General features: G+C 46.5%; 5 protein-coding genes across 6 annotated transcripts in view; 3 read left to right on the top strand and 2 right to left on the bottom strand.

The window, feature by feature from the left end:
- Positions 1–4,793: 4,793 nt before the first annotated feature.
- On the top strand, positions 4,794–39,626 carry SLC8B1 (solute carrier family 8 member B1). The gene is made up of 15 exons (XM_056859055.1): positions 4,794–4,934; positions 15,645–15,797; positions 18,641–18,693; positions 19,508–19,566; positions 22,672–22,776; positions 24,368–24,535; positions 25,714–25,821; positions 26,705–26,761; positions 27,345–27,475; positions 33,957–34,098; positions 34,897–35,018; positions 36,420–36,573; positions 37,189–37,269; positions 38,130–38,194; positions 39,415–39,626. The coding sequence occupies exons 1-15, from the start codon at positions 4,794–4,796 to the stop codon at positions 39,613–39,615; spliced, it is 1,740 nt and encodes a 579-aa protein (XP_056715033.1). The 3' UTR covers positions 39,616–39,626.
- Positions 39,627–47,397: 7,771 nt separating this feature from the next.
- On the bottom strand, positions 47,398–97,878 carry TPCN1 (two pore segment channel 1). Of its 2 annotated transcripts, XM_056859336.1 has the most exons (27): positions 97,768–97,878; positions 78,244–78,368; positions 76,198–76,374; positions 73,818–73,931; positions 70,994–71,124; positions 69,463–69,551; positions 68,631–68,665; positions 68,120–68,178; positions 67,729–67,828; positions 66,397–66,513; positions 64,923–65,047; positions 64,459–64,507; positions 64,184–64,247; positions 63,133–63,177; positions 62,417–62,473; positions 62,276–62,326; positions 61,346–61,418; positions 61,146–61,253; positions 59,722–59,793; positions 57,624–57,713; positions 54,277–54,392; positions 52,977–53,023; positions 51,862–51,930; positions 50,970–51,054; positions 49,033–49,169; positions 47,863–47,943; positions 47,398–47,532 (listed from the first exon to the last, which is right to left on the bottom strand). In XM_056859336.1, the coding sequence occupies exons 1-27, from the start codon at positions 97,862–97,864 to the stop codon at positions 47,413–47,415; spliced, it is 2,433 nt and encodes an 810-aa protein (XP_056715314.1). In that variant the 5' UTR covers positions 97,865–97,878; the 3' UTR covers positions 47,398–47,412. The 2 variants fall into 2 exon arrangements, with proteins under 2 accessions (XP_056715314.1, XP_056715315.1); XM_056859337.1 differs by lacking the exons at positions 78,244–78,368; positions 97,768–97,878 and having other exon boundaries at positions 73,807–73,931; positions 76,198–76,301.
- A 6,658-nt stretch (positions 97,879–104,536) lies between these two features.
- IQCD (IQ motif containing D) lies at positions 104,537–112,798 on the top strand. Its single transcript, XM_056859054.1, has 4 exons — positions 104,537–105,247; positions 107,818–108,051; positions 110,574–110,645; positions 112,423–112,798. Exons 1-4 carry the CDS (start codon positions 104,537–104,539, stop codon positions 112,693–112,695), a joined length of 1,290 nt encoding a protein of 429 aa, XP_056715032.1. The 3' UTR covers positions 112,696–112,798.
- A 1,887-nt stretch (positions 112,799–114,685) lies between these two features.
- Positions 114,686–117,578, bottom strand: RITA1 (RBPJ interacting and tubulin associated 1). Its single transcript, XM_056859791.1, has 2 exons — positions 117,298–117,578; positions 114,686–115,211 (listed from the first exon to the last, which is right to left on the bottom strand). Exons 1-2 carry the CDS (start codon positions 117,576–117,578, stop codon positions 114,686–114,688), a joined length of 807 nt encoding a protein of 268 aa, XP_056715769.1.
- Positions 117,579–121,641: 4,063 nt separating this feature from the next.
- Positions 121,642–124,363, top strand: part of DDX54 (DEAD-box helicase 54) — a 22,884-nt gene continuing 20,162 nt past the window's right edge. The window contains exons 1-2 of the mRNA XM_056859328.1: positions 121,642–121,722; positions 123,558–123,684. Of these exons, the coding sequence (XP_056715306.1) occupies positions 121,642–121,722; positions 123,558–123,684 (208 nt within the window). The remainder of the gene's footprint in view (positions 121,723–123,557; positions 123,685–124,363) is intronic.

Here is a 124,363-nt window from a genome sequence, read left to right as displayed (position 1 = left end):
TGTCTGCTGTAGTAGAAAAGGGCAAGAGTCCAGTAGCACCTTAAAGACTAACACAAATATTTTCTGGTAGGGTATGAGCTTTCGTGAGCCACAGCTCACAGGTATCTGAAGTATCTGAAGAAGTGAGCTGTGGCTCACGAAAGCTCATAACCTACCAGAAAATATTTTTGTTGGTCTTTAAGGTGCTACTGGACTCTTGCCCTTTTATATGTGTTATTAGTAGAAAAGGGCATCAAGTGTGAGCCCCTATAACATCTAACAATCTCTCACTCATAAAAACTGTTAAGCGTTTAATTAAAAAAATATTATATGTTTGGAATCAGTATAAATATAAAATCGCTCAGCCGTTAAGTTCGACCCATGCACGCCTGATCTTCATTGCTTGCCACCCAAATTTGGCCTCTTTAAAAGTTATCTCCATATCCTTCTCTGAGAGCATGTTAGAAAGACTAAAAGCTCTGGATCGCCCTGGGAGGTCCGATAATACAGAAAGAATGGCTTCTCGTATCTTGTTGTAGATTTTGCATTCAAACACAATGTGCTCAAGGGTCTCAGTACTCCCATCAGAGCAGGGGCATAATCATCCTGCGTATGGTATCTTTTTGTATCTCCCTTCCAAGACGGCCTCGCTTGTGTGTGGCCGTTGTTGCACGGGCCATTTACGCACAGGAGGTTTTGCCTTGGATTTGCCGCTCTCTAGGTGCACATTTGCACATTTTGCCCATCCTAATACTCAAAACTCAAGAATAAGTCCCCATGCAGAGTTTTGAGAATCCGGACGGAGAACATGTGCATCTAGAGATCGGCGAATCCAAAGCAAAACCTCCCGTGCATAAAAGGCATTCCAGTGCATTCCAGACCGAATTGCCCCGCATAATTTTTTTTTATTTTCCAAGCTGAACCGTCATTCCGGAAGTGACTGCGAAGCCGGAGCATACGTGCTTCGCATTACTGTGTGTGTAAAGTGCCATCAAGGAGCCCCGTGGTGCAGAGTGGTAAGCTGCAGTACTGCAGTCTAAGCTTCTGCTCACGACCTGAGTTCGATCCCAACAGAAGTCGGTTTCAGGTAGCCGGCTCAAGGTTGACTCAGCCTTCCATCCTTCCGAGGTCGGTCAAATGAGGACCCAGCTTGCTGGGGGTAAAGGGAAGATGACTGGGGAAGGCACTGGCAAACCACTCCCTGAAACAAAGCTTGCCTAGGATGCTTGCACAGGGGACCTTTACCTTAAAGTGCCGTCAAGTCGCAGCCAACTTATGGCGACCCCTTTTGGGGGGGGTTTTCATGGCAAGAGACTAACAGAGGTGGTTTGCACAGTGCCTTCCTCTGCACAGCAACTCTGGTATTCCTTGGTGGTCTGCCACCCAAATGGGATGACCCTGCTTAGCTTCTGAGATCTGACGAGATCAGGCTAGCCTGGGCCATCTAGGTCAGGGTTTCGCATTACTAAAGAGCCCATTTCAACCAACCTTTGGTGTTTGCCGCGAGAAATTCCCCTCAAGGAACTATGCTTCATCTGATGGTACCAACTCTGGTCCTTCTCTTTTGTTTTCCCTGGTAACACCAGCTTGGACCTAGGTGGACCTCCACGGTGGACTCACATATAGGATACATTATATAGGACATTGTTTTGTATGTATTAGAATAGGATATATAAATTGTGTTTGTATATAGTTGTAATTGTAGCATTTAATACATGTTTGACGTTGTTATACATTTTCGCTCCTAGTCTCCAGGTGGTGGCTGGAGATCTCTTGCTATTACAACTGATCTCCAGGTGTCAGAGGTTAGTTCACCTGGAGAAAATGGCCCCTATGGAAGGTAGACTGTATGGCAATATACCCCATTGAAGTCCCTCCCCAAACCCCACCCTCCTCAGACTCCACCCCCAAAATCTCCACGTATTTCCCAACCCAGAGCCAACCTTACTTATAGAAGTACACATGGAGGAATGTTGGCCATGTTGCCACTGGTTTTGGCCTCAGCATCTGGTGTTCAGATGTGTACCACATCTGTATATGGATGCTCCATTCTTAACTACAGTAGCAAATATGACCAGGAGGATCTGACCCAGTGAGTCCATCTTCTCCACTCTAGCAATCTGTTTTCATCATCTGCCAACCAAGCTCTCAAACAGTGCATGGAGGTCAGTCTGTCTCCATCTAAACTTCAAGGGTATAACTCTTGTATGGCCTGCAGGGATGTTTGCCCTGGCACCACCTGCTGATTGACTTCTCCCATTCACCCCTTCTGGGCTTGTAAATAAAGCTATTGCCAGAAAAAATAGTTTCCCACCCAGAAGTGGCGCTAGCCACAAATAAAAAGAAAAGAATTTGCAACACCAACTGAAACCCATGGAAAGAGTTTCAAAAAAGGAGTGCCCTTGCCTCAAGGGTCAGGCATGCATGCAGCCTGTAGAGCAGGGGTGGGGAATGTCAGGCCCGGGGGCCATTTAAGGCCCACGAAATCATTTGGTCTGGCCCTTCATGGGTCCTGGCAGATCTCTAGCTCAGAAGGATCTAAGACTGGTGATCCACCCCCTCCTGCAGAGAGGAATAGCCCCTATTCAAGGCAGATGTGAGTTTGTTTTGCTGAGAAAAGGAACCTTCTTTCCCCCTTGCAGAAGAGTCATTAGATGTGGAGCTGCTAGGACCACCCAAGAAACTGTGTTAACCCTTTCTCACCCGGGCCATGGAGAAACGTGTTCCCTCTGTACTACAAGAGGGCTTGGGGCGGAAGTGGCAGCAATGGAAGGGATGAAGGGGGCAGGGCCAGAATGCGCGAGGTGGGGGCGAGTTCTTAGCCAGTGTGTCCTCATTTCATCCATGCAAGCGGAGGTAGCAGGAGCCGGCTGTAGAATCCAGCCCCAACCATGCAGAGCAGGAGCAATTCCAGCGTGTGTGGCTGGACAGCTACGCCTGGCTGGTGCAACAGACCATCCTGTGCCACCAGGTGGGCGAGTGCACCACCAGTTGGATGTCTGCCTGCTTGCCCATGCCAAGGGGGATCATCTGGGGCAGCTGCCTGCTTGGGGCTTGGTCGGTTAAGTTGATAATTTTGTATGGCCAGTGAATGATGTTATAAATATCCAAATGGCCCTTGGTGGAAAAAAGGTTCCCCAACCCTGCTGTAGCAAGATTGTGACGATACAACCAAATACTTATGCGGATCACAATCTACTAGTAGCAATCTGGCAACAAGACAGAGGCAGAAAGGGAAGATGGAGATTAAAATTTGCAACTTTAAGAGGACATAGTAAAAATGTAGGAAAGATATAGAAGTATTTTTTTAGATTAAACAATACAGCTGATATCCCTATTGCAACCATCTGGGAAAATGGTAAGGCATATATGGTTAAAAAAAAAAAGGTAACAGTCCCCTGTGCAAGCACCTGGTCATTCCTGACCCATGGGGTGACGTCACATCCCGACGTTTACTAGGCAGACTTTGTTTTTACGGGGTGGTTTGCCAGTGCCTTCCCCAGTCATCTTCCCTTTACCCCCAGCAAGCCGGGTCCTCATTTTACCGACCTCGGAAGGATGGAAGTCTGAGTCAACCTTGAGCCGGCTACCTGAAACTGACTTCTGTCGGGATTGAACTCAGGTTGTGAGCAGAGCTTGGACTGCAGTACTGCAGCTTACTACTCTGCGCCACAGGGCTCCTATATATGAGAGGGATATATGATAGGGAACTTAATTGGTGTAGCTTCAAAAAGAAGAAAGAACAAAGAGAGAGATTTCTTGGCCCACTGAAGTTTTGATGTCCCAGAGGCAGGAAGCAAACAATATGGCTTTCAAAGGGTAGTTGCACTTGCAAACCCGGCCTTGACCTTGTCAAAGTATTTCTTGTTTGTTGGTTTTTGACACACCTCATGAGTCATCAAGAGGCCTCGTCTGCTCCCCTTGAGTTTTCCTGGACACAACAAGCCCCTCTGGCATGAACCCAACGCCCCCGGTGACTGGGTTCAGTCTCAGCATGTGATAACGGGAGAGCAATTTAACCAGATGCCGGATTGACCCGTTAATCTCTTAAATCTCTTATGTCAGGAACCAGGTGATAAGTCCCCGCTGTCCCGCAAGTGCTGTTATGCCATCAGAGAGGGGTGCAGAATAGAAAAGGGCCTGGCAAAACACAAATGGAGAATCTCTGGGGTTTTTTTTGTATGGGAGACTAGCTCCCCACTTGGGTCTGTAGTACAAATAATAACCACAACTACAACAACAATAATATTTAACGTTTATATAGCGCTGTCCTGATTCAAAAGACTTCGCAAATAATACCTTCTTGTGATCCTCGCAACAGCCCTGGTAGCTGCCATTTAAGGACTTGGTCTTGCATACATCCTTCGTGTGTGTGTGTGTGTGTGTGTGTGTGTAAAGTGCCTTCAAGTCACAGCCGACTTATGGCGACCCCTTTTTGGGGTTTTCATGGCAAGAGACTAACAGAGGTGGTTTGCCAGTGCCTTCCTCTGCACAGCAACCCTGGTACTCCTTGGTGGTCTCCCATCCAAATACTAACCAGGGCTGACCCTGCAAGATCTGACGAGATCAGGCTAGCCTGGGCCATCCAGGTCAGGGCACACATCCTTCCAGGTGGGTCGAATGAGTACCCAGCTTGCTGGGGGCAAAGAGAAGATGACTGGGGAAGGCACTGGCAAACCACCCCATAAACAAAGGCTGCCTAGGAAACGTCAGGAATGGGTCAGGTATATATAGAGAAGGTATAAAACATTGCACTGCAACGCAGGAGGGGTTTAAAGAAGGCGCAAAACGGAGCCGCCAGCCTTTAAGGGGAAATGGCACATTGCTCCTTTAAGCCGCTAGAGAGGGGAGGGCCTGAGCTGGCAAAGCAAGGCGAGGCGGGGTTGCGGCTTATTTTGGCCGGCTGTAGGGAGGGGGATGAGGCGCCCGGGGCTGAGAAGCTGTTTGCGCTGCGGGTGAGTTGCGGGAGGGGAGCCGGCGCACAGGTGCGCGCAGGGTCCCGGCTGCGTGGGGATGCATGCCGATCGTGCAGCCGCCGGGGCGTCGGTGCAGCCCCGCACGCGGCATCTTGCATGTTGGGGGGGGGGGGAGAGTTAGGGGAGGGTAGCAGCGCCTAGCAGTCTCTGCCAATGGCAATGCCAGAAAGGGGTGGGTGGGTCCGGTCCTCTCCTGGCTCTCTTGGCAGGAGATCGAGGTAGCAAGGTTGTTTACGTCTGGTGTCGAGTCCAAGCGCTGCTCGACGTGGGTTGGCCTGCAAAGGGAGCGTGAATAAGGGCGGAGGAATTGCTTTTGCTGGCTCGGACCCCCGGGGCCAGCATCCTGTGTCCTTCCAAACCAGAGAGATGCCTGTGGGAAATCACAGGCATGGAAGTGCCTGGCTTTCCTTGCTGCTCGCCTTTTGCAATCTGGTGCTCCACGATATACTGTCTCTGCCCACAGACTGGTGTGGCTAGTCCTTGCTGATAGACCTCCTTTTTAAAAGTATTCTTGTACGTATGCGGGCGGATAATGCAGGAATGGGCTGTAGCTAATTGCCGTTGGTAGACCGCATTTTAAAAGTATTCTTGCATATAGGCGGGCAGATAATAAAGGAATGGTCTGGAAACAGAGGCTATGAATTGGCATTTCTTGGCTGGAGGACAGGGCCTCGCTTAGTCCAGTATCCTGCTTTGACAGCAGCCAACCAGATGACTGGGAAGCTCCCATCCTGGTGATTCTCATCGTCTTTTGTTCTCGCCACTCCAAGTTTCTAATAAGCTTCAAAGGTACAGTGTCTTGGTGCATGAAGGTTCCATTTAACTATGGCGATTAATCACTCTTCATAGATCTCTCCTGTGCTGGCATGCCCAGTTCTCCTTGTAAAAGCTGTCTGAGCGAACAGCCATTGCTACATCTTGTGGTAGTGAGTTTCATACGTTAATTGTGTGATGTGGGAGGCAAAGTACTTCCTTCTAGTTTTTCCTGAACCTACAATACGGAGAAACGCACTGCTGAGCCTAGAACTGCTTGAGTCTTTTCACTGTCTTTACTTTAAAGAAGTATGTTACATGCATTATCTCTATAGAGATTGCAACAGCCCAAAATGGTAGTTCGATCGTATCATTTCCCATATTGCAGAGGAGGTAAAGCAGAGAGACATTAGATTGTCCAAGGAAACCTACCATGCATAAGTAACCCAAGTGACTTCTCCTGGTTCAACTCTAGTTTATTCACTTGTTCATTTTCCAGCGTTATTCACTTGTTCATTTTTCCAGTGTTATATATGTCATCAAATGCAGCAATGCCCTTCCACTTTCTACATCGGACAAACTGTTCAGTCCCCACGCAAACGAATAAATGGACATAATTCCAACATTAAAAACCATAGCACTCAAAATCCAGCGGGAGAGCATTTTAATATTCCAGTTCATTACATTGCTGACCTAAGAGTGGCAGTCCTCAAAGAGAGAAGCTTCAAGGGGAGATTATAAAGTGAGACTGCTGAACTTGAATTCATTCACAAGTTCAGAATAATGGACTTCTCAGGGCTGAATAGGGACACAGCATTCTTATCTCACTACAGATGCTCATTTTCTGCCCCCAAGAATTTCCCCTCTGCTGTACCTCTGCATCCTAATAATAATAATAACAACAACAACTTCTATTTATATCCTGCCCTCCCCCTGGCAAAACCGGGCTCTGGGTGGCTCACATCATAAATTAAGTACAGTACATAAAACACAATACAATAAAATATGTAATGCAATATAGTAAAATCAATTTTGCAATGCTGAAATCTGTTCAAATTGTCTGTTCATGGCGCCAAAATAATTCCTAGCAGGGAGGGACATTTCCTGAGTTCCTTCTTTGCAGCACACCTCCCACCTTCTGACTGGGATATAAGGACTCGGATCTCTATTCCAACTTGTATCTGCCAAAGGCAGTTTTGATTCTCGAAAACTTGTGTGTGTGTGTAAAGTGCTGTCAAGTCGCAGCCGACTTATGGCGATCCCTTTTTGGGGTTTTCATGGCAAGAGACTAACAGAGGTGGTTTGCCAGTGCCTTCCTCTGCACAGCAACTCTGGTATTCCTTGGTGGTCTCCCATCCAAATACTAACCAGGGCTGACTGTGCTTAGCTTCTGAGATCTGACAAGATCAGGCTAGCCTGGGCCATCCAGGTCAGGGCAAGTTTATACCCCCAAAATCTTACTGGTTTCTAAACTGCTACTTGACTCGGATCTAGCCATAATATTTAGATAACAGCTTCCTTTTAACCAGATTACATTGCAATACGTGATAGAGTGTTTCAATGGACCCAAATGAGAATAACTCAGCATAGGATTACCCTGTACGTTGTAAATACATTTACAAGTTTCCTTTTAAGATGTTAAAGAAAGGAAGTGTAAGGTAACTCCTAATTTAACCAGAGTCACTCCTTGTCAGAGAAGCCCGTTTGTAACAATTAGAAGAGGATGCTTAGTTCCTAATAGCCTCAGCAATAAAATAAGCTTGATCTTTGCTTCCTAACATCACCAAACGTTAAACTGGCCCTAGCTGATTGCAGTCGGGACCCTCCCAATTAATTGCTGAACCATTTAATCTACCGGTTCAAGTCTTCCATCTCTACTTTTCCTGTTTGCTCCTCTGCAGGTTCAACCTCCTTGCAGAAGAGGACCTTCGCCAAGAATTCTCCCAACTTTCTGCGGAAGGAAAGACCACTTCTCTATTTCTGCCAACGGCTGAAATTTGCGAAACTTCCTAGCGGTTTCATGCAAGGGGCTTCTTTCTCTCCTCCATATATTTACCTCCAGACAGGCAATGCCGTGACGATCAGGAGTTCTAAGTGTCTGGCCTCTTTGGTCCCGCCGAGACTCTTCATCAAGGTGTTATGTGGACTTTCTGGGTCTTTGGTGTGGCCTGGTTGCTGGTTGGGAAGGTCTGTGCTGTCGGAGCCTTCGTCGGACCATGGGAAGCCAAGGTCTCAGCACCCCTCCATTTGGAGATCAGGGAACAACCCAACAAGACCCAGGACTCTGGCCGCAGTGTAGACGTGAGTAACGGGGGAGTGAATGGATTGTTCTTTTTATGGCATGTGTTTATTTAATGTATATCCTGCCTTCTTCCATCATCAAGCTCAAGATGGGGTCCATGGGGTTCTCAGGAAGCCTCCCATCCAGGTGCTGGTGAGGCCCAAATCATATTTACCTTCAGCAAGATTCTTGTGCCAGCCACCTGTGCCTGTACCCTAAGTTGGTTATTCAAGGATGGTTTGTTTAAAAGTGAACGTTTAGTCTTTGACTCCTTCTTGGAGAGCCAGTGTGGTGTAGTGGTTAAGAGTGGTGGTTTGGAGCGGTGGACTCTGATCTGGAGAAGCAGGGTTGATTCCCCACTCCTACACACGAAGCCAGCTGGGTGACCTTGGCCTAGTCACAGCTCTCTTAGAGCTCTCTCAGCCCCACCCGCCTCACAGGGTGTCTGTTGTGGGGAGGGGAAGGGAAGGGGATTGTAAGCCGGTTTGAGTCTCCCTTAAGTGGTAGAGAAAGTTGGCATATGAAAACCAACTCTTACTGTTCTTCTTCTTCTTCTTTTAGGGCATATCTGTACTACAGACTTCGACTAGTTTATTAACTAGTTCTTTCTAGGGAATTCTGTGATGTGTCAGATAAGGAGCTAAAGAATTCTAACCCCTTCACCAAATCAGAATTCCAAGGATTCTTTTGTATGTGTGTGTGTGGGGGGCAATTATGGATTAGATCCACTGGTAATTTCCACGGGCAGCGGCAATTTCTGTTTGTGGAGCTTGACTTCCTTGCCTCCTCCTTCCCACTGCAGCCCAAAATTATGGCCCCTGAAATGCTGACATGTAGTTAACATTATTCTGCAGGGGGGGGGGGTGGAATCAGTAAAAAGTGCCCTTCTTCCATCCCTGAAAATCCTCCAATGGATCTACACTTAAGAATGTTAAACTGCTATTAAACTGATATAAGTTTACCAAGCAAATGAAACAGAAAGATGGTAGTGTAGTGGTTAAGAGCGGCGGACTGTAATCTGGTGAACCGGGTTTGTTTCCCCACTCTTCCACATGAAGCCTGCTGGATGCCCTTGGGCCAGTCACAGTTCTCTTAGAACTCTCTCAGCCCCACCTACCTCACAAGGTGTTTGTTGTGGGGAGAGGAAGGGAAGGCGATTGTAAGTCGCTTTGAGACTCCTTAAAAGGTAGAGAAAAGCAGTGTATAAAAACCAACTCTTCATCATCATCTTGTTTTAATTGTTAGATGGGTCCCATATTATCATTTGGGACCTAGGGTAGATTCTGGGCTCACAGGCCTACTGTATGCCACTCTTTTCAATCTACTTTCCACACAAATACTTTCAAAGTGTTCTAGTCTTAATATTTAAGATTTAATTATTATTTTTTGTTAAAATGTGTGTCTTACAGTCTATGGGCCTGGTGCATTTTAGGTTGGCCCTCTGGGATTTTTTAAGCCTGTAATTTGTTAGATCTGTCTGTTTTCAATGGCTGCATTTTTACCTGCAGGCTTTTAATAATGGTGAAGTTGTATAATGATTTCTTTTAAAGAAGGGTGGGTGGTGTTGGTTTCTTTTTAGACACAGGTTGATTTGTTGACACAGATATGATGTTTGTTTTAACGTGATATAGCTACAAGCAAAAGCAACTTTTGAACTAAGCTAAAGAAAAAGCATGAACAAGCTGGAAAGTTTATTTATTTTTTTGTTTGTATCTGGGGATTAAGATTAGAAAGGTCAGGCCCCAGGCGAAAAGCTTTGGGGAGGGAATTTCAAAGATGAGAAGCCACTGAAGAAAAAGCCCTTAGCCCTCATACCTCATAATCATGCACTGCATCTCCAAGGGTGGGAAAATGAGTAGGTGTGCCCTTGCTTACCCAATGCGCAGGCTCATTTCATTTGGAAGCTTTCAGTTCTTGAACACATGAAGCTGCCTTCTACTGAATCAGACCCTTGGTCCATCAAAGTCAGTATTGTCTACTCAGACCGGCAGCGGCTCTCCAGGATCTCAGGCAGAAGTCTTTCACATCACCTACTTGCCTAGTCCTTTTAACTGGAGATGCCGGGGATTGAACCAGGGACCTTCTTCTGCATGCCAAGCAGGTGCTCTACCACTGAGCCACAGCCCCTTCCAATTTGTCACAATTTGTTTCTTCTAGTATCAATTCATCTAGGACTTTAACGATAATAACCAGCATTGTTTAAAAACTTTCTGACGGTGAGGGCTGTTCGACGGTGGAATGCGCTGCCTCGGAGGGTGGTGGAGTCGCCGACTTTGGAGGTCTTTAAGCAGAAGCTGGATGGCCATCTGTCGGGAGTGCTTTGATTGTGGGATCCTGCATGGTAGGGGGTTGGAGTGGATGGCCCTTGTGGTCTCTTCCAACCTTGTGAACTTGTAAATGGTGCTCAGAAACAAGTAGGCAGCCAGTGTCAATCTTTCAATTCAGGTGAGGCTCTGTGTGCTAACTGGAGCTTCTGAATAGTGTTCAAAGGCAGTGCTACAGGACAGACCTGCAACTCTAAGAACAAATATAATATTTTCTGCAAGTTCTGAATATGTTCCTTCAGGGGAGTTCAGCCCATCAGTTTTAATAAAAGTGAGGCAGAAGCTTAGGTGAGCTGGAGCCTGGGTGTGTATTTGGTTCTGTGCTGATTATACACAGGGCTAGGGGTGGGGGGACCGGGACCCAAGCACCATGGAATGCAATACAGTCTGCAGCATTTCTTCGTAAGTGTGTTCAAGATAAGCATGACCGTCATTTGCTGCAGCAGTAACTGGCCACAACGGTAACTGGACAAATGTATGATCAGCTGCGGGTGCTCCAGTTCATGGAAGCTCATGCCACCTTAGCAGCCAAAGTAGCGGTCAGTGGAAACTGGTTGGGAGGGCCGTCACAGGATCTCCTCCGGTTAGGCCTTCAATCTGTTAAGTCTGTCCAGTGCCAGAAGAATCCCTGTTGTGTCAATATTTTTTTGTAGTATTACCTGCCTGGCTTTGTTTCCTGTTCTGCCTGGCTGTGTTCTCTTGCATTCCTTTTGCTGACTCACCTTGGGCTGCCGGAGGCATTTGTGTTGGCAGAGGGCATGCCTCAATAACCATGCGCCTGGTTAAAAGCCCATGTGAAGGAAGGCGAAAGCGCCCTTGTGGTCACTGGATTTAATGCTTTCCATCAGAAAACGAAAAAAACATAGGGCTCATAAGAACATAAGAAAGGCCCTGCTGGATCAGACCAAGGCCCACCAAGTCCAGCAGTCTGTTCACACAGTGGCCAACCAGATGCCTCTAGGAACCCTACAAATAAGACGACTGCAGCAGCACCATCCTGCCTGTGTTCCACAGCACCTAATATAATAGGCATACTCCTCTGATACTAGAGAGAATAGGTATGCAGCATGACTAGTATCCATTCTAACTAATAGTCATGAATACCCCTCTCCTCCATGAACATGTCTACTCCCCTCTTAAAGCCTTCCAAGTGGCAGCCATCACCACATCCTGGGGCAGGGAGTAATTAGTGTAAATTGTATACAATGTGTGAAAAAGTTACTTGATATTTCACTGATGTGTTATCATTAGTAAGATTAAGCCACGAATCAAGGCTATAAGATAACCACAAATGTGACAAATGATAATTTTGTATGCTGAACACATGCACAGAACAAACACACACGAACATGAACAGAACAAGCACACACCCTATTTAACAAGCATTGCAATAAACCTGGATTTGAAAGAGAATTTTCTTTGTTTTTAAAAGTTTATAAATGGTTCCTTTTAAATAGATTAAATTTCCCTAAGCATTATTCAAGTACCGCTGGGAATTGCCCAACCCGTGTCTCCCACACATCTATTTCTGAAGTAAATTTAGCAAGAATATAGCTGAATGTTTTCCATCATGCCTATAGAGGCGCTGATTCTGAACCCCAGATATTCTTTTGGAATCCAGTCTCAAAGATGTAGCTGAGTGTTTCCAGCAGACAAACATACTAGTATTTCCTGATAAAAAAAATCTAGCAGAAAAAAAAAACATTCCTAGATTCTTTCAGGGAATATCGAAAAGTAATCCATGGCTGTCAAAAGAAACAAAAAAAACCCCAAAATCTTTCTAGTGTCTCGGTCACAAAGCCTGGTTTGTATGTTGTGAACCTTTAGGAGAGAGCCTGCTATTGCAGTGATAGAATTAACAACCTAGAGACATGCTTTTATATGCTAAGGAATTGGTAATCTATGGATTAGCCCTAAAAACACATGACCTTATTTTGTTATAGAATCAGGCTTGGACTTCTGTGCAAGATCTTTTTACAGTTCTGTCCTCTGAGAGGCATCCAGGACAAACACTTTTAAGGTGTTTTCCACCCGTTCCCTGGACTGGGTGCGATAAGCCTTTTACTCAGGTTTGGGGTCCATTGAAGTCAGTGGGTTTAGAACAGTGGTTCTCAACCTTCCTAATGCCACGACCCTTTAATACAGTTCCTCATGTTGTGGGGACCCCCAACCATAAAATTATTTTCGTTGCTACCTGTAATTTTGCTACTGTTATGAATCGTAATGTAAATATCTGATATGCAGGATGTATTTTCATCACATAGGGAGACATTTTAGAAGGATGTAACTCTGTTTCGGATTGCACTGCCCGTTGCTCCTCATATATTAAAGTTGCTTTAAGCCATTCCTCATTCTGGTGATCAGGGGACCCAGAAAATAGTACACAGTGTCAGAAGTGGAGAGGGACTTCTGTTGTTGGATTTCTGTGTGGTATTTAGTCTGCCCCTACCTACCGCAAGGCTAATGAATGAGAGCATCATGAAATAATAAGAGAAGCTGCCACTTAAACCAGGAGCATTCTTAGTTTCAAGGAATATTAGCAATATTTGCATCCTAGCCTTAGACTCAGGCAGGCACAGGAAATGAGGCTAAAGTTGGTTCTTGTTTCCTTATTTGCAGGTCCTACTTCCTTATTTGCCAATCCAGCATCACATATTTTGTATATCACCTTGCAGGGTACCTTCCCCAATAGTCTGGAGGGATGGTGATTCAAGGTGCTCCAATGCTTATTTTGGGGTGCAGTTGTCTGCAGTTTCTTCACTTTCATTTCCTCAGGGTCTCCTCCCTACACACACACACTTCGAAGCACTGCACTAAACCCCCTCTGTCGTTCCCAAATCCAAAGCCAAGAAGTGAGTTCCTGATCCCTAGGGATTCATCAAAGCTTATTGGAGGGTGTGGAGGTGTTTAAGTTTCATCAATATTTATGGTTGGCTTGTCAATTAAAGAACTGGGAACAAATCTTAAGCCTCATGCAACTAGATACAACTGTGATATGACCCAACCTCTGAATACTAGTGCCAAGTAGCAACATTGGGGGAAGGCCTCAGCCTCTATGGTCTGTTTGTTTTGTCCTCCAGAGCAACTGGTTGGCCACACTGTATAATGGAGTAGATGTTGGGCTGAGTGGACCGCTGGCCTGATCCACCAGAGCTGTTCTTAGGATAGCATTTAATAAAAGCTAGGATAAATGCTTTCAGTGTGTCCTCTCAACCAGCCATTTTTGTGGTCCCCAGCAACCACTTCCTTTCCACCCTTTCTCTAAGGAGTTCCGCATGTCATGTGTGATATTTGTTTTATCTGCCTGTTTCATCTTCAACAGCCCTGTGAGGTGAGAAATTGTGGCTGACTCAGGAAGTTGCGTTGCTGAGTGAACATTTGAAGTCAGGTTTTCCCAGCTCCTCACACTCCATACTTGGTATTCTCTCTGCAGTGGAGATGATAGCTTAACTAGTTGCCTCCTTTTACGGTGGCAGAAATGAGATTTTAAAAACCTTTAAAGTGTCTGGTTTTCAACCTGATGACACCCTGCCAACTGTGCTTCATGCCTCTATTAACTCAGAACTAGACCATTGTAGCATATCCTACTTGGAGACTGCCCTTGAAGATTGTTCAGAAGCTTCAGTTGGTATGTAACAGCTTGCCTCACAATGGGGATAGGCTGCTTGGAAACGTGCAGTGGCTGTTCTCCGTTGTCCTTTTTCTGGGCACAATTCAGACTTTTGTTTATAACTTGCAAATCAAGAACCACCAATTTTAGCTTGGCCTCCTTGCAGGCATTATCAATTGCCACTTCCCTTTATTCTCCAATGCATACAGAAGGCTCAAAAGAGGGGCAGGATCTTCTCTGTGCTGGGGTTTGGAGAAGGCAAGAAGTAAGTCTCCACACAGGGAGACAGGTTGTTTTTTAAAAAACTTCTCTTCAGCTTGCTGAGAACGTAGGAGGGATCTCTGTACCATCAAGAAACGTGTTCACCAGAGGTACACTTGATTTGGGTGAGCAGATTTCTAAAGCACTGCCTACAAAACAATAAATGGCTAAGACTTCCCATAGTTGAAAACATGAAGCCGCCTTATACTGAATCAGACCCTTGGTCCATGAAAGCTAGTACTGTCTACTCAGACCGGCAGCAGCTCTCCAGGGTCTCAGGCTGAGGTCTTTTACATCACCTCTTCCTGATCCTTTCGAGCTAGAGATACTGGGAATTGAACCTGGGACCTTCTGCATGCCAAGCAGATGCTCTACCACTGAGCCACGGCTCCATTAGTGCAGGGACCTTTAGCCTATGGTCTGGGATCCTCAGATGTGTCATGAAGCATCACCTGCTGGGTAGTGAGACCTTATAAAATTATTTTTTTAAAAATCTGGGTCTTAGAACAACGTGCTGCTAGCACACTTCCATACAGGACAAGGGCTCCGTGCCTCCTGCTTTTCTTTGCCATCCACATTGAGACATCGTGTGCTTGCAGCTCATAGGGTCCCACTGTGCCTCCTGACAATTAAAGATGGGTCCTGAGGATAGAAATGTTGGGGAGGGGCTGTGGCTCAGTGGTAGAGGATCTGCTAGTCATGCAGAAGGTCCTAGGTTCAATCCCCAGCATCGCCAGTTAAAGGGACTAGGCAAGTAGGTGATGTGAAAGACCTCTGCCAGACCCTGGAGAGCCACTGCCAGTCTGAGTAGACAATAGAGACTTTGATGGACCAAGGGACTGATTCAGTATAAGGCAACATCATGTGTTCAAGACTATTGCTTTAGGGAACTTTCCCACTGTGCCCTATCAGGATTCATGAAGTCCACGGAGAGAATCACTTCATGGTAAAATCTGTGACTGCTGGCATGTTTGCTATTCAGGGATACCCCTAGTGTTGCCAGCTGGCCAGGAGAAAAATGTCCCTCGAATAGAAGCGTAATGTGTGGAAATATGTAGCTGAAACTTTTCATGATGTGGAGTTAAATAACATCCCCGGATAATTGCTGCAGCTCAAACTGACAGAGACAGCTACTTTAGAAGTTGGAAATCCTAGATACACCTTGTATCTTGGGGCAGAAATGCACGTTTTGTGTAGTTTATTATTTTCCCTAGTGACATTCTGTTATCAGGCAAAGCACTAGAGAGGTTGGCAACCCTAACGGGTTAAGAAATGCAGTTAAGACAGAATAAAATTACAAGGTAAAAAAATATCTCCCAAAGAGAACAGCATCAGAGTGACCGCCTTCCAAAAAAGAGCGAGTCCTGCTATTGGTTTCCTGGCCGTCTCTGCTCTGTAACAGGTGGGAAGTTGTCCCCTTCATTTGGTGTCTCTGGCATTTTTTTCCTTTTGTCTTCCAGTGCCGGGAGGTGAAGCAGCAGAACATCTCCGAGCGCTGCTCTTTCATTCAGAACAACCCAGACTGCCAGATGGAGGGTGGGTTTCTCAACTACCTCAACGGAGTCTTCTGCGTCTTCTCAGCGGATCTACAACCTCTCGCGGTCACCCTCTATGTAAGGATCAAAATGCTGGCGTTTAGGGGGTGGGCCTCAGTTATTAAAGTTTTCAGGTCAAGCCAGACATGATTCTTGGAGTTCTAAGAATGGAGATCCCAGTAGGTTTTTATTTTTACTTAATAGCAGAGCAGTTTGTATCAGGGAAACTGTGAAAGTCTTCAGGCATCCTTCCCTGACACTGTAATTTTGATCTGAAATCAGGACCACACTCATAGGCAAAAAATCTTTCACAGTACGCCCAAAGTGCATCCAATAACGTCAGAAGTGTAGATAAGTAGCGCAATTTACGTAAGTAATGTAGCTTTTCATTACGGCACTTCAAAAGGACATCTAACGCTAATAGCGTAAGTGCGGCTAGCGCAAATTACGTATCTTCGGTGTCAATTGGTTTTGTGCCACTAGGTACGTGCATCCTAGGTATTTGTCCACATTTCACAAATACCTAGGATCCACGTACCTATACCTTTATGAATGACTCCTACCCAAAAGGAAAAGGGATTAATATGAGAACGCCTGCAAAAAAGTAGAAGCCAGCGGCATAAAACCAATGACGTTATTGGATGCACTTTGGGCGTACTGTGAAAGATTTTTTGCCTCTGAGTGTTATATTGGCTTCTTGAAGTTGCAAACTGGATTGTTTCATTGTATGTTTTGATATATAGTGGGAATGTATGTTTGTCACAACTGGGTTTCGTTGTACAGCACCTTGTGAGTTTTTTGGCATGTTGTTATCTTAGTTCACTTTAGTAAAATTTATATTGCTTTATAGTGAAAGTTGTGAGCCACGTGCTGCTGTTTTTTGCTAGCTTAACCTAGTGCAGCGTAGGGGGTTTATTGTTTGTTTCTAACCTCCAGGTACTAGCTGGGATCTCAGTAAGGCAGCTTTGTGTATTCAGTAAACTCCTGGTGTCATGTCATGTCTTGGGCCTTAGTTTAAGCGAGTGCATATTTCTTAACTTGCTTTCATTCCAATGGTTTGGCAGTAGAATGCCTGCAGTGTCTTAATTTTATGCATTTATTAGTTATTTTTCAACTAGGAAAACTCGTAATGTGACTTAATAAAGTGGAGAAATGTTAATGATTGCTTAACATTACTATTCTTTAACTGCTTTTTGTGAAATGGCCGGGAAAGCCCTGTCCTGTGGTAAGAGTTTGCAAATTAGTACATGCAAATATAGTAGCAGCCATTGCTGGGCTATAACAACCTGGTCTATATAGATTTATAGTCTGACCATCTGTATCACTGACAGTGGGTCACAGTGTTTCAAAGCAAGTTGTCAAGGGGAGATGGTGGAGTCTGATTTCAGTGGAGTTCATGTGGCTGCAATAATCAAAGTTTGGCTGTTCTGGGCAAAGAGAAATAGCTGTGGAAGAATCCAATTTTTTTTTCTAACCCTTTCCTTCCCATGTTTCCCTCTACAAGAAAAAAAGCACAATCTTCTTACTCCCCCATTAGGGCCCAGAGCAGAAGCAGAAGCCAGCCGCCTTTGAACCAAGAACCCGTACAGCTAGGGTTGCCAGGTCACTCTTTGCCACCGCTGGGAGGTTTTTGGGGCAGAGCCTGATGAGGACGGGGTTTGGGGAGGGGAGAGACTTCAATGCCATTGAGTCCAATTGCCAAAGTGGCCATTTTCTCCAGGTGAACTGATCTCTATGGGCAGGAGATAGGGTTGCCAGGTCTCTCTTCGCCATCGGTGGGAGATTTTGTGTGCAAGCGATACAAAGTCTACACTCTGTTAGAACATAAGAGGAACCCTACTGGATCAGACCCGTGATTTATTAACCCAGCATCCTGTTTCACATAGCTGCCAATATTAGGCTTCTCCTAATATTGCTTCCTAGTATTGATATTCAATGGATTACTGAACTCATATCTGAAGATCCAGGTTTGATTCCCCACTGCTCCACGTGAGCTGTGGACTCTAATCTGGTGAACCGGGTTGGTTTCCCCACTCTTCTGCATGAAGCCAGCTGGGTGACCTTGGAAATGGATTGACAGGAGATAGATTGACTCTATAAAGGAAGTCACGGGCCTCAGTTTGCAAGATCTGAGCAAGGCTTGCATAGGATGTTTTGGAGGATGTTGATTCATAGGGTCGCCATGAGTCGGAAGCGACTTGACGGCACTTTACACACACACATTGATTCTTGTACCTCTCCCCTGCCCTTGCAAGAATTCTGGCCTTACTTCCTAGTAAGTAGGTTTATTTTATGTATTTTTATTTATTTTATTCCATTTATACCCTGCCCTTTTCCATCCTGAGATGGGCTTAAGGCGGCTTCCAACAGTACATGCCATACAATATACGTTAAAACATAAATTAAAATGCAAAATCTACAGCACATACAATACTGATTAAAATGGCTTTCCAATTTATATCTATTGCTACAATAAAATTAAATCATAAAGGTGAGGAAGCCCATCATAATTTTAGGCAGGGGGGCAAAGATAGTAAAAACAGAATGAGGGAGGAGGAGAAGAGAAAGGGAGGCCAGTTTATTGATGGAACTGTTGCTGCCTCAGCCGTATGCCTGGCAGAACATCTCTGTCTTGTGGACTTGAGTCCTGCAGGGCCTCACTTGAGAAAGAGTTCCACCAGGCTGGGGCCAGAACCAAAAAGGCCCTGGTCCTGGTTGAGGATAGCCAGATAGTCCAGGGTCTAGGGGCCGCCAATCAGTTTAAGATTGCTGTCTTAATTGTTTTTAAATTGCTGGTTTTCAAAGGATGTGTGAATTATTTTGTTTTGTTTGAGCCATAGGTAGGACAGGAATATCTTCCAAGGAAGGGGATGTGTCCTGTCCATCAGATGATGCTCTGATTTGCCTTTGGTCTCTTGCAGGTTCTGTGGCTCTTCTACCTGTTTCTTATCCTTGGCGTCACAGCTGAGAAATTGTAAGTAATACCTCTGGGGTCTCAATTCTAGACTCAAAGGTATATCTCCAAGCCTTCTTGTCTCTTCATGCCTGTGATAACCCAGTATTCTGAGTCTTTGTTTATCTGAATGTTGAAAACTTGCTGATGTACTCTATCTTGGATATGTAAGGATTAAGTCCGAGGAAGACAACGCTGAAATGGGCTTAGAGCTGGCAGCCTGTCATTCATCCTAATGAAGGATTACAGATTTATTTGGTTACTGCCCAGTGGTTCTCCTTCACTGAAAGGATTGTGAAGATTGACAGCATCTGATAAGTCATTACCATGAAGGAGGCCTTTTGAATTCTGGAGGTCTAGTGATATATGTGCATCTCTGATGTTTACCATCTTGCAGATTGGCGCTAATAAGTCTTAATAAATCGCTGAGATGTAAATAGTTCTTGATCTATGACTCTGCAGCCACGTCCTCTGTTCTTTGTTTATACGTTTGGTGTGGCTTAGCTACTAGTATTATTGTAAGAGAAGTCGTTTTGCATTTGTGGACATAGTTTCCCTGATCAGGGTCGCATTGCTCCTCATCCCGTCAAGTTCTGCAAAACACATGCCCTTCCTCCGCATGTGTTCCAGCCCATCATAGTGCCAGGAATTTTGCTTTTATGTAACGACCAGCTGACATCATTTGCTTTGTCATGCACAAGCCAGGATCACACTAAGAGAGAAAACTGAAACTGGGGAGTGGGTTTCAGGAAAGACAGGGGATTGAATTGGCTTTGGGAGGTATGTGTGGGGGAGAGGCAAGATGTTGAAGACCTGCTCTGTTTTCTCTCTACAGCTTCTGCCCCAATTTATCTGCAATTTCCACCAAGTTGAAGCTGGCCCACAATGTAGCAGTATCCTTTTATGAACTTGTTTACCATGTGGTCCACGCAGAGTGGGTTTGGGATCGGTGTGGGGGGCCCTTACTGTCTCATGCCCACCTGTGAAGACATCCTAAGATTAAGTGTGCTGGGTGCAATCTGAACAGCTCCTTCTTTGTTGAGGATGAGGGATCCTGTGTGTGCATGTGTTGACATGGGCATGACAGCAACGGGGCTTTGTTTGTAAAATAAGAAGGCTGCCTGGAAGCATAAGGCTTGAATCCCAGACAGGCAAGAGCTGAGTAGATGGTCTACACATGCAGTAAATGGATTTTAGCACTCTGGACTGGGAGTGCAGTACACCAGCTTAAAAATGGTTTAATTTATAAAGACATTTCTATACTGCTGTTCTCCTCAATGGGGACCTAATGTAGCTTACATTCTTTCTTCACAATAACCACCCTGTAAGGTAGGACCCCATGGTGCAGAGTGGTAAGCTGCAGTTCTGCAGTCAAAAGCTCTGCTCACAACCTGAGTTCAATCCCAATGGAAGTTGGTTTCAGGTAGCCGACTCAAGGTTGACTCAGCCTTCCATCCTTCTGAGGTCAGTAAAATGAGTACCCAGCTTGCTGGGGATAAAGGGAAGATGACTGGGGTAGGCACTGGCAAACCACCACGTAAACATAGTCTGCCTAGTAAACATCAGGATGTGACATCACCCCATGGGTCAGGAATGACCCGGTTCTTGCACAGGGGACTACCTTTACCTTTAAGGAAGGTTAGGCTGAAAGAGAGTGACTGCCCCAAGGTCACCCAGCAAGCTTCTTTGGCAGAGTGGGGATATGAACCTGGGTCTCCCAGATCTTAGTCTTGTTCTCTAACCCAGGGGTCCCCCAAAAGGTGCCCAGCAGGTGTTTTTAGAACGTGGGTGGGGTCGGGTGGGGCTTGTGCTCAGCAGGCCTTCTGATTGGCGACTGGAGATCTGATTGCTTGAGTAGATTTTTTTTTAAAAATGCATTGGCAGCACCTGCCAGCATCAGGATCTTCACCGTATGACTGGAAGTGTGTATACAAGAAAATAAGAACATAAGAAAAGCCATGCTGGATCAGACCAAGGCCCATCAAGTCAAGCAGTCTGTTCACACAGTGGCCCAACCAGGTGCCTCTAGGAACCCTACAAACAAGACGACTGCAGCAGCACCATCCTGCCTGTGTTCCACAGCACCTAATAGAATAGGCATGCTTCTCTGATCCTGGAGAGAATAGGTACGCATCATGACTAGTATCCATTTTAACTAGTAGACACGAATACCCCTCTCTTCCATGAACATGTCCACTCCCCTCTTCAAGCCTTCCAAGTTGGTAGCCATCACCACATCCTGGGGCAGGGAGTTCCACAATTAAACTACTTTTAAACAATATGTTCATTTCAAAAGGTATCCCGTGAAACAGAGCTTCTGCCTGAAATGTTGGAAGGGATACTATTAGAGTTATGTTTGACCTTGGCTCTCTGGCACCATGTGGTTGGCTCCACCTCCTGTGGAAGCCATTCTATGGTTGCAGCCAACAGCCTGTATCAGAATTCCAAAGATGCCCACTGGCTTAAAAAGGTTGATGACCCCTGGTCTAACCACTACGCAATGCTGGCTGTGGGTTCTTCCTTACACCAAAACCTCTCCATATATAGAATACCAGAGCAGCAGTCAAAGTGCTGGGGTAGAACATTTCCCCACAATGTATTAGTTTTCTGTTTACAAGCATTTGTTTAAATGTGAAAAAACATTAAAAATGGTATTCTTGCCCCATCCCACAGTCTGAAGGGGCACAATCCATTCTACCACCTCAACCTTTTACCATATCCTCCTTAGCGTTGCCAACCTCCAGGTACTAGCTGGAGATCTCCTGCTATTACAACTGATCTCCAGGCAACAGAGATCAGTTTACCTGGAGAAAATGTCCCTTTTGGCAATTGGACTCATGGCATTGAAGCCCCTCCCATCCTAAACCCCGCCCTCCTCAGGCTCCACCCAAAAAATCTCCTGCTGGTGGTGAAGAGGGATCTGGCAACCCTAATAATTCTGCTGCATGTGTTTAGACCCAGCCCTGCTTTGTATTGGGCATGATGCACTTTGCATATTCTTAGAGGCTTTTTAAAAATTATGTGTTTCCAGTGTTCTGGGACTGAATACTCTTCTGAGGCTGGCTCTGTCTGATATAACATTCTGGGTCTTCTCATGATCTCTGTCTAAAAAGGCATTCTAAAAATTCTGCATTAAAAAAATACAGATCCAGTGCCAAGGAAAGCCAGCCTCTGCAATCTAAATAAATCATTTGGATATATGTGTTGAATAATTTATTTTGGTTTCTATAGCCATGGGCAGGAGGATAAAGCTAATGAATTATAGAGGCCTCTTCTCCCTGCCCGATCCACTTGCTGTTTTCTGAGATTTCCCCTGCCCAACATGTTTTCAAGACACATCTTTGGCCAAAAGGGAATATAAACGTATATGAACTGAAGGTTTTTGGGTGGCTGAATTCTGCACCAGACCCTGGCTATGCGCTGGTGTGGTGTGATTTGTTTATCCTAAAGAAGAAGAAGAGTTGGTTTTTATATGCCGACTTTCTCTATCACTTAAGGAAGAATCAAACCGGCTTACAATCACCTTCCCTTCCCCTCCCCACAACAGTCACCCTGTGAGGTAGGTAAAGCTGAGAGAATGTGACTTGCCCAATGTCACCCAGCTGGCTTCGTGTATAGGATTGGGGAAACCAACCCAGTTCACCAGATTAATGTCCGCCGCTCATGTGGAGGAGTGGGGGAAATCAAACCCGGCTCTCCAGATCAGAGTCCACTGCTCTTAACCACTACACCACCCTGGCTTCCTAAAGATGTAGGTATATGAGAAAACTAGAGAAAGCAAATGGGGACAGTTTTGCAGAGGGTCGTGAAGAGATTCTGAAAAGCAGGTGGTGGACAGGAAGCACAGAACAGGCTTCCTGTTGTTCTGATATTCCGTAGCATGGATAGTTGCCCTTAATGGTTCAGTAATCCTGATAAGCCTCACTGCATGTAAGTCTGCCCTGGTGGACCCCAGAGGGACAAGCTATGTTGTTGTCTTCCTTAGCACTTCCCTCCATGGTGTTACCTTTCTAGCCTTTGGGAATGGCGCACCAGATGTCTTCAGTGCTGTGGTGGCTTTCTCCGACCCACGGACAGCTGGCCTAGCCATTGGAGCCCTCTTCGGTATGGATGGCCAACCTGCAGTGACTTCTGTTAGTCTTACCTGTGTCCTCTGCTTTGCCCTGCCTCCAAGGAGTTCAAGGTGGTGTATGTGGTTCATTTTGTCCTCAAAACAACCCTGTGGTCTAAGTGAGGTGGAGAGAGATCGACAAGTCCAAGGCTCCTGCCAGAGTGGGGATTTGAACCTGGCTGTCCCTGTCCTAGTCTAGCTCTCCTAACCATTACACCACGCTGGCTCTGCTAGCACCGTCCTGCCTTCTACTGCCTGCTTGGGTGGGAGTCTTCCATCAGCCTCTTCTAGGAAAATTGGCTGCCTTGCTTTCTCCTGACATCAGACAGAACTGCATCATACCTGGTCATCTGCTTCCCTGGTCTCTTGCATCCTCCCAGTAGCTGAGACCTTCCCTTTTTCTGCTTTGGTTTTCTGGTGTGTGCCCAAGTAAAAGCTTAAGCCATGAGTTAGGGCTTCTCTCTCAACCTTCATTTAAGGAATATATCTACACAGAACACATAAAAGGAGTCAAGTCCAAAGGTTTTCTTCGACTTGGCTCCTTTTATGTGTTCTGTTGAGGTATACACCTAAATACATAATATGAGAATGTGAGAAACTTGTATTGTCCAGGTATAATTGTCAGGGAGTTAGGATTGGCTGTGTCTCTCTGAGTGTGCATTCTGTAAAATGCTATCTTGCAAGACCTGTAACCTATGAGCCTGCCTGCCAGCTAAGACTTTCAGGTCCTTCTTTGTGTACCCTTACCCTGAGAGGTGTGTTGGGGGTCACCAAAGGTTGGGCCTTTTCTGCAGTGGCACCTCCCCCCCCCCCCCAGCTTACTCACTTGGCGTCTGTTGTGTTTCAGGCATCAAGTGAAAACTTCCCTTTGGACATGGTTTCTTTTAAGTGTTGTGTTGTTTGTGTGTATTCTTTTGTGTGATTTGGAGCTAGGGTTACTGTTGATATCCCATTGATTATGAATGACTGTTTAAGAAGGTTTTAATCATTTTTAAATGGGACTTTATAGCTGGCTATTTTATTTTGCAAGATGACTTGGAAGCTACACAGAGTTCCTGTGGGATATAAGAAACAGTGTGGTGAATAGACTGGGACCTGGGAGACCTGAGTTCAAGTCCCCACTCAACCGTGATATTCCTTTGGTGTTGTTGGGGCAGGCACTCTCACTCTGCCTCACAAGGTTGTTGAGGGGAGAGACATATGTGCCATCCTGAACTCCTTGGATGAGGGGCAGGATAAAGATAGAAGGGTAATTTTTTTTTAATTTGTATATATATTTCTAACAAAACCTTGTCTGCCCATGTAATGCATGGGGACTTCATGTGCGCTGGGGTCTGGGGTAAAGCTTCGCCCCTTTCTGTGTAACCCCTGCCCTAAGCCTGCCTGCCAGCTAGATCTTTGAGGTCCTTCTCTTTGTAACCTTACCCTGAGAGGTGCGTTGGGTGGTCATCAAAGGTAGGGCCTTTTCTGCAGTGGCACCTCCCGGCCCCTTTTTGCCAGATTTCTTGCTGCTGCGATGGAAGGAAGGTGAGAGATGGTTGTTTTGTGGGGGTTTAACCTTTTCTTCTCTCCCCTACTCCCCAGGTGCTGGCATCTTCGTCACCACCATAGTGGCTGGAGGTATAGCCATGGTGAGACCTTTCACCACAGCCTCCAGGCCGTTCCTCAGGGATGCCATCTTCTATATGGTGGCTGTGTTTTTGACCTTCGTGGCTCTCTACTTTGAGAAGGTCACCTTGGCAGAAGCACTGAGTAAGTAACCAGAGGAGCCTGAGAAAAGCCCTGTTGGATCCCATCTTGTCCAGCATCCTGCCAACAGTAGCCAGTCAGAAGCCTCTTAGAAGTGCTAAAACAAAACATAAAGGTCTTGGCTGATGTGTGTGTGTTAGGTGCCGTCAAGTCGCTTCCGACTCATGGAGCCCCTATGACTCAATGCCCTCCAGAACATCCTATCGTCAACAGCCTTGCAAATTGAGGGCCGTGGCTTCCTTTATAGAGTCAGTCCATCTCTTGTTGGGTCTTTCTCTTTTCCTGCTGCCTTCAACTTTTCCTAGCAAGATTGTCTTTTCCAGTGACTCTTGTCTTCTCATGATGTGACCAAAGTACGATAGCCTCAGTTTAGTCATTTTAGCTTCTAGGGTCAGCTCAGGCTTGATTTGATCTGTAACCTGATTTGTTTTTTGGCAGTCCACAGTATCCGTAACACTCTCCTCCAACACCTTGGCTGATACTCAGATATACTGCTTCTTACATGGAGATTTCATTTAGCTGCCATGGCTAATAGTTGTTGCTAGACTTATTCAGGAATCCTTTTGACAATAGAACTGAGCCAGGGAACAATATTTTGTGGAAAAACTAGGCCCACTTGGCACAGTAATTAACAGAATCACATGCTATAACTGTCCCTGGATTGTGCCACTTTGGGCAACTGGTGAGGGAACAGGATATTTGAATGTTCCCACATGTTTAAAAAAGAAAAACCTCACAGCATATAGAAAACCAGGATGTTGACAAGGATCTCCCCTGCCACATCCTCTCACTCTCCTCAGAAAGGCACCTTTAGATGCTGAAATAACTGAAGTGTTAAAAGTATTTGAGTAAGAAAAGAATATGTCTTCTTTTCTGTAAGCTTTCCCGTTTAAAAATCTGGTAAAAGTGTAGGAGTGGCTGGCATGAGCTCATCCTTTCTCAGCCTGGGGACAGAAGATAATTACAAAACTATTTTCCCTCCCTGCTTGAAAACTTCTGGGGATGTACATTCCTACTAACAAAAAAGGCAGTAAAAACCATTCAATGTAAACATTTTAAGAAGTTTCCCTGGAGACTGGAGTTTGCTGTGAACTAGGGACAAAGAGAGGTGTGGCTGATGGTGGGTGGAGAGGGAGGCATGTACTGTCGTGAAATAATCTTTCTCTTCCTTGCCTGGGCAGGTTACATTGGGCTGTACATCTTCTACGTCTTGACAGTGGTGGTCTCTACATGGCTCCACAAGAGGCAGCGCAGGGAGAGGCTGGCCACTTCCACTCCTGCGGAGCCAGGTGAGGGGGGAAACAGGATGCATCTCAAACAAATTTATATGTGCATAGAAACATATAGAGGGAGGGGACCTCCAGAGTCATCTAGTCCAACCCCCTGCACAACACAGGAAATTCACAAACTACCTTCCCCCCCCCCACTCCTCCAGGGACCCCTGCTCTAGGCCTAGAGGAAGGCAAAAAAACCTCCAGGACCCCTGGCCAATCTGGGCTGGAGGAAAATTCCTTCCTGACCCCAAAGTGGCGATCGGCATTACCCTGGGCATGTAAGGAAGGGCCATAGGAGCCAAGCACTGACTCATCGCTTCCTGCTCTCCCACTCATGATCTGCCTAAATTCACAGAATCAGCATTGCTGTCAGATGGCCATCTAGCCTCTGCTTTAAAAACTCCAAAGGAGGAGAGCCCACCGCCTCCCGAGGAAGCCTGTTCCACTGAGGAACCACTCTGTCAGGCAGTTCTTCCAAATGTTTAGCTGAAAACTCTTTTGATTTAATTTCAGCCCATTGGTACTGGTCCAACCTTCTGGGGCGACAGAAAACAACCCACTCAAGCTGGAGGGCTTCTTCCGTCCTCAGTCCTGCCCCCTGAAATGAATGGCCGAATTTGAAGAGGTAGAACAGGAAGAGCAGTTCAGGTTACACAGTTTGGGACTCTCCCCTCGTGTTAAAAGTTCTCTACAAATAGAAAAACAGCACAGCAAACTAAGAGGAAGTGGAGCCTTTCCTTCCTGTTAAACTTGTTTCCTACTTGGATGGAGTTTTTTTTAACTCAAAGGAACATAGAAAGTTGGACTCCACCATCTGCGCTCTGAAGGGGTGCAGTCCACTATCCTGCCTCTTTTTCTGCTTGTCTGTAACAGGGTTTTATTATTTGTCTTTCTGCAGAACTTCCAAGAGACTCTGAAGATGGAGACTCCTCAAGCTTCAGCGGAGGAGACTATAGTAAGATCACGGTTCTTTGCAAAACCCCAAATGACCTGTCCAAAGGAGCTGTGCAAGATCATCTCCAGCATTTATTATTCAGGTTCAGGTGGTGGTTTTTTTTCTGCTGACCTTGACAAAAACACAGTGCATGTCCTAACACAGCAATTCGGGAGTCAAAAGTTTAAACCAAAACAGGGACAAATGAAATGCAAAGATAGAAGCTAAATGGGATAAAATGACAAGTTAATGCTGAACCAAAAAGATTAATGACATAGAAAAACAGAACAATCAATATGGTGATCGTTAAAGTACAAGCTGGGGAAATCTTTTTTTGGGGGAGGGGGGAGATTTGGAAATCTCACCCACTGTTCAGATTCTCCAAAGCATACTGTTGGAAAAGGCAGCAAGACAACACTGATAACATATGATTTAGTTATGAGCTGATTAAGAGACAGGTGATAACACATTTTTCTAGTCCTGCAAATTTTTCCTTGCTTGTAAGACTTCAGACTAGACATCATCCCTTATCCTCTCCATTTGCCTGGAAGGATTAGATGAGGATCCAGGAAGCTCAGATGGCTCTACTTGTTTTTCCTCTCAGGGGAAGAATACCAGCCCTTGCTGCCCTCAGAGGAGAGTACCCTGCAGATCCTGACGCACTCCATGAACCCCCTGGATTACAGGAAATGGAGGAGGAAACCCTGCTACTGGCGTGTACTCAAGGTCTTTAAGGTAATGGCTTTTGCAGCCTTTGACCCTCTGCCATTCAGAGAAGAAGAAGAAGAAGAAGAGTTGTTCATCTGCGTGGCTTCTATTCAGTCCCACATTGGGACTGCGCAGGCACAGGCCAGCCACGGATAAGATTTGTTAGCTTCTAGCAAAATTGAAAGAGAGAGTGCTCCCTTCCCCTCGGGGCATGCATCTTCCCGCCCATTCATCACATGACCCAGGGGGAGGGAGCACTCTTCCCTCCAGTTCTCTTTCTGCCGCCACAGAGAGAGAACGTGCTAGCTTCTGGCTCTAGCAATGGAGTCTAAAAAGGCTCCCCTTTTCAAGAAATGTACCACTTGTGGTACGAAAATGGCAAAAACCGATCCTCACAGTGAGTGCCTTCTTTGCTTGGGAGAAGGCCACATTCCCGCGACTTGCAAGAGTTGCGCCAAACTTACAACCAAAACCTTGAGAGGCCGCTCGACCCGTCTCCTCTCCCATAAAGAGTCTCTTCGTCCAAGAGGTCAGTCTGCTGAACCCTCCACTTCTACCAAGAAATGTGGCGTTCAACCGGGTCCCTCGATGGGAAAATCCTCAAAAACCGGGGAAGGAAAGTCCAAGCGGGGTAAGCCGTCCAAGGCACCAGCCTCACAAATAATCAGACCGGCAACGTTTATTGCTCCAGAATCCCAAGATGGCCACGGCTCGTCTCGGCGCCAGTCTTGTTCGAGGTCACCTCGATGCCGATCACCTTCGCGTTCCCCAAGGTCGCTTCAGCGCCGATCAGCTTCGGTGTCTCCTCGACGCCGATCTCATAAGTTGCCCCATCCCTTGGCTTCCTTGGCTTCTGATGTTGAAGGGCGCCAGCCCATAACCATTGAGGACTCACTGCCTCATTCCCTGGCTACCCCCTCGGTTCCAAACCTGAGCAGGGCCCAGGAGGAGAATGTCCTCTTCAAACAGTCATCAACCGGTCACAGCCGTTGATATCGCTCCTGCACTCCAGCTACCTGTCGGCACCATTACTCCTCCAGAAGCCAGTCTTCTTCCCTATACCACTCATCGCATCAGCGACGACACAGCCCTCGATGCCGGTACTCTCGGGACCGACACTCCGTTACGCCCTCACTATACTCAGATGCGTTGGCTGATCACCGTCGGAATCGTCGCTTCCATACACGCTCGCCATCGAGAAACCATCCTGACAACACTTCCGAAGTTCACGACAGACTAAGGGAAGCGCCTCACCGCGACCTGCCCTTATCTAGATCTCCTTCTATGTCGAGAGACATTGCTCATTCCGAATTCGATGAAGCTTTGTCTCCAGTTTCCGATGAAGAATCACGTACTTCACAACCTTCGCCTGAGGACACTGTTGGGGACTCGAAGCCTATTTTCCCTACGGGGGATGTTCGTATATATGCAGAACAGGTTACCGTATGGCCAAGGCCCTTAATACTGAATTTAAGCCTGAGGACTCAGGACCCATTGATGAGATTATGGATATCCTTCACTTCTCAGATGCAGGGCCAGTAGCCTTTCCCATGATAAAGAGTATTTTAGAGGTGGTTCACACCAATTGGGCCAAACCGGCTTACGTTTCCTCCTCCTCCCAAAAGAGTGGAGAACCTATATAAGATCCGCAGAGAGGGTAGAGAGTTCTTATACCAACACCCCCCTCCCAATTCCGTAGTTGAGAAGCACTACCTGGTAAATATAGATCGGGAGCGCACTCTTTCTTTCGATTTTGCTAGAAGCTAACAAATCTTATCCGTGGCTGGCCTGCACCTGTGCAGTCCCAATGTGTGCCTGCATAGAAGATCCACCAGATGAACAAGAGTTACAGGTAAGTGAAACTCTGTTTTTGTTTTTATATGCTGACTTTCTCTACCTTCTAAGGAGAATCAAACCATCTTACAATCTCCTTCCCTTCCTCTCCCCACAACAGACACTTTGTGAGGTAGATGGGGCTGTGAGAGTTCAGAGAGAACTGTGACTAGCCCAAGGTCACCCCTTCATGTGTAGGAGTGGGGAAACCAACCAGTTTCACCAGATTAGAGTCTTCTGCTCATGTGGAGGAGTGGGGAATCAAACCCGGTTCTCCAGATTAGTGTCTACTGCTCTTAACCACTACACCACGCTGTGCGTGGATCTGCCCTAGAGGCTGCTAAGCTTTAAACCTACCATTCTCTGACTGGCAGAGCTACAATAATACCGAGCATTTACTCAGAACTTTTTGAACAAAAGGTTTTTTTTTAATCTATATTTTTTAATTGGGAGGAGCTTTTATGGATTTGGAATTGCAAAGGCTGTAGAAGTAGGGTTGCCAACCTCCAGGTAGTAGCAGGAGATCTCCTGCTATTTCAACTGATCTCCAGCTGATAGAGATCAGGTCACCTGGAGAAAATGGCCATTTTGGCAATTGGACTCTATGGCATTGAAGTCCCTCCCCTCCCCAAACCCTGCCCTCCTCAGGCTCCACCCCCAAAAACCTCCCGCCGGTGGAGAAGAGGGACCTGGCAACCCTATGTAGAAGGGAAGGGGTGAGGGAAGTTTGAAGGAATCAAATGGGGATATGTGTGTCGATTATTTAGAAACAATTCTGTTGGCTCGCAAGCATGAATGCAATGCAAATTAAAATAAATTAATTTTATAAAGTCGCTAGCTTATAAATTTGTGGGGTGAGGGGATATGTTCTACAAGGATGGGTGTTGAGCCTGCTGAGCTGTCTGCCTCTGCTTAAGGGCCACTGTGTAACTGGCGCAGTGACTGTAGCTGTCGCATTGTGGCCTGACTAAAAGTTTTCATCACTGAGAGTTTGACTGGAACATGTCGGACCAGAACCAACGGGTTGAAATTAAATCAAAAGAGTTTCCGTCTAGACATTAGGAAGAATTTTCTAACAGTTAGAGCGGTTCCTCGATGGAACAGGCTTCCTCGGGAGGTGGGAAGCTCTCCTTCCCTATAGGTTTTTAAGAAGAGGTTAGACGGCCATCTGTCAGCAATGCTGATTCTGTGACCTTAGGCAGATGATGAGAGGGAGGGCATCTTGGCCATCTTCTGGTCACTAGGGGTGTGTGGGGGGAGGTAGTTGTTAGTTTCCTGCATTGTGCAGGGGGTTGGACTTGATGGCCCTGGTGGTCCCTTCCAACTCTGTGATTCTACGATTCTATGTCTCTCTCACACACACACACTTCTAAGGGGGGGTGGCCCTTAAGGAGATGGGTAGTTCCTGTCTGAGGAGAGTATTGCCACATCAGTGTCAGAAGCCCAATTTCACACATTTGGTTTGAGGTAGTAGAAAAGGGCAAGAGTCCAGTAGCACCTTAAAGACTAACAAAAATATTTTCTGGTAGGGTATGAGCTTTCGTGAGCCAAAAGCTCATACCCTACCAGGTAGGGCTGTCAATTCGGTTCGGTCCGAACTGAAAATCAACCGAATTTCCCCTGATTCGGTGATTTTCAGTTCGGACGGATCCGAACTCAAATCTGGCGGGCAACCGGGGGGGCCGAATTCAGCGAGTTCGGGAGTTCGCGAATAAATTCGGCCAATTCGGCCCCCCCTTCAGGGCAGCCCGCTGAAAGGCGCGGGCTGCCCTTTAAACTGAGCTGCGCCTCCCAGCTGGAAGGCTCAGATCAGTTTAAAGGGCAGCCCGCCTCCCTTCAGCGGGCTCCCCTGAAGGGAGGCGGGCTGTCATTGAAACTCATCTGCGCCTCCCGGGCGGGAGGCGCAGATGAGTTTCAATGACAGCCCCCCCCCTTCAGGGTAGCCCGCAGAAGGGAGGCGGGCTGTCATTGAAACTCATCTGCGCCTCCCGGGCGGGAGGCGCAGATGAGTTTCAATGACAGCCCCCCCCCTTCAGGGTAGCCCGCAGAAGGGAGGCGGGCTGTCATTGAAACTCATCTGCGCCTCCCGGGCGGGAGGCGCAGATGAGTTTCAATGACAGCCCCCCCCCTTCAGGGTAGCCCGCAGAAGGGAGGCGGGCTGTCATTGAAACTCATCTGCGCCTCCCGGGCGGGAGGCGCAGATGAGTTTCAATGACAGCCCCCCCCCTTCAGGGTAGCCCGCAGAAGGGAGGCGGGCTGTCATTGAAACTCATCTGCGCCTCCCGGGCGGGAGGCGCAGATGAGTTTCAATGACAGCCCCCCCCCTTCAGGGTAGCCCGCAGAAGGGAGGCGGGCTGTCATTGAAACTCATCTGCGCCTCCCGGGCGGGAGGCGCAGATGAGTTTCAATGACAGCCCCCCCCCTTCAGGGTAGCCCGCAGAAGGGAGGCGGGCTGTCATTGAAACTCATCTGCGCCTCCCGGGCGGGAGGCGCAGATGAGTTTCAATGACAGCCCCCCCCCTTCAGGGTAGCCCGCAGAAGGGAGGCGGGCTGTCATTGAAACTCATCTGCGCCTCCCGGGCGGGAGGCGCAGATGAGTTTCAATGACAGCCCCCCCCTTCAGGGTAGCCCGCAGAAGGGAGGCGGGCTGTCATTGAAACTCATCTGCGCCTCCCGCTCGGGAGGCGCAGATGAGTTTCAATGACAGCCCCCCCCCCTTCAGGGTGGCCCGCAGAAGGGAGGCGGGCTGTCATTGAAACTCATCTGCGCCTCCCGCCCGGGAGGCGCAGATGAGTTTCAATGACAGCCCCCCCCCCTTCAGGGTGGCCCGCAGAAGGGAGGCGGGCTGTCATTGAAACTCATTTGCGCCTCCCGCCCGGGAGGCGCAGATGAGTTTCAATGACAGCCCCCCCCTTCAGGGTGGCCCGCAGAAGGGAGGCGGGCTGTCATTGAAACTCATCTGCGCCTCCCGCCCGGGAGGCGCAGATGAGTTTCAATGACAGCCGCGCCTCTCCAGCGGAGCCCGCTGGAGAGGCGCGGCTGCCCTTTAAACTGATCTGCGCCTCCCAGCTGGGAGGCTCAGATGAGTTTAAAGGGCCCCCGCGCGCCTTCAGGGAATCCCTGAAGGCGCGCTTCGGCCGAATTTCCCCCCGAACTCCGGATCCCCCCGAATTACCGGGGATCCGAAGCGGGGGAGTTCGGACTTCGGCACGTACCGACCCCACAAGGGTCAAATTCGGCCGAATCTGAACTGTACCGAATTTTTTTTTTTTTGACAGCCCTACTACCAGGAAATATTTTTGTTAGTCTTTAAGGTGCTACTGGACTCCTGGCCTTTTCTACTACTGCAGACAGACTAACACGGCTACCCACTGTGAATTATCTTCTTGGCTTGAGGTGTTTAAAGTGCGAAGGAAGTGTTGTGACCATTTTGCTTTTCTTGATGAAGGGAAGAAGGAAGAAGGTTGGCGAAATAGCCCTTGTGTCACAGTTACCAATAGGTATTTTCCCTCAGTGAGGTAATATTTTGGGGGTTTTCCCCCAGGTGGGGAGATGTTCCTCACAGGTGTTGAAAACGAGGAAGCTGAGTCACTGATGTGCAGGCATGATTTGCCTCAAGATACAAAACTTGAGTGGACTGGTTAACAGTTGACCATTTGCTGAGGTGATCTTGCCTTCCCATTGTTGGCTTCTGCTCTCAGGTGATGAAGAGACAGTCTCCTGGCCAGCCTCTCTGGTTGTGAGGAGCAGGCTGTTGTTTGAGAAGGCCATTATCATGGCCTTCATCTACTCTTAATATAGTTGCAGCCTTGGAAATTGCCCATAAAGTATTAGGCCTACACCCAGGAATGACTCAAGATATTTTGGTATGCATGGCTCACACTTGTTTTAATAAGGCATGTATAGTGCAATATCTCATCTTCTTCCCTAACGGTCAGATGTGCCTACTTTCCTCTCTGCCACCCTTAAGGATATTCAGAATTAGACCCAAAGTGGGATATTGGGGAGACCCAGGCTCCGATCTGCATTATGCCTTCAAGGTATCTGGGTGACCTTGGACTAGTCTCTCCCCTCTCTCTGCCTAAACTACATTACAGGGTGGTTGTGAGGATAAAATAGGAAGGGAAGAACCATGGATGCCAGGAAAGTAAAGATGAAAATGTAATAAATAATGCATAAAATCTGATGCTGTGCAATTAGGATTGCCTCTTTCTGTAGGCGCCCTTTAGCCCTTGTGGGGTTCGGCTGCTTGACCAAGTCTTCAGTGGCTACTACCATTACTATTACTTGAATGAGCACCATCTTGGTATATTTATTTTTATATTCATTTATATGTATATGTAGATTGATGATGATTGTTGCTGTTTTAAATTGGAAGCTTTATGGTTTTGTGTTGTTTTAAAGTGTTGTTACCCACCCTGAAGCCTGGCCTGACCGAGAATGAGGGCGGGCTATAAAGTCAAATACATAAATAAAGAGTGGGTTGGGAGATGGTTTTGTGCATTTATTCTATATTTTGTGATGTCTGAATTGTTTTTTAATGTCTCTGTGAGTCCTTGAACCCTAATTCTTGAAGGTATGAGGCACTTCTTGTCTCTAGATTGTCCCACACAAGCTCTCGAGGTATCCATCTCTCTCTCTGCCCCGTGGATAACTCTCACCCTTGTCTCCTCAGTTGCCAGTGGAGGTGCTGCTGCTGCTGACAGTCCCTATTGTGGACCCTGACAGGGAGGACCAAAATTGGAAGCGACCTCTGAACTGCCTGCACTTGGTCACTGGCCCCCTTATCTGCGTTCTCACACTGAAGTCTGGAGAATGTGAGTACCTGTGTTTTCCACCAAAGCATCCCCTGCTAACCATGTGCATGCATGGCTCACTGTACAAAGTAGCATGCACAGTCATTGCCAGCGGCTCATATTTGAGCCCTGGCTCTACTATCCCTCTCCCCAGGAGAAACAAGCCGTTCCTGGAAACCAAGGTGTTTCAAAACAGCTCGTAGGTACAACCTTCCTCGTTCGTTTTCTCATGGGAAAGCGGAAAGACAGTGGTGTGGTGGCTTTCTAACCTCTAGCCCCTTTTCTCTCCTGGTTCCCTTGTGCCCTTTGGCAACTCCAGGTGAAGAAATGTTGCGAAGGCTGTTGTGTGTATCTAGGGAAAGTTTGTCTTTTGACAGAAGTAGATTCCCACTCCAGTGCAGTGGCTTTCTACAGATTGCTGCCACTCTTTTCTCATCTCCCATTTCAGTTTGAGGGTTTGTTACCACTGTTGAGCGGTGGATGGTCCATCACCAAAATATCTGCTGGATCAGATCACAGGTCCATCTATTCCAGCATCATATTTCCTACAGTGGGTGAACCTGATGATTTGGCAGGATGACAAGCAAGAGCACAGAAGCCAAAGCCCTCCCTCTTGTTCTTCTTCCCCAGCAACTGGAACTCAGAGGCACACTGCTTCTTGAACATGGAGGGTCACAGCTAGTAGCCATTGATGGGCCTGTCTTGTTATGAATTTATAACCCTTTTTAAGAAGAGCTCTTCTGATTTTCTCATAATTCAAGCAGTTCCACCATCTCTAATGGATGCCCACATTTTTCTCTCTTTCTCTGTATCTTGCAGATGGCTTTTACAAGATCCAGGCTGTCTTCCCAGTGTGGGGCGTGGTGACCCTAGCAGGGGCCCTCTTGGCTGTGATTGTCTTCTGCACTACAAGGAATGAAGAACCACCCCGATATCACATTGTGAGCATGGGACCTGCCCCTACAGCTTGACTCCCCTGACTTCCTGGCATCAGTAGTCAAACTATGGGATGGTTGTGTTTAGGACTGTTTCACTGAGACCCAGCGTGGTGTAGTGGTTAAGAGTGGTGGTTTGGAGCGGTGTACTATGATCTGGAGAACCAGGTTTGATTCCCCACTCCTCCACATGAGCGTTGGAGGCTAATCTGGTGAACTGGATCTGTTTCCCCACTCCTACACACGAAGCCAGCTGCTGACCTTTGGCTAGTCACACTCTGTCAGCCCCACCTACCTCATAGGGTGTCTGTTGTGGGGAGGGGAGGTGACTGTAAGCCGGTTTGATTCTTCCTTACGTGGTAGAGAAAGTCGGCACATAAAAATCAATTCCTCCTCCATAGTACTTGTCCTGTGAAACTTAAAATGCTTCATCATGGTTCCCTTATGTGACCAGTAGGTACAGTTAAATCTCTGACTGTGGACAGCCTGTCCTTTGTTAAATATTTTTTTCATCCACTGTGGGAACTCAAAAATTGGCTTTCAAAACAAACCCACACAACAATGAAATGTAAATGAAGACATAAAGTCCACAGACCCTTGAAGCAAATGATGAGCTACGAGGTTGTCCTGGGCTGGTGATGTTTCTGCTGGCATGATTGTGAGCAATGGTCTAAGTCTAGGACCAAGAGCATGGGCCTCAAATACCTGCAAAAAGAGGTGCATGTATGTGTAAAGCGCCGTTAAGTCACAGCCAACTTATAGTGGCCCCAGCAAGGAGCTTTCAAGGCAAATGAGAAGCAAAGGTGATTTGTCATTGCCTTCCTCAGCAGAGTCTTCCTTGGAGGTCTCCCTTCTAAGAACTGACCCTGCTTAGCTTCCTAAATCTGACAAGATTGGGCTATACCATACTGCCTTCCCTCTCGGGCAGATGAAGAAGAAGAAAAAGAAGAGTTGGTTTTGTGGGTTTATCAATTAAAATGTTTTCAGTGTGTTGTCTACACACCACTACACACGCCACTGTTGAGTGCTCTTGTCCCCTTCCAGTGAGCTGAGAGGCCCAAGGAAAGTGTAAACTTGGGGTGGGGTGGGGGAACAGAGAGACTTCCTTGCGGGTTCATTATTCTTGTCTTTTGGCACACTGGTGTCTTCCACTTCTGTGGACTATGGTTGACCCTTTACTGGCTTGGACTGGACCCATCTCTGGACCTGGCTCTTGCATTATATTGTTGTCTTGCAAGGGAAGGGAAAGAGGTTCTCTGCAATCTTTAGTCTCCATGGGGAAAGGATCTTAGCTGGGTAGTGATTGGCTACCCCACCACCTGCAGCCAAAAGAACTTGAAGTGGCACAAGGAAAGGACTTTGCAAATTCCCCACTGATATTTATCTACCTGCCTTCTTTTGCAACAGGGTTTTGCTTTCCTGGGTTTCCTGATCAGTGCCATGTGGATAAATGCTGCTGCCACAGAAGTGGTGAACATCTTGAGGACTTTGGGTGTGATCTTCCGTCTGAGCAACACTGTCCTTGGGCTGACGCTGCTGGCTTGGGGGAACAGCATAGGGGGTAAGTATTGTGGGGATAGTGTAGGCAAACCATAAACTCTCTGTTCTAATGTGGGGCTACTCCACTCACCTGATGTGATGGTTACAAGATAATGAGTTGGGTCCAAGGAACCAGGATCAGTTCATGTTTCTAATGGGCAGTAGACCATAGTGTCCAGAAGTTCCTGAACCAGATTTGATCTTATTTTCCCCAGCAGCTTCCTGCAACCATGAAAGTTGCTCCTTAGGACTACAGCAAGTTGAGGGGTGGTGTGCTACTGTGAGAAGGGACTATCAGTAGAAATAGTCCTCCTCCCATACAAGGTGTGTCTTGATAGGGCAAGAAGAGGATGACTTCTGCCAATGTCCCCTTGAGCTGCATCCCACCTTGTCCCTAAAGTTCTTTGACCCTCAAGAGCTGTTTTTCAGAGTGCTGCAGAGAGAAAGGGGAAGAGATCCACGTGCTGCACTTGTTTGTGGGATCCAGTGCTTTGTATGTGAAGCACTTTGAATATTCACAAAAGTATCGCTAAGTATGATATCACCCTGCCCTTTATACTATACCAAAATCCATATCAGTAGATCCATTACAGTAGGGGTACTACTGATTTTCTTTTCTCATTCCTCTTTTTTGCAGACACTTTCTCAGACCTCACCATGGCTCGGCAGGGATACCCACGCATGGCCTTTTCTGCTTGCTTTGGAGGCATTATCTTCAGTATCCTTCAGTTATTGGGGGAGCAAGTGCTTTGTGTATGCTTACAAGGGTTTTTCTCCACACTTTACACCTTTAAAAAATGCTGTCACCTAAATAATAGATTATATGGGGGACTGATGAAATCTGTTCAAATGTTCGTATGAGTTCAAACATGGTTCTCTATCAAAAACATTTTTGTTTGTTTTCAGATGATGTATATACTGATGCACATGAATGTTGTAGAAACCATCATTGTAGAAGTAATATTCTCGTGTGTATTGGAGAGAAGGGAGAATGCCTCTTCTTAGCTGAGTTTTTTTAGAATTACATTAAAAATAATGGGGAGCACGTTCTTAAATCAAAATAATTGTTATTCAGACTGGTCAGCTGAGTAAATGTTGCAGCCTTAAAGGGAAAAAATCCAAATCCAAAGATGTATATTTGCATTTCTTTTCATTTTGTGCATGGTTGGAAGACTATATTTTTGTCCCACTTACTTTTGGAGAGCAGATCTCCCCAATTCTTTTTCATGCATCCTTTTTTACACAATTGATGCAAATCAGGCATTAGTTTTAACAGATTACCGTAGCTACCAGGATCTGATAGACTTGGACATTTATTTTCTTTTTAGCTATCATGAACTTGTCCAGTCCCCTTTTAATGTCACTTGGTTCTGCTTATGGGCTTTCTGCAGGGGAAAGAATCTTGACCCATTGAGAACCTGGGTATCTCCGCTTGACTGCCTCACTTCACAGGGCACTGCTCTGCTCTTCCATTGGGTTTTGGGGCTGGGGCCTTGCCCTTGAGGGCCCTGTCAATCTTCACCCTCTTTGATGTCATTCTGTTTCTGGCCAAGTTACCGTTCCTGAGCTTGCCTGCAGATATGCTTGTTGGAGTTGGACTTGGTTGCCTGCTGCAGATGACAAACACCAAATTGGTAGTGAAGGTAGATGCAGTTCTTGTTATCCAACATACCCCCCTCCCCACAGACATTCTTAAGCTTCTATAGAAAGGGAGGAGAGAGTAGAGGAGAAAGCTCTGGGAAACCATATTAGCTTCAAAAGGTTTTCCTTGCTTACCTCTGCAGCATTGCCAGAATTGCTGCTTCTTGGACAGATTTGGTTTCAAATGCCTGAGGACGAGTGTAGGGCAGTAAACTTGCTATTAAACAACCTGTTTGCCCCTGTTCAGGCTTAATCTGGAGTTAATCAGACGTGGATCTGTTTGTTTTGTTTTTAATCCCAGGACGTAGCCCTAGAACACTTGAAATAATCAATGCCCCTGAGCAAGTATGGAGTGCATTTTCCTAGCCAAAGGGTAAACGGAGAGAGTCCCTACACTACAGGGGTTAGGGGAAGAGCAGCTGACTTCACATGTTGTGTGTGTGTTTTAAGAGAACTGAAATGCTCAGGGTGCTGTTCGTCTGTATACAAGAGTAGCTTTTATGAGGGGAGCATTCAGTCTGTCGAGGGCTGTTACCGCACTTGTATTCCCAGCGATGTATTAAGAGTTTGAAAACGTTATAAAAAATACTGTTCGCACTTTGTTTGGCCCCTTTAGCTGTGAAGACGTCTTCCAACCATTTATAAGCCGTGGTATCCAAAAACCCTTTTAAAGCGATGTTTTTTACAACATTTTCAAACTCTTAATACATCGCTGGGAATACAAAGTGCGGTAACCCCCACTGACTTGAGCCTCTTGGGGTTCGTGGTTTTGATCCACTAGTTCCGATGAAGTGGGCTGTCCCACAGAATCTGATCCCTAAGACTCAGTGCTCCTCTTTGTTTTATCCAGGAAAGGCATCCTGTTTCTAGAAGTTAAGCTTTGTCCCTGCAGAGGTCAGCTAGGGCTTCAAATGCCTGGCTGGCCAACTTGAGCTCCTGCACCTGTCATTCCAGAAATGTTTAAACCAGGGGTGTCGAATTCAGTTGTTACGAGGGCCGGATATGACATAAATGTCCCTTGGTTGGGCCTGACCATGCCTCACCAGCCCAGATTGAGAGTGTGCAGGGTGGCTGGCTCGCGGGCTGGATAAGAGTTCTCAAGGGGCCGGATCCGGCCCTCGGGCCTTATATTTGATACCCCTAGTTTAAACACTACCAGGAAGAAGGAGAAAAAAAGAGGCAGTTCTGACCTTTTCCCTCCCTCCCCTATCTCCCTTTGCAGCTGGAGTCAGATGGCCTCCTGGTGTGGATCTTGGCCGGAGCGCTGGGTCTCAGCTTGGTGTTCTCGTTCCTTGCGGTGCCTGCCCAGTGCTTCCGCCTGAGCCGAGGATACGGCTGTTGCCTCATCGTCTACTACCTGGCGTTTTTGACAGTTGCGCTGCTGACAGAGTTCAGGGTGATCCGGTTGTCCACCTTCTCGTAAAGAGGTCTTTTGCCTTGGATCTTGTTTGTGCTGCCTCAGGACGACGGAGACGGGGTGACAGGCCCCCTCTTGATCGGGATGACTGTTGGACAGTGCCTTGAAGCAAACAAGCTGCCTTGATCACTGGTAAATACAGAACCGGCCTGCTAACCAAAAAATGATTGTTACCACTGAGGGAAGGAGTCCTCTCTGAGTCTCAGAAAAGCATAAAGAGATCCCTTTGGAGGCCACCATGAAGTTACTGTGGGACGAAGGCATGACTATCCTAGCTGCTTTGTTGTGGCTTTAGAACCCCAGGTTAAGTGGGCTAAATCGTGCCCCAAAGCCCTTAGGAAGTTGTCAAGCCCTGATCAGTATTAACTTGTTTTTCTCTCAAAATGCATTATTTTAGATTTCTAATAGTAATGTGATGTTACTCTGTTTTCTGTTCCTTAAACCGTTTTTACACAAAGATTTGGGAGGGATTTACTAAAAGTGGTTTTTCGATCCCTTTTTAACAAGCTGCAGAGAATAGATGTTTCAGGGTATCGAAAGCGGCAAGGACTCTATAAACTTGTAGGTTTCAAAAGCCTGCCTCACAGAGTAGAACAAACTAAATGGCGCTTTCAATGCCTCTGGGGAAAATGGCTAACTGCCTCCAGCCTCAAATGTATGTTTTTTTCTGGTGTCCCACAAAGCCCTGCTAAAGGCTGCCGAAGCCAATTCTTAAAATTTGTTTTATCATTTTTGCTAAAATTTGTTTCCTACTTCTCTTCCCCACAATTGCTTTTGGATAAGCGATTTTAAATGCATTCAAATGCTCTCAGGGGAGTGGGCTGTTCCCACAGCTTTCTCATTTTTGATAATTTCCGTTAAAAATGCTGTCTAGGCAAAGTACAACATCTCTTCTTTGCTTTCTGCTTTCGGTAACTCTGTCTCATCCGTAGCTGTGGGGTCTAGCTAGAGTGAGCCCTGTTGCATCAGACCAGAGGTTCAGCATCATTGTTCCTGCAGTGACCCACCAGAGGTTGATGGAAGGCCAAAAGCAGAAGGCAGTAAATAGCCTCTCTAGCTGTTGTCCCCTAGGAGAAGAAGAGATGGTTTTTATATGCCAACTTTCTCTACCACTTAAGGGAGAATCAAACCGGCTTACAATCCCCTCCCCACAACAGGCACCCTGTGAGGTAGGTGGGGCTGAGAGAGCTGTGACTAGCCCAAGGTCACCCAGCTAGCTTCATGTGGAGGAGTGGGGAAACCAACCCGGTTCTCCAGATCAGAGTCCACCGCTCCAAACCACTACACCATGCTGTCTCTCTAGCAACAAGTATTGAGAAGAACGCTGCCTGTGACCACAGATGTCCATTTAGTCATCATGGCTAGGAGATTGTGTGTAGAAACCGGCACAGGGATGCTGTTTTGCACCTTACCAGAACCCTGTGCATCTCTCTGATTTCTGGACCCCAAGTCCCTTGTGGTGGCTGTTGCTTTGCAGAATAGTAAAATTGCAGGGCACAGGAGCTGTGGCATCAAGCATAGTGCTTGGATAACTTCCGTTTCAGAGGGTAGCCATGTTGGTCTGCAGAACAGCTAGATTTGAGCCCAGAAGCACCTTAGAGACCAACAGGATTTTCAGGGAAAGGCATAACTTGTGAGTTATAAAGTCCTGGAGCAGAGTTCATGCAAGCGCAGCTCAGAGCTTCTTCTGCTGAGAAGGGGCAGATAGCTGTATCGGCTGCTGATTTGCACACGAGGGATGAGGTTGTCATTGAGAAACGGGCGTCTGCGAGCCCGAACCATGACAAAGCAGTTTTATTTATTTAAAGTCAGCACTTTCCAGAAGCGGTCACAAGTTTTAGCCGTCTGTATTGGGCAACTAAGAGGCAGCCTTGCAAAATTAATATTGGTTAACCTACGCAGTGTATTGGGATGAGGCAAGCAAAAAAAGCTTGTACTGTACCCTCGTTTTTGCTTCACTGGTCAATTCTGTGCTTCGGTGAGACGCCCCCTCAGCTATGCAAACTAACCTAAAGCTGTTGGCTGTCCTCCCACACCCATCCTGATCCTAGAATTCCTGGTACAAGAGGGCACAATGTTGAAGCAGCTTGGAATTGACCGGCTAGGCAATCTAGTAGATCTTCTGATGGAAAACTGTAACTGGACATTGGCTTTTAACTGCGGTGTTTGAAGCAACCCAGTGTTCTATTTAGAAAGGATGGAACAGACATCCAGGCACAGGATTTAGGGTTGCCAACCTCCAGGCACTAGCTGGGGATCTCCTGCTATTACAACTTATTTCCTACCAATAGAGATCAGTTCACCTGGAGAAAATGGCCGCTTTGGCAATTGGACTCTATGGCATTGAAGTCCCGCCCCTCCCCAAACCCCACCTCAGGCTCTGCCCCAAAAACCTCCCGCCAATGGTGAAAAGGGACCTGGCAACCCTAACTAGGTCTCTTAGATGAGTGGCTTTCAAAAAGCATTTTGGGGAATCTTTGAAAGCGTACCAGATTCCTCAGTACTGAATGTATCCTAGCATCATATGCAATGGTGTGGAGGGGGGGGGGAGGAAGCAGTTAAGTCCAGCTTGAAAAAGCTCCCTAGAAAGTTTGAAACCCTCTAATCTAAGGTAGTAAGTTTTCAAATTCTGCATCTTCAGGAGAACACTTTCTGCTTAGACTTGTTTGGCGAGGACCCCTTTTGAGCCCAGCGACCTTGACATAGGATATCATGCCAGGATGATATAGTAATTTCCGGGGCGACCCAGTTTAAAACCCTGCTTTGCCATGAAATGCAGTGGTGCCACAGTGTCTCAGGCTAACCTATCTAACTGACCTGTTGTGAGAAAAAGATGGGAGGAAGAAAGAACCCCACATTCCACCCTAAACTACTTGGAAAAACGATGGGGCAGGAAAGTATGAGGGTTTGCTTCAGTGCGCTAACATGAAAGAGACAGGGTAAAAAACCTGACTACTCCCGGTTTCGGGTGAACTGATCAAGGTCCTACTGTCAGCGGGGAAATTCACAGTGTTGGCATCAGAACAGGAAGATTTTAATTCTTCTAATTTTTTATATGCGAATAAAGTCAATTGCTAGTGAACCCATCTCCTCCTATCTACTAATAGTGGTGCCCAGGAGAGGTGAGATTTTTGTGGTGGGGATTCCAGCTTTTAATTTTTTTTAATTCCAAAAACTTACGCTACAATAAGTACATCAGTCTTTCAGCTGACATGAGGCTCTTTGTTTCCCCCATTTACAATTAAGCTCCCAGAGAAGCCTTGGGCAAGTTTGTGTGTGTGTTAAGTGCTGTCAAGTCGCTTCCGACTCATGGCGACCCTATGAATGAAAGTCCTCCAAAATGTCCTATCTTTGACAGCCTTGCTCAGATCTTGCAAATTGAAGGCTGTGGCTTCCTCTATTGAGTCAATCTATCTCTTGTTGGGTCTTCCTCTTTTCCTGCTGTCCTCAACTTTTCCTAGCATGACTGTCTTTTCCAGTGACTCTTGCCGTCTCATGATGTGACCAAAATATGATAGCCTCAGCTTAGTCCTTTTAGCTTCTAGGGTCAGTTCAGGCTTGATTTGATCTATAACCCACTGATTTGTTTTGGCAGTCCACAGAATCCGTAACACTCTCCTCCAACACCACATTTCAAAGAAATCTGTTTTCTCCCTATCAGCTTTCTTCACTGTCCTGCTTTCACACCCATACATAATAATAGGGAAGACAATGGCATGAATTAATCTAGTCTTGGTGGCCAGTGACACATCCTTACACTTCAAAATCTTTTCTAGCTCCTTCAAGTTTAGTCTTGGTTTAATCTACCTCAGAAGGATAAAACAATACAAATATCACTGTCTTTGAGTTTATGCTGCCGAGTGGGAACAATCTAAATATAATAATGGACCTGTTAAACGCTCCTGTATGCTTTGCTTGCTGGGGTAAAGGGAAGACGACTGGGGAAGGCACTGGCAAACCACCCCGCAAACAAAGTCTGCCTTGGAAATGTCAGGATGTGACATCACCCCATGGGTCAGGAATGACCCAGTGCTTGCACAGGGGACTTTTACCTTTATGCTTTGCTAATCAGAACTCAAGTTGCTTAAGTATTTGAAGCAACCGAACTGGAATTGTTGAATTTTTTCTTCTTCCTGACCACACTTGAACTGGAGTGGCCGGGAGAAATTAGGGCTGCCAGGTGTTTCTCAAACTAATAGTTCAACTATGAACTTGGACTAGCAGGAGCTGTCTTCATCTTTCGAAATCCAGTTTCTGCCTTGGCCTCCCTTGTCTAGGCTTTTGAAGAAAGCGGCCTGTGCTTTTTTCAGTGTTGTTTACTTAAGTTGTTTTTCTGAAACTGCCTTTGCCTGACTGCAGGTAGAGCAGTCCCACCAATATTTATGCAGCCCCCTTTCCCCGCACTTCGAGCATAGCAATGTGTTCCTTGTGTCAATAAAGGCAACAAGCAAATTAAGTTTGTCTTCAATACAAAGCATGATTTTCAATTTCAGTTCAAATGCCTAAGCTTTGGAAAGTATTGCGTCCGCACACAGAAAAGCAGAGACAAGTGATTGGATCCAGACTAAATCAGGGATTTTCACCTCCTTTCTGTACCCCCCTCCCATGTCATTCCTCAGTGTATGCTATCTCTACCCGCCCTCCCTGAGGAGCATTTTCAGGGAGTTCAGTGGGAAGCAGAAAAGCTCCATTGTGTTGATGGAAAATGGTAGTCTGAATCCAATCCAAGTGGTGCTTTAGTCCAGCAAATGTGTGTAAAATGTGGGCAAAGCACATGTAGAGAAAAATTAAAAGTTATTGCACATGAATCTTTTGGGGCATATGAGCCATGTATGCATGCATAGCTTCCAAAAGAGCATATGTAGAGGTCAACTCCAAGGCCCTCCTATATGGATGGCTTTCCTACTACTACCGTACTTCATATAGAAGCGCCGACCCATCCCTGAAAGACGACAATCAACAGCTGACCACAGATGAGCTTTCAAGTCAATGAAGAAAGCAAAATACCATGTTTAAAAAGGTTTATTCAGTATGTCTGGAAAGGTCTATATAATACTGTTTCAGATATTATCGTTACAATTTCCATACAAACTGCCAGTATAAGAAACCCTGCACGGTCCTCCTCCCTTGTAGTGATTGTCTCTGAAGTCAACTGTCAACACGATACCAAAGAGAGGATTAGTTAGGTGGGGATGCACCATACTCCAAAAATTATTTTCCTTCCACCCTGTAAGAGGTTTGGAAGAAAGTAGCTTCTGGCCTTATGACAAGCTTATTAGTTAAAATCAAATTCCCTCCCCCCCCCCAAAAAAGCTACAGTGCAAATTGAGGGGCAGACTGATTGATCAGCAGCCCATCCAAACAACTACATCTGCTCCAAAGCATACAGCCAGGGTTGGGCTGGGAAGTGAAAGCGGCCCTGGAGCAAGCCACATGGCCCCCGCAGGTGCTACAAGCTAGTGCAGGGCCACGCGGCTCAGTGTCAGTCAACAACAGGCACTGGGGTCAACCGCTATTTCCTTCCACAAATTGAGGGCAGTAGAGGAAGACGCAACTGGTGAGCTGACCCTGATCAACGTCGCCATGGAAGGATCCAAGCCAAGCGCCCCCAAAGTACTGGCAGAGTTGCTGGCACTTGACTGCTTGCTTCTGGCCCCCGGTGGCCCAGCAGGAGATTTCCCTGTAAGTTAAATGGCCAGGCTGCCCCTGTGTACAGCAAAGTCCTGCTCCAGTGTTGGTGTTTTCAAAAGCCACTGGACTGCTTTTTGCACACCCAAGTCTCTAGTTCCACTTGTGCTTTTGTAGAACTCTGGGACTGCACTTGGCTGAGAGGGGAAAACACTTCAAGAACACAGAACTCAGCCCAGCAAATCACTGGCGCATATCCAACCACGAAGGTCCTCTGACTGAAAGGCATTTCTGTTTACAGAAGAGGAGATGGTGACTTTGGCCGCTGTCCCTCCCACTGCAGACCCCCATCTTGCCCCCTCACGGTCCTTGAAAGTCCACTGACCCCACCCCCTGGAATAAATTTCAAGACCTTTAGTGGGCCACAGCAAGAGTTAGCAGAAAGTCCTGCTCTGCAGAGTCCATAGAGGGTTGGATAAACACTGCTTATTTGAGAGATGCTCTACATAGGTTTGGTCCTTTGGTTACTGGTTTAGATAAGTAAAGGTTGCAGGTAGCCTCAATGGTCCAAAGCAAGACCCCAGAACAAAAGCTCTAGAATGTCTTTTATTAAGACCACACAAAGCCGTGTGCAAGCTTTTGAGCTCTCAGGAACTCTTGAACAATCTAGATTTTAAGCACCCCCACCCCAGGCTGATTAAGAGTTCTCTAGAACTCCAAAGCTCACACACTGTTTCATGCGTTTGTATGGTTCGTCTTTACAGAAAGCATTTTAGGGCTTTTTGTTTTAAGGGATGAAGCAGAAACTTCACTTTTACCACTGTCAGGTCGGAAGGAATTTTCCATCAGCAAATCAGAATGATGCATAAGAAAAGGTGGCTTTACGAAGTGGGTATGCCCCTGCCCTAATTGGATCCCTTACTTAGACATCTTTGTTATACTACTTGTGCAGCTCAGCAAATTCATGCAATCCTTTCTCCTACATATTGTAAGGGATAGTCAAAATAGCAAAATACAGATTGCAGTGAATTAGGCTGGAGGAAGGAATGGCTTCCATAAACAAGTAGCTGTTTGAAGTTTCAGCCACAGTCTAGAAGCAGGTGGTATTCTGTTCTGCCAGCAATATTTATCAGAAGGCAGTTTCCCCGTGATTTTCAGGGACTGATAAGGGATGCTGCATACAAATAAAACAGTCAAGGTGGCTCGCTTGTTACTCTTCTCCTACCACGAGCGCCTGAGACTAATAAAAGGGTTGAGATTTCTCTGCAGAATGCAGTAAGCGATTGGGCCCAACATAAAGGCCCTGTGCAGTGACTGCAAGTCTCACCGTTTCCTTCTTCTTTTATTGCTTTAACACCGGCCAAGGCAGCTTCAGCAACATTATACACTCCTCTCTGGGCCATAACGGTAAGGTGATGGATTTCTGTACACCACTGATGCCGTTAGTTACCACAAACTTTCTCCTCAGAGGAGAATCTCGGCATATCAGTTTCCAGAGTCTGGTAAATTAAAAAATAAAGTGGTTTAGGCCTATCAGGAAACAAATCTCCTTGGGAGACGAAGCGTTGCACAGCTCACTGAAGCTGTGAGCTCACGTCTTGTATGGGAGCCATTAAAGGACAGAAATAATCCTGCCATGAACTGGGCAGCCATGCTCCACTTATGTCAATGCTGACAAATGCAGTGGGTGTGACTGCTAGTGGTCTTTCCAGGATGCTGATGGCAGCGGCTACTCCTGGAAAGCTGAGATGAACCAGAGATTTGGGGAGGCAACCTTATTCAGCCACAGTGGATTGCCTATGGGGAATGAGCAAAATGAAGCTGCCTACTTTTGTATGACACACGTTCCACAAGTATACATGACAGATCCCCCTGCTCATAAGGGGTTAAGTAGTATCATCCCACCCCTGTTTAGTGCCCAGTTTACCAAGCAGGTTTCGGGATGTACACTGGAGCCTCCCACTCTGGGCCAGGATGCCTGATAGTCTCTAACTCACAGAGGAGAATCAGGCCCGGGGGCTTCTGCTGCTCGTGCTCCTGGACTTTGAACCAAAGGAACCCTAGGAGAAGTTCGGCTTCCACTCTACGCTATGCATTAATCCAGTACGTACATTGCAAAGTGAGGGGACACGAAACGCTTAATGCGTAGGTTGAAGCGGCTGGAGTTGCCCTGGCCTAGATAATGGTCTGAGCGCGCTGCCGGAGGCCTGGGGGAGGCAAGGGCTGGTGCAGCAGCTGTTCGTCCTCTGGCCATAGAAGCTGGCTTTCTTTCCGGGCATGCTCTTCGTACCATTCCTAGACAGGGAGAGAAGAAAGAGAGACTCATTCACTCTCCCAGAGCATGTCCTCAGACTAGCACCCTGCCCCTCACCATCAGCTCTGTTTTACCAAACCTGCTTCTGGAAGTCAAAACAGGGCCCTTCCTCCTTCTGACAAGATACACATTCTCTCTGATGGGTCACACCTCATGGAATGGCCTGCTTGAAATGGTCAAGAAGGCCTACGCCACTTCCAAAAGCAGGGCTGGCTTTTTATTATTATTATTACCACCATTATACTCGACTATGAGCAGGGTACCCCCAGTCTACATTTCTGGGATTCAGTTTGTACAAGCTTGCATCCTACCTGTATCTCTTCCTCATACATTCTCATACTCAAGTCACTTTTCGTCCTTGATCTCCGTCCCAGGAACAACATGGATGCATGCTAAGGCGACAAGAGAAAAAGGTAAGAGAAAGAAACTTGCCCCATTCTGATGCCAGAAATGAGTACTAACTTGGATTGTGGCATCTGCTGCTCAATAGCGGGGCTGGCTTTAGTTTGCAGGGAAGCTTTGCCAACTGGCATCTGCAAGCTAAACAGGACTAATATGTACACAGGGCAGATGGGTTTGTGCATGAGAGAAGAACCATGAAGACAGTTGTGTGTGAACGTTACAGACTCACACACCTTTATTCTGTCACAAGTCAAGGGAGCCTGCTACTGCCTGTGGCTTCCCAATGTGGGAACCTGCGATAAAAATGTTCATGCTATACTTGTGCAGGGAAAATGTCACCCTTGAAGCAGCTGAGAAGCACCATACATCTGCTTTTAGAATTGTGGCATTTAATTTGCCCTGTATGAATCACTGGCCTTTGACATTCACATATGGCATCATGGAGAAACTTTCATCTGTCTACCTGTATGAGACCAGACAGAAGAACCCTGCTGGATCAAAACAGTGGGGTCCATCCAGTCCAGCATCCCATCTCACACAGTGGCCAACCAGTTACACTGGAGGGCCAAACAAACTGGGCCTAGTGGCTGAGGCCTTCCCTCCATATTGCCTCCTGGCACTTGTGTGTGTATAAAGTGTGTGTAAAGTGCCATCAAGTCGCAGCCGACTTATGGCGACCCCTTTTGGGGTTTTCATGGCAAGAGACTAACAGAGGTGGTTTGCCAGTGCCTTCCTCTGCACAGCAACCCTGGACTTCCTTGGTGGTCTCCCATCCAAATACTAACCAGGGCTGACCCTGCTTAGCTTCTGAGATCTGAAGAGATCAGGCTAGCCTGGGCCATCCAGGTCAGGGTTTTTTTTGGCCTGTGAACAGGGAGGCCCCCTTTAGTCACCACGTCTAGGAGACCCTGGAGGACCTCTCCTCCGTGAATTTTCCCAGTCTCCTTTTGAACTCATCCCTACTTCCGTTGGCAGGGATCCTTTATTCAGCCATCATTAATAAAGTGGGGGGGGGAGGGGGAAGAGAGAACAGAAAGGAGCAAGTAACGGATGCCGGATCCCGGGCCTTCATTACTGACCCCGTGCCTGTCCATCTGGGAAACGACCTTGAGGAGATGGCTGGCGGCTGAGGCAGCACCGTTCCTCCCATACAGCTCTGCAACTGCAGTAATTTCTTCCTTAGACACTTCCCTCTCGAATACGATACCACTGTCTTCTGCAAAAAGGAAAAAAAAAAAGCAGACTGGTCACTACAGGTTGGCGGGGAACGATGGTTGCCAATTCTGGGTTGGGAAATCCCTGAAGATCTGGAAGTGGACCTTGAAGGGGTATAATGCCATATACTCTATCTTCCAAAGCAGCCATTTTCTCCAGGCCAACTGACCTCTGTCATGTGGAGATCACCTGTAATTCCTGGAAATCCCCAGGTACCACCTGGAAGTTGGCAGCCCTATGGGGAAGCCACTGAAGGTATAATGGCTTTGCACAGCAAGAACTAGGTCTGGCCTGCCTAAACAGGCAAGAGACATGGGATCAGCATTTCAAAAACCACCAAAAAAAGCATCTTTAAACACACCTAGGCTGCATTTTGTCCACTGGGTGTGGACTGACAGAATGGAGCACAGGAGCCCCATGGAGCAGAGTGGTAAGCTGCAGTACTGCAGTCTAAGTTCTGCTCATGGCCTGAGTTCGATCCTGACAGAAGTTGGTTTCAGGTAGCCGGCTCCAGGTTGACTCAGCCTTCTATCCTTCCGAGGTGGGTAAAATGAGTACCCAGCTTGTTGGGGGTAAAGGGAAGATGACCGGGGAAGTCACTGGCAAACCACCCCATAAACAAAGCCTGCCTAGGAAACATTGGGATGTGACGTCACCCATGGGTCAGGAATAACCCAGTGTGTGCACAGGGGACCTTTATCTTTACTACTGTGATGATATCTGCCTCAGGGCATGGGTGCATATAATCACATCATGGTAGTGCCAAGATAGGATGTAGACCAAAGCAGACACAGGTTACATTTTCTTCACCCCCCACCCCAGCCAATACTACTGACACTCTTACCACAAGATAACAAAGCCGAGCAAGTTTTCCTCACAATGGGCAATGAAAGTTAAGAAAAATCCTTGGGGGGCTGGGAGGACGGAGACATTTTTCTGTTTTGAAGCCTGATCCTGGGCAGTGTAACAGGCATTGTGAGTGGCAGAACTGGGTCTAAAGGTTTAGCATATGCAAGATACTGGTGGAGAAGCAGAGTGGCTGATTTGTTCAAGACTGTCATTTCCACAGAGTTCCATGCTTCACAGCCATAACCCAGCACGGTTGCACACAACAGTTTCTGAGACCAATTCACGTTACAAAGTCAATGCAGCAGACACAGAGCCTGGCAACAGATGTGCACCCAGAGTTTTGTGCTGGGAACTCAGTCCTCAGGCTTACAAGGCCTCCCTTGGATCAGGATCGTGGCTTATGCCTTCCCCCAGCAATGTTTTACCAACCCCATAAGGTCTCAGGAGGTGCTATTTCCCCCAAAAGGAAAACATATATGTAGCCATGGGCATATATAATTTCCCCCAGTGAACCAAACAGCTGTTCCCTAGAGCCCTTTTAGATTGGGAAAACAGGAGGGTCACGCCCTTTCCCTCCATGCACTGCAGTCCTCATCCAAAACGGGCCCCTGCACTTCTGGGAAATGAGTTCCTAGCATGGAATGCCAGGCACCCAAAATCTTGGTGGCCACATGTCTAGCACATGGCCCTTGCAATCTGTGAATTGGACCGACATCAGACCATTGCCCATCTAGGTCAGTATCATCAGTTCTGACAGACAGCAGATTCCAAAATTCAGGAATTGAGCCTGAAACGTCATGCATGGAAAGAATGTGCTTTGTTGCTGATTGTTCAGGATGTTCTTGTCATTACGTGGAGCCATGAAGGGAAATCAGACCACTCCTATTGTACTTATCTTATTTAGCAAAAGGTATAGAAGGGCTTAGGTACAGCTGGATGCAAACCTACAGACCTTCTGAATCGCGGTTCTTCCGGGTATAGTTCATTCGGAACACAAAAGCATCCAATATAAAGGCTACAATTATGGTCATCACCACCTAGGGAAGAAGGAAGGAATAAGTACAAATTCATGGATTTTTCATCCTCGTTCACATCCCACCAATTTCTCCAAGGAGCTCAGGATAGCATTCATGAGGACTCTCTCATGTGATTCTTGCAACAGCCCTGCAAGGTAGGTGAGCCTCAGAGGGAAACAGAAAGATTGTCCCAAGGTCACCTAGTCAGTACTATGATTGAATGGAGATTTGAACCCAGGTATCTCTGGTTCTAAGTCCAACACTCTACCCACCTGCAGCACAATGTCTCTCTTGAAGGAAGAGTTCACACCCCAATCCAGTATTTGAGTTATGGTAATCCATAAGAAGGGGAAAGAGGAGAAGGCAGCAGGGGGAGAGGTGGGGGGAAAGAAATGGAAGCAGAAGAAAAAACAGAAGCTAAACTATTCTGGGAGCACTATCAGAATAAAAATCCCACCACTCCTTGACAAGGCAGGGAAAGAACTGTTCAAGGTGAAGGTGGAAACCTCTTGCCATCACAGACAAGAAGACATCCTTGCCTCCTAACTGGATGGGAGGAATCACCCATCTGCCAAGGATTGCCTCTGAGCGTGAATTAAGGCTCAGTCGTCGGTGTCTGGGCATTTATGGATACTGTAACCTGCTCCATCCCTTGGTATGGGACAGCCTATAAATACAATACAAATATGAATAAGTAAGAACTTGTATGGAATAGAAGTCGACAGCTTCAACAGAAGCCCGCCAACAGGAACACTGGACAAACATCTGCCATCAATAATAAATCACACACCACATTGTTTTGCAAAATCTTATGGCAACTCCACTTACCATGGTCACAATGTAGAAAATCATGAAATAGAGGCGGCTCCAATGAGAGGTTTCTGATGTCACCCCTTCCTAGCAAGGGATGGAAAAGGGTTTAGGGGCATGCAAATAAACCCTATATGGACTGCTTGAGAGGGGGACAATACAGCTCATGCATGAAGAAAAAGAAGAGTTGGTTTTTATATGTCGACTTTATCACTTAAGGAAGAATCAAACCGGCTTACAATCACCTTCCCTTCCCTCCCCACCACAGACACCCTGTGAGGTAGGTGGGCCTGAGAGCTGGCTTCGTGCATAGAAGTGGGGAAACCAACCCAGTTCACCATATTAGCGTCTGCTGCTCATGTGGAGAGGGGAATTGAACCCGGTTCTCCAGATTAATCATCTGCCCCTTCCGCTCAAGCCTTGTATTACAGGATTTTTAAAATACTGTACTGAAGAGAGCATTGGTGATCCTGATGCAAGAACCTTAGATAAAACAGGTTCTTGCATCATAAAGGCGGATTACCACCACCACACGGCTTGCCCGCTTATACTTACTATTTGATAGCTTGTCTTCCTAGAGCCTTCCGTTTACGGTAGCTAGACTGAATGCTAACCCCTCTATGGTTATGCAGGGCAGAATTTTGAACATACCATACCCAGACCGGACCTGTCCTAGCTCTTCTGGCTCTATCGATTCATTAGCTCATGCCCTCTTGGAATGCCACTTTTAACTTAGATCACGTTATATATCTCCCCTTTTAACATATAAATCTAATGCCTCTGTCTCTGACATGCCTTTTATTAACAGTGCTGTCAAGTAACAGCTGACTAATGGTGACCCCCCCCCCATAGGGTTTACAAGGCAAGAGACAAATAGAGGTGGTTTACCATTGTCTGCCTTTCTGTAGCAACCCTGGGCTTCTTTGGTGGTCTCCCACTGAAGTGCTAACCAGGGCCAACCCTGCTTAGCTTATGAGATTCAATGAGATCAGTGATGTTCAGAAATCAGAGGGTCAGTAGTAGTAAAAAGAGCTGGCGGCAGGCACAGCTATACAGCTGCCAAGAAACACTGTTGAAGAGGCTAACTGCTAGCAGGCAGAAGCCTCCGTGCCAGGTCCCAGAGAGCTACTTACCATGATGATGTACCAGTCATTGACGACGGTCAACTCAAACAGGGTAACTGCATGAGGGTGGGGGAAGGGAGTCAGAACAGAAGAAAAACATCACATGGTCATCAGTGTGGTTCACTATCCTCTGACCATATACATGAACCTGTGAAGTTGCCTTCTACTGAATCACACCCTTGGTCTGTCAAGGTCAGTCCTGTATACTCTGCCTCACAGTGGCTCTCTGAGATCTCGGGCAGAGGTCTTTCACATCACCCACTTATCCTCTCTTTTTAGTGTTACATAAACTTTAGCAACAGCCACAGTGGTGGAGTCACTCCATGCTCATGGAGAAGAAGACGACTTGGTTTTTATACCTCGACTTTCTCTACCACTTAAGGAAGACTCAAACCGGCTTACAATCACCTTCCCTTCCCCTCCTCACTACAGACACCCTGTGAGGTAGGTGAGGCTGAGAGTGTGTGACTAGCCCAAGGTTACCCAGCTGGCTTCATGTGTAGGAGTGGGGAAACCAACCCGGCTCAGCACATTAGCCTCCACCGCTCATGCGGAGGAGTGGGGAATCAAACCCGGTTCTCCAGATCAGAATTCTCCGCTCCAAACCACTACACCACACTGGCTCTCAATGTGGAGGTCTCCACACTGGACCTGTTGCACAGGAAACATGTTTATTTTCAAAGTTCCTTCCCTTCACAGTGCTCCAAGACCGAGCAGATTCTGGGTAGGAAACACTGGGCATTTCTTTGCAGAGGTCAAAGTCACGATTGGGTAAACGTTTTAAGGCACTTCTATCGTTGTGAGACAAAGGTCGCTCCACACGGAACTATTGCTCAGCATTCTCCTCTGACTGCAGCGTTTTTAAAAATCTGGACTTCTGCATGACACTGTTGTGTGTTTGTTCATCCACATTCTGGGCTTCCCTCAGCCCTTCTGTGGGTTTCCCCAAAACTGGTTTGATATGTTGTTTCCTGAAAGACATATACCCAGAGCAGAGTTGGGGAAAGCGTGGATGGGAAGGTGCAGATTTTCCATGCCTCCCCACCTTTATCCAGTGCCACATCCAGTGCTATTTCCTCTCGCATATGCCATTTCCCTGCCACCCACAGCCAGCAGGTTTTGTGCTTCTTCTTAATTAGTGGTGGTAGTTCTGTTGCTATAGCTGGTTGGGCGGGGGGGGGGGAATGAAGGAAGGAAAAACACAAGCACGAAGCACACAACCTCAGCTGATGGTCCCTCACATGCATCTCTACCCTAACCCCCCAATTTTTCTTCAATCGCAGCAGGTTAGTGGGACTTCTGTCATTACCAAAACTGTTCAAAATGTTGTCAAAGTTGTTGAGATAGTAGTAGCCTTCTTCCACCACCGTCCTGTTCCCAACAGTGCGGTTCACCCAGCGATAGGCATCCGCCACTGTGCTGGTGCTGCATGGAGAACCGGGAAGCAAAAAGCAAAGAGTGAGAGAAGAAGAGTTGGTTTTTATATGCCGACTTTCTCTACCACTTAAGGAAGAATCAAACTGGCTTACAATCACCTTCCCTTCCCCTCCCCACAACAGACACCCTGTGAGGTAGGTGGGGCTGAGAGAGCTCTAAGAGAGCTGTGACTAGCCCAAGGTCACCCAGCTGGCTATGTGTGAGAGGAAGCAGCAAATGCAAAAGGGCTGATCTAGATCATTGTTACCAGATCCTAGAAGCTGTATGGGCGCCATACTAGGCCATGATAACAAGAGAGTCATCCATGGCTAGTGGCTTCAGAGGCCCCCACGACTGGTCACTTGCTCATCAGCAGACACACCCTTGGCCTGTGGTTCAATCACAGCTTTGAAAGATGTGCTCTTCGATATTCCTTCAAGCCAAGATGTCTAACCCAACCAGAAGTTAACATGTGCAAGTGATGACACCCTATGCATGCCTGCCATCATACCAAGGATAAGACAAGCTGGAGGCAACAGGAATGAACCTAAATATTTTTATTATGGATAGTAATTTATTCCAAATTGGTTGGGTCCTAAGCAGCTTGAATGGTGCCATGCTAGAGGAAAGGCAACTTCCCCGCTTCCTCTGGGCCTTCTGAAATTGTGCTCCTGTGACTCAGTGGGCCATGAGAGACAGTAGGAGTGGGGCAAAATAGGGGTCTCCAGTGGGAGGGGGCAATGCTGATTCTGTGAACTTAGGCAGATCACCAGAGAGAGGGCAGGAAGGGATGAGCCCGTGATCGGCTCTTGTGGCCCTTTCTTATATGACCAGAGTAATGTGGATCAGAGCCCCGTGGAGCAGAGTGGTAAGCTGCAGTTCTGCAGTCTAGGCTCTGCTCATGACCTGAGTTCGATCCCAGCGGAAGTTGGTTTCAGGTAGCTGGCTCAAGGTTGACTCAGCCTTCCATCCTTCCAAGGTCAGTAAAATGAGTACCCAGCTTGCTGGGGGTAAAGGGAAGATGACTGGGGAAGGCAATGGCAAACCACCCTGTAAACAAAGTCTGCCTAGTAAACGTCGGGATGTGATGTCACCCCATGGGTCAGGAATGATGTGGTGCTTGCACTGGGGACCTTTACCTTTAATGCCGATCACCACTTTGGGGTCAGGTAGGAATTTTCCACAGGGCCAGGGATCCTGGAGGTTTTTTGCCTTCCTCTGGGCATAGAACAGGGGGGTCACTGCAGGAGTAGGGGAGGGGTGGAAGTTGCGTTTTTCCTGTGTTTTGCAGGGAGTTGGACTAAATGACAATGAGGTTCCTTCCAGAAGTATGTTTCTATTTGGCAGAAAACAGTCCTCCCATGTTCTGCCAATGGAAATTTCTTTCTGGTGGCAGAAGCACTATCATACTGATGGGATGGCAACTTAGAATCCAAGCCACTGTTATTTACATATTTGAATGACTAGGTTCTTCCTTTATTTCTGTGTTTTATAACAGACTCCCCCTTTGAAATTGTCTGCATTCTTGAAGGTTAGATAATTTTATTATTTTATGAAGGGGGGAGCAACTCTCAACAGATTCCTCAACTGTAGTAGGAAGACCACCCTAGACTTAAATGTGACCCCTCCAGTATAGCTGATCTTCCAGTCTAATGCAAAGGATGCAAAGCAGCAAATTCCAACAATGTCTTCTGGCTTCAGAGGAACGAGCAGAGCAACCTGATTCCCACCCTGAACATTACAACTCCAACAGACCCTATCTAGAGGCAAGAGGTTGGCTGTACTCCAATAAAGGCAAGTTCTTCAGACTGAACGGATGTCTTTCAGCAGGTTGGGTTAACAGGCAACCGGATTCCTGCACATTTGAGCAAGGGACATCTGTGGCAGCTTGCTTCCCGAAGGAGACATAGCCAGTCAGCCAGCTACTCTTGTGCAACCATGCAGCTGCCTTGCGCAACCAACAGTGCCGAAATGGCACTCAGTAGAAAATACAGACACTTCTTGAACCTGAAGGGTGCCCCCTGGTACTGCTGCAAAGACACAGCAAGAGATATTGAATTAGGAACAGCACTGGTGCATGATGGGAGACAGCCAGGAAGAACAAAATGGAAGGGGAAGGCCCGAATCCTTTTTGACTCTCGCCAGGGATCATGTTCTGAATCCTTTCCTGATCCAAGTGCCCACTGACCTACCTACCCACAGCATCCGCTTCTATGAAGTGCTAGGAAATTAAATTCTGCCTTTTTATTACTGCTGCTATAGTTTAAGTGCCTTTCCATCAAAAGGATGCTCAGGTGTCTGGGCAGCAAAGAAAATGGTAACATACCTATATGGGCTAAAACTTTGGGGCATAATCAGAATTGGAAGCTGTTTCACCCCCAAAATATTGTAAATTCTGCAATGGGAATAAAGGAGGCATATTTTACTTTTATTTTTGAACAGAACTGTTTAGATTTTCAGAGATCTTGGATAAGTGTCAGGAAGTGATAGAGAACTAAAAACATTTCAGGCGACAAAGGAAAGTTTATTAGGACACCATCTAGGCTTACCGGGTCCTGTAGATCCATCGGCAGGAGCTTTTCTGCAGCGTGCGGTGCGCACACCTGGTGCGATGCATGCAATGAGCCTACGTCACTTCTGGGTTTACTCGGAAGCGACACAGACGCTCTATCAATCTCTGCCAAAACCCTATGGTTTCCGTGGAGCTTCTGCGGAGGTTGCTAGAGCGTCCGCATCGCTTCTGGGTAAACCCTTAAGTGACATAGGTGCATAGCGTGGGCACGCATGCACATGTTGCCTGTCAGCCCTCAGCTGGTCGACGGGCAGACCGGTGGATTGGCGGGATTTTACTCGCCACCACCGGGCACTTGGCAACCCTAACACCATAACATCACCGGCTCAGGTGTACAAACCTATTACAGGTGTTCTCCAGGCGAACCTTCTAACAGGCACTGTGCACTGATGAGTTTTTTTTCCTAACAGGTCAGTATTGTCTACTCAGATGGGCAGTGGTTCTCCAGGGCCCCAAGTAAAGGTCTTTCACATCACCTACTTCCTGGTCCTTTTTTTAACTGGAGATGCTGGGGACTGAACCAGGGATATCATCTCTCCCCCAGAGAAAAAGGCAACATTTCCCCAATTTCTGGGCTCTATGAACCTTCACAGTGCTTACAACCCTGGGCATCACAATCAGGAAACCACATGTTCTTTCCAGGAGACACACAAATTCTGGGTACTCACTTGCAACAATTTGGGTAAAGTTTTCCTGAGAAGAACTCCATGCCAATGATGGCAAAACAGTAATAGAAGATAAGCAAGGTTAAGCCTAGGCTGGAGAAAAGAAAGGCAAACGTTAGCATGACCAAAATCATTTAGCAGCACGGTTTTCTTAGATGGGGTTTATTTCGTACAGCATGGGAAATCCACACCAAATCTTCATCTCAGCCAAACAGAGACGGGACTTGAAAGCTAGAAGATGCACAATCCAAGATTGCGCAACATCAATGAGATCACTGAAGTCTCTTGGAAGGTACCCATCTTAAACAAGGTATTCCTAAGCACTATACCATTTGAAAAGGGTGTTCAGTTAGTTCCAAAAGAAGCACCGCCTCAAACACACACGAATGATGATTAAACCGGGTGTAGAGGAAGCTGCACTCCATCTAAAGGAGTACGTTTGCACCTTGGGGTTGCCATTTGATCCAGGCCAGCTTCAGGTAGCATGGTGGCTGTGGCCCTTTCTGAAGAAGAAAGATCTGACCACAGTTAACCCTTCTCTGATCACATCCAGGTTACATTATAGCAATGCATTGTAAGCAGAGACCTGGCCTTTGTTCAGAAACGCCAATCCGTTCAACAAGGTTGCTAAGAAGAAGAAGAGTTGGTTTTCATGTACCAACTTTCTCCACCACTTAAGGAAGAATCAAACTAGCTTACAATCACCTTCTCTTCCCCACAACAGACACCCTGGGAGAAAGGTGGGGCTGAGAGAGCTCTAACAGAGCTGTGACTGGCCCAAGCTGTCTTCATGTGTAGGAGCGGGGAAACAAATCCAGTTCACCAGATTAGCCTCCACTGCTCATGTGGAGGAGTGGGGAATCAAACCCGGTTCTCCAGATCAGACTCCAATGCTCCAAACCACCACTCTTAACTACCACACCACGCTGGCTCCTAAGTGGTGTTGATTTACAGAAAACACACACAAGAAGCTGCCTTGTACTGAATCAGACCTTTGGTCCATCAAGGTCAGTACTATCTACTCAGACTGGCAGTAGTTCTCCAGGGCCTCAGGTAAAGGTCTTTCGCATCACCTGCTGCCTGGTCCTTTTTTAACTGGAGATACCGAGGACTGAACCTGGGGCCTTCTGCATGCAAAGCAGAGACCTTTCCCCTTCTCCAGGCTAAAGGAACTCTGCAGGCTTGCAATAATGTTTTGGGGCACTATTCAAAAAATGGTTCACACTTGTAAAAACCTAAACTGGGGTATCTGAAGGACCAACTGCTTCCACAAGAAACAGCTCACCAGTTAAGACCATCTTTAGAGGCCCTGTTCTGTGTTCCCTTCCCTTTCAGTTCAAGAGCCATTTATATTCATTGTTTATTCTTATTGTGTTGCTTTAATTTTTGCAAGCTGTTTATCCCCAGAGCAGGGGATAATCGTGCTTAAAATAAATAAAGCCAACATGTTCATTCAGAGAAGGTGTTAAGTGGATGTTCCATGCAAGGAAAATGATCAGGGGACTACAGCAACTGCCAACTTGGAAGGCTTTAAGAGGGGAGTGGACATGTTCATGGAGGAGAGGGGTATCCATGGCTACTAGTAAAAATGGCTACTAGTCATGGTGCATACCTATTCTCTCAGAAATGCATGCCGAATATATTAGGAGCTGTGGAACACAGGCAGGACAATGCTGCTGCAGTCGTCTTGTTTGGGGGCTTCCTAGAGGCTTCCTAGAGGCACCTGATTGGCCACTGTGTGAACAGGCTGCTGGACTTGATGGGCCTTGGTCTGCTCCAGCATGGCTTTTCTTATGTTCAAGGCTTTGTCAGTTCAATTGTTAAATCTAGTATCTCCTTGAAGGCACCACATCTCCAGATCAGCAGCCGCAATTGCAGACCAAATGCCGCACTGGGACTCCAGCAGAAGGCTGATCACAACTGAGCAGGGACTTTTCCTGCATTACCCTAAAAGCAGCTTCTTGGAAAAATCAAAAGGCTGGAGACGGGGAAAGCGCCAGGGGCCAATGAAACTGAGAAACGAAGGATAAGGCGGCCTGTGCCTCGTGCCTCTCCAATGCCAGTCAAACCTGGCTCAGGACAACCCCTTTATCTGCAGTACCTGGCCATCCTGGGAAGCAGCTCAAACATGGTATCCAAGACATTCCTGTAGCGTTTCTTTAGCTTGAACAGCCTGCAACAAAGGGTGGGGGGGAGAATGAGCTGTGTTACATCTGATGATGCTGTTTGCTTCCTGGTGAGCCCAGATGATTCTGATCTTTCAATGCACTATTAATCTGAGGCAGCCCAACAGGAACACGACACAGGCCATGTCAGGACAAGCGTGGCTGCAGCAGCTCATTATAATGGAGAGTGGATACCAAGCTCCAAGGCTTGGAATAAGAGCAGATCTCTTTCTGCAAACCTTTAGGATGGGGCAGGACAGAAACAGTTTACAGCACTCTCATTAGGGGCAGGCGGGGGATCAGAAAAAGAGACACAGCAATGTGCAAGAAGCCAATTTCCAAATAATCAGGGTTCCTCTGGTACAGGACTCAGTGGTCCAAAAGATCCTCTGGGAGATGAAACGGCATGCTTTTTGGAAATGTGCACACACAGCACATGCATTTTCCAGGACATTTCAATACAGAAATGGCACCGGCCAACAGGAGCATGAAATGATGCCCCGGTGTTGAATGTTATAACCACCCTGTAAAGAAAGTCAGTAAGATTATTCCCATATCGAAGGTAGGAATGCAGAGGTTGGGAGAACATCAGCTTGCTGAAGACCACCTTTAATTTAAAATATTTGTTCAGCCACACTCTGTCCTCAAAGAACCAAAAACCACAGAAGGTGGCTCATGCTATCGTAAGACAAATATCTGCAGCTTTAACGCCTAACAAAGCTAAACCATTTATGCAGCAATGAAAGCTGCAGGTAAAGCTTCCTGTTCAAAAACCAGAAGAGTCAACTCCACATCACAAATCCACGAAAAATTAAATAAAGCTCAACTTGTGCCTCGTGGCTCAGTCTCTCAGCTTCCTCCTACGACAGCTGGAAGCATTTCGTGCTTAGAAAAGAGCTCCCTGGTGAAATGGCTTGAGAGAGGTCTTAATACATGCACGGAGACGTTACTAAAAAGGATCTGAAAGATTCCCTCTGACAAAGCCGCATGCGAAGTGTGTAGGGGTTGCAAAAATTATTAAAGAATTCATTTCCCTCTGCACCATTTGTTTCTTCACCTTTGTTTTGAAAGAGGTCATTCCAGAGAAAGTATTACGGGCCCGCGGGGTTTGAAGCAAGGATGCAGCCCGACTCCTAGAGATCCTTCATAAATGAGGTTGCTAGAGACTGAACCTTCCCCACGTATGGCCTACTCCTGAGTTAGGACCTGCTCCTGATCAGCAGCCAGAGAAGTTCTCCACCCCGTTGTGACCCTAACCCGGTGCCTCTTCACCCCAGACTGCTTGGGAGTCAAGCCCATCTTCGATAAAAACAAATCCCCCTCCCCAGTTCCACTTTGTCCATATTCTCCTCCCACTCACCTCAGCAACTGCAATGGCCGCAGAACTACAATGAAGTAGAACGGCTTCATGTCAAACGCCAGGGCCAGGAGACCCAAGAAGGCAAAGAGGGTGACTGAAAAATCAAAGCTGAAAGAGAGCAAAACAGATATCCCTCAGCTGGGAATGTGTGAGCCGAGGCCCCTTGAAAGCGTGACATGGGTTCCCTTTGCAGCACTTACAAATTCCAGCCTGAGGACAGGTACTCTATGGGCCCCAATCCAGTGATCTTCAGCAGCACCTCCACCCCATAAACTGTGGGCACAAGAGAGTAGGGCATCACAAAAATGTTACCAACTGCTGATTAGATGTGATTTGCAGGGGGGACGTTTGGCATCAGGACAACACAACACACCCTTTTGCAGGAAAGGGTACATAAAAAATGATGCAACCCAGCTAAAGGAAAATGCTTTCCCAAACAGGAGCAATTTTAACTCATTTAAACAGCCAGCCGTTCCGTCCCAGCCTTCTAAAGACATATTAATACATTGACAGAACACATAATTAGTCCAAGAACTCCAACAAGCTTTGGTTCATGGAGAGAGCAGCCATATTACATCACATCTTCATCCCCTTCACTCTCAAACCAAATCAGAAGGTTCCTTCCTTGTGGTTCCGCTGATGTTAGAGAGGGGCGTTTGATCAATGACTGCATTTAACATTTTCAACTGGACTTTATATTTCACTCTTCCCAGGAAGCCAGAAGCACAACCTGGTACCAGCTACACTATTCCATGTATTCAAATCTGCCTTTAAGATCAGAGGCAGAGACATCCCCCTCCCCTTAGAACATCTAGCCTGACGAAGAATTTTCGAAGTTTGCGCACTTCGTGTTATTTTGGTTATGGTGTTACATGGCTCTTATTTTTGACCAAGGGGTTAACAGGAAAAGCTCTCCATTTGGATTAAGATGAAACTTTCTTGAATGGTTTCCTGTTGCAAAAGCTGCAAACCATGCACGCTTTGTCCATGAAAACACCTACCGCTAGAATCAACTGGCTTCAACACAATGCAAGGCACACAACAACTAGGTGTTTGCTGAGATGGTTCAGGTATAAGCTTTCCAATGTACTTAAAAAAACAGGCACTACACCTGGGAGCACAAGACTTACTTGTAAGGAAGACAATATAACTCCATGGGACATCTCGAGAAAAGATTCCATCTGAAAAAACAGAGGGAACATCATCTCAAAAGGGCAATGGAACCTGGTAGCAGGGGGGCAGAGCACAGAATGGAGCTGAATGTCTCATACCTCGCAGCATGAAGGTCTCCACTAAGATCCAGAGGCCATTCACCGCCACCAGAGTATCTAAAACACAGATGGGGGGGTGGGGAAGCAGTTCGCCTTTCAAGCAAAAGCACAACAACTGAGTCATCAAGGGGATCATTCACATGCATGGAACTGGTTACAACATTAGGCATCAGATTCTTCCCCCATGAGAACCAAAAATTACCACTGATTCCCTACATTATCAGCTGATTCTCACTGTATTTGATTAGTCTCTTTCTGGCTCTGGAAAGTTCCCAGCTTAGTCATGCTACTTCTGAATGGCAATCCAGAAGGTAATGTTGCTATTGAGTTATAAACACAGAGGTATTTGAAGACCTTTCCCCTATTACTTTGGCATCAATCTGAATCACAGTTAAAGATTGACTTAAGGAGAAAATACTGAATACACACACTACCTGTTCCCCCTTGGACAAGTGGCACTGGCAGTTTTTCATGCCTAGCAAACTTCAAGAGAGCTCCATCTTAAACTGGCCTACTTGCATTTACTGCAGCAGTTGCTTTTTAAAAATAAAAGCACAACATTGAGTCATGCCCTTTCGCAGGTCCCTCCAGCGACAGCAAGATCTGGATCTTACATGGTCTTGGATGATACTGCTTGATGCTATTAAGCAACCAAATTTGTGAACCATGGCGGCTAAGCAGACTCAGGCACTGGAAATTTAGATCAGACAACTTACACATGGTGTACTGGAAGGTTCGGGAATTCACCAGTATGTTAATGCCTGTTGAAAGGAGCGATATGTACGTTAATAGGAGGAAGTTTAAAATCTTAATTTTAGACCCTCTCTGTTCCCACTATGCACTAGAACAGCACCACCAAGAGAAAAAGCTCTACAGAAACCACCTGAATTGTTACACACACAAACACAAGCAGTTGCTCCAAACACAAGTCCACAAAGATCTAAAAGCCACAATTCCATACACTTAGAATCATAGAGTTGGAAGGGACCACCAGGGTCATCTAGCCCAATGCCCTGCACAATGCAGGAAATTCACAACTACCTTCCCCCCCAACACCCCCAGTGACCCCTACTCCATGCCCAGAAGATGGCCAAAATGCCCTCCTACTCATCACCTGCTTAAGGTCATAGAATCAGCATTGCTGACAGATGGCCATCTAACCTCTTCTTAAAAACCTCCAGGGAAGGAGAGCTTACCACCTCCCAAGGAAGCCTGTTCCACTGAGGAACCGCTCTGTTAGAAAATCGTTTGCACAGAAGACACAAGCCTGATCAAAAATATAAAACTCACCCAAGAAGAGAACAAAGGCAGGTCAGTGCAGTTGCAGGCTCTCTACTCTGTTCTAATCACAGTCTATCTTCCCTCCCTCCCCACCCCCCAACTACACTGTGCTTTGGCCATTGAAATATCAAGTTGCTCCAGGATGTTGAGAAAACAGCCCATGGAAAACTAGCTCTATGAGGACTTTGGTAATGCTCAACTGTGTTTAGGCAATGCTTTCTTCACCATTTGCTTTACCGACCTTTCCTTTCCCTGTAAGTGAATTGATGGGTGCCTACCACAAGCAACGGAGAGTTTACTTGTGTTTAAATGCATCAGGGCAGCCTGTGTTTGAAACAGAGCCCTTCTGCACATAGCCTACCAAAGAAGCAAACCATTTCCACTGCTTTGTACATTCATATTTGCAGAGAGAGAAAGATTGCTCTCTGAAGACAAGTGTTTTGGCATACACATGGAGCCTTCAACTGCATTGACTCAGAACGTCACCTTTAAAAATGAGGAATGCTGTTCGTGGAAGGTCATCAAACCAGTGTTCGCGATTCCTTTTTGCCTGGAAACAGACCACAAATCAGTGTTGAGGGCCAAACTACTTGCATGGATTAGCAAAAGAGAACAAGATCTCTCCTCTTCCAGGAGTTCTTGTTTCTCCCCAATGCATCCTTTTGTTTGTTAGAATTTCATATGCCCTTCTCCTCCCCAATCGAGTCTGCCCCTTGCTCCCATTTAACTCCTCCAAAGAACCATTTTTAAAAAATCCTTACCTTCCATTTTAAACCAACAACTTCATAGAAATTGTACATATCCTTTAGACTGAAAAAGAAGAAGAGTTGGCTTTTATATGCTGACTTTCTCTACCACTCAAGGGAGAATCAAACCAGCTTACAATCACCTTCCTTTCCCCTCCCTACAACAGACACCCTGTGAATTAGGTGGGGCTGAGAGAATGTGACTAGTCCAAAGACACCAAGCTGGATTTGTGGGTAAGAGTGGGGGAACAAATCCAGTTCACCAGATTAGCCTCCGCCACTCATGTGGAGGAGTGGGGAATCAAACCCGGTTCTCCAGATCAGACTCCACCGCTCCAAACCACCACTCTCAACCACTACACCACTTCATGGAGTTCTATCAGAACTGGGTTTAAGCACATCACTTGGAGTACCACTTATGCCTACACACTCCCCCTTTCCAACCCCCACCCCAGGGGAAGATGAGATCAAGTTCTCACCTGACTAAAGGGGTATTGCTTTGACTCAGCGCTTTGAAAGTAAGGTAACGATCTCTGGAGCTCATCCGAGGTTTATAAAATCGCATCAGCCCATCAAACTGCTTGAAGGAGATTCCCGAAGGTCTCTAGAAAAAGACAAGGATTTCCCTAAGATGAAACATGATGTAAAGAAACCATATAGGCTACCACAGAAATGTGTCAACCTTCATTACCATTCTGCAACCCAGGGCAGAAACTGCTGGGTAATTGCCAAAGACCTCCACAATCATAATCAAACCTGGATAGAAATTTCCTGTACTATGAAAGCCAGAAAAATAAATATTCTGGATTGTTTAATCAATATGAAGGGCACGTCTATCTGACAGAAGGAGGAAAAATAGTAGGGTTCTTCAGTCACTGAATACACTAAAAGGGTACCTGCATTACTAATCACACAGAGAAAAACCCACTGTTGACCACTCCAATAAGGAAGACACGGGAAAGTGACATGCCGAGAAGCTGACTGGTACAAACAAGGGACTTGCTGGTAAAGTCAGCTGCCACTGAGGCAGAGGTGCAGCAGCGTCAGACATGAGGTTGATGAGCGCTTTCTTACTGGAGACGAAGTACTGGAAGAAAATTTCTCCTGAATCAAAGATTTTTAAGTGCAACCAATCTGCTTACGTTGCTAATGCTGGACTTTTATTAAACACAAGGCCCGCTAGGGAACCACAGAGCTTAATACCGCATTGCAAGCATGTATGGAATGAACACAGCTACCCTGTCGTTTGATCCAATGCTCTCTCCTTTCTTTATCCCCCCCACCTCGTCGAGCTATCGTAGCTGACTATTCCGGGGCTTAAAAGGGAGAGACAGTGTAGTCTCAGAACTATTCCAGACCCACAGGGTGGCCGCATGAACATCTCTTCTGGCTTACAGAAACCACCTGTGCAGCCACCATAGCACCTGTTCTGGTTTTTCTTCTACATATGAGCAACAGCAGGGGACTATGCATGCTGTCTGGCCCAGCCTTGGAGAGACAGGCAGAAGGGGAGGGTCACTTAATGCTCCTTGTGATTCGCACAACTTCCACTGGATTTACTGCAGGGGCCGATTACTTAATGTGTGCTTCTATTGTGCGGCCCTCTTAATCTACCTATCTGGTACATCTTTATGTACCGCTCTCCATCTGCTCGACACTGTTCAGCTCTCCTTTACACACTTGGATACCCAGTATTAAGGGATTTGGAGTGTGATGTACAAACAGAGCTCTGGACAAACAGGGGGCTTCAGGCGTATACAACAGCATTCCCAAATAGTGACAGCAGGTTTGCTCATGCCAAGACCCTGCATGCAATTTGAGTGCCGGTTTCTTGAAACACCCGAAGCTCGTGAGAACTGCTGTGTTTCACCAGAACGTCAATGACCTGTTACCAGGGACAAGGCACGGCTAAACCCTGCATCTGTGCATGCAAATACTCTCAGAGGATCATACCCGTTTGCTGACAAGCAGCTGATAGGCGTGTTGTATGGCTGTGCGCTTGTGAAGCAGCAGCGACTTGAACTTCATCTTTTCAATATCGTTGAAGGTATCAAACACGACGGCAAGTAGCTAAAGCAGTGAGAAAAGTAAGAAGTGTCTGACTCTTGTCTCTGCCACTGGCAATTTCCAGTTGTACGCGGTATCAAGATGGCGGAGCAAGGGAAAGGATATTTTTGCCATTTAGCAGTGCTGAGAAGTTGACCAGCGCAAGAGATGCTGCAAGCATAGGGCAAAAGAACAGAAATCACCGGGGACATGCTTTGAAGCCAGGCCTGTTCTGAAGGAAGTTATGCATACTCCGATTCCAAGGCAGCAGGCTCAGGGGAGGAGTAGCAGACTGCAAGAAACAGGCCCGCCTGCCTGCAGTGTCACCCTTCCATAGCTCAAGCGGCAGTGGCATTGGCAGCTTCTTCCATTGCTGTCCACCCGCAATGCTGTGGTGGTGACAACTCCTGTCCATCCAACCTGCCCATCTATCCTCCTCCCCACTGCTTGGCAGTGAAGGGGTGGCGGGGGCAGCAGCTCTAGCTGTTGAACACATGAAGTTGCCTTCTACTGAATCAGACCCTTGGTCCATCAAAGTCAGTATTGTCTACTCAGACCGGCAGTGGCTCTCCAGGGTCTCAGGCTGAGGTCTTTCACATCACCTACTTGCCTAGTCCCTTTAACTGGAGATGCCGGGGATTGAACCTGGGACCTTCTGCATGCCAAGCAGATGCTCTACTACTGAGCCACGGCCCCTCCCTTGTTGCTCCTGCTCTCCACCCACCTGCTGGCTGGAGCAGACAGTGGTAGTGGCTGCTGCTCCTTCCCACACACAGTGCTGCCACCTGGAGGGTGGCTTCTTCACCCTGCCTGTCAACCTCCAGGAGAGGCAGTGGGGAGCTGCTTCAAGACACAAGGGTCCTTCTCTTCTCCACCGACGGTAAGTTTATCCCTCTATTCTGGTGGGATTTACCCCCTCTACACCTCTATTTTCAGATTATTCTGCATACCTGGGTGGACCCCCTTCTCCTTTCTCTCTCTATGGTCCTGATCTGTGGATTTAAGTATCCGCAAATGGGGCCGTCTGGAAAATTAGATATACTGGAACCTCCTGACTCAAAGGCAGAAAGCCTCTCACTGTCAAATGCTACACAGCAGTCAACAGAGTTGTTGTTGTCTGCAGACCATCTCTATGGCTCTCCTATGGCACCCTGTTAGAAAACAAGATTCTGGACTAGATGCATCATTTGTCTGATCCAGCACACTGGGGAGCTTTGAAGCTGCAGCCCAGTGACTTACCAAATTCATAATAAAATATAGCTCAATGGAAAGGTACACAATAAAGAAGACACAGGACCAAGGATTTCGGGAATACGATGGCATCATCACATCAGGGAAACTGCACCCAAAAAGAGAGGGGGACGTTAGTTAGCATCAGACATGATATCCACACATTTTCACTAACTACTTAGGGTAGGAAGTTCTCTGGTTCTCTCCCCATAGGCAAGGGTGTTTTATATCATTTTAGCTGCAATCCTGTGTTTACTTACAGGCAAACCAAGCTTAATCCAATAGGATTTGCTTTCGACTAAACAGGCTGAGGGGCTGGACAGTTTAAAAGATTCACTTTTAGTGCCCCCCTTTCCCCAGTGATTCATCATGGAAACTTTTCTCAAGCAAAAGAGCTTACTTTGCAGTAGTCAGAAGAACAAAGAGATTCACAAGGCTGTTCTCCAAGGTGTTGAAATACTGCAAGGCAAAAGCATCTGTGAGACAGCAAAGCCGTTGCCAATTGTCACCCACTGTGAACTGCAGCAACACACAACTGTCTTTGCAGCTTACTGCTTGCTAGTTTTATATTCTAGAATTCTAAAGACACTGCATTTGCATTCATTCCCACCCACTGGGCTTGGCTTTTGCATCACACTGCAGGGAAATTCCCTTCACAAGAGAAGGTTCAGCAGCCGGGGCCACTGTGTCCTTCCCCTGATCAGAAGTGCCTCTGGCAGCAAAAACTACTATTGCTACTACTACCTAGCCAGAGGCAAGAGAAGGGGTGCAAGACAGGCCTATTCTCACACTCTCTGCACTGACTGGACAGTGGCCAAGAGTCAGAGGAAGATGCTACTTTAAAGTTATCCACATTATGCTTTTAAAGGGGCCTCCAATAGTAGATATTCAAAAATTTAGGGTTTACTTACAGGGTCCAATTTGTTCGGAGAGAACAAATAAAAACCTAGAGAGATGGGGGGGGGGAGAGAAGGAGGGGGAAAACAAATTTTGAGCAACAAAATTATTAAAAGCCCTCCTTTCCAGAAAGGGGACCGCTCGGTTTAAATCGGTGTAATGTCAGGCAGAAGCAATGAGGAACTGTAGCTGTACGGTCTCCTCTGCATCGGATCTGGCTGGACAACAGGCCAAGCAATTTTTGGCTTCGTAGACTGGTCACATCCCATCTTCACCCCCCGTACTCAGTTCAAACCTGTTTTAATCCTGGCAAATATTTTATCTGGCATATTAGCCGCAAATAAAATTTATTTATAATCCTGGCAAATGCCTAACACTGTGCAAAGGCTGTTCAGAAGTGCACACCTTCCTCTGAGGGACAACTAAAGAAACTCACAAACTTAACCCAATTCCATTCTACTTGGGGTCACAATTTTTTCAGCCTTCTGCACACAGGTATATACTTCATGCAGGTTTTCCAGATATTTTTCCCTGCTTTGCTTTTTTACAGAATGCATAGAAGGAAAGAGGCATCCTGGAATTGTGGAGGAGAGGCTACAAACAGGAGCAGAAGCATATACTTTTTAGCTTTTATATAATATGTTTTGAGCATCCAAAGCAAAATTATTTCAGACACTTCATCTCGGTCACACCATTTAATGTAAATGTGATTTAGAGAGATGTCTGTGCTTCTGGTCCACCCAGGCTGTACCAGATACAGTTTTTGCTTGCTTGACGAAAATTTATGGCTGTTGCAAAATAGTAGACTCAAAATATTCACACACAGGAAGCTCCAAAGTTACATACCGAGAATGGCAAAGATGACCATGAAGAAAAGTAAGAGGAGAAGAATGTCAATGAATGGCGGGAGAGACTGGAAGATCTGTCGTAGGTTTCTGAAAGAAAACATTTATTATTAATTATCTGAAGGGACACTTTGTCCGTTACGATCATGTGAAGCTGTTTATCTCCGAGTCAGACCACTGGTCCATCTAGTCAAATATTGCCAGCTATGACTGGCAGCAGCTCTGCAGGTTCTCAAGCAAAGCACTTTCTCAACGCCTGCTAGCTGGGATCCTTTTCAAATAGAGATATGAGGGACCTAACCTGGAACCTTCTTGCATGCAAAGCAGGGCTTGGATCCAGACCAGAAATGTCTGAGGTGTAAAACTTTCTGCCCATGAAGAATGACTTTTCCACCTCCCTTCATCCGTGGAAGCCCAAAAAAACCCCTCCCAATCCTGTTCTGGGGAGAGGGGACTCCCAGGAAAAGATTTTCATTGGGTATTTCAGCTTGCTGCAGAAAGGGGAGGGAAGTCCTTGGCCGAAAGTGCTTGTGCTTATAGAAATGTTAGCCTGGATCCAACCCCAAATGCTTTATCACTGAACCACAGTCCCTGTCCTAGCCAACACCCATGTTTCATATACCCTAACCAAATCAGATCATTTATTTATTGAGTGCTTGCGTATGTCATCTGCAAGCCAAAACAGGCAGCTAACAATAAAGATAAATTACAGAACATTAATTTTTTTTAATTTAGCTGTAAAAATATCAGGTACACTAAAACAGCTGCTGCTCCACAGTCAACCAATTCAGCTTAAACCCCTTTCCAAACAGGAATGTCTTCCACTAGCTGCTCTAACCTAGTATTCCCTGCTGTTACTGCTAGCTGGTCTCTTTCTCTAAGCCTTTCCTAAGACCTGCTATCAGATATCTTTTTGCTGAAGTTTTGGGCCTTATGCATGCAAACCACATGTGCTAACACTGAGCCATGGCCCCTCCCATGTCCCTTAAGATCACCTATCCTAACAAGCCTCTAGCACGGTGGCCATTATCACTCAAACTCCATCATGTGATAAAAAGAACTAATGCCATCTCCTTGTCTAGGGAAGCTCATCGAAACTCCTTTAGGAGGGTAATGAAGTGGCCAACACTGTTTACCTGAGTGCGAGCATGTTGAGCCTCATATACACAAAATGGGTTTGTGAAAAGATCTTTGTTTCCCCCCTCCTTCCTATTATTCCAAAAGTATGTTGTCTCTACCACATGTTGCCCTTGTGTTTGTCTTACAAATCTTCTCCCAACACAGAGTTTCCTGCCACCAAATGCCAAAGTTTAAGCCTCCCCCGACTGCAAGAATGCCCCTTCCTTTGCCTTTTCTGACATGCTCTGAACACATAAGATTTTTGAAATCAGGCTAGTCTGCTTCCCAAATTATCTTAATACACACTCAATATCAAGAGGAATAGATTTGCTTCCTACTACTTTCATGAAGGGGCAACTGAGACAGAACATGAGTGGTTACGCATAGTGCCCAAAGGCCAGGCAGTCTAGTACCTTCGGACAGCTCCACAGTAACGACAGTCCACCAGGAAGATACAACGCAACGCTCTTGTGATCCGGACATGTGAAGTCTGGCGCACCAACACCACTATTGCCTCGATGAACTGCAGCAACAGCACACAGGTCTGCCGAGGACAGAAGGCACAGAAGAGGACAATCGGCACTTCCGAGGTGCACTGTTGTGGTCTGCCCACAACACACACCCTCATCAGACTAGCAGCACAGGAGCACCGCAGAAATTGTGCCTTGGCTTTAAGGTAACGGGAAGGGAAGTGTGTGAAGCAAGCCATCTTACCAAAATAAATACACAAATAAGGTCGCTTAATGAGTTTAACAATCATAATGGTAATGGAAGGCACATGCAGTGGACTGGTGTATAAGGCAAGCACAGAAATTGGTTGTGGACAGTTTTCACCATCTTGAGCACTCCGGTTTCAATTACGCAACTCAAAGATTAATTTCTAGCCCTTGTGTTTTTGGAGCTTTTGTGCCTTCCAAGTTTGCAGATCTGTAGAAGCCAATGGGCAAGTGGGGAGAGAGGAAGACTGTGCAGAATTTCCAGAAGTCAGAGCTTCAGTGATTTCCATAGTTCTTTGACTTTTCTCATGAGAAGCAGAATAAATTATACAAATGCAACATATATTAATGCGTAAATTTAAATTGCGCAATGCAGAAAAGAATTCTCCTTTTCTCAATGGAAATGTTTAACTTTTCAGAACAGACTGAGCAAAGCCCAAGGCACAACTAATGCAACATTGCCTCCTGGCTGGAGGGCACCATGAAAGAGCATGCCCTTCCCTCAGGGAAGTGTACTCTGAGGATTATCAAGAGAAGAAACAACCATTCTAGAAAGATGAGCCAAACTAACTATTGTGAGTCTATAGTGCAAAGACAGAGATGGTGATCACGCTCTTTGAAAGGGGATTAGACAAATTTATGGAGGGATACAACTGGCAACAGCTATTTGCCATGATAGCTAAATGGAACCTCAGTATACAGAGGCAGTATACCTCTGAGTACCAACCACTGAGAGGCAAACAACAGAGTGAGGACAATTCCCTTTTGCCTGCAGACTTTCTGGAAGGAGCAAGGGGGCTAGTGATTAAAACAGAATGCTAAACTAGATCAACTTTTGAACTAAATGAGTGGGGCTTCTCTTATGTTCTCTAAAAATTTACTCTCTTTGAAATGACGGTCTGCCTTTTTGATAAAAAGCCTTCCTGGCACTTTGCTTTCAAATAATGCTCTCAACTTATCTTGATAACAGATACACTAAACCACCTGTAAAGTTATACAGTGTGTCTGTAATTAGAAGGCAGCAAAGATTATTATCCGTTGGGCATTGTGTGCCTCCCCAGGAAAAGATTAATTGGGGGGCTTTTATAATAGACATGCTATAAAAGTCCAGCTTTAAGAAAGATTTTGCTACCTACTTTGGGAGTCAAAGAAAAGAAAGAGGGGGGGAAAGATGGTGCAGTAAAAAAGATTATTATGTATAACTAGAAGATCCCTACGTGTTTCACATGCTGTTTCGTTAGGGGATGAGCGGGAAAACCGCTCTCTTAGAATGTTCCTGCCATAATAAACTCTGGCTTTTTTAAAATTTGGCCTTCTTTGGGACCCAGACAAAAATGCTATTTATAATACCATGTTATTCATGTTAGCTACCCAGAAGATAAGGCAAAAACATATTTTTGCTACACATTGCTAAAGTCATATAGAAGCAGTGGTGAGATTATCTGGATTTACACAATACACTTAATGCAGACTGAAGAATCATAACTTTAATATACACAGCCACTATTTGTATACTTTTGTATGGCTTTGCATTTTTTAAAGATGTGAGGTTTAAAAAGATAAACAAACTGAACTGAGATGTTAGTTCAAATGGCTCCGATGGAAAGAATCAAAGTGCTGCCTGACAGAAGGTTAAAAATACAAGATGTAGAGAACAGTTGTGCGCACACTGAAACAGTGAATCAGAAACAGCAGCATGAACACGGAGATTAATGAGAATGATCAAATTATAAATGAAGATAGCAAGGAAGGACTGTGGACTGACATTCCTTGAAAATAAGTAGCTAAAAAGCAAAATGGCAGCGGCTCGGGTAAGGTTGTTCGACGGCAGTCAAACACAACCTGCTGTTCTACAGAGTAACCCATTGATGCACAAAGGGTTAGGAAGAATTGCCAAAGCCAATGGCTAACCCCAGTAAGCCACTTTCTACAGTCAAGAAGGAAAGAAAAAGCTCTCTCAGATCATCTCACCAGCCCAACCACGCCCTATAGCAGGGGTGGGGAACCTTTTTTCTGCCAGGGGCCATTTGGATATTTATAACATCATTCGCGGGCCGCACATTCTGGCCCTGCCCCCTTTAACCCCTCCATTGTCGCCACTTCTGCCCCCAGCCCTCTTGTAGTGCAGAGGAAATGCGTTTCTCCATAGCCCAGGTGGGAAAGGGTTAACATAGTTTCCTCGGTGGTCCTAGCAGCTCCATAGCTAATGACTCTTCTGCAAGGGGGAAAGAAGATTCCTTTTCTCGGCAAAACAAACATCCACCTTGAATAGAGGCTATTCCTGGCCGCGGGAGGGGATGGATCACCAGTCTTAGATCCTTCTGAGCTAGAGATCTGCCAGGACCCACAAAGGGCCAGACCAAATGATTTTGTGGGCCTCATACGTTCCCCGGGCCTGACGTTCCCCACCCCTGCCCTATAGAAACAGTCATGGCTCAGACAGCACAGATAGAGTGAGTCTATTCCTTGGGTTCCTGCAACAGGCCAGATCAAGTAGACAAGAGGGTTACCAGCAGTTCACCTTGACCATGGTCCTTTTGTGCTGAATATAGGTGTGGAGGCCCAACCATCTCATTTTCATAGACAGCTCAAACACTACTATTGCCAAGGCAAGCAGCTCCAGGGTTGCATGGATCTGGAATGGGACAAGCAATGGGATTGAATACTCGTTGGTGTTGTTTCACCAACTCAAATCACAAAAAACTTAAAGTTCAGCCTAGGGATGCCAGCCTCCAGGTGGGACTGGGGGATCCCCTGGAATTACAGCTCATCTCCAGACTACAGAGATCAGTTCCCCTGGATAAAATGGATGCTTTTGGAGGGTGGACTCTATGGCATTGTACCCCACTGAGGTCCCTATCTGCCCCAGGCTCCATTCTCAAATCTCCAGGAGTTTCCCAACCTGGATCTGGCAACCCTACCCCCACCCCACCCCTGCTGGTAGCCAAGTGGGACCTGACAACCCTAGTTTAGACAATGGTCCAGCGATATAAGTGGGAGGGGGAGACATGGATAGACTAGCAAAACAGCAAACCATCGTTTCTGAATTCAGACTTTAAGTGCTGTTTTTAAGATCTGAACAGGCGTGTTCAAGAATACTCAGCAATATTCCAGCCAGAGCAGCTATATTAGGAGACATTTTTTAAAATCTCCTCACAGATTCAGGGTAGCTGAAAGGCCTACCCTGAAATATTCACAGTTGATCGTTTCAGAGGGTAACCATGTCGGTCTGCAGTTGAACAGCTAGATTAAAGTCCAGTAGGACCTTAGAGACCAAAAGAATTTTTGGGTATAAGCTTTTAAGAGTTAAAGCACCTGAGAGTTTTGAAACTCGAAAGATTATACCCAAAAAATCACGTTGGTCTCTAAGGTGCTACTGGCCTCAAATATCATAGTTGATAGCATCTCTTGGCATTGGGAGGAAGCCAAGATGTCTGAATACTTCTGGCCTTGTGGAAAATAACAGAGCCTAAACTCCTGTGTGTTTTGAGATTCCTCTCTGGAACAAAGTGACTTGTCTGAGAACCTAACAGAATTGAGATTGTGCGCTTGTTTGTTTTTGTTACCTCTTCCTTGAAAAAGAGGGGAAAGTTGGATCCTGAACTCAGAGGGACTTTAGCTGCTTGACCATGTTTATATATTTTTGAAACTGCCATACCTTGCTTTTAATTAAAAAAACATAAATAGGCATTGGTTCTTGTAGGCTATCTGGGCTGTGTGACAGTGGTCTTGGTATTTTCTTTCCTGACGTTTCGTCAGCAGCTGTGGCAGGCATCTTCAGAGGAGTAACACTGAAGGACAGTCCTTCAGTGTTACTCCTCTGAAGATGCCTGCCACAGCTGCTGGCAAAACATTAGGAAAGAAAATACCAAGACCACAGTCACACAGCCCGGATAGCCTACAAGAACCGATGAACTCTGACCGTGAAAGCCTTCGACAGAAATAGGAATGATGCTTGAAGAAGAAGAGTTGGTTTTTATATGCTGACTTTCTCTCCCACTTAAGGAAGATTCAAACCAGCTTACAATCACCTTCCCTTCCCCATAACCGACACCTTGTGAGGTAGGTGGGGCTGAGAGAGCTCTCAGAGCTGTGACTAGCCCAAGGTCACCCAGCAGGCTTCATGTATAGGAGTGGGGAAACCAACCCGGTTCACCAGATTAGCATCTGCCATTCTTGCGGAAGAGTGGGGAATCAAACCTGTTTCTCCAGATTAGAGTCCACCGCTCCAAACTACCACTCTTAACCACTACACCACGCTGCATGGTGTAGCGGTTAAGAGCCAGTGTGGTGTAGTGGTGAACAGCGGTGGTCTGGAGCGGTGGACTCTGATCTGGAGAACCGGGTTTGATTCCCCACTCCTCCACATGAGCTGCAAAGGCTAATCTGGTGAACTGGATTTGTTTCCCCACTCCTACACATGAAGCCAGCTGGGTGACCTTGGGCTAGTCACAACTCTGATAGCGCTCTCTCAGCCCCACCTACTTCACTGGGTGTCTGTTGTGGGGAGGGGGAGATAAGGGGATTGTAAGCTGGTTTGAGTCTCCTTTAAGTGGTAGAGAAGTCGGCATATAAAAAACCAACTCTTCTCTCAGAGTATCCAATTATTTTACCATATGAGAAAATGTCCACAATGGACATCTCTTCTTTTAGCGGACTGGTGGCTTTCAGCCTGTTCAGATAATGGGACACAGGGCTTGCCTGAATGTCTTTAGTCCTAATGGTTTCAGCCTCCGCTAAAAGAGCAAGCCTGTGAACCCGGCCCTCAACTATTTTGGAAAATATTCCTCTCAGCTCCATTAACCTACCTATCCCATGACATTAGCCACACCTTCCATCCTTCTGCCCGTGTCCCCCTAGGCCTAGAGACCCCCCATTCTTTCTTTTCCAAAGGTACGTACGTAGATGCCGAGGCGAAGCATGGGCACTGCGGGCGCCTCGCAGAGGGACAGCAGCAGCAGCAGTAGCGCCGTGGTCAGCTCCATTAGGTAGAAGAGATGGTTGTGCACAAAGAGGTAGGCTGCAAGTGCTTTGGCATCCTTGGGGTGCGTGAAGAATTTGTCGTTGTTTTCTCCTTCCTAACATTAAAAAAACCAAAGAAACCCAAAACACGCAGGCATGTGAATGACAGGCAGCTCCAGTTACTTCCTTTATTCCTTCTGTTGAGAAGTTACCTGACTTTTTGTTTCACAAACCAGTAACAGACTCCTGAGGGGGAAATAGAGAGTTTCATCCAGGAGCTGCTCAGTTCCTGCCCTCCTCTGTGCTTGAGGCACTGAAAACGCTTTTGTCTGGGGAGGAGGGGGGGAGGACTATGACTCACTTGATCCATATCTTGTGAGATTTTTAGTGCTCTTTATTGTAATCAGTGGGGGTTACCGCACTTGTATTCCCAGCGATGTATTAAGAGTTTGAAAACGTTATAAAAAATACTGTTCGCACTTTCTATGTATTCCCACCGATGTATTAAGAGTTTGAAAACATTATGAAAAATACTGTTCGCACTTTGTTTGGCCCCTTTAGCTGTGAAGACGTCTTCCAACCATTTATAAGCTGTGGTATCCAAAAAACCCTTTTAAAGCGATGCTTTTTATAACATTTTCAAACTCTTAATACATCACTGGGAATATAAAGTGTGGTAACCCCCTCTGTTCAGCAATGCTTTCATTTTAAGCTGCTTTGGGTCCTGCTTGCTTGCGGGAGACAGGCAGAGAAAAAGCCTTTTAAAATAAATCAATAAAATAAATTTAGGGTATGAGACGGTCAGTGCCATCTTAAGCCAAATTATTTTTACTTATTTACTTTATTTATATCTTGCCTTTCACCCTAATGGGGACCCAAAACGGCTTACATCATTCTCCTCTCCTCTGCTTTATCCTCACAACCCTGTGAGGAAGGTTAGACGGAGGGTGTGTGAACACATGAAGCTGCCTTATACTGAATCAGACCCTTGGTCCATCAAAGTCAGTATTGTCTACTCAGACTGGCAGCGGCTCTCCAGGGTCTCGGGCAGAGGTCTTTCACATCACCTACTTGCCTAGTCCCTTTAACTGGAGATGCCAGGGATTGAACCTGGGACCTTCTGCATGCCAAGCAGACGCTCTACCACTGAGCCATGGCCCCTCCCCGCGGACTGGCCCGTGGTCACCCAGCAAGCTTCCATGGCATGAGTGGGGATTCAAACCTGGGCCTCCCAGATCCCAGTCCGACACCACCACATCACCCTGCCGTGAGTCCATTAACTTCAACAGACTCTGCTTAGGAAGGCACCAAATGTCTCATTCTAATATACTCTCATGAAAAGTACAGGCGAAAAGACAAAAATGAGTCTGATCCTCCCACAATCACTAGAGAGGCGATGATATTTGGTAAGCTGCCTTTATTTTGTAAGCTGCCTCAAGCAGGTTCTCCAGAGAGGCGCCGTAGAAGTTTTCTAAAGAATAAACAAACCTGAATTTGTAGCCTACTTCTCTATAACTGCCTCCTTAAACCAGCATTATTTGGAACTTTAAGTGTGTATATTAAGTTTATAGTTATATGTTAAGAATTATGTTTTAGGATATATGACACACACAACATGACTAGGGTTGCCAAACTCCAGGTACTAGCTGGAGATCTCCTGCTATTACAACTGATCTCCAGCTGATAGAGATCAGCTCACCTGGAGAAAATGGCCGCTTTGGCTATTGGACTCTATGGCATTGAAGTCCCTCCCCTCCCCAAACCCTGCCCTCCTCAGGCTCCACCCCAAAAACCTCCTGCTGGTGGCCACCCTAAACATGACCCAGACGTTTTCCTTGCTGAAATAGAGAAAAACATATCCTTTTGCTAAAAGTAGCCTGCAATTCAAATGTTTGTGTGACATAAACTCCCAGCTAACAACACAATTTTACATCACCTTCTTTCCCTGGCAGTGTTGCTTCGATAGCGTAAATGAGAGCGCTCACCTGGAGGTAGATGGCTGCCTCTTGGTAGTTCATTTCCCAGTTGTGCCGGGCATTGCTCTGTTGAGGGTAGCAGCCTCCAGCAGCTGGACTGGAGACATCATTGATCAAGTCGTAGCTGCCTCCATCTGTGTGAAAGGGAAAGAAGAAGCCGGAGAGAAAGCCTCATTAATCTTCAGTCTGCTGAAGCTGAGCTTAAATGCCCCATCAGTGAACTGACGGCATATTCTTCCTCCATTACCCCCACCTCCATTTAGAATATTAATTTGCCGCCTCTCTGATAAAGATGCCCAAGGCGGCTTACGGTAGAGCTGATAAACAAAAAGAACCATAAAAACCGACAATAACAAATCACTGAAAGGCTAAAAAAATAGTAGCAGAGACCTAACAGCAAAATTACAACAATAAATGTAAAGAGCAAGTGCACAATTAACTAATAGCCAGTGTGGTGTACGGGTTAAGAGCAGTAGTTTGGAGGGGTGGACTCTGATCTGGAGAACCGGGTTTGATTCCCCACTCCTCCACGTGAGCGGCGGAGGCTAATCTGGTGAACTGGATTTGTTTCTCCACTCCTACACATGAAGATGCCCTGACCTGGATGGCCCAGGCTAGCCTGATCTCGTCAGATCTCAGAAGCGAAGCAGCGTCAGCCCTGGTTAATATTTGGATGGGAGACCACCAAGGAAGACCAGGGTTGCTGTGCAGAGGAAGGCACTGGCAAACCACCTCTGTTAGTCTCTTGCCATGAAAACCCTAAAAAAAAGGGGGTCGCCATAAGTCGGCTGCAACTTGATGGTACTTTACATACACACACATGAAGACAGGTGGGTGACCTTGGGCTAGTCGCACTCTCTCAGCCCCACCTACCTCACAGGGTGTCTGTTGTGGAAAGGGGGAAGGAAAGTGATTGTAAGCCGCTTTGATTCTTCCTTAAGTGGTAGAGAAAGTCGGCATATAAAAACCAACTCTTCTTCTACTACCTATACCCTGGGAAACTGGGCCTTCTGGACTCTTTGAAATAACCTCACGCCCTTCCGCTGTTTGTTTATTTACACATTTATCTGCTAACTGAATGTAACACTTCACACAATTGACAAAGTGGGCTATGGATCATGAACTCATGCCACAATAAGCCTTCAAGACACAATCAGCTTAGCAGCCTAAATAATCCACATGAACCCTAACTTGTCAGAGCTCAGAAGCTAAGTAGGGTTGGCCGTGATCAACACTTGGATGGACACCACCAAGGAAATCTGCCGAGGAATACAATGGCAAACCCCATTTGCTTATCTTTTGCCTTGGAAAACACCATGAGGTAGAACTTTATGAGGTCACCGTGAGTTGAGACTTGATGGCACTTCATCAATTATTAATTATTACGTCTTCAAGGTGCCACAAGGCTCTGCTGTAGCGGATATAGTTTCCAGGATCAACCGCTGTGACTATGGTAAAAAGGGCAAAAAGTCAGCAGAATACCACACAGCGTTTGGACATCTGGGTATTCTGGGAAGTGCCAATATCAGCAAGTACCTGGCGCCAGATCCCTGCACCAATGCATTTTTAACGTAAAGGGTGGGGGAAACAGTCAAAGAAATAGGCTCAAGATGTCCCAACCTGCCCAGAAAATGCAAGGTCTTCCAGTAAGTACAAAGGTCAATTCTTGATTGTTCTCTTTGATGGCAGCTATTCACTTAACACTTTTATGCTGGCAGGAACTCATAGCCCTTAGTAACATTTGGACCTTAGATAGCAACTGAGGTGCAGCTGTATTCTTACCATGCGTTCCACCAAGGATTTTCAATCAATTTCATTACAGTTACTCCTCTGGATGCCAGGCGTTTGCCCAAAAGCATTGTCTGTGCTGCAAAGAAGCTAATTCGACAACCGTGAAAGAACCCCTTTCAGACACCTGCCTTTCATTCCTTCACCGCCTCCACTACTTCAGGAGCGGTCATTAAAGTTTGCAAGAGCAAAAACAAAACACTACAAGACTGTCCCAAATAAGAAAACAGGTACAACACCACCATCATCACCGTATGATGGAGGAAATACAGCTTTACAAATGGACCTTTTCATAATGCACTTTTATTTTAACAGAGTCCTCCCCCCCAAAAAAAATTACACCCCAATCACTCGTTCCTTAATCAGAAACAAGATCACAAAAGCTTTTACAACAATTGCTATGCAGTTAGGCACGTTTTCCTTGCTTTTCTCCCAAGGAAGGATGCAAAGCCGCTCCGAGTATGGCCTATAAATCAAATAAATCAAATAAACAACAATAATAAAGCAGCTTATGTAAGCACATAAATGCCATCAAGTTACAACGGACTTCTGGTGACCTGTCAGCGAGGGCATGCAATCGAACCCTGGATAGCGAGGTGACTTTCTTTTCACCTCTCCTTCCCGTGGGAAAGAGAAAGGAAGGAAGGGGCAACAGCCAAAGGCTCGAGAAATCTCCATTTCAAAGTGACTTCCTGATTGTAATCCTGCTCTGATCTTAAGGTGTGAATTCTCTCTCTTGGTGTTGGGGAACCTCCAATGTTTTGCATTTCAAAGCTTTTACTTGTAAACATTTCTAGCTTGTGAACTCTATAAGAACGCCCTCCAAATGATTTTGCGCCATTGTAACGTTGTGTTTCATAGATTACTGTACTCTTCCTTTCAAATAAATTCTACTTTAACTCTCTGCAAACGTCTGGAGTAAAGTTGATGATTACTGAGAGGCAACAGAGTCCTAGAATCTGACAGTACGTTACAATCCCAACCTTTTTTGTTTTCGGGTTAGAAGGAGGATTAGGATGTCTGTACCACCCTCGGTGCTGCTCAACGCGGGAGAGGAGCTTCGGCAGACTCCCGCCGATATTGAGGTTGGCCAGGGAGAAGCGACCCCGGAGCAGCGCCCACCCGGGCCTACCGATGTCCCTGGGAGGCTGACGTGGACCCCCCGACTCTCGGGAGCCGGGCAGCGGCAGAGAGCAGCGTCAGAACCAGGAGGCGACTACTACCGAGGACCGCTGGCCGCTTGGTATGGAGAGGGGGAAGGGTGGAAGGAGCCCACGCTCGCTCACACCCCTATCCTCACCGCAGAAGCGGCCACTCTGATACGCGGACAGAACCAGATGCTCGTCCTGCAGAACCGGGACCTGCAGACCCAGCTAGACACCTTGCAGCGGGACCTGGCAGCTGTTCTAGGGGCAGTGAGGGGGCTTGGACAGCCCGTGCAACAACCCCAAATGGACTCGCGGCCCACTACAGGGCCGCTCGTTGTTGGGGAGGCTCTCACGCCCAGACGCCCTACGGCCAGAGACCTGAAGGTATCTTTCGACGGATCCAGCTCACAGTTGTCCCATTTCTTACTCCAAATCTCCGGCTTCATGAAGGACCAGGGGGAGACCTTTGCCTCGGAAGAAGCTCGGGTCAGGTATGTGATCAGCCTGCTGGCGAAGGAGGCGGTGGAGTGGGCTGTGACGGCGGCAGAAACTATGCCTAGGGTTTTGGCATCCCTGGATGAATTCTTGTCCACTCTACGACGCCGGTTCGAGGACCCCCACAGGGGAGAGAAGGCAAAGGTTGCCATGCGTCGTTTGAAGCAGGGAACCCGCTCAGTAAGTGAGTATGCACAGGACTTTTTGTCATGCAAGATACGGGAGTGGAGTGAAGCCACAAAGGTCCAGCACTTCCGCGAAGGGTTGCGGTGGGAAGTGCTGGATGGCTGTTTGACTTTGGGAGACCCAGAGTGGGTGGAGGAGTGGATAAGTTTAGCGGCCCTGGTGGAGAATCGCAAGCTCACCCTCCAGTTCTCCAAGGATCGTCCTTCGAAGACGATCCCTATCCCGCCCGCGAGAGGGGACAACGCAGCAGGCTCCCGGCGAGAGGGAAGACATCGAGGAGTCTACAGTCTCGACAGGGCACGTCGGTTCAGGGAGGGAGCTTGCCTCCAGTGTGGGAAGATGGGCCATTTTGCAGCGAAGTGTACCAGCACGCCGTCAGAAGGGACAAGCAACAGGGCGGCACAAGAGCGGGAGGCGACACCACCTCGGAACCTGGAGCACAGGAGAGCGGAGGGGATGAACGGTCGCCGTGGGGCGGCGGCCCTGCAAGCTGAAACCTCATCGGATCTCCATAACCGTTGTACCCGAGATAGTTTCCGAAGCCCCTCACCGGCAAAAAACGAGGACGGCCTTCTGTGAGGGAACCGGCACGGAGGGCGCCCTCGGAAGAAACCAAACCGGCTCCATGTAGGGTGAGTGAACAGGGAGAAACATTGCTGATACCTGTTGTGTTACGAAACCCCCAAGGGGGGGAACCTGTGGCCGTTGTGGCTATCTTGGCCTCCGGGTGCTCCCGGACCCTAATTGATCAGGCGGTGGTAGAACGTCTGAAAATTGGGACTCGAGAACTGGACCAGCCCTTACATTTCCATCAAATGGATGGGAGTGACCTGCGGGGAGGGCCGGTTCATTTGCACACTCGCAAGATGTGGTTGGGGGTGGGAAACCACTGGGAACAGATCCACTTCACGGTAGTTCCTAAGATTTCCTACCCGGTGGTTCTCGGCATCAACTGGTTGGCGGGGCATAACCCGAGCATTGATTGGGAACAAAGGCGGGTGGTGTTTGGAGCTCCCCAGTGCGAGAAACACAGCCGGGATGACTTACCCGGAGGCGAAGGGGGAAGCGTCGCTGCTTTGGAGGAACCCACGTTGCCCCCAGAATATAGTGACTTTGCAGATGTATTTGAGGGGACAGACTGTGACTTATTGCCCCCTCATCGCACTACGGATTGTGCCATCGAACTGATTAAGGACGTTAAACCGTCCAAGGCCCGAGTTTATTCCATGAGTCCTCAAGAGAAAGCAGTGCTGCGAGAATTTCTGGACAAGAACTTGAAGCGGGGTTTCATACGACCGTCCAAGGCTGCATTTTCTTCTCCCTGCTTCTTCGTGAAGAAGAAAGGTACATCTGATCTCAGACTGTGTGTAGACTATAGGGGACTTAACGCGATTACTGAAACGAATGCCTACCCCCTTCCCTTAATCCCGGACCTCCTGAGTGCGTTGCAGGAGGGTTGTGTTTTCTCGAAAATTGACCTGGCGGAAGCCTACTACAGGGTCCGGATTAAGGAGGGGGATGAAGCTAAGACGGCCTTTTCTTGTTGTTATGGTTTGTTTGAATTTTTAGTCATGCCATTCGGTCTGTCGGGGGGGCCATCGTGCTTCATGCAGTTAATTAATGAGATCCTCCACGATCTCCTATTTAAAGGCATAATAGTTTATTTAGACGATCTCCTTATTTACTCCAAGGACCCCGCAGAACACAGGGAATTGGTGCGGGAGGTGTTGCGCCATTTAAGGGATAATCATTTGTATGCTAAGTTATCAAAATGTGCATTCAATCAGGACCAGTTGTCGTTTCTAGGTTATGTGATATCTCCCCAGGGGTTAATCATGGATCCGGAGAAGGTGCAGGCAGTATTAGAATGGGAACCTCCCAGGACTCGTAAACAGGTTCAGCAGTTCTTGGGGTTTGCTAACTTTTATAGAAGTTTTATTCAGGATTTCGCTCAGATAGCTTTGCCAATTACTGACTTGCTTAAAACCAAAGGGAAGGGGCAAGAGGCCACTTTTGCACAATACCAAGTGCCTTGGACCGCCAGGTGTCAGGCGGCTTTTGAAACTCTTAAAGAGCGCTTTACCTCTGAACCCGAGCTGGCACACCCAGATTGTTCCAGGCCATTCACCTTACAGGTAGATGCCTCAGACAAGGCGATGGGAGGCGCACTCCTTCAGAGGGATGACCAAGGGAGACTTCGACCCTGCGCATATTTTTCTAAGAAGTTCTCTGGCCCTGAACTCAACTGGCCGATTGGGGAAAAGGAGGCCATGGCAATTAAACATGCACTCACGGTTTGGCGACAGTTCCTGGAAGGGGCGGCCGAGCCCTTTGTGGTTTGGACAGATCACCGGAACCTCGAATCGATTTTGGGTCAGCGGAAGCTGTCCGCCGAACAAGTGCGTTGGGCGACCTTTTTCTCTAAGTTTCACTTTACCATCAAACACATGCCCAGGAAAGAAAACTGCTTAGCAGACAGACTGTCTCGCATGCCGCAATATGAGTGTCAGGTTGAGCGGCCGGTGGGTTCTCTTTTCACACGGGAACACCTGGGTTTGACTCCAGAGGGGAATAGTGCAGGAGTTCTGACCAGAGCACAAAGCCGCACGGCGGCACAAGACTCGAGTTCGAGTCCCCCTCGAGAGGTGGTCGCTCCCGCCTCCTCATCCCCAGCAGTCCCCGGAGAACTTCCGACCACAACCTCTGGGGAGGGGGGGGAAATCTCCCAAATAGAGCGAGGGGACCAGGCTGAAGGGCCGGTACCCACCTCCTTGCCGGGGTCGGATGCTGCCATTCCCCGCCTCTGGGCAGTTCCAGAAAGCCTCCCGGAGGTAGTCAAGAAAAAGTGGGGGGAGGCTCTTCAGCGGGAGCGGGAGGAAGAATCTATCCCATCCCAGGTGACGGACAAAAACGGTATCTGTAAGAACAAACATTACGTGCCGAGGAAACTGAGGCGGGAAATATTGGAACGGAGCCACAGTTCAACTATAGGGGGACATTTTGGGTTTGCTAAATCCTTGCACCTAATAAGAAGACAGTTTTGGTGGCCTGGAATGCGCCAAGACATCGAGGTGTTTATCAAATCCTGCCCTGTGTGCGCAACTAGCAAACGTTTGATGGGAAAGCCACCGGGATTACTAAAGCCCCTAGAAACTCCTGAGGCACCCTGGCAAGTGATTGGGATGGACTTCATAACCGACCTCCCGTCCAGTCAGGGGAAGACTGTTCTGTGGGTAATCACGGATCTTTTTTCTAAGCAAGTTCATCTCGTGCCATGCGAAGGGATGCCATCTGCTCACAAACTGGCTCGCTTATTCATACATGCCATATTTAAACTACACGGATTTCCGAGGAGGGTGGTCTCGGATAGGGGCTCGGTGTTCGTGTCTAAGTTCTGGAAAGCGTTCTTAGGGCTTGTAGGAGTGCAGTTGGGTTTGTCATCTGCCTATCACCCCCAGACGGATGGGCAGACCGAAAGGGTTAATGCGGTGATGGAATGTTATTTGCGTTGTTTTGTTAATTATCACCAAGACAATTGGGTTGATCTGCTGCCACTGGCAGAATATGCCTACAATAACTCTGTACACTCTGCAACCGGGGTAAGCCCATTCAAAGCGGTTTATGGGACGGATTTTGGACCCTTAGGGGCTGTACCTACCCCACCAGAAGGCGATCCCCCCGAGGTGTCTAAATGGGCTCACACAGTGAGGAACACTTGGCCCTGGCTTGTAAAAACCTGGAACAGGCTAAAGACAGGTACAAAATTCAAGCAGACAAACACAGAGCACCTCAGTGGTAATTGAGGGTCGGAGAGAAGGTGTATCTCTCCACCAAGAATCTCAGGTCTTTACGCCCGTGCAAAAAATTGAGCCAACGGTTTGTGGGTCCGTTCACTATCTCCCGAGTTATCAATGAGGTTACGGTGGAGTTGGAGCTACCCAAATCCTTACAAGGGGTGCACCCAGTGTTTCACGTGAGTCTGCTAAAACCCTTTCTACAAGCACCAGAATGGCACCCCGAACCCGAAGCGGCAACTCCCATCATGGTGCAGGGTGAACGGCACTTTGAAATCTCCAAGGTGCTCGATTCTCGGAGGCGAAGGGGGCGACTGGAATATCTTGTGCGTTGGAAACATTTAAATTCCAGTCACGATGAGTGGGTGTCCGCTGTTCACGTACAGGCTCCCACCCTTGTAGCGGATTTCCAGCGCCATTACCCTGACCAACCAGGAAATCTGGGTGGGGGGGCCTTTGGGGAGGCGGAGTGTCAGCGAGGGCATGCAACCGAACCCTGGATAGCGAGGTGACTTTCTTTTCACCTCTCCTTCCCGTGGGAAAGAGAAAGGAAGGAAGGGGCAACAGCCAAAGGCTCGAGAAATCTCCATTTCAAAGTGACTTCCTGATTGTAATCCTTAAGGTGTGAATTCTCTCTCTTGGTGTTGGGGAACCTCCAATGCTTTGCATTTCAAAGCTTTTATTTGTAAACATTTCTAGCTTGTGTACTCTATAAGAATGCCCTCCAAATGATTTTGCGCCATTGTAACGTTGTGTTTCATAGATTACTGTACTCTTCCTTTCAAATAAATTCTACTTTAACTCTCTGCAAACGTCTGGAGTAAAGTTGATGATTCCTGAGAGGCAACGGAGTCCTAGAATCTGACATGACCCCAGGAAGGGGCTTTCAAGGCAAGTGATAGCCTTTGTTGGCAGTCCCCCATCCAAGTACCAATCCTGCTTAGCTTCTGAGATCTGACAATATTAGGCTGTTTCATACCAGCTTCCCCCCCTTAAAAACAGCTTAACAAACCCAATTAAAGAAAAAAACAGGAAAATAATACACAGTCTCTTGGGCCTGGTGGCTCAGGACATTTCAGGGCCACAGACAAGTTAAGAGACCTTTGGTTTTTTGGCTTGTGCCGAAAGATTTGTCCTCTGGCCATGCACAGGCTTAAATACTTGCAAACAGGAATGGAAACAGAAGCTCAGCCCAGATGTTCTGCAGCTGGCAGAAATGGCCCACAGACCTCCCTTCCACTGATATAACTGTGTGGACATACCATAGCCACTACCTTACATCAAGGGCTGTTTACAAACTATGCTCTCTCAGCCTCATCCTGCAATATCAGGATAATACTGGTCCTCTTTTCGAGCACATAGTAACGATTACCGAGTGAATGCGTGTGAAACACCATGAATACTCTAAAGTGCTATCTATACTAATAATGTGTATACCCTTGAAAGAGTGGGTTTAAATGAATCGTTGATTGCAAACCAACATATAAAATTGTGAGAATCTAGAGAACAGGCTTTCAGACCACGTCTAGTACTAAAAGTGCTTTATGAACCACATTAGCCAGAGTGGCACAGTGCTCTATTAGGACTAGGGAGATCTGGGTTCAAATCCCCCCATGGCCATAATCCTGAATGTGTGCTCATGGGCCAGCCACTCTTAAACTTCAATATTTATTTTGTATGCAAGAAAGGACCAATCTCTTCCCTTTTCCTTGTGCAGAAATGAAAGTCCATTTTTATTTTTTGGGGAAGCCAGACCTTTAAGGAAGCAGGCATTAGCAGTCACTGACCAACAAAAAGCTAAAGCCTCCCTGAGAGAACTTGGGTAGTAACGCGGGGAGGAGCTACAAGCCAGATGATCGGTTGCACAGATGGCAACGCGGCCCTCGCACCAGCATGACTCATCCCAAGAGCTCCATCCGAGCCAGCTGCCCTGCTTACACAAGGCCTCTGGAATGACAGTTCAGGGAAGCAATCGTTTCCATCCATTGGTAGCGCTGGAAGCTGTTCTGGCGGGCCTCTAACCAGAAACAGAGTTCATACGCTGTCGTAAAAAGAGGAGGAGAAAGCAAATGTTTACTGACTTATGATATTCCGCTGGCTGACGGGCTTCGGAATTCAAGGGAACGTTTCGCACACTGTTCCCTTGATTTAGACTCTGAGCCGCGCCATAAAAACCTGTCCATCTGGCAGAGCCCAAGACACAGCGGAGAACAAGAATGATCCGTGGAGGAGAAACACAAATTATCAGGCAAGGGACGGGTGCAGGATAAGATCCCGTGCAGAAGCCTCCAGCCTTCCGAGAAGCATTTACTCAAGATTTCTAGCCCCCTCGTAGTATTTTATTGAGCCTTTTTATTTTACTAACAGATCAAAATAATTTTTTTATTAAAAGATTTATTAAGGCAAAACCAGCAGCAGGGGACTAAACTTTTTCATTTTTAACCCCCGCTCTATTGCCATGATAATCCTTCCCGTGACAAACAGTTACAGAAACAAGTCCGGGGATAGGAAAGGATATACAAATGAAGTTAGCGAGCTGACATCACTTCATTATGACCAGCTGCCACGATTTAAGCAGCCAAGGTAAACATTAATTTTTCAAACCTCTGCAGAAACAGCGGCCAAAAAAAAAAAAAGTTTTAATGTCTGCCTCCCTGAGGCTGCCATATGGAATGTACTAACTAGACAGCGACAGTCTCTCCCCACCCAGTACAAGAAGGTCAAGCTTGGGTGGGGCTCTCAAAGAGATCACACAATAGGCTTGTAGTCCCTGCTTAGGACAAGCTTTTCTGAACAAAGAGCTAAGAAAAGCACTGGAGTGACATACGGGCCATGCTTCCTGCTCCCGTTTGAAGGCTGTCATTTTGGGTGGTGGGTTTCTGTCTTCCATCTCTACTGGGCAAGGTCTATTTGCCTGCGCCGGTCGCAGCACCAGACAGCTGCCTGCATTAGTCTAGGCTGCACAGGGACTGGGGGACCCCCTTGCTTCGGATCTCCCCCCCCCCCAATACACAAAGGGTTCTCATGGCTTCCAGTGGTGACAGGTCTGCTTCAAAGAAGCCAATCGCTGTATTTGTACAAGCCAAGCAAGCCTACTATGAGTTCCAAACCACTAGACTGCATCACTATTTCTTCAATGCACCAAAATAAGGAGCACTTTAGACCAGCAGTTCCCAAACTGTGCTCCACGGAGCGCTTGGTGCTCCGCGAAACATCTCCTAGTGCTCCATGAAGAGATTAGAAAGAAAAATACTACTGTCATTCGGTTTAGTACATAGGTGCTAGGGGAAAATCAGCGCTACGTGACAAATTTCTCTCCTGAAAAGTGCTCCGTGACTCAAAAAGTTTGGGAACCACTGCTTTAGACCATCAGCGGGATTAGGGGGCAGGGTTTCCCTAGAAACTTTGGTCCTTTCAATTATGCTTTAAAGATGTAGCTGAATGGGGAGGGGGTAGAGATGAGATTGCATCTTGAATGCTAATCCATGGGTAGGAGCATAGAATACTAACATTCAAGGTCCAAGCAGCATCTGACAACAGTAGAACCGTGTCTGCTGTGTGTGCTGGGTACATGTGTGCTGAATCTTTATCTCACCCATTACGTTTCATCTACAGCCCCTGTCCTGCCAAATTCCTCCCAGCTGGGCGCACTGTGTGTGTGTAAAGTGCCGTCAAGTCGCAGCCGACTTATGGCTACCCCTTTTGGGGGGTTTTCATGGCAAGAGACTAACAGAGGTGGTTTGCCAGTGCCTTCCTCTGCACAGCAACCCTGGTATTCCTTGGTGGTCTCCCATCCAAATACTAACCAGGGCTGACCTGCTGGGCTCACTACCAATATCCAAACAAAGCTGGGAGAGAAAATACCTTGTGGGACACACCACTGGGGTTAGCCTATGATGGGAGGGAAGGATCAGAATATTCACCGCTATTTGTCACTGTGTGATATTGTAGCAACAGTTCTCTCCCCTCCCCCCCCCACCTCTGCTTTAGACATAAATAAAGCAGATCCACATATCCTACTATAACAAACCATATCCTTAGTTAGTCTCGTTTAAGGAATGCTTGCGCTTACAGCCCAATCCTATTCAGCCCAACCAAACTCTGCCGTATTCAGTGGGGCTTACTCACAGGTTAGTCTGCAGCCTTGATTCTCCATTCCTTACTTGAATGGTTTATATATGTGAATATGTACTTTACTGGTCAAAGACCATAACAATAATAAAAGTAAAGATTCTCCATGTATACCTACTTACCTTATAGGCAGCCTATTTTAAATTCTCATGCAGCAGCCCCACTTAATATTCCACACCCTGTCTCTGGAAAGACATTCCCCGATGATTCAGCACACGCATTGAGTTTATAGCTTTATTAAATGGGGATCTACACTTTGGAAAAAGCAATGCATGTGGTAACTACATGCAACCACAGCACGACACATCACAGCTTCACAGACTCCTAGTTTCGATTAATTAAAAACGTTTCACGCCCAACAGTTGAGCCAAAATAAGTCAATTACGTGTCACTGCCCTTCCCCATGGGACAGCATCCTATTAACGTAAGAACATAAGAAAAGCCATGCTGGATCAGACCAAGGCCCATCAAGCCCAGCAGTCTGTTCACACAGTGGCCAACCAGGTGCCTCTAGGAAGCCCCCCAAACAAGACGAATGCAGCAGCACCATCCTGCCTGTGTCCCACAGCACCTAATATAATAGCCATGCTCCTCTGATATTGTAGAGCAGCGGTTCCCAAACTTTTTGAGTCATGGTGCACTTTTCAGGAGAGAAATTCATCACGGAGCACTAATTTTCACCTAGCACCTAAATACTAAACCGAATGACAGCAGTATCTTTCTTTCCAGTCTCTTCGCGGACCACTAGGAAATATTTCGGGGAGCACCACGTACTTCATGGAGCACAGTTGGGGAATCGCTGCTACAGAGAATACATATGCATCATGACTAATATTCATTTTGACTCACAGCCACGGATAGCCTTATCCCCCCCTATTATTGCTACCCATCCACTGGTCTCAGGAATGCCAATTATTTCTATCCATCTCTAGTATCATTACAGTTCTGCCATGTTCCTTCTCAAACAACAAACATTTGTGTGTGTGTGTGTGTGGGGGGGGTGTAATCCAGAAAACAGCAAAAATAATTTGTTGGCCATAATCCAGCAAACATAGGTTCCAATTAACAGTTCAATTGTTGGTCACGCATGGCCAGTGCACTGCCCAAGAGACTATCTTCCCTTACTGAGATATCTTCCTTTACAAGAGACTCCTCTTACATGGGAGGAGGTGGCAGGCTGTGATTTGCACCTGCCCCCATCTCTTATGCAGGTGCCACATGGGGGCCAAGCTTGGGTTGTACCAATATCAGGTTAATTTCCACTTAAACTATTTATCCTTCTTCATTGCAATGCAATGGGGGCAGAGGAATCCTTGAAGGGTAGCTACTGGGCAGCAGCAGAAGGTGACACTGGAGGAGGATCTTTAGCAAACAACACCAGTGCCACTTCAGCTAACCCTGGTTAGTTCTGCACAGAAGAAGGCAATGGTAAACCACTTCTGATCTGCTCAAACCTCAAAAACCCTATGATCATAGAATCATAGAGTTGGAAGGGACCACCAGGGTCATGTAGTGAATTTCCTGCATTGTGCAGAGGGTTGGACAGCTACCTCCCCCACACCCCCAGTGTCCATGCCCAGAAGATGGCCAAGATGCCCTCCTTCTCATGAACTGCCTGAGGTCATAGAATCAGCATTGCTGACAGATGGCGATCTAGCCTCTGCTTAAAAACCTCCAGGGAAGGAGAGCTTACCACCTCCCAAGGAAGCCTGTTCCACTGAGGAACCGCTCTAGCTGTTAGAAAAGTCTTCCTAATGTCTAGACGGAAAATCTTTTGATTTAATTTCAACCTGTTGGTTCTGGTCTGACTTTCTGGGGCAACAGAAAAAAACTCGGCACCATCCTCTATATGATAGCGTTTCAAGTACTTGAAGATGGTTATCATATCCCCTCTCAGTCTTCTCCTCTTCAAGTTAACATACCCAGCTTCTTCAACTTTTCCTCATAGGACTTGGTCTCCAGACCCCTCATTATGATGAGACTTCACTCATACTAATGGGTAAAAGACAAGACTACCTGGTCCAGCCTTTCCCAAAGTTGTATCTCATTAGCATGGAACAAACCATTTAATGTTCTGGGTAAATATGTACTTTTTTCCTCCAAGAATTGTGGTTCAAGCCTTGTTTATTTTAAACAACACAATCTACCCAACCGCACCCAGGCCATCTCCTTCTAATAAATTGGGTTTATTTGGCAAATAAAAACACAGCCAGCCTCCAGAGTTGCAAAATAACCATGTTTCGATCTCACAAAAAAGGTAGCAGATGAAATTATTTTCTAGAATGAATGACTACAACAGAGCAATGAGCTATTTTTATCCTTACAGCTGAGGATAATGAAAGGGGTGGGAAAAGAAGCCTGTGGTAAAGATAAAGAACACAAGAGTCTGTGTCACTTGTGATGCGGATACAGTAAATACAGGATTACCTCCCTTCTTCACTAACTTCCAAAAGGCACCACTAATATTGGATCAGAAAGCCAGCACAATGTAGTGCTTAAGGTGTTGGACTAGGATCTGGGAAACCATTGGAGAGGGGCTGTGGTTCAATGGTAAAGCCTCTGCTTGGAAAGCAGAAGGTCCCAGGTTCAATCCCTGGTATCTCCAGTTAAAGGGACTAGGCAAGTAGGTGATGTGAAAGACCTCATCCTGAGACCCTGGAGAGCCGCTGCTGGTCTGAGTAGACAATACTGACTTTGATGGACCAAAGGTCTGATTCAGTATAAGGCAGCTTCATGTGTTCATGTGAAACCTAGGTTTGAATCCCCACTCTGCCATGGAAATTTGCTGGGTGACCTTGGGTCAGTCACATACTCTCAGCCTTGACCTTGGCAACTATTTGGATGGGAGACCACCAAGGAATACCAGGGATGTGATGCAGAGCCAGGCAATCGCGAACCACCTCTGAACGTCTCTTGCCTTGAAAACCCTATGGGTCGCCATAAGTTGGCTGCGACTTGATGGCACTTGACACACACACACACACACACACACAATCTTAGATTGCACCCAGGCTAACAGAGCACTCATTTCAGACGCATTCATCAGGCGCATAAACATGAAGAAAGAGCCAGGCGCAATACTAAGTACCAAGACTAACCAAACAAATTCCACATTCCCCTGTTAAAAAGCGCAGAAATGTAGTGTTCTGGCTCATAAGCTCTGTTCAGGAAAGTTTGAGCTTGGAAACCCTCAGGCAGTGAAGGGAAAAAGGCAATCAGCAATGGCTCTAACCACTGCACAGATGTTTCTGTTTCGTTTATACAGTATTGCTTATGGAACGGGGATGGGTAAAATGAGATTTCAAAGCAGGGGGGCTGACAGCAGCAGGAAGAATTCCTCGCTGGAGATATCTGGGGCAAAGGAGTTTCTTGCAGCCATCAGACTGGAGGAGATGACTGCACTCAGCAGGCCCACCTTTTGTTTGCATTCATCTGTGACTAAAAAGCCTTGGCCATATTCCACATTTTTAAGTCTAAAATGCCCTAAACATTTGCAAGAACCACAAAAATTGTAGTAAAACCTTGCCAAACGGATGCGTTCCCTAGGAGGCCATGAAAATCTAATCGCTGTTTTGTTTCCAACTGTTGTTCCGCTTTGTGCGTCAAATGTTCCGAGTCAGCTCCACGGAGCAAAATGCAACCAGACGCAGTTGAAAACTTTGGCATTTCAGAACTGCCGTTTGAATGTCTCCTAGTGCTTTAAAAATCTTTTATGGTCCCATAGCCACCTGTTCCCATAACAAAACAGTTTAATGACAGTATGCATACAGACACAGCTCCTACCCTTCAATGCAAAGCAGCAAAGGGGAAATGCCTTGTCTGTTTTTACTTTCAGCTAGAGCAAAGAAAACACAGCCCGTTGAAAGCACCAGAATCAATCTGACTCTTCACCCGGGAAATCAGATTCATGTATTTTAGTTAAAGTACTCAATTAAATATTTTTGGTCTCTTGCCCCATCACAGGTAGCTAGCAGAAACCAAGAACACACCACCTTTATCCTGAAACCACAGTGGACTGGAAGAATAACTTTGTAACTTTTCTAAGCTCTGAAATATAACATTTTATACCCCAAAGGCGATGTGAAACTTTGTGCAATGTTGCTGGCACAACCAAAAGTAAAGTGTAAAATCAGTTTATACTCGTACAACGTACACTGAGTCTTACGAACATCATATTGGCGGGATTAATATACCTTGCATTTTAAACCGTCACCTCCTCCTTGCCAGCGTATTTCAAACGCGTACACTTTTCCCATGCTGAGTTGTGGAGGATGACCCTTAAAAAGCATGCATAGGTTTTTTCAAAGGGGCAAGAGAGGCACGAACATGACTTATACCAACAGGCAGCTGTTGCAGTGTTGGAGATGGGTCTCTGTACCGAGTTTAATCTACAAAAATTTGTGCAGTGTACATTACACAGAATATCATCCAAACACATGGAGATGCTGCCCCTGTCCGAGCACAGAAGGTAGCCAGCAAAACCCTCTCCGAATAGCACACAGGGTCCTCTGTGCTTGAATAAGGCTCTCCATTTGTTAGGCAAAGTGGGTCTAGAACACAAGGGTTGCCCAAGGACACGACCAAACCACATACAGTGGTGGTAACCACATTTGATGTTTGCCTTGTTCACATACATAGAAGAGTTGGTTTTTATATGCCGACTTTCTCTACCATTTAAGGAAGAATCAAACCAGCTTACAATCACCTGCCCTTCCCCGCCCCCCACAACAGACACCCAGTGAGGTCGGCGGGGCTGAGAGAGCTCTAAGAGAGCTGTGACTAGCCCAAGGTCACCCAGCTGGCTTCATGTGGAGGAGTGGGGAAACCAACCCAGTTCAAAAGATCAGTGTCTGCGGATCACGTGGAAGAGTGGGGAAACAAACCCGATTCTCCAGATTAGAGTCCACTGCTCCAAACCACTGCTCTTAACCACTACACCACGCTGGTATTGGAAGTAAATGACTGATTCTGGCACTAAAGAGAGGTATATGGGCAAGAGGTTCCAAAGACTCCCCTAAATCACTTTTCAGCAATCCCACTACACAGACTCCTTTTCCTCCCTGGCCTGGCTCCCGTTCCATAAGTGAGTCCAGCAAGGAAAAAAGTGCCCAGGCAGCAGAACACAGGGAGGTATGGCAGCTGCAGGTTTGGGCTCTTTTCTTCAAACCCCGCTCCCTTATACAAATGTGCGGCTGGTGAATAGCCAGAAGAAACACGCAATCACTACTCTGCTTGGCTCCATGCAAAAGAACTGATACATCAGTACAGTCTAAGAAGGAAGCAGAAGGTTCTCTTCAATTTTTATTGGCAATCACTGTTGCAGAAAACAAAAGGGCTGGGTCTAGCCTGCAAAGTTGGCATTGGCAAGGGTGTTACAGTGTATATACAGCATCTTACAGACTTCTTCCAGAATGAGCGCATCTCTTCCACCCCTTCTGACACACACACCCCAGCTTTTATTCCTTGCAGCAGAGAGCCAGGAGGTCTAGACAGTTCCAGTCCTGGTAAAACTTACTTAAGGCATGTTTGCTAGCTGCTGTGACCATCAGAACTCTGAACTCTGCAGCCAGATCATTTCCCTTTGGGACTTAATTCTTTTTCACTATGCCATATTGATCTGATCTGTGACAGGGTTGGGTCTACAAAGACTTATCTTTCCGACATTTCCATGGCAAGAATAACATTTCAACATGAGGACATATACAAGAAATCAAAAGGAGAGCCGGCAAGGTCCATGTTTGATAGCAATCTCCCCAGTTGGCGCTTTAGGGTCAGTTTTCGCTATCCATCTTCTCTCCCTCAATATTCATTGTCAACCATCTCATCCTCAAGGAAAGCCACTCTTTCATCTCTGCAGTTGCCTTCAAAACATTCGAGTCCCTCATACTATTACAATCAGCTCTTCTGCTAGTCACTTCTCCCTTCTGAAAACAATATAATTTAAAACGCTGTCTAATAAAACAATCTTCTAATATCAGGCCACCACTGTTCTGAAGCTCTGCACTTTCACATAGCAAAGTGTCTTTTCACGGTATAAAACACTCCATTTCTGTGGGGGGGTGGGGAGGTAACAGAGAAAGCAGCCCCAATTATCTTGGCTATGTAGTGAGTGTCGTTTAAAGGGTTAGCAGGTTTAAAGGTATCAGTAGCTAATATATATAATATATGTCATGCAGCAAGAGCTTTGGGTCAGCAGTATGCTGAGCAGAACAGCTACTTAAATTGCATTGTCTGAAAATAATCATTATGCTAGCACAGCTGAGAAATACAAGAGCACTCCCTTTCCTCAATGGCATCACCACGTACTGGAGGAAAATGTTGACACAAAGATGTCTGCTGTTCTTTTAAAACAGTGTGCTGCTCTTCTTTTAGAACAGTGCGCTGCTAACAGAACCCAGCACGTGGGCATTGTGCATAGCCCGACCCGTAACAACTGTGCTAAACAAACCACAGAGCCTGTCCACAGCTCCATCAACAGGATCCTGTTTTTAACTCTGACTGCATGCTCAAAACCATTTGGAACAATATAGCTTACTTTACATAGTATGCCATTGCCTCAAAACACAGGGATCTTTGGTTAATCAAGTATAAACGGTTAAAGTAGCAAGTCCAAAGGATAACTTTGCCACGGCCATCTCCCTAAGTACAAGGAAGCCAAGTACTTTCAACCCTTTCCCCCATAAATTCATCTCATGAGTCTGTGCATGCATACTAAATTTGATTGGGGAAACAATGCAGAAGCTGGGAGTATTTAACCCACACCTCTCATGCCATTTTCCAGATCTAAATTTCCTTCCCCTCTCCCATTTACTATTTGCTTCATGGAGGAATATACACCGGCCCTTTATCCTAGCGGTATTTTCCCCTTAACACAACACAAGAGGGGAATAACACAAAGAGGAACTGGTTGAATGCCCCAACATCACTTCCACAATCAAAATATCAATCCCCAACAAACACATTAAAAAAACAAAAACAGAAAATCAATCACAGATTTCATAACCTAGCACAAAAGTTGGCGCTTCAAGATCTATACAAAAAAAAAAACTTTGGAATCACCTCTGCTATTAGCGCCACCTGCACAATTTATCAGCTTAATTCTCCAGGTATTTTGAGGGGCATACTTTGGTTTAAGCTCACTTCAACAGTATTACTGCCTCGATATGGATGGCTCAAGCTAGCCTGATTTTGTTAGATGTCAGACCCTGAGCCGGGTCGACCCTGATTAGTATTTGGATGGGAGACCACCAAGGAAGTCCCGGGTCACTATGCAGAGGAAAGCAACAGCAAACCACCTCTGAACATCTCTTCCCTTAAAAACCCTATGGGGTTGCCATAAGTCAGCTGCGACTTGATGCCGCTTTCCACCACCAGCAGTAATAAACAGCACTGAACCACAAGGTCATGCAAGGGAATACGTGTAACTCGTCTTCTAAACAGAAGCATATCACTGCTCTAACCTGTTTATTAAGTGAAAGCTATATGTGCATATATATAAAAAACATCTTCCTCTTCAGCATGCAACCCACTATTGTTTCCAACAGATGTACAGACTCCAGTCTGTGAGGACTTACAGGGCATTATGGGACAACAACAGAGGTCTCTGGGATTCCTCTGTTCACTTTAGTGTCCCAAAATCTGAACCACCACCTTGTAGGGTACAAAACCCTGTGAGAGATAACACAATCAGCAGGAGCTTTGATGCTACTTCATACATTTTAGCAGGCTCACATATATTTTAAAACCTAATAGCAAGCATGCATGCATGCACATTAACCTATCATTCAGATACACTACAAGAGCTGGAATGAGCTATGGCTCTCCCATCAGGCAACAGCCACCACATAAAACCCTAAAGTTCACTGCCATCAAACATCACTTTTTCCTGTTTGCAGGATCACAGATCTTTGATGAGAAAAACAACACTGCTAAGAAATGTGAACTGAGTACAGGGAGTACCAAAGGGAGAGGAGGAGAGACACTGATCTTACTTTCACTGGGGGGCTCCTCTGGTGCAGAGACTGGGCCTCTACCTTCATCCAAGGTGAGAATAAGTGGGACGTCGTCATCTTCCACATTCACAGCCATACCGCCTTCTGGTTGTTGTTTTTGGTCCAGGAAATGTCCTAAGCAAACGTTTTTATCACGGCTTTGTCAGCGATCGGGGACATCTTCCAAACTTGAAACAGTCCAGGAAGACATCTCATTCACATCCTGGAAACCCTGGTTCCTAACCAGAGCAAACACCCTTGGGCGACGCAGGAGAAAACGTCCTTGCGAGCAGGGTAGAACCCTTCTGGTGGATGCTGACAGGCACTTTTGAACGGCCGAACCTCACTGCTGCTTCCCAAACTGGTCCGACAGCATCCGTCTCTGACCTCAGCACCCTTAGGATGAGGAGGAAAGGGAGGCGGGGAAAGGAAAGGAGGAATTAAAAAAACGACAACGACCTAGCAATGAGCTGTCACGTACACCTATGAGTTATGACCCTGCCTAAGAAAAGCATGCAGCTCGGTTTACTTTTAGCCTCGCAAAGTATAGGTAGATGCAATCTATCCATTTCAGAATTCTGGGTCACAAATTGGCCATTTATTCATGGAAGGTTTTGCATTGGATTTGCCACTCTTTAGATGCACTTTCCCCCCATCCATAGTCTCCAAACTCAACAAAAAGCCCCGATACAGAGTTTTGAGAACCGAGATGGGGAAAACGTGCATCTAGAGAGTGACAAATCCAATGCAAAACCTTCCACGAATAAATGCGTGTGCGCAGGGGGGGGGGGCGGCCCTTTTAGAAGTCCTGTTGGCCTTGATCTTGCAACTCGTATAAAGGTTTTTTTTTTGCAATTTGCAAAAGCGCCTCTTCACAACGAAGAAACCAAATGCCCAACCGTTCCCAGCGCCTCGCGTGCCCGTCCCACCCTCGCTCCCTGCCCAGCGCAGCCTGCCCACCGGCCCATTGCGAACCAAGGACCCCCGACTCACGCCTGAGCCCCGGCCCCTCTCCGCTTAGAACGGGAAGACCTTGCAACACGCCAACCCGACCTCCTGGGCTAGGCAGGAGAAGCACGTTTGCAACGAGTCAGCCGAGGACAGCGCTCCCTTTGGCCCCTTCGCTTTGCACGCTCCGGAGGAAGCAAGGGGGGGAGAGAAGGGTCGAAGGTGTCGTCCCCCCCCCACCACCACCCAACAACAGCTGGGGGCGTCTTTCCCCGGCGGAAGCAATCCCTGGGTTGGTCACAAGGGAGGAGAAGCGTGCATCTTAAATGTGTAAATGCACATTTAAGGTGGGGGTGGGTGGGTATTTGGGGCTCTATTCGACAATATTATCACAGATGATGTAAAACGGTAGCCTAAGTGCTTTTGTATGTATTTTTGAATTACTGTATTTTTATTTTTTGTATGTTCTTATAAAAATTAATAAAAATTTATTAAAAAAAAAACAAGGGAGAAGATAGATAGGGGGAGGGGGCACTAAAAGGCCGCTTTCTGCACCCAGACGGAAATAGGGGGGGTCTCTCTCCTTTGGAGGGTCGCCTCACCGCCCCCCTCTCCCTCCCTTCGGGGCGGTCCGAAGGGAAAGCTTGTTCGGCGACGCATCTCGCTCCCTCCCTTCGCTCTAGGAAGGAAAGGACGGTCCGGCGGCTGGGGGAACGCCACGCAAACCACCACCCCCGCCTTCTTCAGCTCATGAGGCGGGGCGTTCCACAGGCTCGACGCAACGGTGCCGCTGCAGTCGGGTGCGGGAGGAAAGCGAATGCACAGGAAAGGGGGGATGTGGCCCTTTGAGGGGGGTTTGCCTCGGATTGGCCGCTCTTTAGATGCACATCTTTCCCATCCAAATTCTCAAAACTCAACAGTAAGCCCCCCCCCCCCCAATACAGAGTTTAGAGAATTCGGATGAGAAAAATGTGCATTCAATCCGAGGCCAATCCGAGCCAAACTCCTCCATGCATCAATGCCCACCGTTCATAGCAGAGGGTTCGGGGAGCATTTTGCACTTCAGAAGCAATCCTACACTGGTATGCTCAGAAATCAGTGCCATGCAATTCAATGGGGCTTACTCCCAGGAAAGTGTCTTTAGGGTTGCACATTTTGCGTCCTTCCCATTACTCCTCCGCACGCAGCACCACACTAATGGGAACCCAAAGTGTAGGTGATACTTATACCTCTTACCTTCCCTCTCTCTATGTAGGTCGGGCGGTGCCAGTGTGCTGACGTCAAGGCATTCACTGAATGTGCTCAAGCGGCGATCATCTTTGGTCTGCAATTACGACTTCGTGGTTCATTTCGATGGCGTGGGTGTTTTGAACACAGGAAGCTGCCTTCTACTGAACCAGACCCTGGGTCCATCCAAGTCAGTCTTGTCTACTCAGACCGGCAGCGGCTCTCCAGGGTCTCGGGCAGGGGTCTTTCCCATCACCTACTTGCCTAGTCCCTTTAACTGGAGGTGCTGGGGCTTGAACCTGGGACCTTGTGCATGCCAAGCAGATGCTCTACCACTGAGCCTGGCCCCTCTACATGGCTCTCCAGGGCCTCAGGCAGAGGTTTTTCCCATCACCTACTTGCCTAGTCCCTTTAACTGGAGGTGCCGGGACTTGAGCCTGGGACCTTGTGCATGCCAAGCAGAGGCTCTAGCACTGAGCCACAGACCCTCTCCCCCCACCGGAGCGGCAAAAGCCGCGAGGCAAAGGAATTGCAAGTCTGACCTAAAGTCTGTAAGGACGCGGGGACTCACAGGATAAGCACGCGAACTCCAGCTGAGAGTTCACAGTGGGTAGCCGTGTTAATATGTCTGCAGTAGTAGAAAAGAGCAAGAGTCCAGTAGCACCGTAAGGTGCTTAATATCTGAAGAAGTGAGCTGTGGCTCACGAAACCTCATACCCTACCAGAAAATATTTTTCACAGTGGGTAGCCGTGTTAGTCTGTCTGCAGTAGTAGAAAAGGGCAAGAGTCCAGTAGCACCTTAAAGACTAACAAAAATATTTTCTGGTAGGGTATGAGCTTTCGTGAGCCACAGCTCGCTTCTTCAGATAATTCACAGTGGGTAGCCGTGTTAGTCTGTCTGCAGTAGTAGAAAAGGGCAAGAGTCCAGTAGCACCTTAAAGACTAACAAAAATATTTTCTGGTAGGGTATGAGCTTTCATGAGCCACAGCTCACTTCTTCAGAAAATATTTTTGTTAGTCTTTAAGGTGCTACTGGACTCTTGCCCTTTTCCACTACTGCGCACAGACTGACAAGGCTACCCACTGTGAATTAGCACAGAAGTTACTTCCGGGTTCTTAGGGTCCCACCCAATTCTGCAAGAGCCCCGCGAGAGCTTCGGCCATTTATGCCTGGGAGGCTTTGCCTTGCATTCGCCGCTCTCTAGATGCACATTTTCCCCATCTGAATTCTCAAAACTCTGCATGGGGGCTCAGTGTTGAGTTTTGAGTATTTGGATGGGGAAAATGTGCATCTAAAGAGGGGCAAATCCAAGGCAAAACCTCCCATTCATAAAAGGCCACAGTGGGGACCGGAAATCTAGATCTAGTTGTCCCTTCCTTGTAATGTAAAGAAGGCGGGACAGGAAGTCTCCTCTCAGCCAATTTTATTGGACAAGCCTCTCGCGGATGAGCCGTCAAGGACCGATGAGCGTTGGACGCTTTGATTGGTGGCTTGTCCAATGACGCCCCTCCCCTTCCGGGCATAGAAGCCTTCCCTTCCCCATAGTGAGGCAAGGTTGCTAAGCAACAGGCACAGCTGGGCTTTTCGACAGGGCAACGGTCTCGCGTGGTGTTTTGTTTTATTTTTGTAGGGCTTCTTTGGGGTGAGTCTATCGAAAGGATCAAGGAGAAACCTGGTTGAAGGCCGCTGCATATTGGGATAAATAGGCGAAAATGAATTTTACAAGTATAGTTGTATTAATTATAGATTATATATTGATTATTATATTAATTATATTATTAATTATTGTATTAATTAATTATATTAATTATAGATGAATGTTTTTTTTAAATTAGAAATAAAAATAGATTCTTAAACACTGTCAAAACACTTCTCCGGAAGTCCAAGGGTGGTGGGTACACAGTTAAGGTGGGTGGTGGATATTAGGGCACTATATATTTTACAAATCATATTATACAATGTAAATTTATTGGTTGTGAAAGTGCTCTTTTTGTGATTTTGTATTTTTATGTTTTCTTTTTTTGTTTGTATTATGATTTTATTTTAGTTTTTTTTTACTTTTTGTTTAATTGTAAAAAATCAATAAATTTTTTTTAAAAGCATCAAAGAGAACAGCTTCCATAGAAGGAGATGTTTAAAACATTTTTTTTTAATCGTTGTAAAAGAGGGCTTGGTAAAGATCTTTTAAAAATCATGAATCGTATGGATGAAGTGGAATGAGAATGTATTGCCCCCACCCCTGATAATGTTACTAGAGGCACCTGGTTGGCCGCTGTGTGAACAGACTGCTGGACTTGATGGGCCTTGGTCTGATCCAGCAGGGCCTTTCTCATGTTCTTAGACTTTGGGTTCCCCCGATTAAATTAACGGTCTGTATGTTCTGGGACTAGAGCCTCCATGTTCAGAGGCAGTGTCCTTATTGTGTGTGCAGGTTCACTGTAAGCCTCAAGAACCAAATTTTGGCTGATAAACACCATTTAAATGACTAGCAACGCATGTATATTCAGAAGTAAATCCTACTACTCAGTTCAGTGGGAACTATTCCCTTGTAAGAATGCTCAAGATTGGAGCCTAAATAGCATCATTTGTGTAGGCTTGCCAACAGACCTGAAGAAAAATACATTATCCTTTGAAAATGGGCAGGTGAAGATTTTTGTGGCATGGAGGTAGATAACATCACTTGATAAATAGCAGCCAATTAAGTTTGCAGTCCTAAGTATTCTTCTATGGAAGTCGTTTTGATGGCTGTGGGACTGGTAACTTGATCCTTTGCGTGCTTACCTGGAAGGAAGCCTCTTGGAGTTGCGATCATTATTGTTGTGCCCTGATTTTACGTCGCACTTTGCAGAGTGATATAAACATAAATATGAGGAAAAATAGATGGCTTTTTGCTCCACAGAGCTTACAGTTTTAACTGCCTGTGTTTATCCATATTTAGTCAGAAATAAATCTAAAGTAAGGGAGAAATGCTGCAGTTTTATGTAAAAACAGGTCTTTGTAAACATAGAGCTTCACATCAAAGAAGAATTAAAGGCTACTTCGGTCTGGATGTATTATCGCTATCTGTATATTACTTGTGTGTCTTCTATATTTCTTAGTCGGATGTAAACTGCCGTGGGGGCCTGTTGTAAACTGCCGTGGGGGCCTGTTGTTGTAGGAAGAAAGGGCAAACAAAGTATAGATTTTTTCATAGGATTGCCAACACACCTGGAGAGAAAAGATGACATGCCCTTTTAATAGAGGCTTAATATGTGGAAATGGGAAGCTGAAGCAACATCCCGTTAAGCATCATTTAAAGTGACAAGGCATTTTTTTTCCTCCCTGCAGCTGGCACACTTACTTAGGGTTGCCAGCTGCCTGGAGAAAAAAAACATTGTCCCTTTAATAGAGGCGTAAAAGTTATTTAGCAGGAGGGGATGTATCTTTACCTCCATGCCACAAAAAGCTTCACCTTACCATTTCCAAACCTCTGTTCAAAGGACAGAACATTTTTCCCAGGGCTTTCGGCAACTCTTGGCCACACTTTGGTACATGGGTTGGAGCATGGGCCTAGGATTGCATGCACTCACCATGACACATGGAACAAAATGGGTGAGCCTCTTATATAGTTATATGCACCATTCACTCATCTGAAAGCCCCACAGAAAATTATTTATTATGTATAGTGGTGTGCCTGAGCTCCAGTGTAGCCTGACAGTCTAAAATGGCCTATGCGGGCTCTTTCACAGATTCCCCTCCCCACCGGTGTAGCCATTACCAAACCCTTCCTTCCCCACTGAACCTTACAAACACAAACCATATAATTCTGTTTGCTTTCACAACAGTGATCTAATACTCCTCACTAAGAACAAAATCAGCCCAGCAGCGCAGACATCTGGCTTTCGTCTGTAAATATTATCCCACCCATGAGCCCAAAGCCATTTCTCAATCAGAGCTCACCTCTTTTGCCATCCTCCTGCCTTTTCTCCTCCACCCACCAGCTGCCACTGACAATATCTACCTTGCTGCACAGTCCAGCCCACAGATCCTCATCCTCCTACCTTTGATTGCAAGAGCATCACACACATTGATGCACCAGGACCATCGTGCAAGCATCTCTGTGTCATTTTAGACTCTCTTGTGCTACTGAGCTGCATTCAGTAGTTGAGGCTAGCTACGGTTGTGCTAAAAATGCTGGCCTCCCTATCTTTCCTGCCAAACAACTACCTGCAGGCCACACTGTGGCCATATATTGCAATTCCAAGTGCTATTAGGAATTAGAATTTGTGATTTTAATCCATTTAGGGCTGTTTTAATGTATTGTTTTATCCACTTTTATTATTTTATTGTATATTTTGTAGATTATGTGAACCGCTCTGAGCTTGGCATGCTGGGGAGAGGCAATACTGGCTTTGATGGACCAAGGGTCTGATTCAGTATAAGGCAGCTTCATATGGGTTTGACTAAATAAATAAATTTCTAATTCTGCCACTTAAATTGTTTTGTTAGCAGATCTGCTCACGGAAGCCAGAAGTGTCAAAGCATCTGAAAGTCTTGGTATATAAGATCCAAACTGCTTTAAAGCACATACCGTGAACATACTCAGTTGACATCATGGCAACCGAAGTGCTGTCTTCATCCCATGAGTCTGTTGACCCGAGCCCTATGAGTGTCTCCCCAATGAATCTAGCTTCCCCAAAGATGACCATCAAAATGCCATTAAAGATCCTGGATCCTGGTAGGTCAAAATTGACCACTGTTGAGACCAAGAGGATCATATCCGTCTTGGATGACACTATCGTTAAAACAGAGCTGGTCACTGTGTTCTCGTACGTTATGGAGAACCTTGAAGATTTCAGCATCGCGTTGGGACCAGAACTTTGGGGGGCTCTTAGGGAACACCTGCGTCTTTCAAACAATATGGAAGCCACGATTGCCCGCCTCGACGAAGAAGGGCATCTTCTTAAGGGTGTTGCAAGAGGCAGCCTATTTGCCTCAGAGGATCGAAGCGGACAGCTTCATCTGCACATCGAAGGCTTAAAAAGTTCGGTCCGAAATATTGTGCGCTTGTTCTACATGAACCCCATAGCTTGTCGGGCAGTGAGAGATGCTGCCTTTGCCAGGAGTCCAACTGCTGACGTTTTGCTTAGAGGCCTGTTGGCGCTCCGGAGGTTTCTGTTTGAGATGCTCCTCACCACTCCATCAGAAGATAAAGAAAAAATGAGATTTATGCAAGAAATTGCCCTCCGAGACAAGAAAAACATGGAGGCGATTGCAGCTTTGGAGGATGAACTGACATTAGCGATTCACAACCGTGATGAGGAGGTACTGGGGAGGGGGGAGTAAGGATACAATTAGTTGATGGCCAAAGCACTTCATGTATTTATTATAAGTGTTCCTTGGTTGCCTGTCCATTATTAACACTTGGATTGATTGACTGTAGTTAAAAACAAGGTACAAAGCTAAACCAGTATCTGGTGTAAACAACAGTAAAAGAGCAGAATAAAGATAGCATTTGAAAGAAGCCATAGAAATCGTTAAAGAAGCAATGCACAACATTGTTTCTAAAAATAAATAAATTAACTGAATGACCAGGCAGAAAAATGCTATCACCTGGTGCCTAAAGCTTAACAGAGTAGGAGCTGGTCATGTGACAGTTAAGGTGCTACAGCTGAGTAGACTCAGTTTTCCCCACCTTACTGGGAGGGAGGGGAGACATGAAATAGGGACCAATGCCAACCTTTTATCATTAACATGAGCAAGTTTCTAACCAGATGTGATGGAAGAACATAGATGCCCTGTTCACACATTACAGTGCACGCACGTACATCCTGCCTGTGTGTGCGGACAACTGTTTAAGGAGAGCCAACATGCATTCACTTTCCAAACTAAATTGGGAACCTGTACCCGGATAAATGTTGGGTTTCAGTTGCATGTTCAACTGTACATGCATTGAATATAACATGAGAATTACTTAGTGTGCATATTAAAATCAAGGGTACAGTGTACACCGATGGTATGAGCATTCTCTGTAACTTGTGCACAAGACTATAGACTCATTTTTTGTGTTGAGCCAATAGAACAGGCAGGAAATAGGCAGGGTGCATCCATTGGTTGGGCTGCTCTTCCCAAGCTGAGGGAAAAGGGCAACTAACCCTATACGGAACATGCTTTCCAACCAGCTTTTGGCTAAGCGTTTTGCAGGAGCGACTAGAGAGTTCCTAGACAGTTCCAGTATGGCAAAGAACAGAGCTGCAATTAAATGAGCCAGCCTTCTCCAGAGATTCCCTCAACCTCCCTCTCTTCCTACCCCCCAATATATTTTGAGAGGAAGAACAAGAACAGTTGGTGACAGCACCCTGCCCTGGTGCCTCTAAGCCACAAGGCCTCCTCACAAGAGCCTGTGTTCTCCCGCTTCAGGTTTGGGTAGGGTGGAGAAATGCCTCAAAGGTGTACTTTTGCTTTTGGTGCTGCTGGGTGTGCAAAGGGGCATCCTTATTCCTCTGATGGGAAGTCAAGTAGAGGACTGGTTCAGTAGAGAAGCTGGGCCAGGGAAGAGGACCAGGCACATTACATGAATATGCAAAAGATCAGAACAGCAATGGTCTCCAAGAAGACTATTTCAGCTGTGGCTACTTACTGCTTTCTCCATCAGAATGGCCAAATACACTTTGGCCTTTTATGCAGGGACGTTTCCCTGCCGTTACCCCCGCCAACTGCTTCGGGGCTTTCTTTTGATTATGCCTGCGTTTTCCCACAATCAAAAAAGGGGATCAATGCTGAACGAAGCCAGCATAACACAAGCAACAGCATAAGTGGCTAGAGAAACTGAACAATTTCACTGGTAGCCGATATTGTATGCTCAAACCAACAAAAATTACTTTGCAAGGTAACTACAGCAAGTCAATATAAGAAGTAGAATATATGTACTTATATACCAAGAGGAATATAACAAGTAACATTCCAAAAGCAGTATCAACTGGTTCAATAATCAAACCATAAATGTCCATGTAGAACAAGAAACAAAAGCAACATCAGTGGAATCACATGAAGAGATGTATATAATTCCAAGGGACAGGATGTCTTGATCAATCCTCCATTTCAAATGAAGATTTCATCAGGCTTTTCTTTGCATAATGTTGCAGTAATAGGAAGATAGCTATCTACAGTCTTCCCATGTAGCAATAATAGGGAGATGTCTATCTACAGTCTTCCCAGCAAGAATCCCATAGGAAATGGTGCAAGTTACCAACAGACAGAGGTCAGCTTACTCCCCCCCCACGCCCCGCATTTTGCCTGTGTTTTCCGGATGCTGCTTTAGCCAGAATCTGGAAAATGTGTGGGGAGAGCGAGGCGACTTATGATGGTTAGAAAAGGCATGCATGATCAAAAGGAAGCCCCGAAGCAGTCAGCGGGGTTGACCGTGGGGAAACATCCCTGCATAAAAGGCCTTTGACTGAGGGAGAAGAGCCAGTATGCTATTGTGTTAAGAGTGGTTGGACGAGGACTGGGGAAGCCTGTGTTCGAATCTCCGCACATCCATGAAGCTAAATGGATGAACTTGGCCTAGTCACTCTCTGTCACAGCCTCCTCTATCTCACAGGGTTGTTTTGAGGACAAAATGGAAGAGAGTGTACCATGTACGCCACTCTGAGCTCCTTGGAGGAAGGCTGGAATGAAAAACAGTGGAAAAGGGCCCTGGCAGGAGAGCTGTGACTAGTTGACTTCTATATGTATTATTAGGCTAGGGTAACAGACTTCAGGTGATGGATCAGGATCCTCAAGTGTGTTGTAAAGCTCAAACTGCTGGGTTGTGAGCCCCTATAAAACTCCTTTTTTGTGTATTTTGTTTTGTTGCTACTGCATGTGTACTGAGAGTCCCACGTATTGTTCAGATTTCCAGGAAGAATGCCACCATCAAGGATCTGAAAACCCACTTACACAATCTGGCCAAGTTTTCCGAAAACCAAATCCAGCGCACCCGAGCCGACGTGGAGAAGCAACAGAAGGGGGAATTGCGTGGCTCTCAGGCAAAGTGTGCCAAGATGATGCAGGATATACAGCAGTTAAGGGCTCAGCTCAATGCCCTCATTGCTGAAAACCGAGATTCGGAGCTCGCTCTTCGAAAGGTAGTGCAGGGTGACGGGAGTTCGGAGGATCTTAGGGTTGCTATCCTAAGTACACTGCCTTGGAAACAAGCTCTGTTGTGTCCAAGATCAGAGTAATGAAACAGCCCTGCACAGCTGCTAAGCCAAACAAGCCCCGCCTGGAGCTTGATAAACTTCAAACGTGATGTGGTGGTTTGGAGCAGCGGACACTAATCTGGTGAACAGGGTTGGTTTCCCCACTCCTCCACATGAAGCCAGCTGGGTGACCTTGGGCTAGTCACAGCTTTCTTAGAGCTCTCTCAGTCCCACCTACCTCACGGGTGTGTCTGTTGTGGAGAGGGGAAGGGAAGGTGATTGTAAGACGGTTTTATTCTTAAGTGGTAGAGAAAGTCGGCATTTAAAAACCAACTCTTCTTCTTCCTTGCAAGAATAGGAGGGTTGTTTATGCGCTAGGCAAGCCACAGTACATTGGCTTCACAGGGTTGCCACAGATGTACCGCAAGCCTTTGATAGAAGGAGTTGGTTTTTATATGCCGACTTTCTCTGCCACTTAAGGGAGACTCAAACCAGCTTACAATCACCTTCCCCTCCCCACAACAGACACCCTGCGAGGTAGGTGGGGCTGAGAGAGTGTGACTAGCCCAAGGTCACCCAGCTGGCTTCATGTGTAGGAGTGGGAAAACAAATCCAGTTCACCAGATTAGCCTCCGCCGCTCATGTGGAGGAGTTGGGAATCAAACCCGGTTCTCCAGATCAGAGTCCACCGCTCCAAACCACCGCTCTTAACCACTACTTCACGTGTGGTTAGGGGGCATGGTTGTGCTTGGGCAGCATTCTTTCATGTGAAAATATGGCATTGCATGTAGTACCTGAGTGTTCTCCTTACCACCTGTGAAATGTCAGATGGTATGAAAACTTGGCAGTACAGCACAAATTCCAGTGGGGCATCAGGGCTGGTGGACTGTGTGTGGCTTTGTGGGTCACCCACGAGTTGTGTTAGCCTGAGACAGATCCATAGAGCCAGACCATCCCCCTTCTCCAGGGAGGAGCATCCATTCCTTGGCCTCCTACAGATGGAGGTACTTATCCCAGACCATGGTACACCACAAGAAGAAGCATGGCAGAAAGATCTTTCCAGAGAAAAACAGTTGCTGTCACCCGCCACATTCGGCAACTAGGTCTGTGCCACACAGCAGAATGCTGAAAAGGATCAACGTTTAGCTAGACTGAATGCTAACCCCTGTATGGTTATGAATATACCCTACCCAGACAGGACCTGTCCTTGCTCTTCTGGCTCTATAGATTCATTAGCTCATGTCCTCTTGGAATGCCGCTTTTATGAGGAACTTCGATCACATTATATCTCTCCCCTTTTAACATATAAATCTAATGCCTCTGAGTCTGACATAATTCCTTCTTTGTTGGGTGACAGGGATCCCAAGGCTACATTGTCAGTGGCAAGATTTATTTCAGTCCTTATATCCCTCAAACATTAGATTTACGCTGCTCAAGATCAATGGATCAAGGAGCTTCTAAGGGATAAAGGAAAGGATCAACACCTGTGTTAAGAAAATATTCTGGGAACATTCAGCATCCTAGCCCAGTGGCTGTCTATTGCTTGGAACCCTTGAGTGGGTTGAGAACCCCTCCAGAGTTGTCATTTTTGCTGCCTTTTGGAAGTCGCTGCTGCTGGGGCACTTGTGTTGCCAACAAGGGCCCCCCAGGTCCTACTCCTCTTTGTAAACATGCTGAGTGCAGGACCAGGTCATTTGGTTGTGGTGAAGATTTCTCCATGGCTTGTTATTCACCATGGTACACCTCCTTGTTGGCTTGCTCCATCCAATTCCAGTCTCGACACGAGTGAGGTCATAACTCTGGTACCTGCCCTGCCTGTCACATGATTTAGATGTCACATGCTTGTGGCTGAGTGGGTTCCAAGTCTGGAAAGGTTGACGACCCCTGTCCTAGCCAACCATGACTGGCAAAAAAAAAAAAGTGGAATATTATATCCTTGCACTTTAATACCTATTTATTTTAGAGTAAGCTGGGAGTGGAGTGTACTGAATATCATTTCAATATGGTTATTGAGTGGTTGTCTTCTCCCCACCTCATCTGCAGGGAAAGCATTCCTCCTGTTTGGAACACACAGTTTTTGTAACAACAAAACTCTTCAGCAGTACTAGTTCTGTGTAGATGCCCACCTGTGTTACAAAATATATTCCCAATTCCAGCATCACTGCCTGGAGAAACAGAACATCCCCCAATAATGCAGGACCATTCCCAATAGGTGTAAACGGCATCTGTTTGTGGGGGGGGGAGCAGCTGATTGTTGCCTGTACAGCAAATGGTTGTGTGGCTGGTTCCTAGCCAGAAGCTGCGTTGGTTGAATGAGAATATCAGACTCCTTAAAGCTGGCGCAAGATTGCCAACCTATAGGAAAGTTCCCAGTATTGGGACTGCCCTAGCTCAGCACTTAATCCCTAGAAAAGATAGCCTCTGATTTCTAACTAGAAATGCTTTGTTGTTGTTGTTGTTGATTTTAGAAAAAATACAAAGTGGAGACAGAAATAGAGAACTGGATCCAGAAGTACGACATTGAGATGATGGAAAAGCAGGTACCTCTCATTATCCTGCATGTTTTGCTTTGAGCCTCTTTCTGTCTCAGGAATTTTTTCCCTCAAGTGTCATTTATAAAAAAAAATCCATGAAGTCTCCAAATTTTTCAGGGTTCTGAGGTGAGATGGCTCTTTCTACTCCTTCTCATCTGATGGAATTCGTCTCTTACCTCAAGGTCACAAAACCAAGCTATTCCTCCCAGCTTCTAATTAGATGGAACAGTTCAGCTGGTGCTGAGCTGGGCATCCACATCTGGGTCCTCCAATCCAGTAGGTTTCTATGAATGACTTCCCCACTACCCAGGGTCAGTTGTGGCACGCTGGCATAGTTTGGTCATCTGTACCATTCCTGGGCAATCAAAATGAGAATTGGGTACAAAAAAAATGGCAAAATGAGATGATGGGAAGGATAATCAAGGATGCTGATAAGTGGGTTGTAAAGTGGGAGAAAGGGAGGCCTAAGCCAGAGTCCCAGCAGAGTAAAAATACAAGCACGGTAGCTCTTCCTAGACTTATGATGGACAGGAGTGCCATTTGGGAGCCTTCATTGAGGAAAATTGAACTGGAGGCCTTTATGCTCAATTCCCTCCACACACTGATGCGGGCACAGCGCCTACACACACAGGCAGTGTCCATGCGTATGCTCCCTCCCTGTCATGGGGGACTGTTTCCAAACATTGCCAAACACAGGAGGGGAGCAGATGCGTGGACCCAAGCTGGTAATCACATGGACGTGGGGCCAGTGCACTCATAGCCTACTCTTGGTACGATCAGTCAACACATGGAGGGCTTGTGTGCCGAGGACTATTAAGTGGCCAAGCGCTGTGTACATCAGCGTTGTTTTGACAGCGGCTCCCGTGGAAAGATCTTTCCCAGTCCTGCAACCTAAAAACTTATTTGGCTAGAGGGATTGGACCTGGAACCTTCTGCTCTACCACTGATCTATGTCCTTCTTTGTAATAGACGAAGTTACCTTATAACGAGATGAGGACCGATTCTCCATCTAGGCCAATGCTGTCAATTCTGACTGCCTCTCTGGGCCCCCACACTTTTGTCCCAACACCTGCCACTTGAGAGCCTTTCAATCAAAGGCTGGGCTTTGAACCCCGTGCCTTGGCACACACAGCATGATGGCCGCATCTGAGCTGTAACCTTTTCCCAGTGCCAAGGATGAACGCCCCCTTCCAAGCAAGCACACACCGCCTTGTATCCAGCCCCATGCCTCTGAAGACGTAAAGGGGCTTCCGTCTTTGGAAGAGGGAATGGTGACTTCTACCAATTCCCCTTTCCCACTACAGACACCCACTCTTCCCCCCGCTTCATCTTTGGGTTGCTCCTTTGGGTTGGCTGATTCCCCAGGAATAAAATTGGGGTGGATGGGGGGACTCAGTGGCCTGCAGCGAGAGGGGGAAGTGGGAGAAACCTGCTCAGGAAGATCCACTCTGTGAGCAACTCCGGTTGGATACAGGCTGCTATTCTGTACCTCGCTCGCTTTCTCCCAAATTGAAATACAAGTGGAATTTTTAACCCCCTTCTCTCCACTGCAAACCAAGTCACATCTCAGGCAACCGGCACCGAGGAGGTTTCTCAATGAAAAAAAATCTACGAAAACCTTTTGCTGATTAAACCCCTTTCCCCATTGTAAAGAGCCCTCGGTGGATGGAGCCACTGTCCCATTCAAAATGCAGCTGCCGACCAGGCCCGTAGATGACAGCAGGGCAGGGCCATGTCTCTGGGTACCTTTCCTCTAACTAATCGGCCTTCTCTATTCTATCAGGAGGAGCTTGAGGAGATCGATGTGGTCTACAAGGTGGAGAAGGCCCAGCTGGAAGATCTGAGGGAGAGGTTTGCCTTACTCGATGAAGAGTTCAGCCAGATTGAGGAGGAGAGGTTCAAGAAGCAGGAAGAGAGGGAGAAAGCTCAGAAAGAGCTGGCAATTCTGTCCCGGGCCGCCACCCTCATCCAGGCCTTGTGGAAGGGCTACCTGGTGAGGTCACTGCTGAGGACCAAGAGGAGGAGGAAGGGCAAAGGGAAGAAGGCCAAGAAATAAACACTGGCCCTTTCCTGCCTCGCCAAAACAGGCAACTGTGCCAGACCTGGATAGCTTTATGTATAGATTTCGAACAGTAGAGGTGAGGTTGTTCCTTAATAAATATTAGATCAACCATGCAGGCTTCCCTAGGAGTTGTTCCCCCCTCAGCAGGGTTCCAGTGGAAATCATGGCTGCTTCGCAACAGGAGCACGAGATGAGACTTGAGTCTCTTTTTAGATATTGGTCCAACGACTCGGCTTGCAAATCAGTACGGATGTGTTCCGTTGCTGTAAAGCAGAATATCAGTAGATCAGGCCAGTGTCTCGTCCATCATCCTTTCTCATGGAGGCCACCCAGAAATCATTGTACAGAGAACAAAGGCAGTGGCTTTCCCCTGCTGTCGCCCCTCCTTCCCCAAGCAATTAGTATTCTGAGGAACACTGCCTCAGAACATGGAGGTTTCATTTAGCCATCTAGTCTCACCCATCTAGTCTATCCCTCTACAAAATCCCATCTAAGCCAGTGGCCATTAGCAGAGCCTCCACAGATTGTATGTGCTGTAATTTAATTCCATATACTGTAGTAGTTTCTTTCATGTCTCCTGTAACTACTCCAATTGACTGCATTGTATGACTCCACTTTTCAAAGGGGGGGGGAGCGTTCTATCCATTTTCCGTACACCTTGTACACGGTACAGACTTCTCCTTTCCCCTCCTAATTGTTTTCCCCCCACACCCTACACTAGAAAGCTACAAACTCATTAGCTTTTCTTCATTGTTGATATCTTGATCAATTTTTTGTGCCCTTTTCTGAATCTTTCCCACCTTTTGGATATCCTTTCTGGCATGGTGTGACCAGAACTGTGCCCAATATTCCAAGTACTGCTGCAGTGTTTTGAGTTTGCTGGACAAGAAACCCTGGAATTTTTAACGTGGAAATTAATGCATATAACATGGATACGGGAAGCTGCCTTATACTGAATCAGACCTTTGGTCCATCAAAGTCAGTATTGTTTCCTCAGACTGGAAGCAGCTCTCCGGGGTCTCAGGCAGAGGTCTTTCACCTGACCCTATTAATTGGAGATGCCGGGGTTGAACCTGGGACCTTCTGCATGCCAAGTAGATGATTTACCACTGAGCCACGGCTCCTTCAGTAGATACTGCAAAGTAAACAGCTTTGTCGATCAGGATCTGAAATGCTGACCTGCCACTACCGGAGCTTGGCCTCTTCACCTGACTTGTACTTTTCAGCTTGCCTACTGCAGACGTCCTGCTGCAGTGATGTTCTGAAAAACGGGGGACACGGCCAGCTATATCAATCTGCTTCAAAGAAATGATTCCTAGTGTAATAGCAACAAATCAGAGTAGTCATCTTTCTGTCCAATGGCACAGTTAATCTGAGCTACAATAATATATTATAAACTATATAATTTTCAGCAGGGGAGATAACAGGGTCGCTTTTGGGATTCGGAACCATCCAAATAACTCCTTGCCTGTCCCCTTACACATCTACATTTGTCACCTTGCCTGACCGAAGGACATTCCTCATGCATAGTCTCTGGCAAAAATCTGCACTCCTCTCAACCAAAGAAACCCACAACACAGTTTTCATGCCTGCCAAGAAAAAGCGGATCTATACAGAATCTTTGTTTTTTTTAAAAATAATGCCCCACACACATATGCAAGAATCTGTTTTCCCTGCCACCTCTTCCCGTATTGCTTTTATTAGAGGAGGGTGGAAAACAACTGTTGGGAGGCTGAGATGGACAGAACAGACTGGGGAGGGGGGCTGCCACCTTTCAGTTGAGAAAAATATCTCCCTCAAAATCCCCCTTCACCCCAGGAAAAGCATACAAAAATAGCACTGGTTTCACTTGATTCACTTCATCCTCCCCCTCCTCTCAGATCTATTTGCATGACAAGCAACTGCCTCATAAAGTCTGCTGTGATTCAATTGGCCAGTAAGCAAAAAGTTCCATTTACTCCATACACATTCTCATAATGCAATTCTATTTCCAGGGAGGCCGAGGTTTGCATGAGCCTGTAGCTCTTGATAACCTGGCAGATGGTGACCTTGATATGCCCTTTGAATGTGGCCTAGATCCTGGGAAAGCCACGGAGGCATCTAAGAGGAGGTGATTCTGCTGCCTATTTGTCCTTGAATCAGTCTCTGGTGGCTGGAGTATATCAAAGGCACTATACACCGGGCTATTGGGGTGGTAGCCTGTCCAGCCTAAGATACCCTGGTCGTCCTCATCTGAATGCACTGGATATTTCCAAAAAGAGTGTTTTTTTTGTGCCTCGAACCCTTCAGTCTGCCGAGATCTGGGTGTTTCGCGATGAATGGCTCTCCACGGTTTCTCTTTTTGACAAGAAGGAAGGCTTGAATGGTTTCTGGAAGCGGGAGGTGAGGTCCAAAGCAAAGGGCGGAGTTTAGCTGCATCCTCCTTCATCCAGGGAATGGCCCCATCCTGTCCTCCTGACTTTGTGCTGAACAGTGTCTCGTCACAGTAGGACGGAGTCCGACATTTCAATCTTCAGGGAGAAGTAAGAAGGTGGAAATGTTTATTCCCAAAGGGACATGGAGCAATACATAACTCTTGCAAGGAAAACCATTTCAAATACTATGAAGGTACAAGGTTGCTGTTGTTTTTTGCCATCAAGACACATATGACTTAAGCCGATCCCTGATGGGGTTTTCAAGGCAAGAGAAGTTCAGAGATGGTTTGCCATTGCCTGCCTCCACATCACAACCCTGGTATTCCTTGGAGGTCTCCCATCCAAATACTTGCCAGGGTCGACCCTGCTTAGCTTCTGAGATCTGATGAGATCAGGCTATCCTGGGGCTATCCAGGGGAGACAGGTACAAGGTTAGGAACCATTTTTCATTTATTTATATTTACAGGGTTTTTTTGGGGGGGGGGGTAAATAGCCATTGAAACATCGCAGTAAAGAATCATTAGAGATCTCCCTCCTCGCCATCACTTCCTCTCTGACCCCCCAGTAGAATGTCTACAGCAAACTTGCCTGACCTTACACATGTATCTTTAATACAAATCTGGGGTGCAGCATTCAAATTGATTCATCAGTTACTCGGTTAAAAACATCTCAACTTACTAAAAAGTTGGACCCAAAGAACTGGCAAAGTATCTCAATTTTTTTAAATACTAGAGCTCACAAACACTGCAGATGACCAGCATTGTCTTAGAAGAGGCATTCTTGCCTGTGGTGTGGAAGAGATAGTGGAGTGCCTCTTCTGAGATGATGCCTGCCTCTGATACATGAATTATCATCTATTAACAAAGTATACTTATTCCCTTTCATACTATCACATGTAGATTTAATCGGTTAATTTGTGAACCAACTACAATGCATACGATCAACTCATTAGGTGACGGTCCTAATAGAAAGGTTAAAAAGTAATGCCATGGAACATAATTCTGTAGTCCCGGAGGTTAAAGGTAAAGGTCCCCTGTGCAAGCACCAACTTCCATCGGGATCGAACTCAGGTCGTGAGCAGAGCTTGGACTGCAGTACTGCAGCTTACCACTCTGCGCAACGGGGTTATCAAATGATTAATGGGAGGTTCCCTCATGCAGACGGTTCCCTGACTCAGCCCAGCCTCTGTGTCCTCATCCACGAGCTGCAATCAAGCAAATCGGTGTGATGCAGTGGTTACAGGGTCAGATGAGGACAAGGGAGATGCCAATTCGAATTCCCACTTGGCTCAGCAGGTGACCTTGGGCCAGTCACACACACTCAGCCTAGTCAACCTTACAGGCAGGATGAAACTGTATAGACAGACACCAATCTTAATTCAGTTTTATCTTTGGAATGTGTGGGAGGGAGACACAATCAGGGTCCTGGCACTGAGGGAGGAACGGTTTTAAAACTTCCCTTCTGGGCACTTTCCCTGATCAAAAATGGGCCCAGCACAGAAAATATTATACATTATAGCTGTCTGCAGCTGGAGGGGACTTTCAATTGGAGAAAATGCATGTTCAGTTCAGTTTATTTACCATCATTTGACCACCAAATATCAGTACAAAATTACGATTTTAAAACCCCAAGTGAGGATCTCCGTATGTTACTGGCTACATAACAGAGCTTTGCCACTGAATAAGAGATAAAAGCATCTTTATCTTCTAGTAAAAACTTAACAATAAAATCATCTGAATGGCTAACATTCCTAAAATTTCTGGTCAACACCGGTAAAATCAACTTATTTCTAACCTCCCGATAAAATTCACAGTATAATAAAATATGTATAATTGTCTCCACTGAATTAAAATTACAGAGGCATAATCGGAAAATGCATGTGCATTCATCCTTCCCTCTTCCCCAGCAATTCAACCCTGCTCCAAATTGTCCTCTGTGGGTGCTGCTGAGGGCCCAAAACTGTTTCGAGATTTCTGGTCAAGGAGCTCCAACATCCTATGCAACCAAGTGGTTTATGCATCATATAGCCAGGCTGCCAAATTTGGGGAATTTTTATAGTGGCTAGCCACCCGGCTACTATAGCTAATGCTTCTAGTCACATCAGGACAGGGCCTTTGGGGAGAACTTTAAGTGCTATCATCGTCGGTGGATGGATCACCCCCCCCCCTCAAAATGCACATACCTGTACTTGTTCGTCTTTCTTGGAGCGGTAGGTGATACAGGAGCTTTTGAGGGGTCAGCATCAGCCTCCCATCGCGTTGCTGCAGGGCTCCAGAGCAAGGGTCTCTGGCGTTCGGGCTGCTTATCCACCCACGGAGGATCGAACTCCACGACATCTGCCTGCCGCGCCACATGGCTGCCAAAGAGCGTTTCATCCACGTAGGAGGCTTTGGCCCTGTAGCCCTCTCTGCCCCTGCGTTGCGCCTGAATTCCCGACACCGCCAGCGCTACAGAGGCCTTCATGGATCCAACGGAGCCAAACTGTAGAAAGTGTCTTGCAGGGATGCAGACGGAGCGCAGGATCCAGATCTGCGTGAACAACGATTCACTGGTGAATGGAGGCCGAGTGACATGACAGCAGTTCATCTGCATGGCTTCTGTGCAGTCCCACATGGGTCTGCGCATGTGCATGGCTGGCCTGCGCAAGTGCAGATCCCATGTGTGCCTGGGATCTGTTTTCATCTCCGTGGCTTCTGTGCAGTCCCGCATGAGATCTGCGCTTGCACAGGCCAGCCGTGCGCATGCACAGTCTCATGTGTGCCTGCACAGAAGACCACTAGATGAACAACAGTTACAGGTAAGTGCAACTCTGTTTTTATGTTTGATAGGCCTCTGCTTTATTTATTGAAATGTTTATTCAAATATTTTGACTCCGCGTTTCCTCTCGTAAAAGGGCCAAAGGTGCCCTAGAAATTAAGAATACTGCTATAGGTTTGTACAAACTTGCTATGTTTGGTAAACGTTAAATTCTGTACAAACATTCTGGGCTCCAGACACAATTCTCTGCGGCCAGGGCTTTCACACATACACAATCAAATGCTGGCAAGGTGGTATGTTTAATGCAGACTTGCCGACACTTTGAACACCCAAGAGGTAATTAAAATGCCGACTTTGGATCAAGGTTACTAGGGCTAGTTTGTAGATGCAGCATTCTTTATTCTGTTAGAGGAGCCCTTTGGTAAAGGATTCTGTGAACTGCATAACTGGGATATGAGCATGAACTCAACCTTTTCAGAATGGGGAAAGCACCGAGTGTTCTTTCTCCCACTCTTTTCTGCCATGGGTCTGACTCATCACAACGGTTTATTTATTTATGGATTTATATCCTGCTCTATCCCAGCCATAACAACACATCGGCTCCTCTTCTGAATTCAAGGGAAGTGGTGATTTTTCAAGCCCTTCTCCGCAGTACGCCAGAGACTTCAGCTCAGAGCAGCCTGAAGCTGAAAGCCTAAGCAAAGTTAGGTCGCTGTCTTCAGAACGAGGAGTAAACCCCATTGGATAAAATGGGACTTGCTTCTGGGAAGACCTGCTTAATTCAGGGGCAAACTTCTTGAGGCTCAGCGGGGCTTGCTGCCACGTTGCCGTGCATAGGATCTGGCTGCAATCTTGCGCACGGTCGCCTAGCAATAAACACACACCCCCTCCACGCCACGGGACTTGCTTCCGAGTAAACACCCCGAAGAGCAAGCTGTAAAGCTGGAACTCTGCCCCAACTTCCTTCCGAGCAAACATGCAAGAGACTCGGGCTGCACGACTATTCCGCACCCGCGTACTTCTGCACGGGAGGTTTTGCCTTGCATCTGTCACTCTCTCCATGCACATTTTCCCTATCTGAATTCCCAAAACTCAAAAATCAGCCCCCGTGCAGAATTTTGAGAATCCAGATGGGGAAAATGTGCATTTCCAGAGCGGCAAATCCAAGGCCAATCGTATTTTGGTCAGGTCGTGAGACGACAAGAGTCACTGGAAAAGACAGTCATGCGAGGAAAAGCGGAGGGCAGCGGGGAAAGAGGAAGACCCAACAAGAGATGGACGGACTCAATAAAGATAATTCACAGTGGGTAGCCGTGTTAGTCTGTTTGCAGTAGTCCAAAAGGGCCAGAGTCCAGTAGCACCTTAAAGACTAACAAAAATATTTTCTGGTAGGGTATGAGCTTTCGTGAGCCGTGGCTCACGAAAGCTCATACCCTACCAGAAAATATTTTTGTTAGTCTTTAAGGTGCTACTGGACTCTTGCCCTTTTGGACTCAATAAAGGAAGCCACAGCCTTCAATTTGCAAGATCTGAGCAAGGCTGTCAAAGACAGGCCATTTCGGAGGACTTTCATTCATAGGGTCGCCATGAGTCGGAAGCGACTTGACGGCACTTAACACACACACACACACACGCAAATCCAAGGCAAAACCTCCCGTGCCTAAATGGTTTGCATCCCGCTGCATCCCTGGGAGACCCGGGCAAGACACGCTGCTCTGCATGGGGAAAAAATGCCTGTGCAGCTGCAGGCGAAGGGGGCCCTGGGGAGATCAGACGGCCGCCTCTTCCCAACCCCGCAGGCTCCCCCAGCGCCGCCCCGAGACCCAAGCGGACGCCTCTGCCCCGTCTTACAGAGCTGCGGTTCCTCCCCTGCAGAGGCGATCGTTGCTTTCCTCGAGCAAGGCGAGGCGCCAAAGACAGGCGCATCGCTAAGGACGCCACACGTCTCACTACCGGTTCCCGTTTGTAGTCTCTCTTTCCCCCCCCCCACCCCGCATGGTGGAAAAAACATAGGGATGGGCTGTAACTTCCACCCCCGCCTCCAGCGAAATCCACAAGAGGTGGATGGACTCGATAAAGGAAGCCACAGCCTTCAATTTGCAAGATCTGAGCAAGGCTGTCAAAGTTAGGACGCTTTGGAGGGACTTTCATTCATAGTTCCCAGTGGGTCGCCGTGTTAGTCTGTCTGCAGTAGCAGAAAAGGGCCAGAGTCCAGTGGCACCTTAAAGACTAACAAAAATATTTTCTGGCAGGGTATGAGCTTTCGTGAGCCACAGCTCGCTTCTTCAGATAATTCACAGTGGGTCGCCGTGTGAGTCTGCCTGCAGTAGTGGAAAAGAGCAAGAGTCCAGTAGCACCTTAAAGACTAACAGAAATATTTTCTGGCAGGGTATGAGCTTTCGTGAGCCACAGCTCGCTTCTTCAGATAATTCACAGTGGGTCGCCGTGTGAGTCTGCCTGCAGTAGTAGAAAAGGGCCAGAGTCCAGTAGCACCTTAAAGACTAACAAAAATATTTTCTGGCAGGGTAGGAGCTTTCGTGAGCCACAGCTCACTTCTTCAGATACCTGAAGGGTATTGAAATGCCTGTGTTATAATATTAATTTCGAATCAATATAACACAGTGGGAGGTTGATAGTTCAAAGCAGCAGTTTATTGAGCTCAATATACATACCGGATGAAACTGCCCTAATGCGCAGGACAGTCTTCATACCGAACAAAGGATTGCTACCCCAAATATAACTTCTGGTTAGGGATGTTCCAATTACGTCGACTTACTAAACATTGATTGTCTGCCTTTTTTTAATTAACATAGTATATAGAGATTGGTAGAAGCTGTCTCTAAGCAAGCACTTGGTCTTGTGATTTACATTCCTAACAGTGAAGGAACTTTCGTGAGCCACAGCTCACTTCTTCAGATACCTTCAGGTGCTTGCACAAGGGACCTTTACCTTTAGGCAAGGCTAACTGCTTGTGCCCCCACCCCAATTGCTAACCAATTTTCAAAAACAGATGTCTTGTAGGAAAAAAAAAAGCCTGATGCATTCCTACAAAACTTTTTTATAAGACGTTATAATTAATTACATCCCATAGCACTGTTGGCGGTACTTATCTCCAAATTTAAAAAAATAAATAAATTGGTCAGTTGCATTTTTTCCCCTCAAGAAACAAATCTGGGTCACTTTTTAAGGTGGGTGGAGGGTCCAAAGGGTATTTTTGCTTTGCTGAACTCTGTAACTTTGTATAATTATAATTGATACTCTTTTTGTATTTTCTTTTTATGTTTTTTTTGTTATTATTGTATTTCTTCGTTTTGTTGTATATTATAAAAATATATAAAACAATCACACTAAAAAAAAGAAAAGAAAGAAACTAATCTGTTGAAAACTGTGCCCCTCGGGCCAGTTCTGAGGTCTGCCATCACGCTCGCCCCTCCTAGGAAGGACCCGCACCGTTCGAACGAGAACCCGAAGTGTTTTCGAAACCCTGCTGAGACTGTGGTCGCGAGACGAAGGACGAACCGGAGTGGACGAAACCATTCTTGAGAGGGGGTGAAGAGTGGCAGGAGGCGTCCCGAGCGCTTGAGTGACGGAGCAGCCGGCAATTCCCGGGAATGTACCAAGGGGGCGGGGCAATCGAAAGAGCCACTCGCCCGTTCCCTTTCTTTCACGTGGTTGAGTCCACGCTCAGCCCCCACGGGCGCACGTGGTTCCGCCTTCCGGGTGTCTGGTCGGGTTTGGGCCGGGAGGGATCGCAGCAGGGCCGGTTTCTATGGCTCCAGTTCAGAAGGCCTCGGGACGGAGAAGGAAAAGGCAGCGGCGGTATAAAGATCATGATTTAGACCAGCAACAGGTACTGATAAAACCAAAGGTTTTTTTGTTTTTGTTTTTAATTCGGGGGAATTAAAAAATTAAAAAAGGTTTCAAATTTTCAAAACTCAATAGTAAGCCAATATTATTCATGGGAGGTTTTGCCTTGGATTTGCCACGCTTTAGAGACACATTTTCCCCATTCAAATTTTCAAAACTCAACAGTAAGCCAATATTATTCATGGGAGGTTTTGCCTTGGATTTGCCACGCTTTAGAGACACATTTTCCCCATTCAAATTTTCAAAACTCAACAGTAAGCCAATATTATTCATGGGAGGTTTTGCCTTGGATTTGCCACGCTTTAGATCACTGGTTCCCAACCAGGGGTCCGTGAGAACTAAATTAAGGTCCGTGAAACAAAGTTATAAACCCATAATAAATTAATATTTTCAATTAAAAGTTCTCTATTATAAATATATATATATATTCAAATATTATTCTAAGTTTAATGTTTAACTAACAGTTATGATTAAAGTTTATTTTCAAATTGTTGGAATTTTAATTTTGAACCTTGGGGTCCCTGCACCGAACAAAAAAGTCCTAGTGGTCCCTGGTCAAAAAAAGGTTGGGAACCACTGCTTTAGATGCACATTTTCCCCATCCCAATTCTCAAAACTCAACAGTAAGCCAATATTATGCATGGGAGGCTTTGCCTTGGTTTTGCCACTCTTTAGATGCACATTTTCCCCATCCCAATTCTCAAAACTCAACAATAAGCCCCCATGCAGGGTTTTGAGGATTCAGATGGGGAAAATGTGCATCGAGAGAGCGGCAAATCCAAGGCAAAACCTCCCAGGCATAAATGGCCCGAGTAGAAAAGAGCAAGAGTCCAGTAGCACCTTAAAGACTAACAAAAAATATTTTCTGGCAGGGTATGAGCTTTCATGAGTCACAGCTCACTTCTTCAGTGAAGTGAGCTGTGGCTCACGAAAGCTCATACCCCGCCAGAAAATATTTTTGTTAGTCTTTAAGGTGCTACTGGACTCTTGCTCTTTTCTACTACTGCAGACAGACTAACACGGCTACCCACTGTTAATAAATGGCCTGAGTTAGTCTAGATTTATTTTTATTTTTTTGGCATGGAAAGTGCCGCTTTTGACCTGGAAGTGATTTACTCGACAGTAAGCCCTGCTGACTGTAATTGGGCTTGCTTCCAAGTAACAACCTAGTTGTAAACACATGTATATTTCGACAGAAATGAGCCTCCGTTGTATTCACTGGGGGTGATCGAAGCCTTTCTTTGCCTTTCGCTAACGCGGCTTGTAAAATGGCATAAAAACACAATGAATAAGGGCAAAAACAGTTTAAACCCAAAACCAGTACCGGTGGTGAACCGATAAGTATGTTCACACAATCCAAGAAGGGCTCGTTTGACAGATTTCTGACATTGGCTTGTCTGTAGAGCTGCCGCCTAAAGAAAACTTCTCGGATGCACTGATTATAGTAATGTTTAAAGTCTTATTGAACTCATGAAGTTGCCTTATACTGAATCAGACCCTTGGTCTATCAAAGTCAGTATCGTCTACTCAGACTGGCAGCAGCTCTCCAGGGTCTCAGGCAGGGGTCTTTCACATCACCTACCTGCCTAGTCCCTTTAACTGGAGATGCCAGGGACTGAACCTGGGACCTTCTGCATGCCAAGAAGATGCTCTACCTCTGAGGCACAGCCCCTCCCCAAATATTGTTTATTCAGACACTTTTTCAAAAGAGATTCTAATGTTTGCACTTGTAAAGATTCTGATAGCACAGCATGATGATTCTACTTCTTGTTACTCCATATCTGGTGCACACTTCTCTCCCCTCCCCTTTGCCCAAAGGATTATGAGATGCCGGTGCCGACCTTCCCCACATCTGATTGTGCTTCTGATGTGGAACCAGACACCCGGGAAATGGTTCGGGCCCAGAACAAGAAAAAGAAGAAGTCGGGGGGCTTCCAGTCCATGGGTGAGTGAGGGATAGCTGCAAGACTGTGTCTCAGTTGTTTTGTGTTGGTTGATCTGAGGCAGGGGGACACATTGTGCCTTTTCCTGGGAATATAATACATGGCGTTTTCCAATTTTTTCCAGAATTTACTATTGGTCCCAGGTAATGGACTGGTACGTCAGGGTTACTTTTCCGTGTTTGTAGCCTCAGACGTCACTATAAATGCCTGTGCTATTTGGGAGTACCATATCGCCTCTTATTTTGAAAGGGAGGGTGGTGATCCTCCCAAAGATTTATTATTACGGTCCTTAGACCAAACATAAACATTTTTGCAGTTACATTGCCTTACCCAAACCAGCAGTTTAAAACAATACATTTTGGTTAAAACACTATACAAAACATTACTTTCTTTAAAATGGTTAAAAACTGTTCTACAATATAAATTTAAACAATCAACCCCATTTACAACTTTTCATCTCTATTTAGATTTCTGAAAATTAAATACTATTCTACCAAACATGGCCACCAAGTTTGTTACCTGAGAAAATTCATCCTTAAGAAGGATGTTAACTCTGACAGATTCAGGCAATCCTCCCTTATAGAGGACTAATATATCCATGGTTATTAGCCATGATAGAGAGCCAGCGTGGGGTAGTGGTTAAGAACAGCAGACTGTAATCTGGAGAACCGGGCTCGATTC

Source organism: Euleptes europaea, chromosome 13 (genome assembly GCF_029931775.1).
Source record: "Euleptes europaea isolate rEulEur1 chromosome 13, rEulEur1.hap1, whole genome shotgun sequence".
Classification (NCBI taxonomy): Eukaryota; Metazoa; Chordata; class Lepidosauria; order Squamata; family Sphaerodactylidae; genus Euleptes; species Euleptes europaea.
This window is presented reverse-complemented; position numbering and strand designations above follow the sequence as displayed.

Excerpts from the sequence above, each read along its gene's own strand:
- TPCN1 (XM_056859336.1), bottom strand. The coding sequence starts at position 97,864 with ATGGCTGTGAATGTGGAAGATGACGACGTCCCACTTATTCTCACCTTG. Across the intron at positions 54,393-57,623 it reads CTTTACCCAAATTGTTGCAA|CACCAGCACAGTGGCGGATG; the intron begins GTGAGTACCCAG and ends TTCTCCATGCAG. Across the intron at positions 47,944-49,032 it reads CCCAGATGGACAGGCACGGG|CATGCATCCATGTTGTTCCT; the intron begins GTCAGTAATGAA and ends TTGTCGCCTTAG.
- IQCD (XM_056859054.1), top strand. The coding sequence starts at position 104,537 with ATGGCAACCGAAGTGCTGTCTTCATCCCATGAGTCTGTTGACCCGAGC. Across the intron at positions 105,248-107,817 it reads TTCACAACCGTGATGAGGAG|ATTTCCAGGAAGAATGCCAC; the intron begins GTACTGGGGAGG and ends CGTATTGTTCAG. Across the intron at positions 110,646-112,422 it reads TTGAGATGATGGAAAAGCAG|GAGGAGCTTGAGGAGATCGA; the intron begins GTACCTCTCATT and ends CTATTCTATCAG.
- SLC8B1 (XM_056859055.1), top strand. The coding sequence starts at position 4,794 with ATGGCACATTGCTCCTTTAAGCCGCTAGAGAGGGGAGGGCCTGAGCTG. Across the intron at positions 26,762-27,344 it reads CTTCAGCGGAGGAGACTATA|GGGAAGAATACCAGCCCTTG; the intron begins GTAAGATCACGG and ends TTTTCCTCTCAG. Across the intron at positions 35,019-36,419 it reads AACCACCCCGATATCACATT|GGTTTTGCTTTCCTGGGTTT; the intron begins GTGAGCATGGGA and ends CTTTTGCAACAG.
- RITA1 (XM_056859791.1), bottom strand. The coding sequence starts at position 117,578 with ATGAAGGCCTCTGTAGCGCTGGCGGTGTCGGGAATTCAGGCGCAACGC. Across the intron at positions 115,212-117,297 it reads AGAAAGACGAACAAGTACAG|ATTGAAATGTCGGACTCCGT; the intron begins GTATGTGCATTT and ends TTCTCCCTGAAG.